Source organism: Dipodomys spectabilis, unplaced genomic scaffold, assembly GCF_019054845.1.
Source record: "Dipodomys spectabilis isolate Male_0828 unplaced genomic scaffold, ASM1905484v1 ptg000069l, whole genome shotgun sequence".
Taxonomy (NCBI): domain Eukaryota; kingdom Metazoa; phylum Chordata; class Mammalia; order Rodentia; family Heteromyidae; genus Dipodomys; species Dipodomys spectabilis.
Window position 1 is genome coordinate 3,223,504 of NW_024870746.1, and position 144,179 is coordinate 3,367,682.

The 144,179-nt window shown below is 38.8% G+C and overlaps 4 protein-coding genes and 1 long non-coding RNA gene across 5 annotated transcripts in view; 4 read left to right on the forward strand and 1 right to left on the reverse strand.

Moving 5' to 3' along the window:
- The first annotated feature begins 7,593 nt into the window (after positions 1-7,593).
- On the forward strand, positions 7,594-70,910 carry Spta1 (spectrin alpha, erythrocytic 1). Its single transcript, XM_042681940.1, has 52 exons — positions 7,594-7,714; positions 9,368-9,604; positions 10,958-11,083; positions 12,707-12,847; positions 13,782-13,928; positions 16,362-16,495; positions 17,300-17,444; positions 18,971-19,125; positions 20,548-20,683; positions 20,811-20,912; positions 23,035-23,172; positions 24,279-24,389; positions 26,040-26,117; positions 26,260-26,415; positions 27,947-28,151; positions 30,536-30,717; positions 33,433-33,676; positions 34,576-34,698; positions 35,162-35,379; positions 36,290-36,382; positions 38,526-38,663; positions 40,355-40,506; positions 41,240-41,426; positions 42,458-42,559; positions 43,888-43,979; positions 44,800-44,944; positions 46,147-46,328; positions 47,930-48,029; positions 48,127-48,324; positions 49,073-49,216; positions 49,715-49,818; positions 50,133-50,295; positions 50,955-51,086; positions 51,564-51,701; positions 51,884-51,988; positions 53,323-53,531; positions 54,788-54,908; positions 55,620-55,741; positions 56,536-56,668; positions 58,026-58,124; positions 58,256-58,418; positions 59,474-59,550; positions 60,838-61,047; positions 62,698-62,994; positions 63,429-63,541; positions 64,938-64,955; positions 65,791-65,842; positions 66,916-67,103; positions 68,112-68,165; positions 68,551-68,697; positions 69,698-69,842; positions 70,329-70,910. The coding sequence occupies exons 1-52, from the start codon at positions 7,691-7,693 to the stop codon at positions 70,455-70,457; spliced, it is 7,254 nt and encodes a 2,417-aa protein (XP_042537874.1). The 5' UTR covers positions 7,594-7,690; the 3' UTR covers positions 70,458-70,910.
- A 4,568-nt stretch (positions 70,911-75,478) lies between these two features.
- On the reverse strand, positions 75,479-76,423 carry LOC122109125 (olfactory receptor 10Z1). The gene has a single exon (XM_042681299.1). The coding sequence runs from the start codon at positions 76,421-76,423 to the stop codon at positions 75,479-75,481; it is 945 nt and encodes a 314-aa protein (XP_042537233.1).
- Positions 76,424-106,958: 30,535 nt separating this feature from the next.
- Positions 106,959-107,912, forward strand: LOC122109663 (olfactory receptor 6P1). Its single transcript, XM_042682193.1, has one exon. The coding sequence runs from the start codon at positions 106,959-106,961 to the stop codon at positions 107,910-107,912; it is 954 nt and encodes a 317-aa protein (XP_042538127.1).
- Positions 107,913-114,085: 6,173 nt separating this feature from the next.
- LOC122109218 (olfactory receptor 6Y1) lies at positions 114,086-122,241 on the forward strand. The gene is made up of 3 exons (XM_042681473.1): positions 114,086-114,160; positions 119,375-119,446; positions 121,288-122,241. Exons 1-3 carry the CDS (start codon positions 114,086-114,088, stop codon positions 122,239-122,241), a joined length of 1,101 nt encoding a protein of 366 aa, XP_042537407.1.
- Positions 122,242-134,663: 12,422 nt separating this feature from the next.
- The window catches only part of LOC122109716, a 16,737-nt gene continuing 7,221 nt past the window's right edge, over positions 134,664-144,179 (forward strand). The window contains exons 1-2 of the long non-coding RNA XR_006147732.1: positions 134,664-134,748; positions 134,986-135,049. This is a non-coding gene — a long non-coding RNA (uncharacterized LOC122109716). The remainder of the gene's footprint in view (positions 134,749-134,985; positions 135,050-144,179) is intronic.

Consider the following 144,179-nt stretch of genomic DNA (forward strand, 5'->3'; position numbering starts at 1 on the left):
ATCAACTTCAGAACACTAAGTTGACCCCATGTTATCACCAAGGTACATAGTTGAAGAATATTCCTCATTTTTATATTGAATATTCAAGTATTGATCAATATGTAATCTAACTTATGTTCTCATAATTGAACTTTGTTCATAAGAGAAACACTTCTTCTTCATTGTGATCACATGAATTGTATATATTACATAATAAATCTGATAAGAATTTGTGAACTTAACAAACAGTATCACCATGCTAAAGTTTGATTGTTAAGTCAATTGGTCAACTCTGTTGAAAGTCAATTGGGTTTTAAAGTTCTCTTCTCCTTTCAGGATTCTGGACTTCTCATTATCTTACCAGGTTGAGGATTCTTCCCTTGGTTGACTTTTTTTACATTGGCTTCATAAAGAGATTTTTTTTCTCCAGACCTCATACCTCAGTTGGGATAGGATAAAGCTTATTATTATGCAAATGTTGATAGATTTTTAAAAAAAAAAAACCTTCCTCATCCTCCAACACAAATCTTCTGGCTGTCAGCCTAATTTCACCACTCCTCTGTGTGACATGGTTGATTAGAAAATGAAGTGTTATATTTGTACCAACCATAGCACAGCTTGTAGTTCTATCAACCACAAGTCCCATATGACACCTACCACTGGTTTCTCACTGATGTACTGAAGAGTTGTATCCCTTCCTATCTTGAATGAGAATAGCTCTGGGGTCACCTAAGAAGTTAAAAATAGTAAGCTGTGGCCAAGAAATAGAGGGTTGAAGGATAGAGTAGCATACTTACCAGACACTGTATAAAATGAGCTGTATAACTTGTGGGCAAGGATGGAAGGGAAAAACTGGGAGAAAGTGAAGGAAGGGGTCACATTGTCCAAAAAGAAGTATACTTATTAAACAGTGACACCGCTGTACATCACCTTTATAATAACAGTAAAAATCTAGTTTAAAAAATGTTCTTCCTTAGAAGGTAATAGATAGGCAATGACTAACACAAGTGTAGGAAAAGAAGTGCAGGTATTTCAAGGAAGTATGGTTTAGGGAGAAATAATTCAAAGGCTCTGAATTAGGATCACTCCATGTGGCATAAAGACAGAATGATGGGTGACTATGGTGAAATGGGATAGGGAGTAAGAAAAATCAGTGCGGGCCAGATCACATGCGAACTAAAAGACCATTGTAACAACTTCTGGATTTCACTTGGAGTAAAATGTGAAGCAATTGGAAGGTTTACAGTACACGTGATATCATCTAATTTGCTTTGTAATAGGATCTTTTTCACTGTTATACTGGTGATAGACCAAACGAGTCTAAAGAGAGAAAAAGAAGACAAGATTTAAACGCACTTCAAAAACCCAATTAAGGATTGATGACTTGGACTAAGGTGGCAACATGAATGTGATAAGAAGTAATTGGATTCTGGGTAACTTTTAAAGATATAGCCAAGAGAATGTGTTTACAGGTTGGATTTAGGGTCTGAGAGAGAAGAAACAAGATTGGCTGTAAGGAACCTGGGCTTAAATAACCAGAAGAATGATGATTCCTTTAAACTGTGATAAAGTGTTTGTCTCATTTTTGTGTTGATTTATGTTCTACCTCATCCCCAAACTATTGGAGAACAAGTACTCAAATTATACATTTTTCTTTTTGTACATTATTTGCTCACTTCACATAGGATATGCCCACCAAAAAGAATTCAACTAACCAAACTCCTCTCCAGGCAAAAAAAATGGACACTTCTTTCTCCATTTTCAGAAATCAGGTAAAATCTGCAATGGTTACAAATCCAGCTTGCTCATCTTCCTATATATCTGCAGCAGTTGGCTACCTGAGTCTTTTTTCTCTACCTGGATAGGACATGATATAAAAAAATGAAAACTTAATTGCTAAGAGAATACACAGGAGGGAAAATTAATCCAAGTAGAATCATTTGTAGGGATGTATTCATCTTTTCAGACTGCTATAGCAAAATATCACAAACTAGGTGGCTTACATAACAAAAATTCATTCTCATGGTTCTACCTCTTGGATAAACTAAGAGCAAAATGGCAATCTGACATAGCCATTTCATTTATTATTTTAATCCCAAAAGGAGGAACCTAAAATTCAATTCTGCTTTGATATCTTCTCTGAACTATCAAAATAGAAATAAGCCTACTTCTCAGCATTTCTATAATATATTATTTAGGCCACTAATTCACATGATTTTAATTCTCTTCTATTCACATGAGTTCTGTGCCTCTTTAATTTTGTTGGGCTACTTTGAAGTAAGTATTATTTTGTTTATCACAATATCCCCAGTTTCTGATGGATGTGTATTTGGCAATAGTTTACTGAAAAAGTTAATGGATAATTAGGGGTAAACTTTATCTCCTAAAGTTCTATAAGGGGAAAATAAGTCCAACTATTTTGTCATTCAACAGTGAAAGGCAGGGGAAACATCAAGATTTGTCTGTTTTCTTAAAGAAATGAAATGAAATAAATAAGCAGAAAAAATAAAGTTAAAAAGGAGAGAAAAAGAGAGTGAAGGTAGGAATTGCAAACTGAAATATTATAAAATTTCAACCACAGCCAAGTATTAGTGGCTTATATCTGTAATCCTAGCTACTCAGGAGGCTGAGACCTGAGGATATTGGTTCAAAGCCAGCCCAGGCAAGAAAGTCCATAAGACTCTTATTGTCAATGAATTTCCAAAAAGTTAGAAGTAAAGCTGTAGTTCAACTGGTAGGACACTAGTCTTGAGCACGAAAAGCTCAGGGAAGCCCTAGGTTCAAGCTCTAGGACCAGCACACACACATACACACACACACACACACACACACACACACACACACACACACACACACACACACACACTAAAATTTCAGCTAGACTTAAGGTGCAAATAAACTCAAAGGACTTGAAGTCCTGAGAATTAAATTAGATAACTACAAAAATACTTTCATTTTTTTTACATAGTGTATCTACTATCATGACCCATTTACTAGTCAATAATCAGAGAAATAAAATATAAAATTTCAAACTCCTAGCTGATAGTGGAGGTGCTACTTATGACTATACAAAACTCTAGAGGCTGAAGCAGGAGAATCATTTTTGAGGCCAACTGAGGCTACACAGAAACTTCACGGCTGATTTGGCTTAAACTCTGACATAAAAATAAATAAGCAAGTAAATAAATAATTAAAAGGTAAGTAAAAACAACAAATTACCGATGACATATATTCCATGAGAAAAAATAGCATTACATGAAAATTAATTCATCTTAGTTGGTAAATGAGCAGAGAAAGTCAGACTCCAAATAAAACACAATAAATAAGGTTTATATTTTTGTCTAAATAGATCTTGGAGCCTCTGAGCCCAGAAGGAGAAGATCAACCAGATCTGAGGCCTGAGCAGGGCTGATACAAGCTGCTCAGTGCTGATTACTTTACTTGCCCAGAACTGATAACCATGGACAAGTAAGACAGCCCTTCATATTACCCTACCTTTGTCAAAGTGTATAAAATGCTTCTCTTTAAAAAAGAGTTCTTATATTAAAATTGTCCAATTGTTGACCCCCAACATGAGTCAGAACAGTACATAACACTACTTTTAAATCTAAAGGTCTTTTTTCAGTCAACTGAAATGAATTCATACCTCAGATCCTCTAAAGTCCTTTGCCTCTTAACTTTATTTAAAAATGTACACACTTACCCAGGTGCTGGCAGCTCACGTATGTGTAATCCTAGCTACTCAGGAGGCTGAGATCTGAGGATTGCAGTTGAAAGCCAGCCCTGACAGAAAAGTTCCTGTGAGACTCTTATCTCCAATTAACCACTCAAGAAATCCAGAAGTGGAGCTGTGGCTCAAAGTGGTAGAGCACTAGCCTTGAGCAAAAAGAGCTCAAAGACAACAAAACACAAAAGCAAACAAACAAACAAAAACAATGTACACACTTCTCAAATGCAAATCTCTAATCAAAAAGTAGAATGCCTTGCATTCTTTATCTGAGTCTTTTCTAATCAGGCTCTTCATGTGCTCAGGACCAATGGGATTTCTTGAGAAACAACAGAAGTACTAAGAGAGTCAGAGGTTGAGGTTGTTAAGCCATCAAGGAAAAGATTGCTCTCATCCTGTCTTTCAAGCTATCCCAAGGACATGCTTTGACACTCATACCATTAAGGATAAAGAATATTTAGATTTTGAAGACTTGTATGTCTGTTTCAAAAGAATAGAAATACGAGGTAGGACTACATTTAAAGTTAGCAACTTCCGGAATAATAGCTAAAGAGCTGTCTGAGTAACCCTTATAATGAATCTCTCATGGCTACAATGACTGAAAAAGAACTTTTTAAATTCATCTGTTTTATTTTATCAAGCCTCTTCCCTGATTCTCTCCTTGCTTTAGCATCACTTTCTTGCTCCAAAGATGATTCTTATCTTATTTTTAAAATATAGTAGGCACACTTAACCTGAACTCTACATTAAAAAATAGTTTAAACATACCTGCTGTATTATCATCATTAATGCAACATTGTATAACGGCATAAAGATATATAATGTATCTCAAGAACTTAATCATTTGCATAACTGAAACTCTGTACCCTTTCTACTAGTCCCCTTCTGCTCTCCACTTCTATGACTCAATTATTTTTATATGCTTTATGTTAGTGGTTTGCATAGCCTTCTGTGAGTAGGTTATTTTACTTAGTATAAGTTCCCCAAGGTTTATACTATTGTCTTAGATGTCATGACTTCCTTCACTGTAAACACTAAATAATATTTTATTGCCTTTATATATCAAATTTCTTGTCTATTCATCTACTAATGGTTATTTTGGCTATTTCTATATCAGAGAAAGACAATCGCTGTCTCTCTGTCCCTTTGTCTCTGTTTCTGTCTCTCTATCTCCCCTAATTAGTGATGTTGATCACTTATTCATATACCTGTTGGACACAACTACGTCTTCTCTAGAGAAACATCAATTTAAGCCTCATGCTCACTTCTATTTTCAGTGCAGGCATTGCAACAGGGCTGTGTGCATGCTAGAGCAGTCCTCTATCACTAATTCTCTGTCTATTTTTCATTGAATTTTTGTCATTATTTTTCTATTTATTGAGCTAAGGAAATTCATGATATGCTTTGTATATTAACCCGTTCTCAAATATAAGCAAGTTCATTTTATTCTGTTGTATAGGTTGCCCTTACATTTAGTTGATTGCTTCCTTTACAAGGCAGAAGCTTTGTGGTTTGATCCAGTATTGTTTGTTGATTTTTGCTTTTGTTTCCATATTGTAGAAATCATTGCTAAAATCCATTTCATGAGCTTCCCCCATGTCTTCCTCCAGGAGTTTTATATACATCCATTATATCTAATAAAATTTGGCACTAAAAGTGAATATATGTTTGGCAAGTATGCCAATTGTATATATTCTCTGCCTAGAACTAAGCTGAGGAGGGGAAATATCTTCACCCAAGAGACAAGAACCAACTTTTTTGAATACCTTCCACAAGATTAATTTGCATTCATTCATAATTTTTACCAGATTCTGTAAGATGTAGTTTCCATTTTATATGAAAATATGGCCTGAAATAGTCTCCTCCTATACTTAATAGCTTTTAGATATTCAATTATGAGTCAACCCCAAGTCAATATAATCATTGTGCCATTCTGATTCTCTTTGATTTTAAGTAATCTTTTCCTGGTGTACTAATATTTTCACTTCAGTTCCCTATAGTCCAGGATCATGTCATAATGAAATAAGGATACTGGAGCTAAGTAATGCCCATCTTGGCATCTTAATAGAAGTAAATAGACGATGAGAACTTTCTGAGAACTCCAGAGGTAAGAGGACATTCTTTGGTTTGCAGATGTGTCTGAGTTTTGAGCTCCAGGAAACTCATGCTCCCCCTAGGAAATTGGGGTCCTTATTGCCCTCTATCGTTCCCCTGGACAGTCTTCTCTGCCTGTGTATGATACTTTTATTAGAAATAACTATCCTCATCTAGCTTGCTTTGTTTTATTTATAACACTTTCATTAAGGCTGTTAAGGCTTTGTCTCTACCCTAAGCACATGGTTTTTGTCTTTAAAAGCTGTGTGCTAGCTCTGTTCTAGGCTGCAGATCTTTGGGACAGGAGTCTATCTGTAGACTGCTAGTGTTCTAATAAACACTTCTGATTTGACCTCTCAAAATATGGCTTCTCTGTTTTCTCATCATACAACAATCAAAAGTAGCAAACATGGTGATCACACACACATGTGTGTATGTATATGTATATGTATATGTGTGTGTGTGTGTGTGTGTGTGTGTGTGTGTGCTGTATATGTGTGTGTATGTAATTAGCCAGCCAGAAGGACTGATTATCATGAAATAAAATGGTCTCTTCAACACATAGTTTGGGGGAAAATTGTATATCAACCCAAAACACTGAAATTGGACTCAAACATCAACTCTAATCAGAATAAAGGCTTAAATGTAAGAGATGTATAGAACTGCCAAATGGAAATACAGCACAAGTTTCATGACATTGGTCTTAGAAATGGCCTCTGGGATACAGGAACAAAAAAGTATAACCAAGAAAAGCAAAGAGAATGAAGCTGGGTGTGGATATTCCTCTGCTTTGAAGAAGGGTATAAAACTTTTCAACTGTTTTCTTATTTTGGGGGTTTCACTTTAGTAAGGCAGCATCAAAGAATTATGAAAAGTATTTGTACCTGATTTTCCTCCATTAAAAATAGATTGTAGGCATGCCTTGCATGCCTGAGGCCCTGGGTTTGATTCCTCAGCACCACATAAGCAAAAAGAAAAAAGCCGGAAGTGGCACTGTGGCTCAAGTGGTAGAGTGCTAGCCTTGAGCTGAAGAGCTGAGGGACAACGCCCAGGCCCAGAGTTCAGGCCCCACGACTGGACCAAAAAATAAAAAAATAAAAATAGATTGTAAAATATCATGCCTCCTTTTTCCTACATATTAGATATTAGTCTTATTTTTATATGTTCTGAGATGCTATTAAACAGGTGGTCAAATGAAATACACATTCATACCTTCCCATTTTTGTTCCTTCTGTTTAAATGCTTACGGGTACATCTGTATCATATTTTTGAAACCTCATATATTAGACCATAAATAAAATATTTTAGGAAAACCTCTGCAGCAATAGTTGGTATAATTCATTAGAGGATCTTAAATACCCACATTTGGGTATTGAGAAAGATATTGAGTTATCTTTTCTAGAAACAGATGTAGCAAGAATCTTTATGTGCCAAGTTCTTCTACTTTTGTGTTACAAAGAGGCAGAAACATGAGGAATACAAGATTCTTCCTTTATTTGTTAGCCCTCAGACATCACAAAATCTAAAACTCCTCAAAAAACTAAAACACACTCTTAACATGTCTATAGCTGGTTTTTATTCCTACTCTTTTATCTGCAAATTTTGCTTTCATTTAGTTTTTGGAAATCCTGCTGAGAAACTGAAAGCCTTCATTTCCCCATCCAAGCTGCTGAGTCACCTTGTCTGTCAAAGTCAGCCTCTGCCTCAGCTGAATAGCTGGGTATGCCTTCTATAGATAATGTGGAATGTGTGTGGTTGGCGGATTATTGAGACTTTTTTTTTCTTTACTACATTCACATTTCTGGCATCTCTGTTGAATTAGACTAGACATCTTTCTGTCTTTTCCCTAGATATATTTTTCTCTTCCCAAATTCCAGACCATTAGGAAAGATGGAGCACCTTGCCAAGGAAACCGTGAGTACAGAATTCAATTGTCTTCAATGCAGTTCATCCTTAAGTATACTAGGAAAGCTGTCCCCTTTGAGCATCCTGTATTATCGTTAACAGACTCATTAGAATTGTGCTTCTTTGACTTTTTTTAAATTTTTTTTTTTTTTTATTTTTGGGTCTGATCGTGGGGCCTGAACTCTGAGCGTGGGCACTGTCCCTCAGCTCTTTAGCTCAAGGTTAGCACTCTACCACTTGAGCCACAGCACCACTTCCAGGTTTTTCTTTTTGCTTATGTGGTGCTGAGGAATCAAACCCAGGGCCTCATGCATGCAAGGCAAGTGCTCTACCACTGAGTCACCTTCCCAGCCCTCTTCTTTGACTTTTAAACAGCAGTGAGTTTTAATTTTAACTATCTTTTTCTGAATGTTTCACTTCAAACAATAACTTAGGATTTATATATCTCTACAGCCACCAAGATTCAGTCAGCTTACATAGAGAGAAACTTGATAACTTGAGGCAAAATGATACATCAATGAGATTTCAGTCTCCCTGGAATGATTTAACTTTATAGCCATAGTGGTTATTGCCATCCACAGGGAAGCAATTATGTTTAGGAAAAAAATAGAAAAACTGAAATTTAAACTCTCTGTTGAATGTTCTGGATACAACAAGCCTAGAAAACAGCACCAATGTTCTCATGCATGAAGTAGACCCAATGGATATTTTGCTGATCTTGTCACATATAGCCTGAATGCTACTAAAGAAGAGAATTCTTTCATGTTATCCAACATAAAAACTAGGTGTAATATTCTAAATACCAATTATTGAAAAATAAACAATTTGAAGCTTATAGTAAGTAGGTGGAAGACATGCTGAATTCAGATTTGCAGTGTTTTTTGAAAGAAACCAAATAAAAATAGTATATAAATCAGCAACCAATGAGCTACATTCTACATGAGCTACATGACATATGGACTACATTTTTAAATATACAGAAAGCAAAATTGTTTTTATATAATATAATTCATTAAATTAATTCTAGTTATTAAACTAAGTTCAGAATAATCAGCACTGGTCAGTGCCTTTTTAAGCACTAAAAAGGCAAAACAATGGATTGGGAGTCAATAAAATTACTTTTTTTGTACTGATACTGGTGCTTGAACTCAGATCCTTGAGCTCTCACTTGGCTTTATAACTCTAAGTTGTTGCTCTATTATTAGAGCCACACCTCTGCTTCTGGATTTTTACTAGTTAATTGGATATAATAACCTTGATACATTATTTTAATCTATTTGAAATTCTGTGGTTAGCTTTGTCACCAGTCCAACTTCACTATATCAACAGAATAAACACTAAATATTGGCACACATCTGTGTGAGCAGTATACATGATAAGAGTTATTACCTCACACAGTTAAAGTTATGCAAATTCACTTAGGGCTTCTAACAATAGGCTTTTATAGGCTTACATAAATCTTGGCATAGATTTCTCATGATGAGTAAATGCTTTGGGATACATAAGAGTGCAGTGAACAAAAGACTTGAGAAGTAGCCATAAATAAAAGCTTCCTTTCTTTCTTTTTTTCTTTATAAATTTTCACTTGACACATAACAATTTTACATATATATGAGGCACTATGTGATACTTCCAAACACATAGAAACTTTTTAACTTGCAGGCTGCAGAAAGCAGTGGGCCAAAAGTTTTGGAAACAGCAGAAGAAATCCAGCAGAGGCGTGAAGAGGTGTTGAATCGGTACCAGAGGTTCAAGCAACGTGTTGCTGAGAGGGGTCAGAAACTTGAAGAGTCCTATCACTACCAAGTTTTCATGCGAGATGCAGATGACCTGGAAAAGTGGATCATGGAGAAACTCGAGATTGCAAAGGATAAGAGCTATGAGCCAACAAATATACAGGTCACCTTTCCACACACTTCTTTAGAGTAAATCGGAAGAACTCTAGGGTGGGAAGCAGGAGGTTTTGTTTGCTTCATGTTAAAGTTGAAAGATGGATGTGAGTAAAATATGATATTATTTAGAAACAAATGAAGCAAAGTTGAGGCAGTGAGGTGGGAGGTTTAAGAATTAAATTGAAAGAAATAGATCAGAACATGAGCATGCACATGCCAAGTTCTTCCAGTTCTACTCATCTCCTAAAATGTCAAAGGGAGGAGACTAAGGAAAGAAAAACTGGAGTCCATCAGTTGTTGAAAGCTCAGAACTGTTTCTTATAATGCACTTACACTCAAAATTCACATTCTTATCATGTAAAGGTACAGTGAGTTAATGGTAAGATAATGATGTAATATAGGGAACAGCTTATCAGTTAAAAACAATAATGCTACCTCCATGTCTTTAACTTCTAAGATCTTACTTGCAAAGAAAACTCATTCCAAACAGAACAGTGACTGAATCATTCAAGAAATCTCTTACATACCAATTGCTTTCAATGTTTTATTATAGTAAGTTTGGAATTATGGAAGTCAAGAATCTTCAGTGTTTCTGACGTATACTTCCTACTGTCTACACAACCAAAAGGTTTTCTAGATCTCTCTAAATTTCTACTCATGGCTCTTGGTCCAGAAGTTTTGTTTTGTTTTGCTTTGCTTTCCTTTTTTTTTCTCAACAAGGCCAAATTTACTTCTGCAGAAAAGTGCCCTATCCAAAACTCTGGCAAGCAATCACACAGAGCAGACATGATGTTCCCCTAGTCCCAGAGGTTTGGTAGAAACTTTTAGAGCTATCAGGTAACTAAGTATTATAGCATCTGACATAGACGTGGCCACCAGGAAGGAGAGAGCTCACATGCTGATTTTGAGCAGGGAGCTCCTGGAACAAGATCAAACTGACTTATGCAATGGATCCATTTACACGTGGTAAAAGTTGTTATGAGAACTATCATCAGTTAGGGATCTGTTTTGAATAGAGCCCAGCTCTTTTGGTCTTTTCTGAAGAACACTAAGTGTTACATATGTTTATTCTTAGGGGAGCCTGCAGAACCAATAGGGTATTTACTGATAATTTCCCAAAGATCATGGAGACAAGACTTCCTGTCTTTTTCTCTTTGGCCTCCTCCTAGGACTCCTTCATATCTATGGTTAGTAACTCTACCTTTAGTGACCATTTCTTTGAAGACACAACTGTTCCATTTATGCTCAGAGGTTATCAGTTAAATCAGGTTAGGAAGCAAGCTATTTTGCCTAGCATTAAGAGAAGGAATAAGAAGACCACACCATAATCTAGAGGATCTGTTTCATTTCTAAATTTCAGGCAAAATATCAGAAACATGAAACCTTTGTAGCAGAGGTACAAGCAAAATCAAAAGTCCTTCCTGAACTGGAAGAAATTAGAGAAGTCCGGTTTACTGAAGATCATTTTGCCCATGAAGACACCAAGGTAAATCACTGGTATTGTCTCAGTCAGAAATTTCCAATTGCTGATTATGTTAATAAGATTTTAATTGAGTATACCAAATATAATGTTGATGGCTTGGAACAAGAGCTCTTGTCTTTTGCGTTCTGCTGGTGTTGAGGTAGAAGAAATGAATAAACTGGGAGATCCTTGTGTTCCATAACTCGGCGGGGGGATGGGAGGGAGTTGCACTATGATGTGGAAGATATCATTAGATAAGATTACATCTCTCTTTTGCACTGGGAATTAATGTGCCTCAAGATCATGTTGCTTCAACCTCTTCCACATTTCTCAGAGGTAATGAAGTTTCCAATGCTTCCCCTCATTCTTTCTTCTGACTTCAGTGTCTTTTACCTTAAAACTTTCCAAAAATTAATGATCACCTATTTCAATCTTCTCTGAAACCTTTCCTCTTTTGCCTCTGAAAGCTTTCTTTCACACATCACACTATTTAACCTTTCCAAACTCACCTTTACACTCAATTTAAGATAGCCCTAGACTATCTTGTCTTCAAAAAATCAACCTTGAGCACAATGATCATAAAAATCACAATCATTTCAATGAAAATTTATAACTCCTATTCTTATCGTATTAGCTACTTTCTTACTTAACCGGTACATTCATACTCTTCCAAGACATGTCTATTGATAGTCAATTCAAGTTCCTTTTGGTATATTGAAGAATTCATCTGTTGCTAAAACATGATTGCCCTATATATTTAAAATCTGGGACTGGTCCTTCTGTGTAGCATAAAAGTTCTAGCTCATTTCACTGCTAGCAAAATAAGATTAGGGAAAATAAAAATTAGCGAGAAAAGAATCTTAGAAAGAGAAACTCAGAACAAGAAAACTGTATGTTCATTTACATAAGATAGAAGTCATTTTGTATTACTCACTTGTGTGTGTAATTAATCCTCTACTTTAATAAAAAAAAAATTGGAGAAATTGTTAAAAAAAAATCTTTCACATGTCAGAAACACTAGGGCTCTATTGGACAGCATTATGACAAGGCAGAAGGAAATATGGTTCATATGCTACAGTGAGCAAGAAGAAGTTGAAAATGTAAGCTTCTTGAAGATGACATACAGATGGTAATGCAAATTTCACAAAATGTGTAACACAGATGTTCCAAGCTAATCTGGAATTCAAAATCCTCTCTAAAGTCCCAAACTCTATAGTCCCAAAATATTCTAGTGCCACTTATTTCTAGTAGCTTAGCAGAACTGTATACACTTTCTGGGAAATATTCATGCTCTTTCTTCTAGGGCACTGTTCTGACTATTTATTGTATGTGAAACATTCTCCATCTATCATCCACCTGTGGAAATTCTTTCCGTCGGCTCAGTTTAAATACATACTCTTGTATCCTTCTCCTTGCTCATCTTGTAGCTTGCCATTGTTCTGTTCTCTAAAATCCCAAAGCATTTCAACAAGATTTCCTCTCACAGATTTTACGGTAGCTATTTTCATGCATATTCTGTTGTTTCATTTATGTCTTTCTTGAGTAGGAGGAAAGCTTTTAAGCTGGGTTTTTCTTCTGCACACAACTCTGAGTCTGGATCTACTTCATAGCCTCTGCCTGAACGGTTCTGCCTCTTCTCTCACAAAGACCCACCTGGAGGAACTGCGTCGACTGTGGGACCTGCTGCTGGAGCTGACCCAGGAGAAGAGTGATGTGCTGCTGCGGGCCCTGAAGTTCCATCAGTACTCACAGGAGTGTGACGACATCTTAGAGTGGATCAGGGACAAGGTATCAACAAACACAGTCATTACATTCAGTGTACATCATGCAAAAACTGAACCACATAACTTGAGGGTAGGGATGAGGGAGAAGGAAGAAAGGGGTGACATTGACCAAGAAGGACTGTACTCATAGCCTGACTTGTGAAGTAGTAACCTCTTTGTACAACTACTTAATATACATACAATACATTAGCTATATCTCTGTCTGTATCTATATTAAATACAGCATGCCTTTGAACCCTCTGAGCCCTCTGAGCCAGGTATTCTAGAGCAACTTTCTGCAGATTACTCTGCAAGAAAGAAAGCCTTATCATTTCGAAAGGAATAGGACATTGGGCAAAGATGTAGGGATGTTCAAGAGATTAATATGGTAGGGAGCAAACAAAAACCTATAGTTCTGAATATAAAGAAGAGAAAAATTTACACAGAAATAGCATGCCTTTAAATTTAATGTAGGTTCATCTCCCCTCTATGTCCTGTGTTCTTTCATTCCCTCTCCTACTTTTTGATCATATTCCGGGTCTTGACTGAAAATATTCCCCATTCTTTTTCTAATTTCTTGCCTCTCCGTGCCTATTACTACTATGTTGAGTTTTATATTTCCTTAACTTTCTAAACACATTTTTCTGAAGACTGAAGATATGCTAAAGTGATTGCACTATGTAATGCTTTTTTGTAGATTTGCAGTACACAAAGGTAATAGAATCAGGATATATTGACTCATCATCTTTTGGAACATAAAAAGGATGATTCTAGAGGCTCTGGTCAGCACCTCCTCTAATCTTACTGAGTGTCAAAAGGCATTGTCCTCGCCTCAAGAAATACACACCTGCTTCTGGCTTTTCCCAGAAGGACTCTCCCAGGCTCCACCAGTATTTCCATTTGAGTTGTCCCAATGCAAATATTTACTGGTGACTTGGAAAACTTTTCTGTGTCTACAGGAGGCTATAGTGACACTAGTAGAGCTGGGTGAAGACTGGGAGCGCACAGAAGTTCTGCATAAGAAGTTTGAAGAGTTCCAGGAGGAGCTGGCAGCTCGAAAAGGGAAAGTGGACAGAGTGAACCAGTATGCCAACGAGTGTGCTGAGGTGAGGTGGGGGCAGTGGAGCCAAGGTGGGGAAATATCCTGAGCTTCGTGAAGAACTTCTAGCAATTAGTAGGTGGGCTATGAAAAAATAGGGCATTGCAAGAAAACAGAGTGCATATTCTTAAAGTAATAGGCATAAGCAGCACCCTCTACCTTCTGGATCCATCCACTCCTTAAAGTCTAGAGAAATGGAAGTTGCAGGGGTGGGAGAAAGGAGATGCAAGGAGACAGAGAACAAAGATATAGAGAGAAAGAGAGGAGGAAGAAGAGGAGGAGGGATTAAATGAAGTAACTCCTGTACCGTGCAATATATTGTGTGTTCATGTTTGTGATGTAGAGATAAGAACAAATTAGCATAAAGTAGTGCTGAGATATCACAATATAGCAAGATATAGATATATACATAGGTATGCTATCCATTGTACATGGTTTCCATGATTATTTTTAGAATTGCAAAAAGGAAAACTGGTTTATTTACTATCATTAACTCAAGACAGTGCACAAATGGGTAGACAAAGACCTGGTATCATAATAAATTACCCAAGAATATAATATGTAAGAAAAAACTGGAATGATACATATGTATGTGTATGTGTGTATGTGCAAAATCAGACATATATAATGTATTACATAATGCAGATACCTACATGCACACATATTGTACATGTTCATGAAATAATAAACTCCAATGGTTGCCTAGATCATGCTTTTCTATTTATAGATCTATTATGATTTCAGTTGTATATTGAAAAATGTTAATAACCTTGTGTTGGAAGAACAAAGAATTCAGGGTGAACAGGTACTAAAAAAGGAAAAATGATTGTTTTCTAATTTATTTTACATGCCATATTTCCAACAGTTCCTACCTTTTCCCCCTTTGCAACATTTTTTCTTGTTGTGAAGGCTTCTCATTTATCTATAAACTTCTAACCATTATAAAACTTAAAACAAAAAAATTGCTTATAATTCAGTGAGTCAGATATTTGAGCACCAGCTGGGCTTTTGTCCTCCTGTACCTCCTGTATTTTAATGTGACTGCAGTTAGTAGATGATTTAATTAGAGTTGCATCAATCCCATGTTTGGAGCATTGCCAGAGATAATGGAATGTCTCCATGTGTTCTCTTGTCCTTCAGTAGGCCTGCTTCTTTGTATATCAGGCAGGGGAGGAGAACAGAAGCTGAAAGACTTCTTGGAGCAGAGATGCTGGAACTTACAGAAAATTAATCCTGTCACCTACCACTAACCCAGTCCAATGCTGATCTGGAGTCAAAGCAGGAGGAGGGAGAAATAGAAATAAAAAAGCATCTACAATTAGATACAGCTTCTCTTTTGGCGTGGGGCCTCCACAGCTATAACAGAAAGGACCAGACATTCAGGGTGGAGATTGGAGACAATTCAGTGAGGAGCCTTGGAAATGGGAATATGAATGAAAAGAACCGGGGAGATTAGTGAGGAGTAAAGGGATTTGTACATATGAGAGCTCTTCAAAATCCTGAAATATCAAAATAGGAGGCTGCTACCTAAGTATTCATAAAGATCGTCGCTTCAGGTAGCTTGCAAAACACCTGAACATTTCTACAAAACCCTATGTGCTTGGTCTACACATAATTATAGAAAAAGACGCTGGGCATCAGTGGCTCATGCCTTTAATCCTAGCTACTCAGAAGGCTGAGATCTGAGGATCTTGATTCAAAGCCAGCCAGGGCAGGAAAGTTCCTGAGACTCTTATCTCCAATTAATCACCAGAAAACTGGAAGTAGTGCTGTGACTCAAGTGGTAGAGCACTAGCCTTGAGCTGAAGAGCTGAGGGATAGCACCCAGGCCCAGAGTTCAAGCCTCATGACCAACAAAAACAAAAAGAAAGAAAGAAAGAAAGAGAGAGAGAGAGAGAGAGAAAGGGAGGGAGGGAAGGAGGGAAGGAAGGAAGGAGGGAAGGAAGGAAGGAAGGAAGGAAGGAAGGAAGGAAGGAAGGAAGGAAGGAAGGAAGGAAGGAAGGAAGGAAGGAAGGAAAGAGGAAAATGTTTTTCCTTGAAATATAAAAGGTATCAAGAGCCACAGCACTAGCATTTAAGAAAATTAAGTTGTACTTCACAAAAGGAAATTTCTTTCCCTTTGCTTTTAAGTTACAAGGTGATTTATCAGGCACTGTGTGTGTGTGTGTGTTGTGTGTGTGTGTGTGTGTGTGTGTGTGTGTGTGTGTGAGACCACACACAGGCATGTGTGCATCAAGTCCAATGCTGTTGGCACAGGATATAATCTCTGGCAGACTGGGTTTTCTATATTTTGGTAATATGCATGAAATGACAACTAGGAAGCCAGTTACTGTGGTCTTCTCCACTTCCAACAAAGTATTGCAGTGTGAAATTACATGTTTAAGTGATTTTTTAATCTAACTTCATCTTTGCATACTTCAAGTATTGGTTTTCTTTGCAGGAAAAACATCCTAAGCTGCCCTTGATAAAGTCAAAACAGGATGAGGTCAACATTGCTTGGGAGCGTCTCTGTAACTTGGCTCTCCAAAGACAACAAACACTGTCCAGTGCTGCAGACCTCCAAAGATTCAAGAGGTATGGATTTTCTTATACAAAGAAAAAATAAACAGAAAAAACAGCATCTATCTTTCCTTTTTTTTCTTTTTTTTAAAAATCTTTCTTTTTTTCTTAATCCTGGGCTTTGAACTCGAGTTCTTGAATAAGCACTGCCATTTGAGTCATGCCCCAGTCCTTCTGCTTTAGCTTGGTTTTTGTTATTGTTTTGCTGTTGTTGCTTTTCAAAATGGATCATGTGCTTTTGTTTGAGTCAGTCTCAGACCTTGATCCTTCTGCTTCTGCCTTCAAAGTACCTGGGATTACAGGCATGCATCCTCAGGTGTGGTTCTTTCTATTAGCCCTGTCTACTCCTTTTAGAAACTAGTGGTTAATACTTCAAATCAATGAGCATCAGGTTTTTCTTGCCTTTATGACAGCAAGAGAGTTAAGAAAATTGAGATGTACTCTAAAGCAATGATATGGAAATTGAAGGCCAAATTATAAAAAAAATCACGCTGGTGTATTAGAATCTCTTCTGAGACTAGATCGGCAAATAAGAATTTGATGAGGTAAAGAGTGGGGAAAATGCCATTTATGAATAGCTGGTTCTGATAGGAGAAGTAACTCTGGAAGACCAACTGTTAGGCGGTCCTTAGTATCCCAGTGGACACAACCCTTAAGGAAGAAGCTTTTAACTTAATTTTTGCTAGCATGTAGGAAAAGCAGGGTAATTGCTACGTGGGTGAACTAGGCAGGTCCTTGCTGTGTGTTCTGCTGTTCTGCTTGCCCTGTGGGGCCTATCATACTGTTTTGTTAGCGCTTATATTAATGCCTATCTGATAGGGATGTGACTGAAGCCATTCAGTGGATCAAGGAGAAGGAGCCTGTACTTACCTCAGAGGACTATGGCAAGGATCTCGTTAGCTCAGAGTCACTGTTTCACAGTCACAAGAGACTTGAGAGGAACCTTGCAGTCATGCAGGACAAAGTAAGTCACTGTGGGAGGAATGGTTTTGCTCATAGAGTTAGAAAAGTTATGCGTTAATCATCAATGGAAGGGAAGTTTTGTGGTACTTCATGATATGTCCTTAGACACTTTGGACTTGTCCACCAATTTTGGGAAGTCCTTACTTCATTAAAATTATTTTATCGATGTATCCATGCTCTATGCTTCATAGTCTCATTAAGTAATGCATAATTTAAAAATAAAAGGATTGCTGTGAGAAGAATTCTCTAAACTACCCTGTGGTCAAAGTTTTTCATTTCAGTACATTTTTTTTTGTTTCTGTTATAGTTGAATGCTGTTTCTTTCTATCCTTCACTCAGTAGACTGGGGAAGCATTTTCTTCTTCTTTTCTAATAAGCTATGAGACCCATTAAACTACATTTGCCTTTAAGTTTCTTTCTAAAGTCTGGAAAACTCTGTTTCATAAATGTGAGCAAATATAGGCATACTAGAACTTAGAGCAAACCTATATCCTTGAACTTTTCCCGTCTTCTATTTCTCCCTGCTCCCAACTCTTGCCCAAATTTAACCCCATTATTACTGGTTGTCTACAAGAGTTTGCTCACGTAGAGTATTTTCTGTTATCTAATGATAACCCTGCCCCCCTCTGACCAGTTTCTCAAACTGCCACTATTTCACTTCCTTAATTCTTCCTCCTTGTTTTTACTTTTGAATAATAAAATCCCAGGCCTTGATGAATATCGATAATAAAATTCCAACCCCTTTTCAATATCTGATTATAGTTGAACATAATGCATGAACTAATGGTAACACGTGGATAGTTGCGCAGGGTTGCCTTTTAGCAAAAGTGATCCTGCTTTTTGGGAATGGTGCTTAAAATTGTTTGGTGTTACTGGAATTTTCTTCATCTTTTGGGCAGAAATGTCGTCTTGACTCCCACTATAATATTCAGAGGAAAACCACTACAAGGTGGTGAGGAACAGATCTATACTTAAGTCTGGCAGTAGTTTCTAAGTTGGGCACCAGTGTTTCATGCCTGCAATCCTAGCTCCCCAGGAGGCTGGGTCCTGAGGATCTTGGTTTGAAGCCAGCTCGAGCACATGAATCTGAGACACCCTTGTTTCTAATTAACTAGCAAAAAAAATCCAGAAGTGGAGCTGTGGATCAGGTGGTAGAGTACCAGCCTTGAATGGAAAAAACTAAAGCAAGTGCTAGGCCCTGAGCCCAAGCCTTAGTACTGTCATTAAAAAAAAAGAAGTTTCTACCTCATGATTATTAAATGATGAATGCCAAATAAGCAAATGCATGTAAAGAGCTAAGCACAGTGAGATATACAAAATGCTCAATAAATTATAAGTATAGTATATTAATATATTAATGAAAATTTGTCAATATTAATTCATCAGTATTAAGTATTATATTAAAATAGTGAAATTTTGTCAACGATTTGTATTCATATAATCGTTGTTTTATTATATCTCTACCATTAAATTAAGCAAGGAGTCAAAGTGCATGGATCTCTACTAGGTTTCTTTCTTATTCCAAAGGTAAAGGAGTTATGTGCCAAAGCAGACAAGCTGATGACTTCCCACCCTGCAGATGCCCCTCAGATCCAGCAGATGAAGGAGGAGCTGATCTCCAACTGGGACCACATTCGGGCCTTGGCTACGGCCAGATATGCAAAACTTCAGGCTTCTTATGGGTGGGAATCCTTCTTCTCTATTGCTCTACCTGCCTCCCCCAAAGTAAAAAATGGGTGAAGGGGCTAGAATAGGAGGGGAGTCAAGTCTTCTGCCTACTCAGTAGAAGCAAATGAAGTTTTACCTTAACAAGGAAAGTCTCTTATGGCCTCACACTTACCCCCCACTCATCCATATGCCTCCATCGTTCCATCATTATAGGCTATTACAAAGTAGACACATCATGCTAGAATAGCTCTAGCTAAAGAGCTAAATTACCCATCTGAAGGGCCTCAACATTACTCCAAAATCATCTCCTGAGACTGTAAGCTAAAAGCTTACAAGAAGCCAGGCTTTGGTGGCTCACGCCTAGCTACTCAGGAGGCTGAAATCTGAGGATCATAGTTCAAAGCCAGCCAGGGCAAAAAAGTCACCATAAGACTCTTTTTTAAAATTTTTATTTTATTGTAAAGATGCTGTACAGAGGGGCTACGGTTATATGAGCAAGGTAATAAGTACATTTCTTGCCGAACATTGTTACCCTCTCCTTTGTTTTTCTCTTACTATCCCTTCCCTTCTCTCCCTCCCCAACTCCTCTTCTCTCCTTGAAGTTGTAAAGTTCATTTCCAATATTGTTGCAATGGGTCATCCTGTATCCTTGTTTCAGCACTTTGAGACTCGTATTGCCAGTTAACCACTCAGAAAGGAAGGAAGGAAGGAAGGAAGGAAGGAAGGAAGGAAGGAAGGAAGGAAGGAAGGAAGGAAGGAAGGAAGGAAGGAAGGAAGGAAGGAAGGAAGGAAGGAAGGAAGAAAGGAATCCTAAACCTAGAAGTGATTCTGTGGTTCAAGTGGTAGAGCACTAGCCTTAGCACAAAGAGGCTCAGGGACAGCACCCAGACTCTCAGTTCAAACCCCACAGCCAACAACAACAACAACAAAAGCTTACAAGAAATTGTCATGATCAGGCATTATTTTAATAGTTGATTCTTAGTATTGTCATCACCAGAAGACCATGTTTATCTTGTGGCATAAATCCAAATAATAAACTTAATTTTTTTTTAATAGGAAACCATTTTTTTCCATTTTCATGTTTTTATTAATAAGCTAAATATAAGCTCAGGTACATAAAGAATTCTTAATTCGAGTACTTCTTGCCATGAAATGATGTCTGTTATTTATCTACTGGTTGCATCGTGGGGTTTCTCCTCTATTTCAAGTGCCTCTGGAGTAGGTGTGACTTTAACGTGTCATACTTGGGACACTCATGCACACACACCTACTCCCATTGTAATATCAGAGGAAGAAGAGGAACATTAGCAGGAGAAGCATGTCACGTGTCAGAGACCAGCCCAACCCTAACTGGTTGTTCAAGTCCTTTCAAATCTCTATTTTTTTCCCTTGGCTGCCCTTTGCCTCACCTATCCTACACTTCACCTGTCCTACAGGTACCATCGATTCTTGTCTGACTATGATGAGCTCTCCGGCTGGATGAATGAGAAAACTGCACTCATCAATGCTGATGAATTGCCAACAGATGTGGCCAGTGGGGAAGCCCTATTAGCCAGGCACCAGCAGCATAAGGTAAAGAGCAAAGGCCTCTCCTATAGAAGGGAGATTTGGTTCAGTGCCTGAGAGGGGGTTTGGTTTGGTGCCAAGAAAGTCAGAAGGTTTGCTGCTCTGTTTGAGATGATTTGTCTTGTGGCCACAGCATGAGATCAACTCTTATGACGACCGATTTCAATCGGCTGATGCAACTGGTCAAGAATTGCTGGACGGCAATCACGATGCTTCTGATGAAATTAGAGAAAAGGTAATTTATTTAAGGGGATTTGTGACATTTCAATTACAAATATAGCTCTCTTTTCACCTCATTACTATGGTACTCTCTGATTTAAACAACTTAGAAGCCACCTAAACATGATAATAGTATGGACATGACTTTCACATTGCTGTAGCTCAGAAGTGTTAAACTGAGTCACTTGACATTCTCAGGACACCAGTGAGTGATTGCCTCTTGAGCTTTATTTCATCAATGGTCTGACATCTACCTAATCTTAACCTCCATATATTTGCCTTCTTAACATATTCTGTTTCATCCCTAGATTGTAAATTCAATGAGTTTTGTGCCTTGAGCCACAGGACCTCGACTGTGTCCGTACCAATGCCTGGTGCATGGCTGGCACCAATGCCACTTCTTCACTCTTCCGTGCAACCTCAAGTTAAGCTCAAATTTAAACACAGAGCTGCAGTGATGAGGAAATCATGTTTTCCATCTTTCCAACTCCATGGGTCATAGGAGCTAGCCTTAGCCTCCTGATCCAGTGAGATTTTGTTCCAGATGCATAATCAGGGCATGACAGGATTAGTGTGCCTCTCTCTCTTTTTCTTTTTTTCTTTTTATTGTCAAGGTGATGTACAGAAGGGTTACAGTTACATAAGTAAGGTAATAAGTATATTTCTTGTTGAACTTCTTACCCCGACTCTCAATTTTCTCCCTCTTTTCCTCCCCCCAGCCTGTCCCCCCTCGCCAAGGTGTACAGGTCATTTCCAACATATTGTCTTGTGTATATCGCTGTTACATTGGTTCCCCCTTGTCTTTTTTCTCACAATTCTGTTGCTTCCTTTCCCTTCCCTAATTCATATAAATGTATAGACAATTCCAGGGTACCAAAATCAAATACAGTGACAATAGGGAATAAACCATAGGAGGAAATCATAAGAAACAAGAAATCACATAGTACACTAAAAACAACAACAACAAAGAAAAAACTTTTGTGTCCATGTCTTGAAATTCATTTTGCTTAACATCATCTTATATGGTCATATGTACATAGCTATTGAGATATTCTGATCATCTGTTAAGGTTATCCTAGACGTATACTAATTATTGCAAATAAGGGAAACCATAGGGCCAGTGTGTCTTTGAGTCTGGCTTACTTCACTTAATATGATTTTTCCTAAGTCTATTTCCTTACAAATGGGGTGGTGTCATTCTTTCTGATGGAAGCATATAATTACATTGTATACACACACACACACACACACACACACACACACACACACATATCACATTTTCTTGATCCATTCATCTACTGAGGGGCATCTGGGTTGTGTGCCTCTCTTTAGCTCTCTAAATTCTGAGTACAGCCTGAAGCTGTGTATAATGGCTGAAGTTGAAACAATCACATTTTTGAGTTGCCCAGGACTCTGAAACATTACTATATCGATTGTGTTCTTTGGCAGAACCCTAAGTCCTTGAAAAGTGAATTTTATTCCTGGAATTCTGAGAATTTAGGCTGCTTTTCTGATGCAATGAATAGCAATAGCTAAAATGAGCTGGAATTCATTGAATAGATTCTTGCTTAGAAACAAAGACTATTTTTCTAGACTTAAGAATGTATTTTTTTCTCTTGGTGGCTGTTTTTTTTCATGTACTGATGGCTTTTTTTTATTACAACCCAATTCTTGGTCTGACATTTTATGTGTTATACAAACTTGAACTTCATCAGAATGCTACCCATTTTTAGACCCTATATTCTCTGGAGTACATTTCGAACAGTTACATTTTGTCCCAATGGATCACTTGTTCATAGTTTACTATTCTTTCCCGATACTCATTTCCTGATACTCATTCCGCTTTAAAACACTGTTTAGCCCAGTATTTTTGCTCTCTGGCTCTGTTGATCTAAATAGATGTTTTTCTTCCCTTTTATACATGTAGAGAATACTTCTCTTTTGTGGTTTTTCATCCCACTGTTCTAATATTACAGCTATTCATTTAGATGTTGGAACCGTAAGAAAAATGCTTTCTTTGTATGCATTTTTGTATCTCTCAATCATCCCCAAATTTATATCTATTAGCTACTCAGAAAAATATAGATAAATTTAATGAGTTAAATAGTGTTTAATATATTCTCTCTTCCTTTCCCAAGATGACAGTCCTTGCCAATGCTTGGGCTGCTCTGCTGGAACTGTGGGACAGGCGTCAGCATCAGTACCAGCAGTGCTTGGATTTTCACCTCTTCTCTCGAGACAGTGAGCAAGTGGACAGTTGGATGAGCAGACAAGAGGTAACATGAAATGTGATGGGTTGAATGTGAAATGTCCTCCCAAAAGGGCTGTGTTTGGGCGCTTGGTTGCAAAGTGGTGGCAGTAATATAGGAGGCTCTGGAAATTTTTTCAGGTGCTTTCTTTAGCTGGAAGAAGTGGGTCTGGGGACGTGTCCTTTGGGAATGTCTTTTCCTGTCTCTTTCCATTCTTCTTGCCTAGCATGAGGTGAGCACTCTTGTCTTTCACATCCTTTGCCACCGTAATGTTCTTTCTAAGCACCTGCATCAAAAAAATCATGGAACCACTGAACATGATGAAACTAGGAGCCAAAATCAATCCTTTCTCCTTTCCATTCTTCTCCTGGGTATTTTGGTCACAACAATAAGAAGTAATCCAGGAGGGGGTCCAGCCAGTCCTCAGAAATCACTTCCCCTGCCTTTCCTTTAGCACTGTGGCTTTTATCAATAACCCTCACAACCAGACTGTCTGGAAACTGGAAAATGAGTCATGACAAAAACAAACATCAGAGCATGCTCAACAAACTTCCCACAGTTTCCTCACAGGCAAAGACATGAAAAAATATTTAAGTACAAGCCCATTGTAGTAGCGCACCAATGATCCTGGCACTCAGAAGACTAAGGCAAGAAGATCAAAAGTTCAAGGTCAGCCTCAACTACATAGCAAAATTCGGTCTCCAGAAAATGTATATCTTAATGCTAGCACAGAAACTTTGACCTCAATTAAACAGTCAAAAGAATATCAAGTGGGTAAGGAATCAGGGGGAAAAATTATGATGCGTCAGACAGAGAAAAGAGGAAGTATCAGAGGTGATTTCCTGGAGGAAGTAAGTTATCCTCTTGAGGTAGTTTTAAAACCTTAAATAATGCCTAGACTGGTTGAGATAATTGTATGTAAACAGACCCAGAGATAGTGGTAAAAAATTTCTGTAAGACCAATGGGAGAAAAGTCCAAAGCTCATACTGCTTCAAGTTTTCTGCTTATTGTATTAGTCTGTGTTAATTCCCACCTTGCTCTCCAAACCTTCTGCCTCTTTCATTAGTCCTTATTTCAAGAAGAAGCTTTCTCTTCAATAAGGACATCAGGATGTATTTATTTTGCCCTACAGGCCTTCCTGGACAATGAAGATCTAGGAAACTCACTGGGCAGTGTTGAAGCCCTTCTTCAGAAGCATGATGACTTTGAAGAAGCCTTTACTGCCCAGGAAGAGAAGATCATAGTAAGAAATGGATCTTGGTCAGGCATTTTCTTCCTGCTTGCTTTTATCATTTCATCCAGGATGCTTTCCTAGATAGAACCACTCCTATGGCAGTCACACAGGATTAGCCTTATTAAAGTTCCATCCCATTGGTGTTTGTGGTAATATTTACTTGTATTTTTTTTTCAAATTCTTTGGTTTGTGCTTGGGAAAGTGGCTTTGTGGTAGAGTGCTTGCCTTGCGTGCATGAAGCCATGAGTTCGATTCTTCAGCACCACATAAGCAGAAAAAGCAAGAAGTGGCACTGTGGCTCAAGTGGTAGAGTGCTAGCCTTGAGCTGAAGAGCTGAGGGACAGTGCCCAGACCCAGAGTTCAGGCCCCATGACCGACAAAAAAAAATTCTCTGGGCTTGATTTTACAGACGTATAATGTATTTAGATAATATGAAAGCCAAAAATTATAAAGATTTATCTTCTGATAAAAAGTAGGACATACCAGGAAACTTATCCTGCTTACTTTTATAAACACATTCATTATATAAAGTAAATTTAGTACAAAATGAATTTTGAAAATGTTTCAAAATGATAGGTCATTATTTTCCTCTGATGAAATATCTGATGTGTCTTCTTTTTAATAAAAATTACTTGGTCCATATTCAATATAGAGTCATCACTTAAAAGTTTGAAATCTATTTTTAAAAAGTTTTTCTTTCCTATTTATATCTCAATATAGTTGTTACTTCAGTTGTCATATTTAGAAGATCTAAATAATATCTACTTTTTAATATCTACTCTTTTCCTTTATTATATAGTTCTCCTTTTTATGTCTTCATCATTATGTTTCTCACCTAATATTATTACAATTTTTCTATGACCCTAAGTTCAGAGAATTACTCAATATATGAAACCTACTTTAAAGGTACAAAGAACACTCTATAAACCCAATATCTGGAGTGTCTTTGCCTGTCTCCCAAAATAGTGCTTACTTTAAACACATATACACAAGCAAACATATACACACTGTACACCATCTTACCACTAGCATTAAAAATCCAATAGTCAAATTCCAAATATTTCCTGTTATGATATTTATTAATTCATATTCTTATTCTGTTTATTCTAGTAGTTAACAATGTAATACAGTTAATTTTTATAGTCATTATTTATTTTAGATCATTTTCCAATTCTAATGAATAAATTCTACACTATAGCCATTTGGAGATTTGTGAATGCGTATGGATAAGCACTCACCTCTATACTTTCTGACTCCTCTCTCCCAAATAACTAGAGTCAGAGATGTAGCTACAGATGTATATGGTACACAAATGGGTGGAAAGAGATTAAAGAACTAGAAAGACTTTGACAGGGACTCACTGTTGATGTGGTGCTTGCTTTGTCTAGATAATTTCAGAATTGATTAAATATTCATCTGCATTTATTTACTGTAACCTGGACTGGAAGAGTACTGTACCACAGACAAGGCAATTGGCATGCCTAAAGTGTATGTTTTAAATACAGATTTTTACAGAAATCAGGAATAAGACCTAGGCCTACTGACTCTCAGACTTTTCGTCTTCCCATTTGTCTATGTTTCATCTATAAAGAGCTAAACTGTGGCCACTTACTCAGTGGTCACTAAGGCAAAACATTTTTTTCTCTTATTTTCTTTTAGACTTTGGATGAGACTGCAACAAAACTTATTGACAATGACCATTATGATTCTGAGAACATTGCTGCTATCCGTGACGGGGTATGTCCACGGTCCCCAAGCTTCCACTTGCTGTGCACTGGGATCAGGAAAAGCATTGTGTGCCTGATGTCCATGATGGCAGTGGACCTTAGGTATCCAGTTAGGTCTCACTAACAATGAGTTTATGCATATTTTTTTGCAGTTGTTGGCCCGGAGGGATGCCTTACGTGACAGAGCTGCCACTCGACGCAAATTATTGGTGGATTCACTGCTTCTGCAACAACTGTATCAAGACTCAGATGACCTAAAAACTTGGATCAACAAAAAGAAAAAAGTGGCAGATGATGAAGAATACAAGGTAGGCAAAGTTCTCAGAGCCTGAATGTTTAGCATCAGTTGTTTTCACAGAATTACAGCCTTGGAGCTAAACTGAGAGCTTGTAATCCCTACTTATAAAATGAAGATATAGAGCTTGAAAAAAGGAAATCATTCCCTAAAGACGTAGACCTTATTAAAAACCAGGAATCCAGATTATGCTATTCTTATACTCAGTCATCACTCTCCTCTTTCCTCCGGTACATATAGTTATAATGGTCCTTAACAAAACAGGGTAAGGAAAAGAATGCTCCATATGTGTCTGCCTTTCCCCCCCCCCCCCCCGTTATCACTGTTTTGATCCCCGTCTGTATCCTTATTTCTTTTATTTTTTATTTTATTTTGTTGTTGGTGGTGGTGGTCATGGGCTTGAACTCTGGGCCTGGGCACTATCCCTCAGCTCTTCAGCTCAAGACTAGTGCTCTACCACTTGAGCCACACTTCCAGTTTTCTGGTGGTTATTTGGAGATAAGTCTCACAGACTTTTCCTGCTGGCTTTGAACCATGGTCCTCAGATATCATCCTTCTGAGTAGCCAGGATTACAGGTGTGAGCCACACCAGCTCCTGGCTTTATTCTCTTGCCCAAGTTGACCTTAATTCACAATCTTTGTTTTTCAGGTTCCCAAGTAGCTGTGATTATAGACATGTGTCACCAGTCTTACAGTAGAAAAGCATTCCTCATCTCACTATATCTATAATATTAAAAGCAATCTAAGAGTTTGGCACAATACAGGCTAAATTTAGTTTTGCTGGAAAGGGGAAATTCTAAATGTTATATTTGAGGAAAGTAGGCCCTGAATTTGAAGTCATCCAAATGTATTCAGTTAATTAGAATGGGGTTTGCCATATAGGTTAGGAGCATGAACCTTGGAGAAGGCAAACCTAATTTAGATTCTTGCTGTCTACTTTTTTAGTTTAACTCCAGAACTATCTCTAAGCCTTCAACTTCTAGTCCTTAAGGTTGTTCCGAAAATACTATATAATATAAACTATTATATATGTTTGCTATTTATATACCTTCACATTTACACTCAAGGGTAGAATTGCTCTCTCGCTTTTTAGGTTCATATCTACTGAAAGTATTTACCTCTCCAGTGAGTAAATACATTCTCTTGTCTCTTTATTAGAACTATAATGTCTTACTTGTACTTTTAACTCTGTGTAACATGAGTTTGAACTCTATAGAAGAGTTATGATTCCAGTCCACACACAATAAACAGACCTTCTCTATATAGGGCAAATGGAGGATGGTTTATATGCTATGAGAAGAATGAAAAATAATTTGGATCTATTATGACAGCTCTGACTGATTGTTAGTGCTTGCATGTGGGTCACATTCAAGCTATCCAGGCCCAGTAGAAATAAATGCTGGATGAACCATTCTGTCATGTATTGAATGGTAATTGTAATCGCTTCTCAGTTTAGTTAGGTTCATGTGAAGGTAGTTTCTTATCCTCAAATTTTTCTGCCCTTCATTCTTAGAGTAGTGATTTACTTTTCCATCTTTTATCAGGACGTACAGAACTTGAAGAGTCGTGTTCAAAAGCAGCAAGACTTTGAAGAGGAACTGGCAGCTAATGAGATCATGCTCAACAACCTTGAGAAAACTGGCCAGGAGATGATTGAGAGTGATCACTATGCTTCCGATGCTGTGGCCGCTCGTGTGAGAGAGGTTGCCAGCCTCTGGAAGGAGCTACTGGAAGCCACAGCTCAGAAAGGTCAGAAACAGAGGTTTTGGTGGAATGCTAATTGTTCCTAAACTCTGAAACCTACCACTTCCATTGTTGTTATCATAAACTCACCTGGAAAGGAAAAAAAAAGGAAAGCTTCCCACTTGCTTTCCCATCTCTTCTTTTTGTTGGTCAGTATTTTGGATTCTAAAGTACAGAACCATTTATACTAACAAAAACTGATCTTTTGTTCTTGTATGTAGATTTTTAGGTAAGATTTCCTTTGTTTTCTTCAATTTTTTTCCTTTTTTACTGTTCTTGAATAAATGTTACTGGATCATCTATTGACTTGTATGAAAACCTAATGCACTTAAATTAGGTTTTGCACATGTTGTCTCTATAAACTAGACAGAATATGGTGACATGTGAATAATTTATAATTTAGATATATAAAACTGACATTAAGCAAAGTATATTTTGTGAAAAATTATAATTTCAGTCATCTAAAACTGCAAGAAAGATAAAAATAACAGAGTGGAGGGAGGAGGATAAGAAGGTGTATTAGTGGGGTGAATGTGATCAAAGTTCATTACATTCATATGTGAAAATTCACAATAAAATGTCTCACACTGTACAATTAATATGTGCTGATAAAATGTACATAAAATGACCTTATTAGATTTACAGGAAAAGAGGACTGGCAACACATGTGATGCTACAATATCTTATTTTTACTGTACTGTTCCCTTTTTAACTGATTTAAAATATTTATTCTCTGCCATAAGTTTTTTAAAAACTCCCCACATGTATGTTTGAATGGTCTTACTCATATTTTACCTTGCCTCTTACTTTGGAAAGTTAATCATTTGCCAATATTTTTTATCACAAATAATGAGTTAGTACCTTCATTATTTCTTCATATTGTTATTATTTTAAGTAGTTGTTCAAAGGAGTTGCCATCTAACAAAGCAATTGCTTTGAATACAATATATCTTTTTTTCTTTTAATTTTATTGTAAAGGTGGGATTACAAGAGTCAAGTAATGAGTACATTTCCTTTTGAACAATGTCACCCCCTCTCACATTCTCTCCTAGTTTTTCTCCCCCAACTTCCCTCCCCCCAAAGTTGTATAATTCCAGCATAGCGTCTAGTGAGCATCACTGCTCAATTGGTTCACCTCTTGTCCCACCATTTCTGTGCTTCCCCATCCCCTCCCCAAATCAGATAGACTTATATACAAGACAAAGGGTACAGAAATCAAAAAACGGTAACAGAAGGGAATAAACAAAAGAAAAAATGAAAGAAAAAGAAATGAGAAAAGAACCACAAACATATAATAATAAAGTATATCTTGATTGGTGTCATCTCTCTCAACATTTTCACCCATCCCTCCTCTAACCCCAACGTCCCTCACGCCTCTTAATTAATCCCTTTTGAGTATCTGCTTCTTAACCCTTTTTGAGTACCCACTTTTGAGTATTTTAGTTTGCTGAAGTCTGATTTTGGCTTTCCAAGGAATTACACTATTTGCGATTGCCCTTAAATCTGCCTATTTACATTAATATATTTGTATATACTTGCAAATCACCCAATGTATTTACATAGGAGTTTGTAAGCTAAATCTAGCTTCTACATACTAGGGAAAACATGTATCCTTTCTTTCCAGCCCTGACTTACTTTGCTTAACTTAATTTTTTCCAAGTCTTTCCACTTCTTTACAGGCAATACCTTCAGTATTTCTTCTGAATGTCATCTATAGACATGACTCTGCCCTACTTACTGAGAAGAAAAATCATAGTAGCATAGGATGTCATGGCTTCTTCCGGCAATCAAGAGACATAGTAATTGCCTTACAAAAATAATTGCAGTATGTTGCTTCAATATCATAGAATCAAGAATTTTCCCACTCATAATGTGACTAATCAACTATCTGAAAGAAAACATTGTGGGAAATGGACTATGATAGAAGGACGGGCAGTAAGAGAGATGGTGCCAAGTTCAAAGAAACCAAAACTTCACACTGAACCAACTCCAGATTTGATGTTTCTCTTTGAAAAATGTGTCATTTTCTCTTTGAAAAATGTGTCATTTCAGTTTGGATCTCTTTGTAAAGTCTCAATAGAGTATAACAAGTGACCCATGAAAGTACCTAAGGTAGTTAAAAATCTGTCAGGGCAGAGATATATTTCACTAAGAATATAGCTATTATTTATCCCTATTTTGCTACCTTTACAATATTTAAAACTAAATTCCATCAGAATTCTAAAATTTTAAGATGACTTTTGTATAATGATAAGCAAGACAGTTATCTTGCTTTTTTTCTCTTGGTACTATAAAACTATTCTATATCTCCTTAAGTTGAAGGAGAATTATCATAGTGTCAAGAGGAGCAGTGATAGTTATTAATACCTTATACCTAATGTCTTTCCCAGGGTCCCAGCTGTATGAAGCCAACCAGCAGCTGCAATTTGAAAACAATGCTGAAGACCTGAGGCATTGGCTGGAGGAGGTTGAATGGCAAGTTGCCTCTGAGGATTATGGGAAAGGCCTGGCTGATGTTCAGAATTTACTCAGGAAACATGGCCTCCTTGAGTCAGCCGTGGATGCTCGTCAGGTTTGTTGTTAAGTGTCTGGCAAATGTAGGAGCTTGTAATTGTTCTCTGAGCGTACCCATATTAAGTAATTACTATTAAAGAACGTGAGAGAGCAAAAAATCAAAGGAAATATTTCAAAAATTTTAGTTACTCGGCTATCCCTTCCCAGTACCTCCTCCAATTCTGCCATTCTCCTGAGTGCCTTTCTTCAGAACCTCATTTTTGATATGACGCTATTTTATTTTAAAATTAGCATACATGAATAATATGAAGGGGACATGGCTCCAGTAGTTCAAATCCTAATTCTCCTGAGTGCCTTTCTTCAGAACCTCATTTTTGATATGACGCTATTTTATTTTAAAATTAGCATACATGAATAATATGAAGGGGACATGGCTCCAGTAGTTCAAATCCTAATTTTAATTTAAATTAAAATTTAAACACAGCATTTTAAACTCTTCTAAATATAATACTGTTCTCTCAATTTAGAAACCATAGGTTTTATAGACAGCCTTGACACTTTCTCCTTATGTGGTTTATGGAAGGTCATTTCACCTCTTTTGCCTGGATACTATTACTTGTAAAGTAATTGTTTGGGATAAAATTGTCTTTTAGTATGTAGATATTCTATGATTCAAAGTTAAACACAAAGTAGAATATTCAAAGTCAATTCTACCCATGTTTTAATTAAGAAAACTAAAATCTATAGCTATAAAATGACTTTACAAAGACAATGAATTTCCACAGATAAAATAAACAGCAGATTTGGTATACATATACCAGACTCCTATTTAAAATAACTTTATCTGGTTATGTGTTTGTAGCATGGTTACTATGAGTTTGGAGAGTATTCAGTAGAAGTTCATTTCCAGCTGACTTAATTTCTTACTCCAGGGGTAATCTTTTTTTTTTTAATGACTCTGCTGCTCCTTGAAAGGTCCTACTCTTAAAAACACATCTTTAATGTCTGCTATTTTGTTACTCTGACTTATATAGGAAAGCCAAAATAATATACCTAAGACATAAAAAGAGTTCAGTTGTTTTCATAGTTTTAAGAATGTTCAGTAGCACTTTAAATTAAATGAAAGGCTAGAGGGAGGGAAATATGGCTTTGAATCTATAAAAAGGAGGTGGATATGGAATCAAATTTTAAGGAAGGCAGAGCAGATTCTTGTTGAAGTTTGTTATTTATTCAAAAATAAATTTAAATCCAAGAGAATAAACAGCATATTAAAATTCTTTTTTTGGGGGGGTGTGGTTGTGGGGCCTGGGCCTGGGCGCTGTCCCTCAGCTCTTCAGCTTTTTTGGGGGGGGAGTCCGGTTGTGGGGCCTGAACTCTGGACCTGGGTGCTGTCCCTCAGCTCTTCAGCTCAAGGTTAGCACTCTACCACTTAAGCCACAGTATCACTTCCGGCTTTTTTCTTTTTGCTTATGTGGTGCTGAGGAATCGAACCCAGGGCCTCATGCATTGCAAGGCAAGCGCTCTACCGGTGAGCCACCTTCCCAGCCCCATTAAGATTCTTAAGAAACAGGTAGGTGGAATCCTTCTTGGAAAGACAGGGAAGATAGTAACCAGGAATTGGTTCTTCTGCAGAATAAATTTTAGATATAGAATGTTGAAGTTGGACATTATCTTCTGTTTTTTTCTATCACAAAGTCTTCCTTATGTACATGAGGAAACTTAAACAGGGCAACAAACTTCCAAGATCCAATTGCCATCAACCATTAGCAAAGAATAGAAGTCAGGTCTCCTATCCCCTCAGCCCGGAGCATCTTGCTCTACATTCAAGGTTGTGGAAGTGAAAAGTGTCTCACTAACAAGAATATCCGATGTCTGTTTTATTATAGTATTGTTTAAAGCGTTATAAGAAATGAGAAAAGTTATCAAGAAATTTCCATTTTTTGTATATCCTTTAATTTTTTATAGAGAAGGAAGTATATATATATATATATATTAATAAGCTATTGACAATTTTGTTCGAAAGTGAGGAAAGACAAAATCAAACACTCTAGTAGTTGAACACTGAATAACAACATAGAATCAGTAAAACCAATACCTTGTCCTGTTTCTTGAAAAACTTCTCTTATACATCTCCTTCCAATAAACAAACCAACCAAATAAAAATGCTATGTACCATAATTCTATCAGACCTCACTAATAAAGATGAAATTCATCTCATATCTACTTTGATATATATAGAGAGATGTGCAACTAGAATTTTATTTCTGGGAAGATCTCTCACCATCCTGTTTTTATATCGTTTTCCAAATGAAAATAGCTGTGTGTAGCCAAGGATATCCATTGTGTCTTTTGTTCCAGGATTCTAACATTAGTTTTCACAACACCACATTTTATTTCCTAGGAACTTAACTTCCAGAAGATTTTCTTTTCATTTGTAAACATAGCTCATTTCCAAGGGAGAGGGAGAGAATTGAAGAGGTGTACAAGTAAAAAAGGCCTCCTATTTTCCCCTTTGTCCCCCAGTTTATCAATACCCACCATGAAAGGACTATAGCTCTGATTTGTCTGATTTTCTTGGGGTTTCTTTGTCCTTTCTGAATGTATTTTGAAAATTACTTTTCAGTAAAAGAGCTGTCAACATAATGACCTCTCCCAGTCTCTGTCACTGGTTTAGAACTCTTAACACTATACATCCAGGAGCTGATTCTCCCATTGCTCTCACCTCCCTATTAAATTACAGGATTTTCTGACACATGTTTTATTTCTTCCTCAGGATCAGGTGGACACCCTCACAGACATGGCCGCACATTTTGAAGAAATAGGACATCCCGATTCTGGGGATATTCGTGCAAGGCAACAGTCCTTGGTGTCTCGATTTGAAGCTCTGAAAGAGCCACTGGCCACCAGGAAGAAGAAGCTCATTGACCTCCTCCGTCTGCAGCAGATTTGCAGAGACACAGAAGATGAGGAGGCCTGGATCCAAGAGACTGAGCCCTCTGCAGCTTCCACCTACCTTGGTCAGTAGAGCCTGAGAAGAATGAGCAATAAGGAAGGAAAGAACAAACATCTGCAGATCATTTGAGAGACCTGGGGTATAGTGATGGAAGGATAGAAAATTGCTCTCAGCTCTTCCTTCTCAGTGACACATGAAAACTTGAGAAGATCTAGTCTTCAACTTTTTACTACATGTTCTAAACCTTAAGCTACTGTGAAGGTTCTCAACTGAGCAGTCATAGTTAATATTTGAGGTACCAATTACTTTTGTTGGGTTATTGTTGACTGCTTTTTGTAACTATAAGAGCTGTCACAAAGATGAGAGTGTGAATTAGCCATAAGACTGTCTGACTCTTTGAACACATTAGATCACAAAAATGAATACCAGGATAATTAATTAAAGCTCAGGTAAAAACAGATATAAGTATTGTACAACATTGTGCTAATGTTTTGGGTGTGTCTACAAGAGTCTAGACAATGGGAAAACTTCCTAGAGGAGAAAAGTCTGAGGCTTTTTGGAAAGCATAGACTTTCTGGGGGGAGGTTTTTGAATGGGAAGTACAGAGAAAGAAAGTTTGGACAGAAGAGAGGTAAAACATGGTGAAGGAAGGTGAAACAGATAGTCTAAGATGGACAAAATTCAGTGTTCATACTTTATTGTGTAAAGTTAATGAGGTACAGTTTATCTGTGAGATGGAGTCTTGCTGTGCAGTCCAAGCTTTCCTAAAACTTGGTTTGCTACACATGTTGGCCTCAAACTCATGATTCTTTTGCCTGAATCTGGGAGCTCCTAAGTGGAGATGGATGTAGAATGGTGAGATTGCAGGCTTGCGTCACCATGTCTAGTTCATGAAGCAGATTTTATAAGCTATTCCTAGTACACTAGGCTAATTCACATCCTTGACATTCTTTCTCTCTGTAGGTAAAGACTTGGTTGCAGCTAAAAATCTCCTGAACAGACATGAAGTCATCCTGGCAGATATTTCTAGCCATGAGCCACGCATCCAAGTGATAACAGAGAGAGGAAACAAAATGATAGAGGAAGGTATGTGTGATTTAGACTGAGCTGGCCAGAATTACTGCTCTAGACCTCTGGGAAGAAAGTTGTATAATCTTGGAGCTTCTGGAGACTCAACTATAACTGGCCCATTTTTTTCCATTTCATGCAGAAATTTCCCTTGGACAGATGGGTATAGGACTTGGGTTAGTTCAATATTTTTGAGATATGCTTTTGCTAATTCTGAGTATAAATACCACAAGGATATTCTGTTTCCTGGTATAGACCCATTTACCACCACATATAAACTTTAATTCCCTATTTAATTACCCTTTCTACTTAATCTCAGCATCCTCAGATGTTCCCAGGGAACATAAGAAAAGTGCCACATCGACCAAATGTGTCGACTTAATGTGTCGACTTTCTTGTGCCTCTGTTTCTCTAGTCCAGGTTCTCAAAGGACTAGAGTATGGCAGGCATTAATGTTCACTGGGACTGTAACTATCCACAGAACACTTTGCTGCAGAAGATATAGCCTCTCGGGTTGAGGGTTTGAACAAGAATATGGAGTCTCTCTGCACTCGAGCTACTAGGCGGCACAACGATCTTCAAGCCAATGTCCAGTTCCAACAGTACCTGGCTGACCTGCATGAAGCAGAAGCGTGGATTAAAGAGAAGGAACCTATTGTCGACAACACCAACTATGGGGCTGACGAAGAAGCAGCTGGGGTAAGGTGAAGGGTGGGAGGAACATTGTCTAGTGAATACTTAAAAATGCCACCCAATTATGAATTTAGGTTTGTTGAGATTATAAGACAGCTTCAGGTTGGGACAGTATGGAATTCCATCACAGTTAGCAAGAGGTCCCAAAAGAGGTGCCAAATTTTTCTAATCCCATATAAATCTACAGATTCTGTAGAAAATACCTAAATTCAATCTTAATTTCAGTACAAGTGAGAGCCTCATGCTCTCATTGGACATTTTTTTGCTCATGGCTGGTGCTCTGCTACTTGAACCATGCCTCCTCTCATTCTGGCTTTTTGCTGGTTATTTGGAGATAAGAGTCCAAGTATTTGTCTTCTCTGCTAGCTCCCAACCATGATTCTTGGATCTCAGCCTCCTGAGTAGCTTCTTTGAGTAGCTCTTGATTTCTATATTGAAATAAAATTAGACAAATATGTTGCAGCCAGAAAATCCTCAGTGATGATAATGACCCTGCAAGCCTGTTTTTTTCATTGTCCTGTGGAAAGCACATCTATTTCACAAACCTTAGGCACTAGGCATAATTGACATGTACATTTAAAATTGTTCAAAGTGACATGATAAAGTGTTTCATCGTTAGGAGAGAGGGCAAGCAGTACCGTCTTTCAGCTATAATAAGTTGATGAACCTATGGGTGCCAATTTTAGTTCATTTTTATTTCAGGAAATATATTGAAGTTGTTCTTCACTTGTTAATCCAGTATGCTTGACTCTTGCAAATTTAGGATTCAACGAGCTTTGTAATAAATATAAAACAAATCTTCACAGCATGTAAGACAATCACCATAAGCCAAAATAATGAGTAGTCGAAACCTCTCCTGGTACAGTTAATGTGCCTCTTAGATTTTCTCTGATGATTCTTTCATCAATGAATCCAGGCTCTTCTTAAGAAACACGAGGCCTTCTTAGTGGATCTCAATGCATTTGGAAACAGTATGCAAGCCCTACGGGACCAGGCTGAAGCCTGCCAGGTAAGAACTCTGTGATGACCAAAATCACATTCCTCATTCAGTGGCAAAAGAATTCTCTTTGTCATAGATTTCTTTTTTAAAAATTTTTTTACAACCAATGAAGCAATTGCAAAGGAAACACTAAGTTCTATCTTCTATATTACTAGAATATCCATAAATATTTAGTTCAAATAAGTTTTCAATAAATATCATCACATGTACATCATTATCTATTTTGGCTTTCCCTTTTCTTTTTTCTTTCCTCTGTTCTTTATTTGTAGCTATGATTCTTATCTTCCTTCTGAATTCTGTTTGTTTTATACTTAACTTTCATTTAAATATGACATTTAGTAAATGTCTGCCATATTCATGTATGCATAAGAATAATTCTTACTAACAAGAAAATTGCACTTTGTCAGGGGAGTAAGAATAAATGCTACATTATATATGTATAAACACAAAAAGGAGTCCCAAAAGGAAGGAATATTCTGTCCTCTTGAAATAAGATTACCAGAAGACAGAGATGAACCTTCTTAACTGAGATGAACCATTTTATGTGAGTTATTGTTTTAAATGAATATTTTTTGTGCAGAGAGAAGAAGAAAAGGGCTGTTCTAGTTGATAAGCCATGAGAATAGATGAACTGTGCAAATCAATCAAGTATGTTTGGGAATGAGAAATGCAATCAACTGAGAATATGAGAATGGCTAGGGCACAAGGTGAAATGAAATTGTGGGAAGTGATGAATTGTAATCAAGTAAATGATGTCACAGAGCTTCCTATGTGTAAGAGAAGAAGAAAAAAACATTCATCTTCCATTCAAGAATTTTTTTTTTTAGTGAAAGACTTTGTGGGATTTTGCACACTCAGACTCAGCATGAAAAGTCAACATACATTCACAGAGCCCTTGCTGGGCCTTTGCCAGACTGTCCATAGTGAATGCTTAGTCATTAGCAGATAGACTTACATAATACATGTCAAGAGGAAATGTGGTATGTGAGAGACATGAGCCAGGGGAACTGCAAGGCAAGGCCCATCAGATCTAATCTGAAGATCGAGTGGGTCATTGCTTAGGAAGAAGAGTTATATTTTGCTTATCATGGCAGAAATACAATATTTACCAAAAAATGCAGAAAACCCCACCTTGAACAACTTTCTTCCCCAAAAGAAACTTTTAATGATACACTTATGCTGTCATTTTTTTAAAATTGTGTGCTCTTTCTTGTTCTATGAGTCACCCATCTCTAAAACAGAAGGTCCACAAATCTTTGTCAGAAAGACTTAAAGACTAAGTTGGGATAGATTGGGGAAGGGAGGGGCGCCACGGAAAGAAAGAGTGACACAGATCAAGGTGCATTGTATTTACAAACTACGTGGAATTGAAATACCTTAAAGATGAAAAAAGAAAATCTAAATACAGGAGGAATAAAAGATCAAGCAGTCTTTATAATGTCATTCTCGCTGTCTTACTGTCATAATGATTTGCATGTCTCTTATGGCCAGGGATATTGAACATTTCTTCATTATACATATTGGTCATTTCTATGTCTTCTTTCAAGAATTACCCATTCCGTTCCTTTGCCTGTTCATTAACTGGGTTGTTAATCCTTTTGGAGTTAGCGTTTTGAACTTCTTGCATACTCCATTTATTATTCCCTTATCAGATGCATGTGTGAAATATCACAATGAAACACCTTTGTACAATTAGTAGTCACTAAAAAAATAAATAATAACAAAGGTTCAAGCAGGTATGAAAAATGATAAGTAGAGGCCCGGAAGAAGGAGCTAATGATGACAAATTATGGGTCTTTCGGTGTGTTAATCAGCTTTCTGGAATGCTGATGTATATAATCTTTTTAGGCCTTCTTAGAGAAGCATATCACTCCACTCAGTTTAAGAATGGTATCTTCCAGCATTTACTGTTTCTGGCAGGCTGCATTCTTACATTGACTTATGTTCATATTACCCACCAAGCCAGCCCCCTGATTCATGGTACAGTAGAGTGGTAACTCCGAAGGGTCATCTGTTTTCACCTCTGGTGGCCATAGAAGACATGCTAGCCAGAGATTGCTCTCTGCTGAGAGACCTCAGGGAATGCCCACCACTGGTGGGCACCAGAGGGACATGGTTTGTTGTAATAAACATATTCTACCCCGACCCACAGCAACAGCAGGCTGTACCAGTGGAGGATGCTGCGGAAGAAGTGAGGGTTGTGGCTTTGTATGACTTCCAGGCCCGCAGCCGCCGGGAAGTCACCATGAAGAAGAATGACATCTTAACTCTGCTCAGCTCCATCAACAAGGTGACTTTTCCTTCATCCTCATTTCCACAGGCAAAGTGGCTTCTCCACACCCATCTCTCCTGACCCTGTCAGGTGTCCATGGTTTCATTACTCTAACCCTTTATCTGCCACACTTCTTTAAGTAGTATCTTTTTCCAAAACTAATTTTACCACTAAGGAAATACAGAATCAAAGAGGCTAAGTAATATAAGATGTAATACAAAGTATGAGTTCCGGTTCTCTGATAGGTTCACAGGATTCAGCTGTCCCTGTCTTCTTATCTGTTTGAGTGTTCTGCTTCAGTACAAGTATCCCTAGGGACAGAGCAGAGCAAACTTTGGGGTTAGGAAGAATCAGATGAAAGACAAGTGTTTTTTTTTTTTTTTTGTGAAGGGTGCAGTGGCTCACATCTATAGTCCCAGCTATTTAGAAGTCTGAGACATTTGAAGCCAGATTGGCAATATTGATAGGCAAAAATAATGTTTTATTGGCTTCAGTTTTTTTATGCTTTGTGCCTATAAAAAATAGTGATAGAATAGTGCTTGGAATTTTTTAATATACTTCTTTTGTAAGAAGTCAAGAAATTAGCCAGCGTCAGTGGCTCATGCCTGTAATCCTAGCTACTCAGGAAGATGAGATTGTGGTTCAAAGCCATCCTAGGTAAGAAAGTCCATGAGACTCTTATCTCCAATAAACCATGCAGAAAAACAGAAGTGGCACTGTGGCTCAAGTGGTAGAGCACTAGCCTTGAGCTGAAGAGCTGAGGGACAGCGCCCAGGCCCAGAGTTCAAGGCCCACGACTGACAAAAAAATAAAGAAGTCAAGAAATTTTATATTCTAATGCTTAATTAATTTCCAAAAGTTCTTGATGAGAAAAGAAGAGAGTTGGGCTATTGTTATTCTGAGTAATGAATGTTTCCAAGAAGCACGATATTTCATTATCAAACAAACTCAATGCCAGTTTTCCTTACCTAGGCCTCTGCATTTCATGACAATGAGTCTCTGACAACATTAACTTCAGAATGGTTAGTAAAGCAGCAGTCAAAAAAAAAACTATATTTATTTAGAGAAGTGTTTAGATGAGTGAGTTTCAGAGCAACTCACAGTTCTCAGTATCTCTGGAAGTAGAACAGACAGGAGAGATATGCATGTAGGATTGTCACATGCAGAAGAATGTGCCAGCTAGATTTACAGCTCCTTATTACCTGGACTCTGACATTAACAGGCACTGGTGGCTCATGCCTGTAATCCTAGCTACTCAGAAGACTGAGATCTGAGGATCATGTTTCAAAGCCAGACTGGGCAGGAATGTCTGTGAGTCTCTTTTCTCCAATCAACACCTAAAAACCAGAACTAGAGCTGTGGCCCAAAATGTCAGAATGCTAACCTTGAGCACAAAAGCTCAGATACAGTTGCTAGGACCTGAGTTCAAACCCAATAACAGAGAGAGAGAGAGAGAGAGAGAGTCTGACATCAATCACCAGATGGCTTGATTTCAGGGACTTAGACTTACTTTAACAATTCTTGCAACTCCTCACTGGCTGTTTTTGTGATGGTGGAAATTATCGGCCACCTGTTCGTGAGGGTGAGAGTAACGACTCTCAGCCTCCAACCTATGTGTAGAGACTTCCTTGTGAGAGTTGAAGCCTGTATTCCTTGTGAATTTTTCAGAAATCAAGGAAGGAGTGAGAATTTGCTGGGTTTTTTTTCAGGACTGGTGGAAAGTTGAAGCTGATGATCATCAGGGTTTTGTCCCAGCTGTCTATGTCAGGAAACTGGCCCGTGATGAGCTGCGCAGTCTCCCACAGCGGCGACTAGAAGAGCCAAGCAATATTGCCCAGCGCCAGGAGCAGATCGAGGACCTGTAAGTTCTGGAGGCTTGAGACCTGGGCAGTGTTTGGCCAAATACTTCCTGTTGACTGAAGGTGCTTCACATGGTTCTGTGTCTCTCAGTTAATGAACGTTTACAGGTCTTTAGGGCTGAGCAAACTTAGGATGCTTCAAAAACGTTTTTGTAGTAATTTTTTTTAAAAAAGAAAGCCTAGAACCATATTAGGTCTTTGCTTGCAGTCATACCCTTAATAAAACCATCTTCTGCCTCCCTGGTCAGCATTCCTTCACGATTACTAAAGCATTTCCTGAGATCCATTATAAATAGTGTTTATTTCATATCCGGTTTTCACTTGATAATAAAAAATTATTGAATTGATAAAGGATGCTTCCAGTCATACTGGAGTCATCAACATCTTCATAGTTTTTTTAAAAAAATATTTTATTATCATTAAGGGGTTATACAAAGGATTTGACAAAACAGTTTATGAATACTGTGAATCTTGATCAATGTCACCCTTTCAACCTCCTCACCCACCCAACTCACCCCTTCCCTCACTTTTCTTGATTTAAAACTAATCCTGTGTCTCTGCTCTTAATGGTTTTTTCTGCCTTTATTCCCCACTTTTATTAGTGATCTTGATATTTTTCTTCTTTTCCTTTCTGTCCTTTTCAACCTCTACTTCTTTTACCCCACTCTATTCTTCTGTGTTTTTCTCCTCCATTTTGTATTCCATTCTTCCTATTTTTCTAACTTGTTCACCCAGGTACCACTCCCTCCTGGATCGGGCAGAAGATCGCAGACGTCGTCTATTACAACGTTACAATGAATTTTTGCTGGCCTATGAGGCAGGAGACATGCTGGACTGGATCCAGGAGAAAAAGGATGAAAACACCAGAGTGGAGCTTGATGATGTTTGGGAGCTGCAGAAAAAGTTTGATGAGTTCCAGAGGGTAAGAAAAAAGAATCTTCTCCAGACTCCTTTCTGGAGATTGTCACAGTTTCCATGTCTCTTGCTGTAAGGCTGTAATTTATGTTGTACTGCTTAAGTGTCTTCCCCAAAGCTACTGAGAACTCCACTCAGTAATGAATATCAATTCTGCTGGGTAGTTGTAGTTGTTCCCAACAGAAAAGCAAGCTCAGAGAAAAGTGGTTATGCTAACTTTCCACTCTTTAACACTCTAAAATCTCCTTGGGAGTGCTGGTCTCCAAGAATTCTTCAATGCTTGACCTACAGCACACTGTATTTCTAAAGCCTGGGCTCAAAGTGGGCTGGAGTGGAAATCTGTATAGAATGGAATTGTGGGATGGAAGCTGGAGTGGGAAGAGTAGTGACAATTTCTAAGTACCTAACCCCTGAAAACCCCTTCATCACTGCTTCACTTGTATTTATTCACCATCTTTAGTACTGAGTACAAACTTCCTTCTTTTCCTTTGCTTATGATATTCTCCATGTGGAACATACACCATATATTTATGTACATATACATATATATGTACATTATATACATATGTATGTGTATGTATATAATACGTATATATACATATGTACAGATATATATACAGAGAAGGAAAGCATTCTAGAGCTGCTCCGTAAACATCCTTTAATATAGGGAAACAAATTATCCAATGAAATTCTGTAAAAGTAGAGGAATTTGGAGCAATAGAAAACAATACCATGTAGGTCAGTTATGGTTCGCTATGGTTGTATGAATTAATCCAGGGATGACTTTAAGAAAATGGATAGGCCTCACACTCCATTTAAATAGTAGTTCTCTTGGTAAGTTTTGAGTTTGGCTTCCGGATATCAGGGCTTTGGGAACTCTTTCAGTGGCAGATCGGAGGAGAGTAGCTGTGTGCTTGCAAGTGAGTTTTGGCAATAGGTTTCAATTGTGCTTAGCAAATAGCGATTGGAATGGCCTAGTGAGTGTGGAAGACTTCTGAGAAGGATTCACATTGTAAATGGACACATTTTGTCCTTCAGGATTTGAAGACCAATGAGCCTCGATTAAGGGATATCAACAAAGTAGCTGATGATCTGCTCTATGAAAAACTTCTAACACCAGAAGGAGCTCACATCCGGCAGGTAACGAAGGCTCTTTTCACTCTTCCTCTTCAGAATCCTCATCTTCCTTCAATGTATTTGGCTTCATACTCCACAGATCAGTTGTGACATGCACAAAGTCACAGCTCCAAAAATTATGAAACTGGCTAGAAGACACACTAAGCACAGCAGTCCACACAATCCAGCCACCTTTATTTTCTAATGAACATCATTAAAGCAGGTTCAGCTTGGTCTCTGTGTGCCCGCACAGCATTTTGGAGAGAGAAGGATCAAAGAATTGGGACTTCAAATGCAGATTTAGTTTAAAGAGAAATTACTATGAAGTTTAAAGAATATCAAACTGATCTGGAGGAGAGTTGGGTTTAAATCCTGCCTCTGCTCTTGGCTGTCTGTGGCTCTGTCTTTGCATTCCCAAAGTAGAACAGGATCATTTCTACATTTCCTCTTAATTTTCTCTGATGTGTTTCATCATATTGAACATAAAGTTCTTACCCTTTAGACCTACCACTGAAATTATCTTGAATTGAAAATGCAGAATACATGTACTTAAACTGACCTGCAATCATTAAATTACAACACATACCCATCTCCCTTCACTTCCACACACTAAATCAAGTATTCAAATATATGAATGCAAAGATAGTATGGATAAAGGAACTAGGGTAGTGGGAAAGAAGATAATCAGCAAAGTTCACTGGAAGAGATGAGCTTAGAGAAACATAAGAGAATTTAAGAATTCCCTCCTTATCTGCAGAGATTGAAGAAAGGGAATAACTCACCCGATCTATGTCTGGAGCTATGACTCCACAAAAGACCAAATGAATGTTAACAGAAGGCAAATTTTTTCTGGTTTGTTATAAGCCAGGAAGAATAAGTTCCCCTCTGCTTTCTGTGGCAATTTTCCTTGAATAAAAGCAAGAATGAATCTTCATGTAAATAATGTATCTATCACCTGTGGAAAACAATACTTGAAGAGACCACTATTCAATTCAGAATACAGAAAGGTATTGTTTGCCATAGAGAAAAAAAGCCAGCATGGAAGGACTAACACAATACTTGCACTTATTTTTTTCAGAAGTTCCTATCTACCTTTTGTAACAGTAAGCAGTGATCCTGGCTACAAGCATGATAGTTACACCTGCATCATCAACATTCAGAAATCCCTTTGTCTCTGCATTGCCATGAAAGTGAACCAAGCTTGAGCTATTCAAGGAAAAAGTAGAACTATGCAACTTGTGAAGGAGATAACATGAAAATAATCATTTAAATCCCAACAGACCATAGGTGCCATTGGCTCACTTGAGCTAGCGAGCTCTCTGGCTAAAGTCCTATGTGTCTGCTTCTTTTAGGAGTTGAATACCCGCTGGGATTCCTTGCAGAGGCTAGCAGATGAACAGCAGCAGATGCTAAGCAGTGCCCATGCTGTCCAGATGTTTCATAGGTAAGAATTTTTACTCCAAAAAGCATTGCTACTCAGAACCCACACGCCGAAGCCATGGACCTGGTTGCTGTGGTAGCCACCAGTAGCACCCTTCTTGCTGAGATGAAGACAGTTTGCTAATAGGAGATTAAGCTCTTCTGCATAGCCCAAGACAACAAACTTCACTTTTCTAATGTCCAGGTTGGGCCCTGGCACATCATTAGTAGTTTATGTATGCTTCCAAGGCAGCAAATCAAACTTGAAGTAGAAACATTATATTCCTGAACCTGAAGTAAGCAGTGAGGGACAAGAGGTATCTCATTGACTTTGACCATTCCTTCAACACTTTTTCAAGTGTGATTCTCAAACTCTTACTTACCTAGGAAACACATATAAAAACATGTATACAAACAAAACACTTTCATATGTATAAATGTATTTTTAAGGATGAAAGGAAGAGAGAACAGAAACTTGGATGGGCTTCACTGTTCAAACTAGCTTGTGATGTACACACACACACACACACACACACACACACACACACATTTAGCTCTTCAGCTAGACAACCTAGTTCAAATTTAGGACCTACCACTTGGCAATGGTAACACCTTGAGAAATATTTATTTTCATTCAGTCCTAGTTTTCTGGTTAGACATATTGGAAATGGCCATGGTACCTACGCCACTAGGAGTTGTGAAGGTTTAGGAGCCTAAAGCCCAGCCCATCTAAAGGATGACATTAGTGGTGGTGGTGATGGTGATGGTGCTGGTTCTAGTGGTGACTTTCTGGTGAACACGGCTAGTCTGCCTCTGGCACACATTATTCCTAAATTCTTCACCAGAGAAGCAGATGACACAAAGGAACAGATTGAGAAGAAATGCCAAGCCCTCAATGCTGCTGACCCTGGCTCAGACCTGCTCAGTGTCCAAGCCCTTCAGCGACAGCACGATGGCTTTGAGAGAGACCTCACTCCTCTGGGGGAAAAGGTAAGACAGTGCTTCCAAGATTTCTAACACCTTCCTCTCCATTTTATGCCTGTATCAGTGTCTCCTTCCCTGGTTCTCTTTTACTCTTATTTGCCTTACTTAGGGTTGTTTTGTTAACGATATTTCTTTGTCTTATTTTTTGGTACTGAGACTCAAACCCAAAATGTTGTACTTACTGGGCAAGCACTTTGCCACTGATCTGCCCCAGACTGAATGATTCAGTTGCAGTCAGTCCTAGGGCCTGAACTCAGTGCCCAGACACTTCCTTGAGCTTCATTTTGTTGGTGACTAATACTCTTCCACTTGAGCCGCAGCTCTACTTAATAGCTTCTTGATTTTGAACCACATTTGTTCTTGCACGTTGCCCTAAAGCAAATCCACTAAAAGTTCATACTCATGTGGATACAAACATGGAGAAACATACATTGAATTTCCTCTTTCCAAGTGAGCCCTCTATATCTCTTTTCCACTTTAATAGGTGTTGTGATCAGAACTTGTGGCAAACAGAGACTAGTGACTAAGGAAAAATAGTATATGCAGGATGGTCAGGCCTATATCCAATAATTATGCAGTTTCCTCTGGTAGGAAGTGGATATGTTCCATCAGAACCCAAAAGCAAAGCCTGGAGCTTGCTAGACACATTGTAGCTAGCATACAGGTTGGTGATTTGACTCAGAGACAAAGGTGGGTTTTATATGAAGAATCAGAACGTTTGGCTCCCTAGCTGGCATTGTCACTTAACCACTATTCCCTGTGATTTCTTATGTATTTACTTATTTATTTACTTATTTTTGTGCCAGATTTGGGACTTAAACTCAAGGCTTACACACTGTCCACTCAAGCTTGGCATTCCACCTCTTGAGTCACACCTCTACTTCTGGCTTTTTGCTGATTAATCAGAGATAAGAGTCTCTTTGATTTGTCTGCCCTGGCTGGCCTTGAACTGTAATCCTCAGATCTCAGGCTCCTGAGTAACTAAGATGACAGATGTGAATCATGAGCACCTGGCTTGACTTCCCCTTTTAAAATGAAGACTAAGGTCCATTTTGACTGCCTCAAAAACATTATCCTATGAGGTAAAAGGTTGATACTATTTTATGTGTGTGTGAACAGATATCTAGTTCAAGAGACGACTGCTAAGACTCAGGACTCTCCTTCCACTAAGGTTCAGGTGATTACCAGACCTGCTTTCTCTCCCCCAGGTCATTATGTTAGGGGAGACAGCAGACAGACTCTGCGAATCCCACCCCGACGCCACAGAGGACCTTCAGAGGCAGCGAACACAGCTAAACCAGGCTTGGGATTATTTACAAGGACTTACAGAGGATCGTAAGGAGAACCTTAATGAGGCCCAGAAGTTCTACCAGTTCCTCAGCAAAGCCAGGTAAAGTTCAAAAGGTCGACTTCCACCTGACAAGATGGGCAGTGTCCATATCTGGCACCGAGCAGATCCTGCCAGAGCAGTGGGGATTCAGGGACTGTTCACTGCTGAGTTTGTAAACTACCACATTCTATGTCTAGATGTCAGGCTCAGTGCCTTGAAGCCATAAAATATTAAATTTAAGGAACATAAAGCCACATTTGCCAATTAAGTAAGATTTTGTAAAGCACATATTCTATCTACAGTGCTATGCCTTGAGTGGTAGGGTTCAAAGATTTTTCTTTTCACTGGAGAGGCAGACTACAGATAACCATGATGAAACAAAACACACACACACCCACACACATACACGCACACACACATACACACACACACGCACACACACGCACACGCGCACACACCCCACAGTGCTAGACAAAATAGATACTGCATTATAGAGACAAAGGAGCATTTTATTCCTTACAAGTCAAGCTTTTAACAAAAGGGAAAGCTATTTATACAGCTGGAACTGAGCAAACAAAGGCACAAAGATGAGAAAATCAAAAAAGGTCCATGAAACAGGAAAACCGAAGTGTGGCTTTGTATGCGAGGGTGGTAAGGAGAGGTAAATATTGTAAAATGTTAGAATCAAATCCTAGAGAATACAGTCTACACATTATCACAACTCGAAACCTACCTTGCAAATATACACATTGTGGAACAATTCAACCCCATTATATCCATCTGGTTGGAGGAACAATTGGTACTGGAAATCCAGGAAGGAGTAACTCAGAACACAGTGCTTTTGAAGAAAATTATTTTACAAACTAGCCAAATGATTTTCTTCTAATTTAGCATCTTATGGGTATATGTATGTGCATATATGAAAATCCACTGTTTAAAAATGACAATATAAACAGAGAGTACCCACACCTATTCCTGAAAATCATATATATTCATATATATCATTAATGTTACAGGTCACGTGACACCTCCTTAATATGAAATCTTATTCCTTACTATTGCAGAGATATAATGCCCCAGACTTTGTGAAACCTAAGACTACTTTACAACTTTATGATAGTCCTGCTTTTAGAGTTTAAAGGAGCTATTAGTGTCTAACTTTGGTTTCCTTTTCCCGAGTTGCTTGAATAAATTTTGTTTATAAAAAAAATTCTCTGTACCCAGAGAATTAATCTTAAACAAGAACATTCTTCTGAGGACACGGGGGAACCAATGTAATAGCGATATACACAGGACAACATGTTGGAAATGATCTGTTTATCTTGAGGGGCCTGGAGGAGGAAAAGTAGGAGAAAAATGATGGAATGGGTAACAAGTTCGACAAGATTTCTTATTACCTTACTTATGTAACTGTAACCCCTCTGTACATCATCTTGACACTAAAAAAAATTAAAAGTAAAAAAGAATATTCTTTATAAGATATTTAATTTAACCATCATACATAGTGTTTAAGTTAAGGCATGGTTGTTTTTTGCCCTCCTTAGTACATCTTAGTTTATTTTGTCTAACTTCTGGACTACCATGAGTGGAAAATAGGCCTTGACAGCCCACCTTGTATTAGGTTGCAGTTTTCTTGATGATCCCAATGTCTATTTCCCTAGTGACCTAGAGAATTGGATCAAAGGCATTGGTGTCATTGTATCATCCCCTGAGTTGGCTGAAGACTTAACTAGCACAGAGATCTTACTGGAGCGACACGAGGTATAGCTACCAAGCCCACAACCACTTGTCACATGACCTCATTTAAAATTGTTCACCAGGATTGGTCTTACCAGGCTCTTTCCCCCTTTTCCCACAGGAGAATCGTGTAGACATGGAGGCAGAGGCTCCCACCTTCCAGGCCTTAGCAGACTTTGGCACAGAACTTATAAAGAGTGGGCACCGCAATAGCCCTGAGATTGCCAATAAGCTTCAGGATGTTCAACACAAAAGAGATGATTTGGAGAAGGCTTGGGAACAACGCAAGAAGATGCTAGGCCAATGTCTGGAACTGCAGGTACAGCAAATTCCCAACAGTTATGTGGGCTTAGCTGCAGTCTGTTTCTTATAGCCATTTTATATGCTTATTACAGGCATTCAATGCACTGGACTTTCTGTTATAAACACAAGGGCATCTCTTATCTGCTCAGTACTCTGCATTGTAGGATGAGCATTACTGTTTTCTCTACTCTTATCCCTGTTAGAAAAACAAACAAATAGTACCATACAAAAGGATGTGATTAAAATTTATTGATTTTTTAAAAGACAGATTGATTTTCATTGAGAGCATGTAATATACAGGTCCTGATGCCACAAAAATTAGTAAAATAGTGTTCCATTTTTTTAATGATGAAATTAGAAATGTAGAACACATCATTCTATTACAAGAGATGGTTGTTAATAAAACAAAATATATCAATATGTCAAAGCTGAGAAGGAAGGTATACTTAAGGAATATGAATGTAGAACCCTTAAAAGGCTATTTCTATGGATAATGTTTGTAAGTCTTGAAATGACCATTCAGTCTCTACTGGGTATAAGATATAGGAGATAACACCCTTAAACTTGGTATAGCTGTTTTATCAAGTGTGTGCTTAGGAAAGACAACAAGTTTCGGTTATAGCTCAGATTCACTGTATGTTTCTTGGAAGAAGGTAGGCAGCCCTCACAGGATCTTTAGTGTTGCTACCGTGGAGAGGGAGAGTCTAATTCCCTTGGTCCAACTGGACTAAACATGGCTTATCTCTCTAATTTTATCCCTACAGTTGTTCCGAGGGGACTGTGAACAGATTGAGAGCTGGATGGTAGCACGTGAGAGTTCTCTGAGGTCAGATGATGAGGATTCCTTAAGCAGTCTGGCAACTTTGATGAAGAAACGGGATGATTTGGACAAAGCAATCATTGCCCAGGTGATAAGCTAATATAAAAGTTCTAGTCATAACTGTTAGTAATTATGACACAAATCCTGGCTTTCTGGTTTCTAAGTGTTTTGAGTCACATTTACATTCCTACAGAGGTGGGGATCAGGTAAGGTAGCTTGACAGTGTTTTACCCAAATCACCTATGACAATTGAATTCACCTTTCAAAACCCAAAAATTTGGGACTATAAATGTCTGTATTTCAACACCCCATCTGATGCAGGATTCATCCATGACAATAGCCATCAGAATCGTCTGTTCTTTAGGGACCTCAACACTATATAAGCAGATCATCTCAGTATGATCACTCACCATTTTTCCAACTGATGAATTAAAATGCACCTGCCCATCAGGCATGTATTCTTTGGTCCTGGATTCTGGCCCCTGAAGCCACAAAGGGAATCTCCATTCTACTCTAGGATCCAGTCAGGGATTACTCCAATGCCTGCTTTCCAAGCATCTGGGATCTTTTCTTTTGCTTTATCCAGGAAGGGAAGATTACGGACCTAGAACATTTTGCTGATAGACTCATAGCTGATGACCACTATGCCAAAGAAGAAATTGTTACTCGGCTCCAACATGTGCTCAACAGGTCAGACCTACTGCTACAGGAAAATATAGCAGAATCTCTCTTTGCTGGCATCATTATGAGGGTGATACTCTGAGTCCTTGTCCTTTCCCCATGCCTTTAACTAACCTGACATCTTGGGAGATTTTCTAGTCTAGACTTGTATACAGAGTGAAAGACTTGGAAGTGACTTATAAATTACCTCAGTTAACCACTGTGTTTTATATCTGAAAACCATGAGACTGTGTGCATGGAAAAGGGATAGTTTAGAGAATGGAAAGAATTCTTATCTATTGGGAATGTTGGAGGGCTGGGAGTGATCTGGCCCCTTCTTCCAGATGGAATGCTCTCAAAGAACAGTTGGTTGTTGAGAGGACCAAGCTTGGAGACCAAGCTGATCTGAAACAATTCTACCATGACCTTGAGGAGCTAGAAGAATGGATCAGTGAGATGTTACCCACAGCCTGTGATGAATCATACAAAGACACCACGAACATTCAGGTAAGTTCAAATCAGAAATCTCAGAAAATGTTCTCATACCTAGATTGTTGATTGAATGGTCATTCTCTTATACTGAACTCCTATCTTACTAACCTTATCTTACTTTTTTCTATATGAGGAGGTAATTCACAATATCTACATTATGTGGTTGCAAGGAGATTGTCATTAAGGAAAAAAAAACACCAATACTCAGAATACATAGAGTTCCATGCTGTATTGCATATGCTTGATTCTTTTTCCTAAAACACTGCCTAACTTCTGCTAAAAACAGGCCATCATCTTTCAATAAATCTAAAATTTTAGATTTTATCACTTAAACATATGACATTGCCCATTGGGGCTTCAGAGGATTTCTATAACTTTTACTTTTCTGATGGTGTATGGCTTGCTTTGGGAGAGACATATTTTCATAAAATTAAAGGCAGAAAAAATATAGATCATATTATAGAAACACAACTGACAATAATATGGGACTGACAGAGCTTCTGTCTGTATCAACTAGCTAAATGATGAGTGTATGGAAATAAACTTTTGTTTCAAAATATTTACTCTTTCTTTCTTTTCTTTTCTTTCTTTCTTTCAGCTGTGTCTGTTAAGAACTACCTGTAATAAATCCATGGATCACTCAAACTCAGTTTTAACTTTTGCTTTATCTCCAGAGAAAATATCTGAAACACCAGACCTTTGAAAATGAAGTCACTGGTCGAACTGAGCAAGTGACTGGAGTCATCGACCTAGGGCACTCCCTAATTGAACGGAAGGCATGCGATGGGGAGGAAGAGACAGTGAAGGTAAAGGTTCTGCTCAGAATGTACCCATTTGGTAGTTGCAAAGTCACATGAAGAGAAAAGCCTTTGACTAATTCAAAGTTTCCCATGTGGCATGTGTTCTGTGGGCCATAGTCTTCCTTCTGTTGCACAAAGGAAAAAGAAAGCAGTGCTGCCCAGGCCACGTCACTCCCTTCTCACTCGGTTCCCACAACTCCAAGAGAGCATTCCACATAAGTCTTATCATCCTTATCTTTACATTTTCTGGTATTTCCTCCAAAAATCTCTTGGCATGTAGAATAAGTCTGTGTAAGCATTTCAGGATACTGTTTTCCCCAACCTTTGCCTTCCATCCAACAGCTTCTATTATTCTCTCAGATATAAGTACCAGAAAAATTTGAATAAACTCTATATCCAAATCCTCTGTACATTACGCTTTTCGTGTACCACAGGACTAAGGGTCCTAACAGTTATAATGAGCTCTCGCCTTCTTTGAGCTAGAAGCAATTGGATGAGCTGCAGGAACATTGGGACTACCTCCTTGAGAGAACCACTGACAAAGGGCAGAAGCTCAATGAGGCCAGTCGTCAGCAGAGATTCAACACCAGCATCCGGGACTTTGAGTTCTGGCTCTCGGAGGTAATTGCACCAGAAAATGGCTGGAGCATGGGAATTGAGTAAATACTTGTTAAGTGATGAATTTATATATGAATGGTTTACTTGAGCCTCTTGGGAAAATTTGGGGGACATGGGTACCAAATTGTATTCTCCTTAAATACAGTTTAAATCTAACAACTTTGTTATCTACTACTCTGTTTTAGGCAGAGGGACTGCTAGCCATGAAAGATCAGGCCAGAGACTTGGCTTCTGCAGGGAACCTGCTAAAAAAGCATCAACTCCTGGAAGCAGAGATGGTGGCTCGAGAGGTAAGTAGTGCTGGAGTCCAGCTCTTCTGGAAGGAATAGAAGTGGTTTTCATCTCTCTCTTGTCTGTCTTAGAAGATCATTTGGGAACTCAGCCTTGCAAAACTCACCTTGATATTCTCAACCAGCACTCATTTTAGCCAGGCTAAGTCCAAGGGATTCAGAGCCTTTGTGACAGTCACTACCAATTACCAATAAGATAAAAAGTCTAGTCAGGTGCCAGTGGCTCATCCTTTTAATCCTATCCACTTAGCTGACTGAGATCTGAAGATCTTGGTTCAAAGCCAATCCAGGCAGAAAAGTTCATGTGACTCATCACTTCAGTTAACCACCAAAAAGCTGGAAGTAGAGGTATAGTTCAAGTGGCAGAGCACCAGTCTTGAGCAAAAAAGCACCTTGGCTCTCAGTTCAAGCCCTAGTACTACTCCCTCCCACCCAAAAGATAAACTCTAAGACTCCAGAAAATGGATCCTAAAAATTATCTTGTATGTATTTTTACTGATACATGTAAATAAACTGGATGTTTTCCCTAACTACATACATTATAAACCTTTTGAAAGAAAATTTAAATTTCTATTACAAAATTAGAAACAAAAAAAATCAGATGAGAACACAGAATCCATTTGAAGTATACATACATTCTAGAAATCCTGAGGATTCTAGTAGCTACCTAAGAGCAAAAATTTGTTCTGGAGAAGTGACAAAAAGTTCTGGTTGATGTTAATTTCATTTTGGAGAATCACATGCCAGCTCTTTTATTCGGTATTCTAGAGCCACGATGAAAAGGCAAAAAATTAAGGATTTTCTAAATTTAAATCTATAGGATTTGGCAGCATTTCCTAGCTGACAACTTGGGAACAGTGTTAAAACGGGAACAAAACATAGAAGAGCCTGGATGTGTTCCAGAGTCAGTCTAGGGATGTTACAAATAAAATTAATGTTGTTGGATGTTTTGACCAATCAAGCATTGTCATCAAATTCAGTACTGTGAGGGGAGACTATCCTATACGAGTAATTATTCATCAAGATCTTGTTTCCTAGGTGGGGAGAGAGGGAAAGCACAGGCAAACATGATGGAAGGAAGAACAGGAGAAAGAGAACAAACACACAGTTGCAGTGACATGGTCATGTTATTATCCATACTGCTCACTGATCTGACCCATACCCAACCTGACTCACACACCTATGTGTAAAACATGTAATTCTGTATAATGTCAAAAATCACCATTATCATAATCTAGTTGACCTAGTTTTGAACCAGAACTAGTAGTGATTAAAGTTTGGGGTCTATATAATGCCTGTACTTTGCAATTCATGAGCACACTTGGGTTTTCTAGAACTCACTTAAGGACCTGAATAACCTGGCTAAGGAGTTGATCTCCAGTGGTACTTTCAACGTTGACCAGATAGAGAAGAAAATGGATAGTGCCAATGAGCGCTTCAAGAATGTCCAGAGCCTGGCAGCTGCACACCATGAAAAACTGAAGGAGGCCTATGCCTTATTCCAGTTCTTCCAGGACCTGGATGATGAGGAATCCTGGATAGAGTAGGTATCCTTAGCACACTGTGTAAAAAATCCAGGACCGTAGCTGTGTAACTCACCATGCATGTTCATATTTATGCTGATATGAAATTTATAATTGTTTTTGGAATTTAGTATTATGTTTTCATTATATTGATTTTCTCTTTCTCAAATGCCCCCATAGGGTGTAAGCAGAGAAACGGAAGTGTGGAGGGAGAGGGAAGCAGTTACATACGTACCATATATGTTTGTCTAAATAGTTTATAACACGGAGCCAGCTGAGTGTATGCAGCTTACCGGTGGATAATGTCATTCCCATTATTCTTCTGTATCAAGTTCATACATTACACTAAATGAACACTGAAAATGTGACTCAGTATCTGCTGTGGTTTTATTGCTAATCTCATTTTTGTTATTTTTGTCTACTTCCTATTTAACCTGCCTAATCAAATTTCTTCTCTGCAAATCTACTGATTCTTATGAATAATGAAAATGTAAGGGAGGGCTGGAAAGGTGGCTCAGTGGTAGAGCGCTTGCCTTGCATGCTCAAGGCCCTGGGTTTGATTCCTCAGCACCACATAAGCAAAGAAAAAAGCCAGAAGTGGCGCTGTGGCTCAAGTGGTAGAGCGCTAGCCTTGAGCTGAAGAGCTGAGGGACAGCACCCCAGAGTTCAGGCCCCATGACTGGACCCCCCCCCAAAAAAAAGAAAAGAAAATGTAAGGGAAACCTACTGTAGTGGGCAATAAATAGGACATTTTAAAAAAAACTTTAGAAGCCATAAAATAAATAGCATAACCCTATCTATGTAGTCTATCTGCTTCATGGCACTGTTCAAACGTTTTGCATTGGAGCCATCCCATTGTCATGACACCTGTAATATCAACTCTTTATACACACATCTAGCTGAATTACATTACTGGTATGAATGAAAAGAATAATTTTAAGAACCATGGGAGACACATAATTTCTCACTTTTTAAAGAGAGAGAAATAGTGTGTGCTCTTGTGCAGAAAGGACAATATTTGCAGGTAATCAGGGATTAATAGGGTGACTGTTACAGCCATGTGCATGGGAGACACCTGCATGTTACTGTCATTAATTTATATTGGCATGAGCAGAGTACTGCTGGAAGATTCTGTCATCACTTGTATTTTTGGCATTGGCATCAATGTGTTTCAGAATTTTCCCCCTCCCCATGTGCATACACTTAGAAAATCATTAATCTAGGATGGACTCAGGTGTCTAAACTCTGGATATTCTACTTGCTTCTTCTGTCTCAGGGAGAAGTTGTTACGAGTAAGCTCCCAGGACTATGGAAGGGATTTGCAGAGCGTTCAGAACTTATTGAGAAGGCATAAACGCTTAGAGGGGGAGCTGGTAGCCCATGAACCTGCTATCCAGGTAAGATTGAATATCAAACCTGAAGAGATATTCATATCCATATAATAGCCATCCCTTATGTTGTAGTAGATAAGTTGATGTTACAAAATGCGAAAGTAATTTTCCTTGGTAACCAGGAGCTAGTTATATAGTTCATAAGAATTCCTTTTCTTGGAAGTGGCACTGTGGCTCAAGTGGTAGAGTTCTAGCCTTGAACAAAAGAGCTCAGGGACAGTACCCGGGACCTGAGTTCAAGCCCCACAACTGACCAAAAAGAAAAAGAAAGAGAATTCATTTTCTCATCCACATTTCTTCTCTCCTCTAAATAGGAGGTTTCTGGAAGGAGTACCTCCAACAATTCAGGGCAGTCATTTGTAGTTGGGATGTAGGCTGGGGCATCTGAGAAAACTGTACTTGAGTCTTAGGAGAAGATAGCTCTGGGTCTGACTTGGAAGCAGAGGCCCCATGTGACCATGAATAATCCATAAGGCAGATCAAGGGAAGAGTGAGCACTGAGATTATTTGCCAACAACTCAGAAAAGATTAGCATCATAGCTCTCGCTGCATCTCCCTTCATTTCCCCAGGATTTCTAGGACTGCCTTGATTCCTGGGGGGAGAGAGGTTATAAATGATCTGGACATTGGAAAGGACTAGAAAATTTGTCAGGGCCTCTGGCTGAATGGGGAGATCATTTTGGGGATAACACAACTTGGAGGGGGTGTGTTCTTCAGAACGTACTAGACATGGCAGAGAAATTGGCAGACAAGGCTGCTGTGGAGCAAGAGGAGATCCAGAAGCGGCTGGCTCAGTTTGTTCAACACTGGGAGAAGCTCAAAGAGTTGGCCAAGGAACGGTGAGTTGGAGATAGAAGACTCACTTACTTTCCTGGGCCTCAGGTATTAGCTTGGCACAGGAAGGCCAGGATGCTGAAGTCCCCTCTCAGCCTGACTCTTCTCTCCCCCAAAGTCCTGGCTCAAGATCCACGTCTTCCAAGAAGCTTTCTGCCATTTATCCTAAACTTATTATCATGGCTTCTTCTCTGAAAATGCCTTTCCTCCACAGCTGTCTTTTGCCATTATTTTCTATAACTGTCATCCTTCATACTCTCTGTTTCACTTTATCTCGCCAGTTTTGATATTACACACTGACCTTAGTATTGAAAGCATGGAGTATTTTTCTCCCTTGCATCCACACAGCCAAAATGAGCCATATAACTCCGTGACAAATGTAACAATGCCTGTTGGCAGTAAGAAGACATTTTTCCCGTAGAGGATAAAGGGAAACTTAGCTTTATGTTTTATTTATTATGCAAGAAAAGAAGGCAGGGCTTGGCATAGACAGAGGGCTACTCCCTCACAGTGAAGGCATTGCCTTTTGTTTGCTTAGGGTTTCCTTTCTTCAGTGTATTTTCTTAGAGAGTAGATGATGCCCCAAAATGAATTTGTAGGGAAGTCATTCCCTCCATTTCATAGGGAGATCCACACCACTGATGAGCAGACATGTATCGGACTGTATTCTTCCCTTGTTCCGTTCTGGCTGCCTGGTAGGAATCAGCTAGTGTGCTTTGGTTGGGATTGTGCCACACTATGGGGGTCTCACTGCTCACCTGTTCCTTCTTAACCCTACCCTGCTAACCACCTGTTATAGAGGGCTGAGGCTGGAAGAGTCTCTGCAATTCCTACAATTCATGGAGAATGCTGAGGAAGAGGAGGTGTGGCTCACTGAAAAGGAAGCGATGGTTACCCGAGGGGATTCTGGAGACACACTGGCTGCTACCCAGGTGAAGAACTGCCAAATACGTATCATGTTTCCCCACTTTCTTTTACTGGGATCTATTCTTCAATAGTCAGAGCTTTCACATGTAAAATCAGAACTCTTCTCCCCATGGAGATGCTGAAATATGGATAATACTTCCAATTTTAAATATGAACAATCAAAGGTCAGAAGCTATAAGTAACTTGTACAAGGCCATGGAACTAGTGAGTCGTGAAGGCAGGACTCATCATTTTTTTTAATTGGTATTTTAGAAAAAGACACTTCCATGCCCTCCTTAAATTCTGCCCATAGGATCTGTCCTTGATTTAGAATGGTCTTTTATTCTTTGATTTTTAAAATTATCTTTAAGTAGTTGTACAAAGGAGTTGCCATTTAACAAAGCAGTTTGTGAAATACAATATATCTTAATTAATGTCACCTCTTTCAACATTCTTATCCATCCCTCTCCACCCCTTTCCTCACTCTTCTTAATTTTGTAGGATATCCATTGGATTCTTGACTGCCACTATTTCCTCTTCATTCATCTATCTTTTTCCCTTAGCCCCTTCCTAATGTTTTATTTTGCCAAACTTTAACTTTGCATTTCTAAGGAATTACACTATTTGAGATCTCCTTTGAATCAACTATATTTCAGTTACCTCATTTGTATACACTTGCATACTACCCAGTGTGTTTATGTATACGTTTATAAGCCAAATCTAGATTTCACATATAGGGAAAAACATGCATCTTTCGTCTCTCTGGGCCTGGCTTATTTCACTTAGCATAATTTTTCCAGGTCTTTCCATTTCTTTACAAATAGTACAATATCATTCTTTCCAATGGAAGGGTGAATTTTCATTGTGTATATATATATCAAAATTTTTGATCCATTCATCCATTGAGGGGTATCTGGGTTGATTCCATATCTTGGCTATAGTGAATAGTGCTGCATAAACATGGTTGTGCTGGTGACTTTACTGTATCCTGGTTTGTAGAATTTTCTTAATACTTAACATTTTTCTGATAGATGTAATGGTTCATAGAATTATATGAACCCTAAATATGAGGATATTCTTAGGTCATGTTGATCAACACCCTTATTGAAAAACTTGAAAAAAAATACTTGCCATATTATGATCATTTAGAAACAGTGTCACTTGTATTCCTGTGACATTTTTCCCATAAGAGTGCCTTCTTTGAAAAGGAAAGTGTTTTGAGAAGGCAATTCAGCAACATTGTTACAGAGGCTATAGAACATAAACTCAGTTTATAATTTTTGCTGAACTGACCTTGGTGAATAGTATCACAACATGCCTCAATGTGAGTAGATACAGATTTTCCAGACCAGTTATTCTAATTTCACTGATTTGTCTATGCAGAACTTGCTGAAGAAACATGAAGCATTGGATACTGATTTTGCTGTCCATGAGATCCGAGTGCAAAATGTATATGCACAAGCAGAAGACATCCTGAGTAAGGTGAGTTCATCCAGGGATTCTAAGTCACACTTAGGTAAACATGAGAAGAACTACCAAATTCACATTTCTCGCTCTGGACACTCCTCGGTATACAGGTTCATCTCCTTCTTTTTCCAACCTTGCTGTTGCAGGAGGAAACTCAGAACAAGGACAAGATTTCTGCCAAGATCCAGGCTCTCAGTGAAAAGGCTCCTTCTCTGGCCAAAGCAATGGCTTCTTGGAAGTTGCAGTTGGAAGATGACTACGCCTTCCAGCAGTTTAACTGGAAGGCTGACGTGGTAGAATCCTGGATAGGTATGAAGAGTCAGAAGCAGATTCTCTGGGTCTAAGAAATCCTAATCAATTCCATGTGTAGATTGGATGTGGGGGCTGTTTTCCCTTTCCATGGTAAAAAGAGATGCTTCCTTTACAACCTGCTCTTATGAATTCAAAATTGAATTCATATATATGCATGAGAACATAGGAAGCTTAAGTGTCACAATTCCACAGAACACAGGGTTTTTCAGAGAGGACTGGTAATTTTGTGTATGGTATTCTGGAAGGTGACTCTATCACAAAACATTCTGGGACATAAACTAACATGGGTTGACTTGCTCACAACTTTTATCCAATCTGCAAGTTGCCATTGTTGATAAAAAGCTCAACATCCCTCCATTTTTATTTTGCTAGAGGACAGAAAAACCATCCATTTCCCACCAGTGCTCCCGTATCAATGGGTTGCTTACCCAAAGAATCAAGAGATTTTCTTGCTCTTTATTTTAAATATCCATTTCCTCCTCACAAAGGCACATAGAAAAACCACTGTCTTGGGGTTTGTTTCACCCAACATCAACTTATCTGACCTTTTCTGCTTGTCTCAGACATATACTAGTTATTGCAAATAAGGGAAACCATGGGACCTATGTTTCTTTGGGCCTGGCTTACTTCACTGAATATAATTTTTTCCAAGTCTTTCCATTTCCTAACAAATGGGCAATGTCATTCTTTCTGATGGAGGCATAGAATTCCATTGTATTTGATGTTGGTATAATTTGTGTAGGGGAAAGGAAGAAACAAATCATTTAAATAGGGATACAGGTGGACCCATTGCAACAATGAGATGTACAAGACGTTATGTCGAAAAAAGAACTTTACAACTTTGGCCAGGGGGAGAGGGGGGTAAGGGGTGGGGGGGAACGGGAAGGGATGGAAGGGGAAACAAAGGAGGAGACATCAATGCTTGATAAGAAAGGTACTCATTACCTTGCCCATGTAATTGTAACCCTTCTGTATGGTATTTTCACAATTAAAAACAAAAAGAAAGAAAAACCACCGTCTTTCTCTTCTTCCTGTTGTTCTTGACTCTTTAGGTGAGAAGGAAACAAGCATGAAGGCCAAGGACGGTGGCGCGGATCTCACTGCCTTCCTCACTCTCCTGGCAAAGCAGGTCAGAGCAGATGGATGGACGCAGGGTGACAGCCTCAGCCTGCATCACACAGAAGCTCAGTCTTCCTGAGTATTTTGCTTGGATCGAGAAACTGCCAGGTTCCAATACTGTATCACATTCCAATATCGTACTAATACTAACTTTTGGCATAATTTAAAATCTAATTCTAAAATATGCATTCACTTTGCCAGGCACTGATGGCTCACACTTGTAATCATAGCTACTCAGGATGCTCACATTTGAGGATCATGGTTCAAAGAAAAGTCTGTGATACTCTTAGACCCTTATCTCCAGTTAACCACCAGAAAACTGGAAGTAGAACTGTGCCTCAAAGTGGTAGCGCACTGGCCTTGAGGAAAAAGAGCTCAGGGACAGCGTCCAGACCCTGCATTTAAGCCACTCGACCAAATATATATAAAAAATATAAATATATATAATGTATGTATATATCTATGTATGTTTGTATTTATTTATATACATGTATATATCTATTTATATACAATATATAACATATTATATAATATACTATATTATGTTATATAATTGGAACATAGCAATCATTCCAACCCTACTTACATATTTTCTTTGTTCCAACTCTTTTTTTTGTTCTTCTGTCTTTTTCTTTTAATTTTATTGTAAAGATGTTGTATAGAGAGGTTACAGTTACATGAATAAGGCAACGAGTCCATTCATTGCTTGTCGATCATTGTTACCCCTTCCCTTGCTGATGCCCCACTATCCCTTCCTTCCCCCACTTCCCCCACTCCTCTCCACCCCCCACTTGCCCCCACCCAAAGTTGTAAAGTTCGTTTCCAATCTACTGTCCTGTGGGTCTCATTGTTGTGATGGGTCGTCCTGTGTCCTTGTTTCACCATTTTGTTATTCCCCTTCCCCTCACCATTAGACAAATGTATATACAAGATGCAAGGTACCAAAATCAAGTACAGTGACAATAGGGGATATACCACAGGGGAAAGAACATACAGAGGAAACAAAAAAAATCACCAGCAACAACAAAGACAGACCTCTTGTGTCCATTTCACTTAGCATCAACTTATATGATCATATGTACATAATGTTTGAGCTTTTCAGTTCATCTGATAAGATTGTCCTATACATAATGCTAATTATTGCAAATAAGGGAAGCCATGAGGCCTAAATTTCTTTAGGACTGGCTCACTTCACTTTTTATCTTGTCCATAATTAAAAGCTGGCCATCATTGGGTGTGCCTGGCCCTTGGCCTATTTCAATTCTCCAATTAATAACCTGTCTATGGGTCTTCTCAGGACACACTGGACGCCAGTCTTCAGAGTTTCCAGCAAGAGCGACTTGCAGAGATCACTGAGCTGAAGGACCAACTTGTGGCTGCTCAGCATCACCAGAGCCAAGCCATTGAGGAGCGCCATACTGCCCTGCTGCGGCGCTGGGAGCAGCTGCTCGAAGCCTCTGCAGACCACAGACAGAAATTGTTAGAGAAGCAGCTGCCTCTACAGAAGGTAAGACAAGGAAAAGTGATGAAGCATGATCCATCTCTATCATCTGGATAGTGGCTGCAGAATTTAGAAATAGTAGAAATCTGCTTACAGAATCTATAGATGTTGTAAGCCATTAAAAGTGATCAAGAAGACATTTAGTTTTTGGCAGTACTGGGTTTTAAACTCGGGGTCTTGTGCTTGCTAGGCAAATTTTTGTATCACTAGAGCCAAGAACTCATGTTTTGTGTTTGTTTTTGTTGTTTGAGGGTTGTTTTCTTCTTTTTTCTTTTTTGCTTTATTTTTTAAATAGGATTTATATTCTTACCTAGGGCCCATCACAGACCACAATCATACTTTCTGTGCTTCTCACATAGCAAGTATGTACCACTATGCCCAGATTATTTGTTGCAATAGGATCTTGCTAACTCTTTGCTTAGGCTAGGCTCAAGCTATGATCTGTGTCTCAAGTATCTGGGATTATGGATATGAAGTACCACACACAGTCAAGAAAATAATCTTACAGAGCAACAAAGAGTTCATTTTTTAGATTGGTAGGAAGTTATTAAGCAATTTTAGTATCTATTAATTGTACAAAATAATGGTTTTCATTATAATGGAGATACCTTCATACTAATGTTTATTGAAGCACTATTCACAATAGCCAAGTCATGGAGACAGCCTAGACACCCATCTGTGGATAAACAGATAAAGAAAATGTGGCATATGTTCACAACAGAGTATGACTCATCCATTAAGATGGAAGCTTTTTTAAAATGAGCAGTTATGCAACTGATTTGAGGTGGAAGTAAGGTACATATAATGGAAAGGGCAAATGGGACAAGAGGGTAGAAGGCTTTACTTCACAGTAAAACGAAACAAAACTGACAGGCAAAGATCAAAGCTGGCCTTGTGCTTTGTTCAAGGAGCAAATGGAGCACAGAAAAAGTAGCTATAACATGTTCTCAACTGTACTAACCACTCTTACATGAGATCGCCTCCAGGAGTCATGTAATATCTCTGAACTGGTGGCATCCTCTTATGAAATAAGACAATGTTGCCTGCACCATTTCTTACCTTTCTGAGCTATTACTATTTAAAGGAGAAGATGGATCTAGACATGAGTGTAGACTAGTAAGTCCTGTATAGAAGGAACGATTCAAATGTTCTTTCCAGCACTTTCTGTTACAGTATCTGCAATGTTGATAATAAAAATAAAAAAAAAAACAAATCTCAGGGGTTAGTAAAATTACTGAATACCCCTAGACCAAAAGGAACACTGCACTTGGCAAGAAGTTAAGGCACAGAGTTAGAGATATAGAGAAACAAACATGCAAGTCAGAGACTCTGGATTGCTAGTTAATTTCTACTCTCCTGAAGAGCCTACAGAAATAAATCTCAAATGAAAATCTAAAGCAATTAGACTGGTGATTTTACATATATATATGTATGTATGTATAGATATATATATATGTATCTATATATAGATACATATATATGTATCTATATATACATATATAGATACATATATATATATATGTGTGTGTGATCACCTTGTGCCTGTTGGTTTTAGTTTGCATTGGGACTGTCTATCATTTATTTTAATCCTCAACCTTCTCTTTAGCTGAGGTGTTTTATCAGGAAAGATGGGGGTACCTTTTGCTTTCCCTGCAGGCTGAGGAGCTGTTCATGGAATTTGCACACAAGGCATCAGCTTTCAACAATTGGTGTGAGAATGCAGAAGAGGACCTATCGGAGCCTGTGCATTGTGTCTCCCTCAATGAGATTCGCCAGCTGCAGAAGGACCATGAGGCTTTCTTGGCCTCCTTGGCTGGAGCTCAAGAAGACTTCAACTATTTGCTAGAGCTAGACCAGAAGATTAAGGCCTTAGATGTGCCCTCTAGCCCTTATACCTGGTTAACAGTGGAGGTGCTAGAAAGGATCTGGAAGCACCTGCCTGATATCATTGAGGTAAGGTGCGGAGGGAAGCACTAAGATGTTTTCTGTCTGTAGTGACCATGACCACATAGTATATTATCAGAATCAAGGGACTTTTGAGAAATAAAGGAAGACTGTCAGTATCAAGCCATGAACCAAGACTGAGAAAAATTGGAAAACCTGCATTATCTACAGTACCATTGGCATACTTGATGTGCCATCGTTTGGATAATCTCATGCTTTGGGGTTTGAGAAATGATTCATGGAAGTGAATGGAAGCCCCAGTAGAGGATTGAAGTTGTAATGATGAAAAGTTCATGGCTTTTGCATAAGCACATGGACACTCACTTGTGGGAGATGGGAACTATTTTGAGAGAAGGATGTGCAGCTGAGTCTACAAACTGGTTCCTTTATCACAAGGAAAGGCCTGTGCTGTGAACTCTGCTGTCTGTGGTTTGGGCTTTTAGGAACGGGAGCAGGAGCTGCAAAAGGAAGAGGAGAGACAGGTGAAGAATTTTGAGATGTGCCAGGAGTTTGAACAGAATGCCAGTACCTTCCTCCAGTGGGTTCAGGAGACGAGGTAGGCTCTGCTCCCTCCAAACCTGCAGGCCTAGGCTGCACACGTTATTTGCCACCGGGACGGCATGTGTCTTTTTTTTTTTTTTGGTCGGTCATGGGCTTGAAATCTGGGCCTGGGCGCTGTTCCTCAGCTCTTCAGCTCAAGGCTAGCGCTCTACCACTTGAGCCACAGCGCCACTTCAGGGTTTCTAGTGGTTTATTGGAGATAAGAGTCTCACGGACTTTCCTGTCCGGGCTGGCTTTGAACCGCGAACCTAAGATCTCAGCCTCATGAGGAGCTAGGATTACTGGCATGAGCCACCAGCGCCCGGCATACGGCATGTGTCCACCAGCGCCCAGCATATGGCATGTGTCTTAAGGAAATGAAGGGGTTCTTATATGATGTAGTCTATGTCCAACTCATGACATTTTGTCTGTTCTTTATGGTCCATTAGAATTTGTTTCTGGATCAGTCCTGGCAAAAATCATGAGAGGGAATTGCTGTCCATTGAGGGCCCTCTCTTCATCCCCCTGATTTTCCTTCAACTGAAGGAAATAATTGCACATCAGAACAATAAAAATCACGTGTATATAATCCATTGTATTTTTTTCAAACTACTTCCATATCCATTATTGTATTTATGTAACCTTCAGAGCTACCTTGAAGAGTACCCAGAGCAGCTGTCGTTACCTCTGCACCTCTGCTCCCAAGAGTGAAAGGAAGTTCAATAGACTACTTGACTTGTTTAAAGGTCACATACATATTTACCCATGCAACTTATACAATACAAAGCATGTTGCCCAACCACCCAAGCTGTCATGAGAATCAAAGGGATAATCTAGGTTAATTATATTAATCAATGTAAAATGCTTTGTATGTGAAGATAAAATTTGTCATGCCTTCTGGGTGATGACCTGGAACAGAATAGATACAGAGGGTGGAATCTATTAGGATAAAAGCTCAAAGTTAGTAGAGTGTGTCCATTACGTGGGTCAGAATTGTGTTTGTAAAGTATGGCCATCCCTACATACTCATTGGTAAGGATAAATGAAACAATGAACAAAGTAAGACCCTGTGTCGGGTCTATAAAACATCTGACAAAGATCAGATGAAGCATTGAGGCCTCCCCTTGCCTCTGCCTTTTGACCTTTTGTCATACCCTGGCAGTGGATGCTCGGTGCTAAGCACATCCCCTGCATGCGTGTTCTCTGTGCTGAAGCAAAGAGCTTTGTGGAATGCTGAGCTTCTTAAAGGGAGGCCCCCTGGAAATGCATGTGGACAGGTTTATATTTTGTGACTGCAAAAATCTTAGAATGTTTTGTAAACCTGAAGAAATAAGATTATTAAAGTGATCTATATTAATGTATTGTTTCTCTTTTCTTTCTTCTGATTCCTGCTCCATGCTCTCCATATCCAGGGCCTATTTTCTGGATGGGTCAGTATTTTACCTTATCATGTTTTCTTTCTCATGTTATTATGCAAGAATTAGATAAAGAGGCCTCAGTAATGATGCATCATTATCCCATTGTGATCTGATAGTACCTAAACTAAAATGTAGAGTGAGAAATAAATCTTTATACTTATCCTCCAGCAGGTGGCACCCTGCCTTCATTGTTTCATTGCAGAGTCAACCCTCTGTGTCTAGGTTGCCTGCATCTGTGGATTAGTATAGATTGACAGCATTCATTGCAGCTGATTTTCTGACCTCTGCCCTCATGATTCACATCTCCTGTAGAATAAATATCCCAAAAAGGGAAAAGAAAATATTCAGAAAGCAAATTGTGTCTGTGAGGAACACATACAGACATTCCCTAAACATTATGAGCTAACAATTACTTTGCAGGATGTTTATATTGTATTTGGCATTATTAGAGATTAGTTAAGGTGTATGGGAAAATATGTGGGTTATATGCAAATCCTTTATGATACTTGAGCGCTCACCATTTTGGTAGCCACATGATCCTCAAACTAGTTTCCCAAGGGTATCTAAGAATAACTATGTATGAGAACAGACCTAGGAGAGACAAAGTGAAAGCCTTCTTCTAGGCAGAGAAAAATTGGGATAGGCATTACTTCCTTTCTCATTAATCTGGAAAGATTGCCAGAGACGGAAGAATTTGATTACAAAGATTTGGCTTTATGCATCTTTTCAAAACAAGCCAAGTAACTTGGGAGAAGTAGAAGCAGAATAGGTGATTTGAGTTGGTATGTTTGCATGAAATATTGACCTCTGACTGTATGAATAATGTTTCCTCTTGATCTTTAACTAGATCTTTGCTCAAAGAAACAGGAACTCTAGAATCCCAACTGGAAGCAAATAAAGTAAGTAACATTTGTTCAGTAGCTGAAGCTATTGCTAGAATTATTAAGAGTGAAAGGAAAACCACTTAAGAGAAAAACTCTGCTTACATTTCTAGGCAAATATCATCTAAAATCATGAAACGAAGGCTGCCGTCCCACTACACTCTCAATTTGTATCCATAACTATAAGCCACTACTTTGTGGGTATAGCCCTCAGCCTATCAATGTATCAATGTATCAAACTACACAACATAGTTAATATCTACATTCCAAGTTGTTATAATGATGAACAGAACAGATATAAAATTCCCCAGCCTACAGCCTGAACACCAGAAAATATCTGCAGCAATTAATGTGATCAAGTGATGTTATCCAACCTAGATTATCTTATCTCCTGACAATTGAACGAAATAATGTTTTTCAATTTTATTTCATTGCCTCTTCTCAGAAAACAAAAAAGTTTAGTTAAATTTAATTTTCTCCTGACAGGAGAAGAGGTAAGATGACTGATAGAATTTGAGAACACAAGTCTTATATGTTTTTTCTCATACATTTCTTCATCATCAGAATCACTTTGCTCCTATTCTTCTTAGGGAACAATATTACTTCATTAGAAAGCATAGGAAAGATGTAGAAATTTGGCACATAAGGTGCCCACACACATCTGTCCACACTGATGAAGGAGGTCCAGTACTGGACAATGCAGAGCGGATATGAACCTAAGAGCTCAGTCTCAGCCAATAGCATAGATAATTTACAATGTGATCACTGGATGCTGATGATGCCTTAGTCGCAGAAATTCTACTCTTCTTTGTCTGCAGTAGGCAATTATTCACACTTAGCTGTACATGTGAAGAGTATCAGAATGACAGAATTCATCACACCTAAACTTCTCACTATCTTAGAAATGATTGCAGAAGTGAACCAGCTTTCCCAAGTTGCTAATTCTTCATAGAGGGCAAAAAAAAAAAAAAGCATCCTAAAAATAATCAAAAAGGAGCAATTTAAGAGAAACTCGAGCTAATCCGCATCTTCCCTCTCATCTCTGGGTTTGTAGCTGATGAGACTACCTCTCTTCTCTGTTTTCCCTCCAGAGGAAGCAGAAAGAGATCCAAGCAATGAAGCGCCATCTGACCAAGATTGAGGACCTAGGGGACAACATGGAGGAGGCTCTGATTCTTGACATCAAATACAGCACCATTGGACTGGCCCAGCAGTGGGACCAGCTCCACCAGCTGGGGATGCGAATGCAACACAATCTGGAACAACAAATCCAGGCCAAGTATGGAGGGTCTATAGCCAGGACAGGGAGGGGTGAAGATGGTACTGGGTATTAAGAGCATAACAATGGCTATAGTTTTAAGATCTGTTTAAAAAAAAAAAAAAAGCTGCTTCAGATATAGTACATGCACCGGAAAAGCCAGTGTTTTTATTTTCATGGACTCACAGATGGACTTTTTTTTTCATATAGTGAAATCTATCAGGGAATAAGAGACATTCCTCTCCCCAAGAGAACATTCATTATACGCCCAAATAATATGCAGTTCTTAGAGTCCCTTCATCTGATATTCATAAAGGATTCCATTTTATAAAGTTCCATTCAAGAATATAATATCAAAAATGGAAGGAATAGCCAAAGTACAGACTAACATGTCAGAAAAATTAATTTTCCTAGGTCAGTTAATTACATCAAGGCACCCTTATGTCTCAATAGCTTCCTGGCAGTATGGGGTTTTATTTGTCCAGATGAGGAATTGGACAACTTTTTCTCTAAAGGGCCTTGTTATTAATAATTAAGTCATTATGAGTCGTATAACTTCTTTTTTATGATATTGGGGTTTGAACTCCAGGCCTCTTGCTTGTCAGGCAAGCACTCGACTGTTGAGCCATTCCTCAGGCCCAGGAGTCATGCATCTTCTGCTGGAACCTTTTATCTCTGCTAATACAGCTGAAGAGCAGCCATAGATAATTTCACACATGAATGAGCATAGCTGTGTTCCAATAAAACTTTATTTGTGGACATTAAATTTAAATTTAATAAACATTCATGTTTCATAAAATATTCTTTCAGTGAGAGTCAATCATGTAAAAACCCACCATTCTTGGCTCATAGGCTGTATGGAAGCAGATGGCAGGCTGACTCTGGTTCACAGAACATATTTTGCTAGCCTCTGAGATTGATGAATCTGACAGTATATTTTCCATTCTAATTCTCTTTCATATGGCATGTCTCTTGCTATTTTTCTGTTTTAGTTGATGGGTTAATTTCTGTGGGATTTTTTTCTTTCAGAGATACCATAGGTGTGAGTGAGGAGACACTAAAGGAGTTTAGCACCACTTATAAGTGAGTATAACTTCAGAGTTGACTGACACTTTGTTTACTTGCCCATTCTTCATAAGTTTACAAATGACTAATAGTTTTCTCTGTGTGGTTGCATAGGATCTTAAAATGAAGATCTAGATATATGTAAGTGCTTTCAGTCATTGATTTAAATATAATGTCTGTGAGACTCCAGGAGTTGGAAAACACATCTCATTTATGCTCTGTGCTTTATGATTTTCTTCCTATTCATCATGTTTAAAAAAATGTACAGCAATACAAACAGACAGGTTGAGTTCTCTGAAAACAATAACACGTTAATAACTCTCTAGTTGATTCAATAAGGTCTATTCTTTCCTTCTGTAACTTGATGTTCTTTTGAGCTTCATAAAATGTTTTCACCCTTTAGACACTTTGATGAGAATTTGACAGGGCGCTTGAGTCACAAAGATTTCCGATCCTGCCTGAGAGGACTCAACTATTATTTGCCCATGGTGGAGGAGGATGAACCCGAGCCCAAGTTTCAAAAGTTCCTGGATGCTGTGGATCCAAGCAGGTAAAGGGAGGACCACGGGATCAACAGAACAGTCATCGGGGCTTAGAAGGAATCTATCAGCAAGTATACTGTTGATCATGCATGCAATTCATTCATTTGGAAAAGAATTTGGAAAAGAATTAGGCATCTCTTGGTGTTCTTTCAAAGCTAGCTCAGAAGTAACACTAACTGTTACTCAAATTCTAGCTTTGCAACTTGCCCAGTTCATGACAAATGGTTGATCTATGAGTTTTTGCTGGCTGTAAGCATAGGACTTAAGAGTCCTTTCATGTATGTGAGATTTGGAGGGAAATATGCATGACTCAAAGGCATGGAGGGTGGAATTGTGTGGACTTGTAGGGGAGCAGCAGAGTTATACATAAATCAAGCCATTATGACAGATTAATTCTTTCTGATCATTAAACATAGAAGAAAACCAGAAATGATTTAAGTACCTGGGGCTGGTGATGGTAGAACATTCTGGAACTGTCTCTATAGAAACAGTCCGGAGTTTAAGAAACAGTGTTTATTTGTCTAAGGGAGTGAGGAGGGGGTTCAGAATAGCCACACTACCAGACATCTTATTTGAAGGAGGACCGTGGAGGTTCAGACTTCCTTCTGCCTCTGCAACCCTGTTTAGGACAGGGCTCTGCTTCTGTCTTTGGAAGCTACATCTCTCTGTCTCTCTGTCTCTGTCTGTCTCTCTCTGTCTGTGTCTCTGTGTCTGTCTCTTTCCTTCTCCTCTCTCCTCTCTCCTCTCTCTCTCCTCTCCCTCTTTGCCTTTCTTCTCTCTCCTCCCTCTATCTCTCTTCTCTCTCTTCTATCTCTCTTCTCTTTCTCCTCTTTCTCTTCTCCTTCTACCTCTCTCCTCTTTCCCCTCTCTCTACTCTTTCTCTTCCTTCTCCTCTTTCTCTCTTTCCTTTCTCTCTTCTCTCTACTCTCCTCTCTCCTCATTTTCTTTCTCCTCTCTCCTCTCTCGCTCCCTTTCCCCTCCCCCTTCATCTTCTTACTCTCCTCACAGGAAGGGCTATATCTCCCTGGAAGACTATACATCATTCCTGATTGACAAGGAATCGGAGAATATCAAGACCAGCGATGACATAGAGAGTGCTTTCCAAGCCTTGGCAGAGGGCAAGGCCTATATCACCAAAGAGGACTTGAAGCAGGTCAGATTCCCATGGCTTCTGCTACTACTATGCATTCATCATAATCTAGATTTTGGCCATCTTGTTATTGGTTGCCTGCTTTGAAGGCCTCTGGCAACATGGCCACTTGTTCTGCTCAGATCTCCTCTTTCACAGAATGCCACTTGTCTGGGCCACTTCATTCTGTTTTCATCTAGCTGAAAAACAGAGTGGTTCTCTGACTGTCAGAGTTCATTCAAAACTCGCAACTCAGTTTTAAGGCTGCTTCTTGCCACTTTCATTTAATGAGATAAATTTAAGAAGTGAGAAGTAGAAATAGAGTGGATGAGCTCTATATTGGTCTTATTCACTGAAAATCATACATTTTTAAGGGTATCACAGAAACAGGGCTTTTTTCTTCTTTCAAAGGTTCTCCCCCTATCACATTTCCAGCACATTAGAAACCAAGGGGATGCATCTAGTTGAATCTCAGTGACTATATCTTTATCTTTTTTCTTTTCTTTGCAGGCCCTAACCCCGGAACAGGTGTCATTCTGTACCATCCATATGCAGCAATACATGGACCCACGAGGTCGAGGTCATCCTGCCGGCTATGACTATGTGGGCTTTACCAATTCCTTCTTTGGCAACTCATAACAGATCATAGAAAAGTTTGGTGTGGTGGGAAGTATTGGGTTTGAAATGGACAGGCAAGTGTGGAGGGTGAAAAGACTCTGTGTGTGTGTGTGTGTGTGTGTGTGTGTGTGTGTGTGTGTGTGTGTGTGTGTGTGTGTGTATTATGCTAAGCCTGGGGGGAGGGGTGTGGAGCTAATAGAGATGTTGAAGAACAACTCCTCTCCTGGTCACTATTAGGAAATTCCTAAGTCTTTATTTTTTTATTCATTGTATTCTGCATATTTTTATCATTTTGGCATTTTTTCATTATAGGATGAAGCATTTCTTTTTTAAAGAGAGATTAAACTGTTTCTGCCCCAATTGGGATTCTGCATTTCTGGGAACTATACTATTATCTAAATCTGGGCAGATAATTAGACTGTGATAAACAGCCATAATAAACTACAAATAAAACCTAAGATGACTTACAACTTATTTTTAGAGTGTGCTTGAATTTTTATAGTTTAAAAGTAGTATATTTGATACTGGGAATCTAGGATATTTTTGTTTGTGAAATAAAGCTAAACACCTGTTTTTTCTTAATTTGGTCCCTTTCCATTCTGTGCCATTAGAGTTGATGTCATTACTCTCAGAATGACAAAATTGCAGCATGACAGGATTCCTCCATCTTGTCTTTCAATCCCCTGAATTCACTCTGTATTTCAATGTGATAAAAATAACATCTGTGTCTATTTGTTTCCATATCCTGTTACAGTAAGGCTCAGTAGAAATGTTTTTAAAATGATTAACTAAGGGGAAAAAAAAAACAGGAGATGGAACTGAATCCAGGAATCTTCAGGACAGATTTGGTATGAGTAGGTTCAAATACCAGCATTTGGATCTGATTTATACAAGTTACTGGTGTAATTTGCTGGTGAGGAAATCTTGGGCTTTTTTATTGCTGTCTTGGTTTGTTTGTTTTTGCCTTGTGTAAAACTGCTAGTATCCTGCACACACAGCCTTTATCTCCCAATGAACACTGCTCCTGGACAACCATCTTCAGAGTCAATTCTTTCCTCTTGTAGTGATTAATCCTTTTTTAGGGGAGATTTTTCTAGGAAAAAATCTTGTCACAGGAGTCACTTGAAAAAAAACTTATTTCTAACTAAAAAAATTTTACCCATAATAACATTTAACTATTTTATTGGTTTATATAAGAGGAACCAAATACAATGACATCTAACAATCAAGAAAAAACTTTGAAAATTAATGGCAAGTTTTTAAATATACATGATTACAAGTCATCAGAAATTTTACAATTGCAAACAATATAGTCAAATAGGCCATGGAGAATCAATATCATCTAATATCACAATGACCAAGTATGGACTTTCTAAAACTTTGCATGTTGAGAATATCAAAGAAAAGAGAGGCCAGGCACTGGTGGCTCATGCCTGTAATCCTAGCTACTCAGGAGGCTGAGATCTGAGGATCACAGTTCAAAGCCAGCCGGTGCAGGAAAGTGCATGAGACTCATCTCCAATAAACCACTAGAAAACCGGAAGTGGCGCTATGGCTCAAGTGGTAAAGCACTCTCCTTGAGCTGAAGAGTACAGGGACAGTGCCCAAGCCCAGATTTCAAGCCCCACAACTGACCAAAAAAAAAAAGAAAGAAAGAAAAAGAAAAAAAAAGAAAGAAAAGAGAGGATGGTTGCAGTCCCTGTTCCAAGCTTGCCAAGGGTTTTTAGGCTAAAATCAGATTATGAGGAATGTGGTCAGTAAAATGTATTCTCTAAGGCAAAGAACAATTACGAAAAGGATTGAATAATACCGCCAGGAACTGCAATGATTATCTAAAAAAGCAATAAGAAGAATGCCATAAGAAGCTCTTAACTATCAGCTTCATACAGCTCAGATTCAGACTCTGATCTACGTACTACACTCAAGCAAAAAGGAAAAAAAGGAACATTGGAACCAATTACATAAACTAGAAGCTATAAATAGTTTAGTATCATAACAACTAGAATTTGTATCAAATATCCTTCTTGATCTCAGAAGTAATTTCCTTCCAATTAATACTCATCTTTTCCTGACCTTCTCACTACTGACTTCATACAGTACTCCTTGCCTTCACTTTGCTAATGGTCTCCTTTATAACTTACATATTAGCGTCTGTCCCTGAGCCTCAGACTATGGCTGCATCCTTGGTTTTTTTTTTTCTTTCTTGATTCCTACTGCTTCGTTGGCTTTCAAAATTATTTCATTTCTAGTAGAATACTTCTCTTTAACATCTGTGAAACTCTCTGGTACCTTTCATCTCCTTTTCTTGTTTCCATGTTCTGCCTATATACAACTGGACCTACTTCCCAGCATTTTATCCTCCCAAGTCTCTGGGATGTAGATCCAGTCAGACACAATGCCATAGTGATGGCACATGATACTTACTGATCCCTCTGCCTCATTAAATACAAGATGCTGGACGTTGCTAGAATCAATTAGCAAAATGATTTGGCATCCTAAAGTGATATTTTCTAGAAGCACCAAATAAAAATAGTATTGTGCACTTAATGTGTAACTGACTTTTTTCTAAGGGCATTATAATAATCTTCATCAAAAAAGCTCTATCAAAGAGAGATTATTATCATTCCATTTTTGCAATGGGGGTCATAAAGTATTTTTTAAAAACAAAACTTTCCTAGGTCACATATCTTTTTTTTTAAGGTGACAAGACTATGCTTAAAACTCAGCAGGTCCTGGGCTGGGAAGGTGGCTCAGTAGTAGAGCGCTTGCCTTGCATGCATGATGCCCTGGGTTCGATTCCTCAGTACCACATAAGCAAAAAGAAAAAAGCTGGCAGTGGTACTGTGGCTCAAGTGGTAGAGTGCTAGCCTTGAGCTGAAGAGCTGAGGGACAGTGCCCAGGCCTAGAGTTCAGGCCCCACGACCAGACCACCCCCCCCCCCCAAAAAAAAAAAAAAAAAACTCAGCAAGTCCTGTCTCCACTGGGCTGCCACTCAGAGGTGACTGCCTTGGAGAAAGCTGCAACAGGACTTGAATTGCAATATGTGGAAGTGGAAAGCAAGACATAATTCTGTGTGTATGTGGGTGTATGTGTGTGTGTGTGTGAGAGAGAGAGAGAGAGAGAGAGAGCTTGCCCTTTCAAACATATGGTCAAATCCTTACCTAGCATATGAAATTTGAATCATTTGGTGAGATTTTGTAGATTTATTTCTGCTATCTCCATCCCCAATCAATGATGTCAAGATCTGAAGGGATAAAACCTATGAATATCTATTTTTAAAATCCCCCAAGTGGTTTTTGAACCCTTCCTTACTTAAAATTGCTGCATTTGGTAGTAAATAGATCTTTGAATATTACTTAATAATTCTTGGAACACCCTTAGTCTACCATTAGTCAGGGTGTATCCATGGCCTGTTATGCTGCGTGGTCTGAATAGGCCATGGAAATGAACTTGCTGAAACAGCCCCAGTGCAATGCGGGGGTGGCAGCCTAAGATGACCTTCTTCCTCTGACCCGGACCCATTCTGCCATCTGACTTGAATTTGCTTACTTTTCTCTAGCTTATTCTTTTCTCTATACTTAAGCCTCTGCCTCTCTTTAAGAAGATGACAATGGATGTCTTATTTATCCTCTTACCTCTGGTTTCTCCCTGCTGAAATCCATCAGCCTCCATTCTACTAAGGTTAATCTTGTTCAGTCACTTCACGGACGCTGTTCTACTCTCTGCTCAAAGCTTTACTGTGTCCTGTCTCCTCAAAATGATCTGTCTGAAGCAAGGTTTTCAACTGTCACCCATACCCTGCAAAACAAGTAATCTCAACCCAAGCAACTTTCTCAGAAGCATTTTGAGCCATTTTCAGCCCCTTTGTAAAATTCATATATTCTATTACCATCTAGAATCTGATTGTTCTGTACTTCCTCTGTCACCAGTCAAGATCCATCCTTTAGGGCAAGTTCAAGTACTACCTTTGGCATGGAGCCTTCTTTGATTCTCACCCTGGAGTAACCCTTACCAAAGTAAAAGCCAGCATCATTTTTCATAACACATTGTTAGTAAAGATGAGATTGACCCAAGTATTATGCTAAGTTATTTATATGAATGATGCTTTTTCTCTGAGAACACAAACTTTCAGGCTAAAAACATTTCACAGATGAAGGCTTTGAAGCTGACAAAGGTTAAGCAAAATATCTAGGGTTGCTCAGATTGTTAGTGCAAAAGCTTATGTTTGGACTCCTACCTAAGAGCTGTGGGAATTCACTACACTTTTGCTCATTCCTAACAGTTCCTGGAACCACATAGGAAACAATGTAGGTAGAAAGTGCCATAGGTAGAGTAGATTCAAAAAGATAACACCCATATTTGGTAATGACCCCAGAGTTCTTGACACAAGAGAGCACCAGTAATTATCAAGGAAGATAGGAAAATTAGATTTTCTGAAATAGAATCTATGCAGCTTAGATTAAAATGGGGAAAGTAAAATAATGAGGTAGAGAGTTTAAGATCTAAGTTATGTAAATGATAAGAGACACCTAGTGGAAGACAAAGAGAACCTATATTTCCATTTTTCAAGGTATCAAGCTAATCTGCCAAACTTCTATTCACTGAATTTCAGATCTTCAAAGAACATTACAACTCAAAGGGTCTAAATATTTTTGAATCTTCTAAGTGTCCCTGATAAAAACTCCCACCTGTTCTTCCTTGAATGCTCCAAACTTCCTCATTCTGTTCAGCTGAGTTGGAAAATTAACAGTGATCTTCATGCATTAAGAAAACTCTATTTCTTAATGGGCTTCAGTAACTAGGGGTGATATCTGTGAAGATTAATGTAAAAATTCAGATTTTTTGAGCTCACACTTACCAAAATAGGAAGTCCTGTCTGTCTCTGCATTCTCAAGCAACTTGGGAGGAAGGGCCCCTCAGGCTGAGGTGCCCCCGGGGGGCGTGGCCAGGACAGTTGGGGCCTGACACCTGGAATTCCTGGCCCACTGGACTGGGTCTGTCTGGTCTGTGACACAGAGAAGAATGACTCTTTGGACTTGCCTTCATCCTTTTCCCAATAAGTTCCCCCGGAAAGCATTTCTCAGAGCTGTCTGCACAGCCCGATTCCTTAGACTGTAAACGATGGGATTGAGCAACGGGGTTGCTACAGTGTAAGTGACAGCAATAAGCTGATCCCGCTCCAGAGAGTAGCTGGCTTTGGGCCTCAGGTACATGAAAGAAGCACAGCCATAGTGGATAATGACGACTGTGAGATGCGAGGCACAGGTGGAGAAAGCCTTCCTCCTCCCCTCAGCAGAGGGCATCCTCAGGATGGCCACCAGGATGTAGGCATAGGAGATGGTGATGAAGAAGAAGGAGACCAAGAGGACCAGCAGGCTGAGGATGAGGATCCCCAGCTCACTCAGTCCTGTATCCCCACAGGCAAGGCTTAACACTGGCGGTGTGTCACAAAAAAAATGCTGGATCTCATGGGAACTGCAAAACGAGAGGCGGAAAATGACCAGTGTCATCCCCAATCCAAAAAGATAGCCACTCAGGAAAGAGACACCCACTAGCTGGGCACAGAGGATAGGATTCATGCGGCTGGCATAGTGCAGTGGGGCACAGATGGCCACATACCTGTCAAAGCCCATGACAGACAAAAGGAAGCAATTGGTACAAGCCCATGAAGCAGAGAAAAACATCTGGGTAGCACAACCCACATAAGAAATAGCCTGGTCCCCCATAGCCAGGCCAGACAGCATCCTAGGAATGATACCCAAAGTGTAGCAAGTCTCAGAGAAGGAGAGGAAGGACAGGAAGAGGTACATGGGGGTGTGTAAATGGTTATCTAGCCTGATCACTATGATGATGAAGACATTGCTGGTCAGGGTGATGAGATACAAAGAAAGGAACAAGACAAATAGCAAGACTTGCAGTTGCCCAAAGCTGGAGAAGCCCAGAAAGACAAAGCCACGCCACCACGTCGTTACATTGGGCTGCACCATTCTCAATGGTTTTCCTGATTCCTTCCAGCATGCCAGGAGATGGCTGGCTTCTTTAAGATGAAGATGGGATGGGTTCTCGTTTCCTTTGTGCCTTTTTTAACTGGAAAAGGAAAGGTTTAATTTAGACAGCAGAAAAGGCTGGTTAACATTAGACAAAAATGTATAGGATCCACACTTACACACATGTATGTGCATAAGTAGACATCTCACACATTGGTGTGTAAACACACACAAACATGTGACTACATATATGCCATCAAGCATATTCAAAGCACTCACATATAATCATACATATTTTTACACATTCAAAATTATGCAGAACACATTTATCCCAATTACTAGTTCCACAAGTATATCAGCCCTGCCTTGGCACAGAAAGGGCATATGTACTCATCCACAAACAGATGTGAAGATACATGCATCCCATACACACGAATACAAACTTCATTTGTAAGGTACACACTTAGATACACACAGAGTGTAGATGGGAGATTTCATAAATATAATATTATAGATCAGGCAATAAAAGCCAAGAGAAGTGGAGTTACTTTCCAAGATCATACAGAAGCAGGACAAAAGAACAAATCTGGTGGATTCTGATCTAACATTACCATCCCTTCCCCTACAATGATAACATTCCCTCCACACTCTGGTCTGGTACACTTATTTGCACAAATGTAGATTGAGAAACATCTGTTCCATATTAATTGATTGTAACTAATCCCTTTCTTTTTATCCTTTCCAAATTTCTTAGGTTGATAGAGCAAGCCCTTTTCTTGTGTCATCAGCAGCAATCTCTTGTTTCCATTTCTTGGAGTTCATTTTTTTTTTATTTAGAGAATACTTCATTAGTTTCTGTAATCAAACCCACATAGATAAGACCTTACATATTTAATACAGTGCGTTTACCTCTGTACAAATGGAAAAAAATTAAGTTTAACATTTCTAGACCAATATGGCTATTAATTTCTGTACAATGCCAACTCAACACGGTAAACTGGGATACTTTTTCCAAAGTTTTCTTGGAGTTCATTTTGAAAAATATTATTTTTAAAATTTTTCTTCTAAAGGTGATGTACAGAGGGATTACAGTTACATTTCTTTTAAGTGTTACCTACTCCTTCATTTTCTACCGCTCCCCCCCAACTATCCTCATTTCCAACATAAGTATCACTGTTGCGTTGGTTCACTCTTTGTCTCACTATTTCTGTGTTTCCCCTTCCTCTCCTCAAATAAGATAAACATATACAAGACAAAGGGTACAGAAATCAAAACAAAGAGGAAAAGAAAAATAAAGAGAAATAACCGAAAACAGTACTTAAAAAACCCTCTTGTTTCCATTTCTTGGAGTTCATTTTGATAACATCATGTTATATGGTCATATGCACATAGCTATTGAGCTACTGTGATCCTCTGCTAAGAATATCATAGACACAGTCTAGTTACTACAAATGAGGGAACCCATGCAGCCTATGTTTCTTTGGGTCTGGCTCACTTCTGTTAATATAATCTTTTCCAAGTCTTTCCATTTCCTTATGAATGGGGCAATGCCTTTCTTTCTGATGGAAGCATGGAATTCCATTGTGTGTATATATGCTACATTTTCTTGATCCATTCACCTACTGAGGGGCATCTGCATTGATTCCATATCCTGCCTATGGAAAATAATGCTGCAGTGAACATCATATGCATTGAGGCTTTATGATCTGTGCTCCTATGAATATCCTTTGGTCTCACTGTGTGAATGTCTAGAGACCTGTAGATATACATATATAGATACAGATATGATGAATTATGTATATCCTTATGTATACATTTATATACATAATTTGGATAGAATTATGTATATAAATTATACATATATATTACCATCCAGTGTGTTTACTTGTGGAATTATAGGCACATTCTTTTACCCAAATGAGGGAAAGTATGCAACCTATGTTTCTTTGGGTCTGGTTTACTTAATATAATTTGTTTCCAAGTGTTGTTGCCATTTTCGTTCTTTTCCTTTTATCTTGTTTGCTAGTTTGTTTGTCTTTGGGAGAGTAAATGAGCACAGAAAAGGTGGGACAAAGGGAGAGCAAATATAGAAGTGGTACTCACGAGACCTTATGGGGACAGGAGGGAAAAACTGGGAGAGGGTGAAGCATTCAAAAAGAAATGTACTCATTACCTGATTTACATAACTGTTATCCCTCTGTCCATCACCTCTGTAGTAACGATAAAACATATTTTAAAAAAGAAAAATGACTGTGCTGAATGCTGAAGAAAGGATGAGGCTCAGGGCAGGCTGTGTCTCAGGCAGCCCTTAGCTCCATCGCCATCAGGTTCTGATTCCTCCTTGCTATGAACCAAAGCATGGTGGAAATTGGTTCTGATTCCTCCTTCCTTACTTTGCTATGGACGGAGGGAGGATTCTCCACTCACCGGAAGGGAATCACCATGACAACAAGTCCTGCTTCTGGGAAATGGTGCTCTGGACTGCCTCTCAACAGGCTGAGTTGCAGAGAAACACCTGAGATCTAGCTCAGGTGTTCCCACTCCACGGTGAAGTTTCCACACAATACCAGTAAGGTCTTCCACACCTCTAGTTCTGGGTGGCGAACCACAATCATTCTCATCCAAACAGCTTCTCTCAGTGGATTCTCCCATCCCCTGGGATGCTGTCTCAGGGAGCACATCTAATTGTGTTTCTTGTCATTAGTTCACAATATCCTTTAGGGAAAACAGGAAATGGAATGTGAACTAAGAGGTGCTGAGACTGTGGTTTGATAAATAGTTTATGGACTAAATATTTTATTAAACATTTTTATATAATAAGTACCTTTTAGAACTTACAATCTGGGGCTGGGAATGTGGCTTAATGAGAGAGTGCTTGCCTAGCATGCCTGAAGCCCTGGGTTCAATTCCTCACTACCACATAAACAGAAAAAGCCAGAAGTGGCACCGTGGCTCAAGGGTAGAGCTCTAACCTTGAGCACAGAGAGGCTCAGGATAAAGCCCCTGCCCTGAGTTCAAGCCCCAGCACCGGCAAAAATAAAAAGTTGTCAAAACTTACAATCTGGTGAGGAAAGGTTAAGAGTTGCATTTTATGGAAAGGTAACCTATGCCTAGAACAGTTGAAATGATCAATCCAAGATCCTAGAGCTCAGAAGCATTGCTTTTAAATTTATACTATTATTTAAAGTAAAATAGTTATAAAACAAGAAGTCATCTTTTCGCTGCGATGAGTCTATTTCATGGAGGAGTCTGGTTTCAAAGCTGATCTGAAGACTGTCCTGATATCTCTCAACACCACTCCCTTCTTTTATCCTTTTTTTGTGCACTCAACAGTCTTTAAAGGTCCTACCTTTTAATATATTTACAGTGGCAACCAGATTTCAACATGAGTTTTAGAGATGACCCTCAAATAGGGTCGATGTGATATATGTCCACATACTTCTTCCTTCCCTCCTTCCCTTCTTCCCTTCTTCCCTCACTTCTTCTCTCTTTCCTTCCTTCCTTTCTTTCCCTTCCTCCTCCTCCTTGCATTGTTTTCTCCCTTCCTCCCCTTTTCTCCTTTTTTTCTTGTTCTTCTTTCCCTTCCTCCTCTTTTTCTCTTCCTTATTTTTCTTCTTTCCCTTTCTTCCTTCTCTCCTTGCTGTCTTTTTTCTTTCTCCCTCGCAGTTTCTGTTCTCCTAGTATTATTATCTTTAAATGGTTATCCAAGGAAGTTATAGTTTAACATGTCTATGTATGTGTGCAGTGCATCTTGATCAGTCGCCCCTTTTATCACTGTCATCCCAACTATCCCTCCCTCTTCTTCCTTTTTCACATGCATACACTGGGGATTAGGACTCTTACTTGTCCACCATTCTTTTTGTCCATTCATCTAGCCTCTCCCACCAGTACCCTCCCTCCATTCAAAACATGTTTCAGGTTCCTGAAATTTATTTTGCCAAACTGTCTGCTAAGTGTTCAAAGAGTTGATATCATAGCGTTTCATTCCTGTATATACTATCTTTTAGTCAACTTCATTGTATATATGTATATGCACCTGTGTATGCTCACATGAGAGGTTGTGTTTGGGGGTCTAACAGTCTTATAGGAAAGAAAATATGCACCTTTTGTCTTTCACTGCTCTGACTTGACTTTTCCCAGAATTCTTTTTCTTGCAAATGACATAATTTCACTCTTTCTGATAGCTGAATAAAATTTAAATGGAGAGACAGAGAGAGAGAGAGAGAGAGGGAGAGAGAGAGAGGGAAGAAGAAGAGAGAGAGAGAAAGAGAGAGAGAGGTCACATTATTTGGCTCATTCATCTGGGCTGTTTCCATAACTTGGCTATTATGAACTGTGCTGCAATGGACATGGATGTGCAAGCATCTTTGTTGTATACTATCATGCAGTTTTTCAATAAACGCCCAGGAGTGGTATTACTAAATCAGAGTGTAGTTCTAGGCCTAGTCTTTTGGGCAATCTTAATACTGATTTCTATAGTGGTTTCACTAGTTTGCATTCCCACCAACAGTATATTAGGTCCCCTTTTACCTTGAATAGTTGCCTGCATTTGTTGCTATTGGTCAATCAAACATGTCCTTTGTACAATGAATACATGCTAATCAAGAGACTTAACGAGATGAATAACCTACATTTGCTCCTTTTCACAGAAAATTGTTTCCTTTCTGATGTCTTAGTGCTGTTTCTATTATTTTCTTTCTGTGTATACAATACCCTTTAGACATTCTTTATAGGCTGGCTTTTTAGTAGAAAAGAAATCTGTTGGTTTCTTTTCTTCTGAAGACATAGCTATTCCTTCCACCCTTGTGATTTCTAAAAATAGTTTGGTGAATAACAGTTCTTTTCTTTCAACACTTGAGAAAATAATGTGCCTCTTCCTTCTTACCTCAGTGGAGTCACATGAGAAATCCATTGTCACCCAGGTTGGTGTTTACATGAGCCAGTGTGTCTCGATTGCCTCAAAATATTTTCTTTGTTTTTTTTTTCTTTCTTGTCTTTAGTTTGATGAGTCTAATAATGAAGTGTCTTGAAATTAATTTCTTTAGATTTACATCATTAAAGAGAGATCTCAGCTTCTTAACTGTCTTTTATAAAGCTTGATCTTTCAACTACATTTCTTTGTCATAGCCCCAAACCATTCATCTGTCATTCTGATGCTCTAGAGGTTCAAATGACAAATCTCCTATGGGCCAAGAATTCCTCTAGATTTGTCTTTGTTCCAAATTATGGTCTTAGTGGAGTAAATTCTACTGCTATCTCTTCAATTTCATTAATTTATCATCTATTATTTCCATTCTACTATTGATTCTTCCCTCCAAAAATGCTTATTATGGTTATTGTATTTTTCATCTTTGCAATTTACATTCTTTTCAATAATTTTTCATTCTTTGCTGGTCTTTTTATAGGTTATAAAGGGATCTGTAATTGCTTATTGAATCAATTTTATGGTGGTTAATTAAAAATTTTTGTCAGTGTTTGACTACCTAGATCATTTGATATGGTGTTAGTTGATTGCTTTCCTCATTTGAGCTGACATTTTGCTGGTTCTTGATACTATGAGTGATTTTAAAATATATTTTGATTGTGATCATTTGGGTAAATGCCCAAAAGTGGGATTGCTGGGTCATAAGGGAGCTCTATGTGGAGTCTTTTGAGGAACCCCCATACTGCTTTCCAAAGTTGTTGAACAAGTTTACACTCCCACCAACAATGCAATAAGGTTCCCTTCTGTCCACATCCCCTCCAGCATTTGTTGTTATTAGAGTTCTTGATTATAGCCATTCTAACTGGGGTGAGGTAGTATCTCAATGTTGTTTTGATTTGCATTTCTTTTTTTTTGGGGGGGGGGGTCCGGTCGTGGGGCCTGAACTCTGGGCCTGGGCACTGTCCCTCAGCTCTTCAGCTCAAGGCTAGCGCTCTACCACTTGAGCCACAGCACCACTTCCGGCTTTTTTCTTTTTGCTTATGTGGTGCTGAGGAATTGAACCCAGGGCCTCAGGCATGCAAGGCAAGCGCTCTACCACTGAGCCACCTTCCCAGCCCCTTGCATTTATTTTATGGCTAGGGAGGTTGAGCATTTCTTCGTGTGTCTATTGGCCATCCTTCTTTCCTCTTCAGAAAAGTTTCTGTTTAAGTCTTTAGCCCACTTATTTATTGGGCAGTTAGACCACACTAAAGCTACCAGCACGACTACGTTTATTGCAGCATTATTTACCATAACTAAGATATGGAACCAACCCAGTTGCCCCTCAGTAGGTGAATGGATCAAGAAAATGTGGTATATATACACAATGGAATTCTATGCCTCCATCAGAAAGAATGACATTGCCCCATTTGTGAGGAAATGGAAAGACTTGGAAAAAATTATATTAAGTGAAGTAAGCCAGGCCCAAAGAAACATAGGTCTCATGGTTTCCCTTATTTGCAATAACTAGTATATGTCTGAGTCAAGCATAAAAGGTCAGATAAATTGATGTTAGGGGAATGAACCCCAAGATAAGTATTCAAATGTTTTTTTTCTTTCATGCAATTGTTTCTAACATATTTATAAGATGATTTCTATGTTGCTTTGTACGTCCCTCCCCCACAGTATAACTGATGCTTTCACTGTATTTGATGTTGGTATAATTTGTGGAGGGGAAGGGATAAAACAAATCATTTAACTAGGATACAGGTGGACCCATTGCAACAATGAGATGTACAAGTCGTTATGTCGAAAACGAACTTTACAACTTTGGTAGGGGGTGGGGGGAGGATCAGGTGGGGGAGAGGGGTATATAGGAAGGGATTGGAAGGGGAAACAAAGAGGAGGCAACAATGCTTGATAAGAAATGTACTCGTTATCTTGCCCATGTAATTGTAACTCCTCTGTACAGTATTCTCACAATAAACATATATAGAGAGATATAGAGTATTATGTTAGGAGACTTAGGTCTTAATTAAGTCACAAGTTTTTGGTTTTTTTTTTTTTTATTGTGAAAATACTGTACAGAGGGCTTACAACTTTTTACTGTATTTAAGTCACAAGTTTTAATAGAAGATTTCCTTATTTGGGTTTAGCATGGACACTTTATTGATGTGATATCTGGAACAAAGTTGCTTGGATAAGTAATAGGCCACAACAGACTGTTCTTTTTAGAAATGCCTAGCCCAATGTTGCCAACATGGGTTAGATAGAGGATGAATTAAGCAGGTTGGTTCTACTGTCAGTGTTGTAGTGGATGATTGAGGCCCTTTTCTTACTTTGTTTCTTGCTACACTCATAGGCAATTCCAAGACTCCCCACATGCCAAAATTAACTAGTTCATAGAAGTCATGTTCTTCAAGTTCCAATGTGCCTTGCCTAGTTTACTTCTCCTTTCTTTTCAACTTTAGAGCCAACTGACAATTGTTGGATTTTTTTTCCCCAAGTTATTTAGCTATGCTAACAATGAGAAGCAGGGCAACAATTTCATAGACTGTCTCATGTACTCTTGCCTGGGACCTGAATAAGTTTTCAAGAAAATGACAATGATTTTTCCAAAATTCCAAACAATTCTATAATTTATACACTCCCTCACAACAGTACATAAGTTGCAATTTTTTCAAATTCTTACCAACAGTCATGTAGTCAATCCTTTTGTTCATTTATCTCAGGTAGTTTTATAGTAGAATCATTGTGATATCATTTACATTTCTTAATGAGTGATAATGCTGAGCATCGTCTCTAGTGCTTATTTCCTACCCACATATAGCTAAGTCTTTATAAAATCTTGTCAGAAAGGATGTCCACTTTCTCCACTCCACTTCAACCTAGTATTAGAATGCCTAGCTAGGGCAATAAGACAAGATGCAGACATAAAGGGGATCCAAATAGGGAAAGATGAAGTAAAACTTTCTCTCCTTGCAGATGACATGATCTTGTATTTAAAGAACCCCATGGACTCCACTCCCAAGTTATTTGAGCTGATTGGAAACTTTGACAAAGTAGCAGGGTATAAAATTAACCCTCAGAAATCAATGGTTTTCCTGTATGCCAATAATGAGAAGATCGGGGCTGAAATTAGGAAAGCAACCACTTTTGTAATAGCTCCACAAAAAAAAAATGAAATACTTAGGACTTAAATTAGCAAAAGAAGTGAAGTGCCTGTATTATAAAAACTTTAAAAACCTGAAAAAGGAAATTAAAGCAGAACTAAGCAAGTTAAAAAAAACCTCGCATGTTCCTGGATTGGGAGGATTAACACTGTGAAAATGGCAATATTGCCAAAGGCTCTATCTACAAATTCAATGTCATACCTATCAATATCCCAACCTCATTCTTCAAGGAAATATAAGAAGCAATCCAAAAATTTATATGGAACAATAAAAGACCCTGAATAGAAAAAAACAATCCTTAGTAGAAAGAACATTGCTTGAGGAAGATCAATTCCAAATTTCAAACTCTACTACAAAGCCATAGTAATCAAAACAGCTTGGCACTAGCACAAGAACAGACCTGAGGACTAATGGAATAGGACTGAAGACCCAGAAATGAACCCACAGACCTATAGCCACCTAATCTTTGACAAGGGAGCTAAAGAAATAGAATGGAAGAAAAACAACCTTTTCAGTAAATGGTGCTGGCAAAATTGGTTAATCACCTGTAGAAAACTAAAGCTAGATCCGTATTTATCATCCTGCACCAGAATCAACTCCAAATGGATCAAAGACCTCTAAATAAAAGCAGACTCCATGAAAACATTACGGGAAGGAATAGGAGAAATTCTAGGGCTCCTTGGCACAGGCCAAAATTTTCTTAGTAGAGACCCAGAAGCACAACAAATCAAGAAAAGGTTGGACAAATGGGATTGCATGAAACTGCAGAGCTTCTGCAAGCCAAAGGACATAGCTAGCAAGATCAATAGAAAGCCCATGGACTGGGAGAAGATTTTCACTAGCCATAAAACAGACAAGGGCTTCATATCTAAAATGTACTTAGAACTCAAAAAACTAAATCCCCCAACAACAAATCCTCAAAGAACCAACTGCCCTATTAATAAATGGCTAAAGACTTAGAGAGACTTCTCTGAAGAGGAAATAAGAATGGCTAATAGACACGTGAAGAAATGCTCAACTTCTCTAGCCATAAAACAAATGCAAATCAAGACAATGTTGAGATTCCATCTCACCCCAGTTAGAATGGCTATAATCAAGAAATCTAGTAACAACAGATGCTGGAGGGAATGTGGCCAAAAGGGAACCCTACTGCATTGTTGGTGGGAGTGTAAACTTGTCCAACCACTGTGGAAAGCAGTATGGAGGTTCCTCAAAAGACTCCACACAGAGCTCCCTTATGACCCAGCAATCCCACTTTTGGGCATTTACCCAAATGACCACAAACAAGGAAATACTAAAGCCACCAGCACAACCATGTTTATTGCAGCATTATTTACCGTAGCTAAGATATGGAACCAACCCTGATGCCCCTCAGTAGATGACTTGATCTCAGTTGATGACTGGATCAAGAAAATATGATATATATATAAATATTTATATATCCTATATATATATATATATATATATATATATATATATATATATATGAATTCTATTCCTCCATCAGAAAGAATAACATTGCCTCATTTGTTAGGAAATGGAAAGACTTGGAAAAAATTGTATTAAGTAAAGTAAGCCAGGTCCAAAGAAACATAGGTCCCATGGTTTCCCTTGTTTACAATGACTAGTACATGTCTAGGACAAGCTGAGAAGGTCAAAGGCTATGTACATATGACCACATGAGGTAATGTTAAGCAAAATGTATCCCAAGATGGTGGCATAAGTGTTTTTTTCTTTCTTGCTAGTGTTTTTAATGTACTTAAATGTACTTACATATGTAGTTAATATGTACTTACATGTACTTAATGTACTTACATATCTGATGCTTTTGATAATTTGTTGAAATATGCTTAATTAATTTCATACAATCATTAAATAATCGCAAGAACTATACTGCCATATTAAAACTTAACTGGAAACTTTCCCCATAGCGTACCTTCTCTGATCATCCTAGCCCAGTGGTCTTCATTCTATTTTGTCAGATCATTGTCTGATCTTGTCTGATCATTGTTCTAGACCTCAGCATATATGCTATGGCATAATTTACTTTTCATTGGCCTAATCTCATTTCCTTTATAAGGCTTAAGCCACTTCTAAGATGATAGCATGCTTTATATTTCCCTGGGTTCTTCCACAATGTTTGTTGCACCCTTTAATATATTATTATCCCTCCTTATATAACCAGGAAGGGAGTCAGTGAGAAATCATGTGTTTGTGCTAAGTAATGCCAAAGAAAATCACAGTATATTATAACTAACAAAATGGATTTTATTCAGGAATTGTTGCAACAGAGGAAAAGAAATACAAGTTTAGTACTGGGTTCAGTTTTGAATATAGCATAGAAAAGTGGGGATTTTTTAGCTATGAATCAAGAAAGCATGTTATGGATGAAAAATTACTAAAAGGGAGGATTCTTGTTCAACTTATCTAAAAAGATTCTTGCTATAGGCAGTCCAATAACCAGATATTACCCAGGAGATGCTGGTAGATAAAGAATTTGATCAAATAAGTGAGGATGTTCAAATATCAAGGATAAGGGACTCTCAAGATTTGCATTGTATTCATAAACTGCATTGTTGAATGGCAACTCCTTTGTAAAACTACTTAAAGATAATAGTGAATATTCAAAAAATTGACTTTGTAAGAGTCTCCATAGAATTGGCACACACACAGGTCTAGCTAGAAGGGATCCTGATGCCCTGGTCAACTTCTAAATGAAGACCTTAGTGGACCTTGATGGAAGTTTGGTCAGTAAAAGAATCAAGTGCTTGAGTACCAGTGCTGCAGCCTTTACTCAACTTTCCTGGCAAAACTGAACTTACAATATACAGGGGGAAAAAATCTTGTTTGTGCAGGAGTGCATCTCTGTAAGTTTTAAATCTCCAGAGACTAATAGAAACGTTTTTATAAGTCACATGTTACCCAAAGTCTAATGAGAGGAAATTACAAAGTTGCATGAGAAACTTTTCTGCTTGCTCTGATGAACCATGAGGGGAATCCCCTAGGATATCCTAGCCAGACCCAAAGCTCTTAACCTTCTGTAATAATTAGACACTATCTCCAAACTGCTAATAACAAAGCTCCCTGCCCCATCATTTAAAAGGTGATGGGCACCGATCCAGCGCAATTGGCCTGCCCTCATAAATTCATGACTCAAAACTCAAAACCCATAGAAAGCTGAAACTTGCCAACAATCAGAACCATTCCCTATTTCCCAGCTGGGGAAACTCAAATTCAGAAGGTCCTGCAACTTTCTCTGGGTCACTAAACAAATTATGATTTAAAAGTAAGACTCTAGATACTTGGAAGTACTGGGAAATTTTCTATCCCTTCTCAGTAGAGTAAAAAACATGCTTCTAACAACAGTGTGAAGACCACGGTTTGGAAGAATATAACATGACAGTGAATTGGCCTTGGAGATCAATGAAAGACAAGTAGGAGACTATTCAAGATTGCATAACATTCTTGTATCATAATTACTTGTTACCACAACAAGAAAGGATCTCTTAGATAGAATTGCATATCATCTTTCAGTTACTGTTTCTCTTTGACTTTGGCAAGTATATGTACCTCTTTTTTTCACAGTAGATGCATAGCCTGAATTAAATTTAATACAAGTGGGCTTAAAGATGTCCAGATAGCAGTGAAGGGAAGAGTGATCCTCACCCTTACCCCACCCCCGACATGTATTCAGATATTCTGACATTCATATTATACTGCTGATGATTCACCATTAAGTAAGGCTAGATAAAGAAAAATCTGTCTTAGCATTTATATTAGTGAGTCTTTGTTTTCTCAGAATGCTTCTGAATTAATAATGGCTTTGCAAATAACCCTATGTGCCCAGGTTATCTTGGACGGGGTAACATAGGTTGTACCAATCTGACTATTTGTGTTAGAGATCATGTGCTTTACTCCAAGAACAATGCCACAGGTTAAAGCAGCTTTTAGAATCCTATTTATTTTAGATATATTTCTTTTTCCTTTTAGTGTTAGTAGTCATAGGAATCTAGGCAAGGTGGTACATGTCTTCATCTCAGGTCTTGGGAAACAGGCAGGAGTAGTGTGAGGTTGAGGCCAGTCTGAAATACCTTATGAGATCCATCTTAGTTTGTAAACAAAAGGCTGTGGAGTCGCTCAAGTGGTAAAGCATTTGCCCATTTAAAACCCTTGGTATGTGAAGCACTCTATAGACAGGAGGAATTTGCTTTTACAATGTCTTAGGTAACCGAAATGACATAATATTGGGGGAGGGAAAGGATTAAAAGCCAGAATGCTGCAGAAAACTGATTATAAAGAAAAATGAAATAATAATCTTCAAGTGGCTGTGGAAACCAGGAAAACTCATACTAAATTTAGATACTAAGGGATTTAGATACTAAAAGGCTACATGAAGAAGGCTAAGGGGATTTTTCAGAAGCTATGATAGCTTCTAAGACAAGACAACCCACAATATACCTTCCTTTTCACAAATGAGAAGGTACAGATACCTTTGAGATAGGCAAACTGAAATGGATAAAGGGTTGGCAGGAGTTAAAAAGAGATTAGAGCCTGCAACTCCTGTATGACGATGAAATAATAAGTGTTTGGACAAGTCTAAGAGGACAGAGGAATCAAAGGTAGCAATGAGTTAGGTCCACAGGGCTGTAGATTATTTTACTACACCTATTCTCACCATCAGTGACAAGCTAGATTTTGCCATTAGAAAACTTTATCTTAACTTGAACTAAGTCTAATTAGTGTGGAATGCTAATTTAGCTATATGATCAAAAATCACAGTGCTAGGCTGGGCACTAGTGAGTCACACTTGTAATCCTGACTAGTAACTAAGGTTCCAGGTAGGAAAGTCCATGAGACTCATATCTTTAATTAATCCCAAAATGCAGGAAGAGGAGCTGTGGCTTAAGTGATAGGGTGCTAGCCTTGAGAAAAGAAAGGAAGGAAGGAAGGAAGGAAGGAAGGAAGGAAGGAAGGAAGGGAGGGAGGGAGGGAGGGAGGGAGGGAGGGAGGGAGGGAGGGAGGGAGGGAGGGAGGGAGGGAGGGAGGGAGGAAGGGAGGGAAAGAAAAAATTTCAGGAACAAGGCTCAAACCCTGAGTTCAAGCCCTAATACTGGCACCACACACACACACACACACACACACACACACACACACACACACACACACAAGTGCTGAGTAACAGAATAAAACAAAAACTAATTATAGATCAAACACTTTCTTGACCAATATACCTACGATTTACTGGGGTTTACTATCTTCTCAAAGTGTCCTGCATCATCACATTGAGAAACACAGAAATAAATAGCTCACAGTCTCTTTCCTCAGAGAGAAAGCACTGATAAACAAACAAAAATGATGTTAAAGACAAAATGGTTTGATTCCAGCTTCGAATTCACTACTTCTTTGGTACACTTATCTTGTTTCTGAAATGACTAAAGTTATCCTAGCAGCTTCATAATGCATATTTATGATTTAAAATCGATCACTATTTGACAGAACTTTGAAATATATTGACTTTATAAATGCTAGTTATGTGGGACAAAGGAAACAATAGCTTGTTGTATAAAGCTGAGTGTGTTAAATATAAAGACAAGAAAACTTGTAGAAGTCAAAAGGAGGAGATTAAAAGAGCTATCTGGGTTAAAGAAGGAGATTAGAAATGCTGAAGACGATTTAATGCCTTAGTAACTTTTTCTTTTCTTTTTTTTTTTTTTGCCGGTTGTGGGGTTTGAACTCTGGGCCTGGGCGCTGTCCCTCAGCTCTTCAGCTCAAGGCTAGCGCTCTACCACTTGAGCCACAGCACCACTTCCAGCTTTTTCTGCTTATGTGGTGCTGAGGAATTGAACCCAGGGCCTCATGCATGGAAGGCAAGCATTCTGAGCCACCTTCCCAGCCCTAACATTTATTTTTTTAATAATTATCTGGGCATCAAGGAAGTGCACAAAATCTCAATCACCACCTGTTCTCTTTATGTATTATCTTCATCAATTATTATTACAAGCTGTAATTCATCACCATTAAGCCTTGCATATTCTATCTACTCATAGTAGCCAGAAGGGAGAACATTCACATTAATGTCCGTTAATATTTTAGTAACTACGTGTCTCCTTAAAGAAGGAATGATAATTTTGGGTTTCTCTAACATTTGTAAGCTGTTATCCCAGTTTAGTTCTAAACTGCCAGGAAAAAAATTGTCAAGCCAGGCACCGTTGGCTCATGCCTGTAATCCTAGCTATTCAGGAGGCTGAGATCTGAGGATCGTGGTTCAAAGCCAGCTGGGCAGAAAAGTCTGTGAGACTCTGATCTCCAATAAACCACTAGAAAACCAGAAATGGTGCTGTGGCTCAAGAGGTAGAGTGCTAGCCTTGAGCTGAAGAGCGCAGGGACAGCGCCCAGGCCCAGAGTTCAAGCCCCATGACCCACAAAAAAAAAAGAAAAAAAAATTGCCAGTCTTTGCTCAGCAGATATTTACAGACTATATGTCATGTGGAAGTTGCTATGTTTGACCTTCACTCTATGTATCAACCACTTGGTATTGCTCATTGTTCAGAATATAGGTGAATCTGGCTTACTTAACGTACCTGAGTCTTCCCCTGAACATCAATTGGAATATTTTCTCCTGTATTATATTACCAGTCAATAAAGTTCTAAAAAGTAGACTGAAGCAAACCATCTTGTCACATTATAATTTGTCAATAATTAGCAGTTAGAAGAAATGAATAAGTGCACAATAAAACATACGCAAGGTATTGCTAAATTAAATGAAAGAGTGGTGGTGTTTGGAAGTCTAGTGATTTGTTTTATTCACACCATCATTTTTATGTAAGGATATCGAATACTGAATGTTTATTTTTTGTTCCTATCTAATTTCAGATATTCAAACAATGAAGACAAACCAGACACTCCTGGAGGAAGTCATTCTTTTTTTTTTTTTCGCTTATGTGCTTATGTGGTGCTGGGGAATCGAACCCAGCCACCTTCCCAGCCCCCGAGGAAGTCATTCTTATTGGTTTTTCTGTTTACTCACACATGCAGACATTCCTCTTCGCGATCTTCTTGTGCCTCTACCTTCTCACCCTCGCAGGTAACCTGCCATCATGGGTTTGACTTGGGTGGACAGATCTCTCCACACCCCTATGTACCTCTTCCTTAGTGTACACTCCTTCTCTGAGACCTGCTACACATTGGCTATATCCCCAAGATGCTGATAGATCTCCTGGCCAAGAACAGAAGCATTTCAATCACAGGTTGTAGCTTGCAGATATGTTTCTTTCTGGGACTTGGTGGTACAAACTGTATCATTCTCACTTTGATGGGATATGACTGCTTTGTGGCCATTTGCAATCCTTTCAGATAACTCTTGCTTATGACCATTGTTGCATGTGGACAACTTGTGGCTTCTGCTTGGACTGGAGGCTCCTTTATCTCTCTGAGAGAGGATATATTGTGCAAAAAAATCCACTATCTCTTTCTGCATACCTGGATATACACATGCACACACAGACAATACATGTAAACAAACATATTGGTTAAGTATACACAGCATTGATTTTTTAAATATCCTGTTTGTGACTGTGACTTTCTGATGACTGCCAAGTTCTAACTTCCTAGAGTATGGGAAAGCTTACTTGTTTCATGTGAGTAAACAAGACATTAATAACTATAGGTTCCATGATGTGGAGAACCAGGAGTCTGGGATACATGTTTCTATTTATTCTAAAATGAAGATATTCAAAAGCAAATATTAATTATCTATATCATGATATTGAGATATTTGAATTGGAAAAGTATTTTGAGATAATTTTGACAATGTACAAAAGAAGAAATCAGATAAAGTAGCATCAGTTCTTTATATCAGGAACAAAAAAATAGGAAAAGAAAGGAAATGAGGGGAGACGGTGCAGGAGAAGAGAGAGAAAGGGAGATAGTTAAAGTTTCTATCACAGAAGAATATTAAGTAGTCTTGTTAAATATTCAGAAACAAAAGGATGGAAACTTTCCTGAATCTTTTCTGTTAACTTTGCTGTTAACTTGGGATATAAAACTTGTGCAAGAATATCTGAACAATCTTAACTCTTCTACATAGAAATATTTTAAACTATACAAGATAATGGATATAAACAATTTTTAAAATTTTAAATTGTTATTGTAAAGCTGATGTACAGAGTGGGTTACAGTTGCACGCATCAGGCAATGAGTACATTCCTTCTTGAACAGTGTCACACCTTCCCTCACTCTCTCTCAGTTTTTCCCTCCCAGCATCCCTCCCACAATTTGTATAGTTCATTTTCAATATGTCCAGTGAGTGTCACTGCTGCATTTGTTCACTCTTTGTCCCACCGTTTCTGTACTCCCCTTTGCTATTCCCAAAACAGACGAATTTATACACGAAGCAAAATGTACAGAAAACAAAAATACTGACAAAGGAGAAACAAATGACAAACAACCTCTTGGGAAAATAGGTTTCTATGTTAATTAAGATTACTTTTGCATGCTTATCTTAACTTACATGGACTTTTCACAGCCCATGTGCAGAACTAAACCATGTGCAATCTTCAGCCTGTCTTCATCTCTTTATTAGCAAAGGTGTTCTCTCCTTTGGCTCTTCTCTGGACACCATGTTATCCAATCGAGGGAATAAGTAAATCTTAGAGAATCTCAACTGACTGTAAAAGATTTATAATCTAAAATTGAGAGATGTTATTAATAATGCATTATTGCTGAATAATCTTATCTACTCAGGTAGTAGAGATTAAAAATGATGGCTGGAGGCTGGTTGGGCAAAAAGTTATTGAGATAACATTGCAGCAAAAAATGTTGAGATAGTTATTCATGCCCCTAATTTCATATGCCAAAGGGCAACTGGAAAGACTATGGTCCAAGGGAGGCCCAGAATTTTTTAATGACACCTTATCTGAAAAATAACTAAAGCAAACAATGCTGAGGTCAGAACTTAAATTGCAGAGCATCTGACCAACAAGTGAGAGGCCCTGAGTTTAAATCCCAGGACTGCCCTCTTCAAAAAAAAAGAAGACACTGTTCAGGGACATGATAAATTACACAGGACTGTAGGCATTCACAGGTACTGAGACCAAGGGAAGATACCCTTAGAAGAGGAACACAAAAGTGCCATGCCTAATTGCATCTGATTATATAATATAATATGTATCAAAATGACCTCCAGGATATAGAAACAAGAGGTTTTATCTTTGTTGCTGTTTTTATTTTCTTTTCTTTTGTCTTGTTGGTTCATTTATCTATCTTTGGGAGGGAAAAGGGAGGCATAGGAATGGAGAGGCAAAGGGTGAACAAATGCAGCAATGGTATTCACTATACACTAGGTTGAAAAAGAACTATACAACTTGTGGGTGGAGATGCGAGAGTGAGGGAAGGGATGACATTGTCAAAAAAAAGAAATGGAAAGACTTGGAAAAAATTATATTAAGTGAAGTAAGCCAGGCCCATGGTTTCCCTTATTTGCAATAACTAGTATATGTCTGAGTCAAGCAGAAATGGTCAGATAAGTTGATGCTAAGCGAAATGAACCCCAAGATAAGGACTCAAATGGTTTTTCTTTTTTTGCTATTGTTTCTAACATATTTATAAGATATTTCTTTGTTGCTTTGTATGTCCCTCCCCCATGGTATAACCCCTGTTTTCACTGTATTTGATGTTGGTATAATTTGTGGAGGGGAAGGGAAAAAATTGTTTAAATAGGGATACAGGTGGACCCACTGCAACAATGAGATGTATAAGATGTTATGTCAAAAATGAACTTTACAACTTTGGTGCGGGGTGGGGGAATGGGGGAGAGCGGGGTGGCGGGGGGTGGGCAGTGATGGGAAGGGATGGGAAGGGGAAACAAAGGAGGAGGCAACAATGTTTGATAAGAAATGCATTACCTTGCCCATGCAAGTGTAACCCCTCTGTACAGTATTTTCACAATAAAGAAAAAGTGTGAAAAAAAAAGAAATGTATTTTTTCCCTGATTTATGTAACTGTAACTCCTCTATGCATCACCTTTATAATAACAATTAAAACTTATTTTTTTAAAAAAAGATACTCTTTAAATAGTGGATAAGGCAAGACACGTAACAAAACAAAGGAACTGACTAGCATGAAAGTAATAACAGAAAAACTTGCAGAGGAGTAGGTTTTGAGGGCTATAGATGGATCTCTGGCTGGGAAAGTTCTTTTACTTTTCATATCAATAGTAATTTGGCCTTGTGAAAGATTCAAGAAGCTATGTATCTGTTTGGATGTTTTTCTGTATGTATTCCTTATTTTACAATCTGAAGACTTAATGAAGCAGTTCACAGAATGAGGCAAGAAAGTATATGAAACCTGGCAAAAGACTCATCTAATAAAGTGCAATTAATCCCTCCTAAAAATTATAGAACTATAAAAACTAAACTAACAAAAATGCTCTGAGATATGAATAGCTTCTTCATGAAAAGAATATCCAAAGGTTCAATAAAGGTTTAAAAAAGGGTTCAGTCTCATTAGTTTGCATGAAAGAGAAGGTTAACACTACACACTCACTTGAATGGTTAAAATTAAAGGGCTATATTAGCAAGTGTGGATAACACTGGAGAACAATAAAAAAACCACTTTAGTGTTTCTTGTAACATGTTGCTTCAGTCACTTTAGAAACAATTTGGTGTTAGAGACATATTTTAGAAATATTCAAGTCAGGCACCAGTAGCTCACACCTGTAGTCCTAGCTACCCAGGAGACTGAGACCTAAGAATCAGGATTTCAAGTCAGCCTGGGCAGACCAATCCCAGAGAGCCTTAGCTCTAATTAATGAGCAAAAAGCTGGAATTAGAAGCATGGATCAGGTTTTAGAGCATTAGCCATGAGCAAACAAAAAGTCAAAAAAAAAAAAAAAGCTCAGTGCCCTATGTCCAAGCCTCAGTACTGGCACACACACACATGTGCATACATATATTCACACCCTGAGATATTTTCTACAAGTAGGTATATGCTCTAGAAAGACTTGGTTTTATGTGCACCCCTTACAATATGTAAGACTATTCATATAGACAGTATTTGCACAATTGCCGAAGCTAGAAGTTATTCAAATGCTCAACCACAGTAAATTTAACTATGGCATAGTTATAGTATATTAGCATGCAGTAAATTCTTAGATTGTATCTATGTACTTCAATAGACAGTGAAACTTCCTTTAGCTCCTTCATATAAGTTCTTTCTTCAGTAATATAATCAGTAACAAAAAAATACTATGACCCAATTTCTCATTTGAATTTTTTAAATCTTTATACTAAGAAATTCTCCCAGTAAGAAGCAGTGAAAATATTTCCTCTCATCCAGAAGCAATGAATAAGCTATTAATGAAGGAATAAAATAGTAAATAACATGGTTCTATTCTCCATCTACATATGAAAAATACCTACTTTTCTCATATGTATGTATGTATTACATGGGTAATGTATTATTTTCAAGACACTTCATCAGTTACAGAAGAAAAATACATTCAGTACATGGCTCCTGCTTTTAAAAATTTTACATTCTAATCAATGTACAAGAAAGATACCTTGGAGGTGGGAAGGTGGCTCAATGGTAGAGTGCTTGCCTTGCATGACTGAGGCCCTGGGTTTGATTCCTCAGCACCACATAAGCAAAAAGAAAAAAGCTGGAAGTGGCGCTGTAGCTCAAGTGGTAGAGTGCTAGCCTTGAGCTGAAGAGCTGAGGGACAGCGCCCAGGCCCAGAGTTCAGGCCCCACGACCGGACCCCCCCCCCCCAAAAAAAGAAAGATACCTTCACATCCTTGTTTATCACAACTCAGTTCATAATAGTCACATGGGGTGTTGAAGAACTGATAAATGGATAAAGAATGTGTGTATACACATAAGATGAAATATAACATGGCCACAAAGAAAAATGATACTATGTCATTTGCAAGAAAGTGAAAACACCATGTTCAGTGAGAGAATTGTCATAATGAAACATCCCTAGTATTATTAGTGTATATTAATTCAAAAGTAATTTTTTTTGTCAGTTGTGGGGCCTGAACTCTGGGCCTGGGTGCTGTCCTTCAGTTCTTCAGCTCAAGGCTAGCATTCCACCACTTGAGCCATAGTGCCACTCCCAGCTTTTTCTGTGTATGTGGTGCTGAGGAATCGAACCCAGGGCCTCATGCATGCAAGGCAAGCACTTTACCACTGAGCCACCTTCCCAGCCCCGAAAATAATTTTTAAAAAAGAAATTGACATTCTACTTGCAGAATGGCCAGGAGAGTATGTGTATCATAATATGTATTAAAGTTCATACTGAGATTTATAGGAACATTCAGAAATCACAGAACCTATACAACATCATTAGCAAGTTCAGTCTATTGCTCTTGGACAGTATCCTCAGATTAGGCTACTCTGCCTGCTCAGTATCATTTATGGAGCTCTCTAAACATAGCCAGGAGAATCTTTCCTTTTACTCTGTGTGTGTGTGTGTGTGTGTGTGTGTGTGTGTGTGTGTGTGTGTGCGTGTGTATTTAAGAAACCATTAAAGAGCTTGGCACAGTGGTACACACCTATAACCCCCGCTACAAAAGATGCACAGATAGGAGGGTCACAATAAGCCCATCCCTGGGCAAAGACTCAAAATAACTAAAGCAGATAAGTGCTGGTGGCTCATGCCTATAATCCTACTCAGGAGGATCATAGTTCAAAACCAGCCCAGACAAGAAAATCTATGAGACTCTTATCTCCAATAAACTACTCAGGGAAAAATAGCCAAAAGTGTTGCTGTTGTTCAAGAAGCTCAGGGACAGTACTCAAGCTCTGAGTTCAAGCCCAGGAATCACACACACACACACACCACAAAGGGCTATAAGAACACCTGCCCAACACATGCAAGGTACTGACTTCAACCCCCTAGTGAAATTAATAAAGAAGTAGAACATAGATTGGACACTATGGCAGAGCTGCTCAGAGGACCAGAGCCCCATGACTGAGCTCTGCTTCACTGATGGCCCAGAGGCTCTATTCCCCTGTGGATTCTCCTCAGCCCCACACCACTGATGTGGCAGGAGAAGCCTCCGAAGGTCGGAAAGAAAACCTCAAACATTAACCACAATAACAGTCCCTTCAGAAAAGCCCGACTTTAATAGTATTTAATATTTTCTGCAGAAACATATTGCTAGGACATTGTTGAACTCATAGAGCAGTGATCAGGCAAGTTGTGGTATTTAGGATATGAGTGTGTCAGGTAAGGTCAGGTAAAGTATCATCTTGTAAAGGTGGCTGTGGTCTGCCCAGGACTGTGTCCCCTAAGAGGCAAAATCAGAGGCGTAGGCCTGCAGTAATGTTGGAGAAGACAGAGTTACCTGAAATAATCCAGCCAAAAAAAATAGTGAAATCAAGAACTGAATGTCTTGCATTAGGCATAGGCAAACTTGTAACTAGAGTTTCTTTAAAATTATTACATAAAATAGTCAAATATGTATGAAAATGTATAAGCCATGCAAAGAAAGAGTAAAGTATGACTTTTGTGGCATTCAAGAGAAAAGCCTATGAGAATGACTGGGAACCATGTTTAAAATATAACGACTCAAAAAAAAAAAAGACTCCAAAGTAGTTATTAAGAATCCATTAAATGCATGGTGATGAATACACTCTAAATATATAAAGACCAAAAGAAAGCTGTGTTCAAAGAAATAAATAGCTTTTATGACAATGTCAAATCTGATGCTAGATACTAATAAATTACAAATAAATTATGAATAAGAAAGAAGTGGAAACTTGGACTGAAAAAAATCAGAGCAGAATAATTCATCCATAAACTTATTGAAAAACAGATCTAAACATCTAAAGAGCTCAATAAACTCAATTTGGAGTAAACACCAAAATCCACAAATACAGAGTAAAAATACTAAAAGCCAAAGACCTGGAGGAAAAAAAAAAAGTAGCAAGAGAAAAATGGCTCATTGCTTCCAAGGGAATTGCAGTAGGTTTAACAATGAAAGATACAAGATGAGAAAAATAGCATACATAAAATGCTAAAAATACAAAACAGGACTATTAACCAAGGTTCCAGCATCTAGCAAACCCATTGTACAAAATTAAGGCAAAATAAAGACATCCAGATGGACAAAAGTGAAGAGAGTTTCTTGTCCTACCAGAAATATTAAATTCTTTCACTAAAAGCAATTGAGTTCACATGGTAATTCAAATTCATACAGAAAAACAAATGGCATGGGTAAAGATAACTGCACCTACAAAGTAGAATATATGAATAATCCATGCCTTTCTTCCTCCTTGCTGAGTTTAAAAAAGAAATTGTACAAAACAGTTGGGCCTAAACATACAGAAATGTGATATATAACAGACAAACTATATTGGCTTAAGGAAGTGATTCCACATGATAGTGAAAATTCCCAGAAACAAATGAAGAACACAAGAAATTATCTTTTGAAATGTATTGTAACAAAGATATAAATATTCTTCTCCCATATTATTAAAGATACATGCACTAAGTAACAAAGTAAGTATAGTAATTTATTATTAAATTTGTAATATTTATTTATAAAACAGTAATAGTGCAAAAGGCAAGAAAACATAATTATCTTATGGTTGTAATAATTCTATATCTCACTAGAACCAAGTTAGTGAAGATAGGAATGTGATTTTGGTAAGTTAGGATGTGTATGATAAGACTTAGAGCAATCACTATGAAGGTAAAAACCAAAAGGGAGCAAAACTTTGAAATTTAAAATTCTACATTCAAAAATATTTACTTACTATATAATTAGTATAGAAAAATAACCAAAGACATGAGAAAAATAGAAAGCTAAATAGCAGAAAAAATCAATATGTCAAGAATACAGTATCTCTGAGTCTTACACACACACACACACAGTGCATGCTTGTGCACATGCACACACACACACATGCACATATGCATGCATTCCTATCATGAAACTCATGTTGTGATATAGACAAAGTCCTTAACAGAGTCAGAACAAAGGAACCACCTGGTCTTGAACTTTTAGCCTTAAAACCGTGAGTTAAACACACCATGTATCTAGCATCCACAGATTTGGGTGGATTTTTTGTAGAGGTCCTAGAATCAGATCCCTTCCACAAGGATTTCATGGGATGGGCTTAATAAGCGTTCACCATAAGGCAATTTTTGTGTGTTACGCACTCAGAGGAAAAAGGCTAAGAGTGGATCTGTCTGTTTCATTTCTTGACTAGAAATACTTTTTCTCATCTCATGTTTTTATCACCCTCAGCTTCCTGCAACTTTCTAGTCTTTTAAATGCCAGAATACTCCTAGATTCCTGTGGTTCCTTCCATGGATAACGTTTGTCCATTTATTAAAGGTCATTTTCACCTTGTGTTCTCTTTCAATATAGATATCTATAACTGTATCTATATAAATATAGATATCTATTTAGAGAGAAATATACATGTATATGTATGTCTCTGTTTCTCTTTTTTTTTTTTTTTTTTGGGGGGGGGGTCCAGTCATGGGGCCTGAACTCTGGGCCTGGGCGCTGTCCCTCAGCTCTTCAGCTCAAGGCTAGCACTCTACCACTTGAGCCACAGCGCCACTTCCGGCTTTTTTTTTTCTGCTTATGTGGTGCTGAGAAATCGAACCCAGGGCCTCATGAATGCAAGGCAAGCGCTCCACCACTGAGCCACCTTCCGAGCCCTATGTCTCTGTTTCTCTATGTGTCTCTGTTTCCGTGTATGTGTGTATGTGTGTCTGTCAGTCTCTCCCTTTTCTCTTTGATTTTTTGTTTGTTTGTTTTTTGTTGTTGTGGGGCTTGAATTCTGGGCCTGAGCACTGTCCTTCAGCTCTTCAGCTCAAGGCTAGAGCTCTACTACTTGAGCCACAGCGCCACTTCCAGTTTTCTGGTGGTTTATTGGACATAAGAGTTTCATGGACTTTCCTGCCTGGGCTGGCTTTGAACTGCGATCCTCAGATCTCAGCCTCCTGAGTAGCTAGGATTACAGGCGTGAGCCACCGCGCCCAGTTCTCTCTCTCTCTTTCTCCCCCCACTTTCACCTTTTCTCTCAGACTTTCTTTCTGGTTAAATTATCAAATATGATTCCACTCTCTCTATTAATTTTCACTCCTATGTTTCCAGTCTAGATCTGAGTTAGGCCAACATTTACAATTATTACTGATGTTTGTGCCTCTTCCTTGCATTTAGGTCGGATTCCACCCAAGATTTTTCTATTCTTATTTCCCCTTTGTGTTTTCAGAGTTATCATCCCCCTACCACTTACCTCTAAAATCACAGATATGATTATAAGTCTTTACTTCTTTATAATATCATCTAATCGTTTGGAAAATACTTACACATCACCTAAGAAGTAAAATATGTTCTGATAAATATTTCATGGGGTAACTCTGTTGTCATGTGCACATCACAAAGCATATTTGCACAAACCTGGATGGTACAGGTCAACCAGAGGCCATGGCCTCTGGGTGCAATCAGGAGAAATGGAAACCCTGAGCTTTGTGTGGCTGCCACCAGTGGAACACAGCATGCTCCTTACATTACACTTTTCCACACATGCAGGGGTATACTCCATAACAATAAGGGCTGGAGTTTACTTTAATAGCACACATATGGCATGTTAAAGGCATGCAAAACAAATAGCACTGATTTCATATAATAAATGCAATAAAATAATTATATTTATAAAATATGTTTATATCAGTAATATAATGAATAAAATAAAATCTATTTCAATCACAACTTAAAACTAATACTGATCAAACTATTTTGCAGTAGACCCTTAGTATCCACAGGTATATGCTTCTACGAAGACCACCATTAAAGAAAAACTACAAATGCACAGAATTCAGTACTGTACTGTGGACTCATTTTTCCCAGGGCTCTATCCAAATTCTGCTAAATGCATGCCACCTTTCAACAAGTCTAAAATTTCACTTTATGGTTTAGATTAAGCACATTCATTTTTGCTTTGCTCTTGGCCACTCGTGTTTCTCTTTGGGGGGGGGGCAGGTATATTTCTGCGAAATTAATGGCAGAAAAACACTGGAGATGTGTGAGCCACTGTGGCATTGTGTCCTGTGGGACTATGTCCCTGCTGATGGGCAGCCCTGGTGATAAGGGCCAGCTACAGATGCCTCTGTTGGCTTCAGGGCCCCATCTGCCCACTGTCGTCCTTTCATACCACAAATGACTTGGAGACCAGCATTAAGTATGAGCGTTATTGAAGTTGACCTGGCAAGACTGCGCCTTTCCAGAAGCATCAGGTAGGCAGCCTATTGACAAGTTTCCAAAGATACACAGGAGAACAAGCGTGGAGGCCCGGAACTGAAGACCTATGTGAGCCTCTGTGAGGAATTTTGTCCTTTCACAGGCCCTTATCCTTATTCAGGCCCCTTATAATTTGGGGGGAAACCTGTTAGATTCTCCCAGATATTCACCCGTGCTTAAAATATGAACAGGATTAATGATCTAAACATCTTACAGTGAGTACTCCACTATTTGTTCTTATACCCACATGTTCACAATTGTAGTGATGGTTGCTAAAAAATACATTTGAAATGTTCACAGGTAGTAGTGGTATTTATTTTTATCTTTTCTGTTAAGTAAGGTGACAGTCATATGTCTCTACAAGATATAGTGTGATATTTCAATATCTCCAATATGTAATGATTAAATTTGGGTATTTAATATTTCCTTATTATTTATTTATGTTTGGAGACTTTGAGAGCCTCTCTTTGATAGCTTTCCATCAGATAAATCATAGGTTACTGTAAACTATAGTCACCCACTGTTCTGTAGATCATTAGGGTTTGTTGCTGCTATCTAACTGTGTTTAGATTCTCATTACCCACCTCCCCCCATTCCACTCTCTGTATATCCCAGCTTCTGGTAATTACTGTTATTTTTGTCTACTTAGAAACTAGCATTTTAAACTTCTACAAGGAAAACTAGTGTGGTCTTGTCTTCTGTGTCTGGCTAACTTCATTTAACTGAATATCCTCCACTTGCATCCATTGTGCTCCAAATGACAAGGTTTCATTCTTTTTCTGTGGCTGAAGGATATATGTATACATATCACATCTTCTTTATTCATCCCCTGGTGGATGTCTGGATTAGGTTCCATACTTAGGTTATCCTAAGTAGTTCTGCAAGTAATGTAATGTTCAGGGATCTCTTTTATATGCTGATTTCATTTCTTTTGGAAATAGGCCCAGAGGTAGGAGAATGAATCATATTGTAGATATATTTAGAGTGTTGTGAGAAACCTCTGTGCTGTTCTCCATTGTGGCTATACTAATTTGCATTCCCATCAGCAGCAGTAAGAACTTCCTTTCCTTTACATCTTGACTAGCATTTGTTTTTTTTGTGTGTGATAATAACCATTCTGGCTAGTCTCAGATGATATCTCATTATGGCTTCCATGTGCATTTCACAAGTTTGAAGTGAGAATGTGGCAAAGATCTTGAACAGGACATGAAATTTTATATAAAGCCCAGAAGAAATCAAAGGGAAAGGACAGTGGAGGGAGGAACCAATCTTGGTAAGTATAGTAGATAACATTCTTTTTGTCTGAAGGCCAAGATATCTACCATGTCCCTATCCATACCAACCAAACTCTAATGAGCTTTTATACACTTACTGATGAACCTTGACTGTCATACATTAAAAGGCCAAACGAAAAGCTTCCTTTTTTATAAATGATCTCATAGACTTACATCTATGAAGAATGTACACAATAGAGGTTAAGTTTGCCAGCATAGAACAGAGCCAGATTATCTATATTTATTCCAGATCTACAAATTTTTGAACATGTGATCTTTGAAAAATATTCATTTTGTGTCAATTAAAAGTGGAGATGACAGTGTTTTAACTTATTGTACTGGTGTGAAGATTAAGTCAGCGGGTGAAAATGGCTCACTGTCTGGAACAAAGTAGTCCAACTTATTATTGTGTTTTCTTTATATGCCTGGGAACAAAGGCTAAAGTAATAATTATAATAACTCCAAAATATTTACTAGAGTATTTATGCTCTTTGATTTCTGGTGATCAAATGAAGAATTGAAGCAAGGCAAAGCACACTTAGTTTTTTTTTTCCTCTGGAAGTGTAGAGGGCCGAACCCAGCATGTCTCTGGATAGGAGTTGTGTTACTTCCTGAGTACATTGGATGCCCAGCACTGTGCTCTAAAGGCTGCATTTATATGATGCCAAAGAGGTAGGAGACAGAGAGGAATGTATGCAAGTTTGCCAGTAAGTTTGGGTGATCTAAGTGCCTTACTTTGAGGTACATAGACATATTTTAGCTGACATATTTAAAACTAATAAATTGTTTCACTCTGTGGGAAAATAGTTATCCTGACTTCAAACAAGTTTGTTGCACAGAACAATGGTCTGAAATATTCTCTCCCCTGTCCTGTAGGACTGACACTAGACAAGATGGAATTTTAATCCAATTTCATTCAGTGCTAAGACTGAGAATGAATTCAATTTTTGTTTAGCTCAATTAGCTGCCTTTACAAAACATGTGTCTGCAAACTATTCAAAGCTATTTTTTAAACAAGCCTGGAACTCAAGTCCACTAGTATTTATTGAAGGCCTACTATGTTCTAGGCACAGCTCTGCCTACAGGTGAGTAGAATGAAGACAAGACCCTTGGCAGACCTGTGGTCGTTGCTCAGGCTTCTTCAGCATCTAAATTCTCTTTGTTTGGCTCTTCCAAGACTCCAGACATTATTCTCAAGTTTTTCTCCTCCTCTGTTGTACCATCCCCCAAGGCCCTTCCTTTATCTACCACATCTCCTCTTCCAGTTCTCTCAGATAAAGTACCTCAAACATTAAGTCACTGTTTTCAAAAGCTCAGATTTATGGGCAGCTAGAATTACAATTTTTCCCCAAAATGCAGACATCAGTGTCTTCAAAGGAATTGTTTTCTAATCTTAAATCCTGATCAGCTTTTCTTAAAATTAACCTGCTTGCGAAAGTGTTCTTTTCATTCCCACCTCCCCTCCCAAAGCTCTCCCTCCCTCTTTGCAGGGAAAGGCACAACTAAATCCCCTTGTGCAGTTCCCCAGAATACCAATAAACTGCCAGGACCTGTGTCTAAGAAGGGCAGGTGACTAAGTACAAACACAGTTGCAAGGCAGTAGTTCCCCACCTTCCCTTTACATCATGGAAATGCCTAATCAACACAGTCAGCTAATCGATTAGTAAAAATAATTTTGGTGATAGATGACTGTGTGAGGTCTGCAAACAACTAATAAAATGTTGAAAAGATTGTTATTGTGACAACAAAACAATTTTTATTCCTCAAACTGGCCTACCATACCACCATCACATATCTTGCGAACTAGTTTCTTCAATGCATATATCTCCAAAATGAAAACTAAAAATGAAATTGATGCTGAAATCTTTCTCATTTGGGGCAATATGTAGTCATGGATGCACATGAGAATAAAACTCCATGTTATTAGGTGATGACTCTCCAATAAATTTTAATATCATATCCAATTTACTTTTTTGCAAAATTTGTCATACATCTAAATGATTTGGGGTAAATATATGCTAAGGATATACTATACAGAGGAAAATATTTTAGAAAACACTCTATTCTAAAGAATACAGAAACAAAAACATGTACATGAATGCAGAGAAACCCTTAAAAACATGCACTTATAAAAATTACACTATATAATACCATACATTGTGTCTTCAGTGAGCTAAATGGTATAAAAATTCACATTCTAAAAGACACTCATCTACATAATTTTAAGCAAGAATTAATAGATATGGTATCGATATTTATATTCTATTAAGCATATAAAACAATGACACAGTTGTTTCATTTAAAAGATCAATACTCCCAATGCAGTGGAATTAGTCTCCCTTAACTACTTAAATGTCTGATTAAAAATAGTTACTAAGCTGATAGTTTTGTGAAATCTCTTTAAGAAAAAAATAAGACAAGGACTTAAGTCTCACACATAATGGAAACAGAAATGCTTAATGGTATTCATTGTGATCCTATCTCAAGTCAGTCTTGCAATTTCTCCAGTAATGCTGTGGAGAAAGTCTGCTGACTAATAATATTGATGGAAGACTGGAAAAGCAAAGTGTAATGGCTAAGGAGAATATGACTGCTTCCCCTGCTTTGAACATTTGTTAAGTTCCTGTGGCTGCTATAAATTACCACAAATTGGGTGGCTTAAAACAATGCAGATTTACTCTCACAATTGTGCATGCTGAAAATCTGGAATCAGTGTCCCTTGACTGAATTCAAAGTGCTAGGAGGGGTCAAACCCTCTCTGGGAGTTCTCAGGGTGAATTCCTTCATTATGTCTTCCGTTTTCTACTCATAGATAGTATTCGATTTTGTGACTGAATCATTCCAGTCTTCAGAGCCAGCAACATCTTTCCAGCTCTCTTTGCTTGGTCCTCAAATTCCTTTTCCCCTGTGCCTTTTGCCAATTTCTTTCTAGCAACCTTTTTTAAGGACTTCATGATTGCATTTAAAAGAAGCCACCTCCTTAAACTAGTATAATCTCCTCATCAAAAAGTTCTCAATTTGATCATAATTGCAAAGTCTTTACAAAGTCTGTAATATTCATGGATTCCAGGAATTAGAGTTAGCACACCTTTTGTTTCTGGAGACTGAGTCTCATGCACTATATTGCCCAGATAGAGGCTCTGAGCTAAGAGCCTCAAACTCCGGCCTCAGCCTCCTGAGTAGCTGAGTTTACAGGTGGCACCATTTGCCTGGAATGCTGAAATTTTTACATCTATCACACCAGCTGAAAATGAGACACTCTGACTCTGGTACCAGGAAAAAAAGAAAGAAAGAAAAAGTTCAAAAACACGTGTTAAATGAGCAGAGAAATCTGTCCTCTCTGGAGAAGTTTCCTTTGCTCCTCCATAGTGACTGAATGGCTCCTTTAATTGTGAATGAACAGATTTCAAACCAACCTTCTTCCTGAGGTGTTGTCTTGCACTAGAGCTCAAGCAATCTCTTTAAGCTACTAGTTCTTTTAATCCATTTCCCTGAGGGTCCAGCTCGCTGTTATTACTCCTTTAATGATTTCATTTATTCATCCAGTATTAAGTAAAAGTATTACAAGGCTTAGGAGTTTGTGGTGCTACTGAAGGAAGACACCATAGATTTAAAAATAAAAAACAACAATAATAAAAGCATCGAAATACTAAGTCTGGAAATGAAATCACTCGGTAAGTGTTTGTCAACTATCCACTTTAGTTATGGCTTGTTAGATATTGAGTACAATCTTCCCTGGAAATGGGAAATAAGACAGTATGGTGAGGGGAAAAATGATATAATAACGATTGAAAATACAATGCACCATTGAATATCTTCAGAAGTTATCATCTGTAGGTGAATGTTAGTGGTTAGGTCCAACTGCTTTTCAACCTTCTTTTTTTTTCTTCCGGTTGCTTTTTCAGGCATTCAGGACAAGAGACGATGAGAAATGTGACTGGGAATCGTGTGGATGAGTTCATCTTGGTGGGCTTCGCTACCTCAGCATCCCTCCAGCTGCTCCTTTTTGTCTTCTTTCTTGTGATTTATCTGTTGACGTTGTTGGAGAATGTGCTCATCATCTCCACAATCTGCTTCACTTCAAGCCTTCATCGCCCCATGTATTTCTTCCTTGGCCATCTTTCCTTCCTGGAGCTCTGGTATATCAGTGTGACCATTCCCCGGCTCTTGGGAGCCTTTCTTACCCAGGATGGTAGAATCTCCTTTGTAGGATGTATGGCCCAACTCTACTTCTTCATTGCCTTAGCCTGCACCGAATGCGTCCTGCTGGCAATGATGGCCTATGACCGCTACCTGGCTATCTGTGAACCCCTCCGTTACCCTACGCTCATGCCTTCTAGCCTGGCTACCCGCCTTGCTGCCGCCTCTTGGGGCAGTGGTTTCTTCAGTTCCATGATGAAGCTTCTTTTTATTTCCCGATTGTCCTACTGTGGCCCCAACATCATCAACCACTTTTTTTGTGATATTTCCCCACTACTCAACCTCACCTGCTCTGACAAGGAGCAGGCAGAGCTAGTGGACTTCCTCCTGGCTCTGGTGATGATTCTACTCCCTCTAGTGGCTGTGGTTTTATCATACGCTGCCATCATTGCAGCCATCCTGAAGATCCCTACCGCCCAGGGACGCCATAAAGCCTTTTCCACCTGTACTTCTCACCTAACAGTGGTTGTTATCTATTATTCCTCCACTCTCTTTACCTATGTGCGGCCCCGGGCCATGTACACCTTCAACCACAACAAAATAATTTCTGTGCTCTACACGGTCATTGTACCATTCCTCAACCCAGCCATATATTGCCTGAGAAACAAGGAGGTGAAGGATGCTTTCAGGAAGACATTGTTGGGAAGGTGCCACTACCCTAGAGATGTTCCAGACTGATGTACAACAGGTCCTAAAAGGGAGATAATAATAGTCTTGATAGGGCTTCATCCGGGAATCACAGAACAAGCTTACATGGAACCTCAATGATCATTGAAGTTCTCTACATGTTCTCTGGGTACCTCCTGATATAAATGAAAGCTTATGAATTGTTGATTCACAAGCAGGGATTTCCAAGCTAAGATTAGACTACATATGAATCTCTTGGGAAATTGTTAAGATTGAAATTACACCAGGTGCCATGCCTGTAATCCTAGCTACTCAAGAGGCTGAGATCTCTAAATCATCAAAGTTTGAAGCCAAAGTTTAAAGTCCATGGAACTTCATCAATTGGCAAAAAAAGCCAAGCTGGAGGAGTGGCTTAAATAGTAGACCACCAGCCATGAGCAAGCAAATGAAGCAAGTTCAAGACCTCTGAGTTTTATTTCTGGTACCAGAAATAAAAAAGCAAGATTCCCAAAAAAATATATGGTGAATCTGAGATGTAGTCATGCTACAAATAACCCTTAAGACTTTAGGAACTCTAGTTTCACTGACAGTTTTGAGGTTCTCTGCTTTAAGCTAATCATATTAATTTATAAGTGAGAAAATGCTACTGTAGGAGTACAGGCTTATTGATCTATATGTCAAGACAAAATGATTCTGCAATTTCAAAGATTCATATTCTCAAATGTCACTTTCACAAGAAACTGCAAAAGTATATATTATCCTCCAGGAATAAATTTAATATTATCTAATAAATAGATGACATAAAATTTGCTTCTTCAGCTATCCTATCTACAAAAGTTGCAATGGAGAATTCTTGGTACTCAGTCAGATAAACACCAACAGATACTGCTAAATGACCAATTCATCTCTCCTTATTGAATAGAAAGCTGATTGGCTTAATGGATGAAGACCATTTAGTAGTAGTCATCAGTGTGTTAGGAAACTTTTATACAGAATCTTCACCTGCACGATAAACAGCTTCCATTTCAAGTAGTTAGTACTGGGTCATACCATTTGCCAAATATTTGAAAATTTTCCCTGGGCAAAGGATCGGAAAAGACTTTAATGAGAGAGAAGATGAAGGACCAAGAGATAAGAAGAGACCTCTGGAGTGAGTAGGATGCCTTAGATTTGTCCCCTAAGTAGCATACATTCTACTAGATACCTTTGAGTGTTGGAAAGTTGCTTGAGGTTCTCAGATCTTTCTTTTCATATCCAGACTCTAGTCCCACTTACCCAAACTTCTGCACAGAGAACCAATTTCAGTAGTTATGATTTAGATTCAGAACATATGAAAAATTGAAATAAATATTAAATTGAACAAATCAGAATAAATACAGATAAAAGTCACAATAAAATCAGTGTATCTTTGCTTTTGCTAAGCCAGGCTGGGAAGGGATGAGGAGTTGGGAAGAATGGCCGGCCATAAAGGAAAATCTACTTGACCAAGAATCATTTTGGGTTTTCCAATACTTCAAATGGAATTACCAAAAAGGTCTGATACTAAATTAATACATGTGGCTCTGTTTCTTTCTCCCATTTTGGAAGTCTTGGGGTCTGAAATCAAGGTCTAGTGCTTGATAGGCAGATATCCCACTACTTGAGCTACACTCTCCATCCCTGATCTTTAGGTTGGCTCTTATCTTTATAACAATTTCTAGATAATCTTAGCAACTTCTCTGAGTATGGTTCAGGCTATATTACATTCTCTTCTTCTTTCGTAGAGTTATGGAAGGCATATGTGTGTGATTTAGAGTTCAGACTCCAAAACTAACAAGTTTTGGGTTGATCTTGGTGGCACCACTAACTATATGATCATCTCCATTTACATCTCTGTTCTTTATTTTCCCTCTTATAATTAAAATAATATCATTTAGCTCATATGAATGTTGTTAATATTGTATAAATAACATGTGTGAGCAAAGAATTAACAAACTCTCAATGGATAAATTTGAACTAGGGTTGACATTCTAGTTTAATCTCTTGAAAAACCTGATGAATGTTGTAGATAACACCTCTGATTGGTAAACATCCTTTTTCTAGGAAGATAATTATTTTAACTGCTCACTGAGAAATTGTAACCTCAACTACTTTGTTAACTTGGTTTATCTTTCTTAGAAACTCTGGATGCACGTGAAATTGTTACGAGACATTGGTTCTTATGGGTTTAAAGGTTCCAAATCAGGGAAGACACTTAACTCTTTTATGTAAATCTTGTGTTCTCATACATAAGCTATGATTTTTTTGGTTAGTTGTGGTGTTTGAACTCAGGGCCTGGGCATTGTTCCTGAGCTCTTTCACTCAAGGCTAGCACTCTACCACTTTGAATGACCATTTCACTTTTGGTTTTTGAGTGTTTAATTGGAAATAAGAGTCTCCCAGGGACTTTTCTGCCCAGACTGGCTTTGAACCATGGTCTTCAGATCTCAGCCCCTTGAATAGCTAGGATTAAAGGCATGATCCACTGGTGCACAGATCAGTTATGATTATGAATGACAATTTTTCCCACTTGCCTTTTACAAGACTCCCTACTCATAAGACAAACTTCTCAATGTCCTGCTGAGATGGTGTATCTTCTATCCTGTTTCCTGAAGCTACTTTGATGCCAAGCATGACCTTTGCCTTCAGTATATAACACAGCTCACAGTAAGCAGTTCACTGAATGTTAAGCTTCATCCTCATCTTCATTTTCTAATGAATATCATTATATTCTTCTAACAGATATGCCTGTTCGAGTAACCATGTGTCAGCCTCATTCTTAAACTAAGATTGAAGGTTTCATATTATCATGTTAGGTTTAATTTTTAAATGGCATTGGTTTAATTTTTGTCATTCTTTCAGAATTATTCATAGTATGTCTAGCTTTAGGTTGTCAATTTTTAACCATATTTAATGGAATATGTTTTTAGAGAAATATCATGCCCTTTCCAAATCTCATGTTTTGTCATTCTGCAAAATGTGATATTTGCCATCTCTGTGCAGTTGTAATTCACAAGGATAGCCAGATAAAGGCGAGTTAATTCTCTCAGACAACATATATCTAATTCCAGTAGCTGTCTCTGGGTTTGTCTAATTTTATTTTAGCTGTGCTTCCCTTTCTTTTTATTTTATGTAATTTCATTTTGTTTTGGTATGTGTACCCTGTGCATGCCGCTTTTCTCAAGATAGAATTAACATGGGAAACACTAGCATGTAATCAAGTTAATTATGATTTTAAAAATAAAAGCAATGTCTTTTAACATAATGGCACTATGTAGCATAATTAAGAATGTTCCTGTATTTAAAATAAATGTCAACCATGATGGTGAATACCTCCAGTCCCAACACTCTGGAGGCAAAAGATTGAGAATCCAGAGTTGGAGACCAGCCTGAGAGAGAGAGAGAGAGAGACTTTATCTGAAGTATTCTTCCCCCTCTGTACTCTCCTAAGAAAAGAAATCATAATTATGTGATTTTTATTGAGGAGATATTTTATTAAAAAGCCTAGGCATGGTTACCTGACTGAACATTCTTTCTTCTTAAAAAAGAAAATAGTATACAATATTCAGAAAGAATTATGAAATTTTAGAACAAAAGAAAAAATGAAGAGATTTTACTTTTTTATTTAACAATTACTCTATCTGCTATGGGTTAGTGGCTTATGCCTATAATCCTAGCTACTCAAGAGGCTGAGATATGAGGATCATGGTTTGAAGACAGCCCAGACAGGAAAGTCCCTGAGACTCTAATTTACAATTTAACCACCCAAAACCCCCAAAGTGGAGCTATGACTCAAGTGGTGGAGTGCTAGCCTTGAAGAGGAAAAAATCTCAGAGATAGTGCCAAGGCCCTGAATTCAAGCCTCAGAACTGGCAAATAAAAGTACATTGAGATTCTATCATGCCAGTCTGAATGTCTACCACCAAGAAAACAACAAAGTCTGGGAAGGATGTAGGAAATAGGAATTCTTTTTTTCTGGCTATGGGAATATAAAATATCCCAGCTACTGTGGACTCTAATTGTATGGAGGTTCCTCAAAAAATTTTAAAATAGAATTTGCATATTATCAACTCTACCACTCTTATACATACCCAAAAGAATCAAAGTCAGCTTAGCACAGGAATAGTTACATACCATATTTATTACAGCACTATTCATATTAACCAAAATATGGGATCAGCCATCAGTGGATGAATGGATAAAGAAAATATAGGACATAGGTATACAGTGAAGTTTGACTCAACCATACAGAATGAAATTATGTGGACAATGGGTGCAATTAGGGATTATCATTTTAGGTGAAATAAATCAGCCACCCCAAAACAAGTATCACATGCTCTGTCTTATAAGTGGAATCTCAGGGCGGGGAAAGAAGGGCATGGAAGATAAAGAGAGACTACTAGGGGTGTAATAGAAGAGAAAGGGAAAAGAGAGGAGAAACGGGAGCAAGAAGAGTAATAGGATACATAGGAACAAAAGCATACATGTGGAAAAAGTCATGAAGAGAGTCATGATGACACAATTTATGCACTAATAAAGAAAAATATAGAAGTCCCATACCATAAGTACCATCTTTAGTTAAAATGAAGACTAGAATGATAACGAAACATACTTGGTGGAAAAGCCAGTTACCACAAGCTGCTTAATCAGAAATGGTTCCATTATTTTAATTAAAGTATGTCAGAAATGTTTAAAATACTGAGAACTCTTCTTTTTTGGGGGGGTCCGGTTGTGGGGCCTGAACTCTGGGCCTGGATGCTGTCCCTCACTCTTCAGCTCAAGGCTAGCACTCTACCATTTGAGCCACAGCGCCACTTCCGGCTTTTTTTTTTTTCTGCTTATGTGGTGCTGAGGAATCGAACCCAGGGCCTCAAGCATGCAAGGCAAGTGCTCTACCACTGAGCCATCTTCCCAGCCCTGAGAACTCTTATGTGCATCAGCAAGTATATTTCTCAGGAAATTAGAAATTAAACTTTTCTGATTATTCAATAGCTATGTACATATGACCATATAAGATGACGTTAAGTGAAATGAAGTCCAAGACATAGACACAACAAGTTTCTCTTTGTTGTTGTTATTTTAAGGTACTGTTATTTTTTTGTTTCTTTTGTTTCCCTCTATGGTATATCCCCTGTTGTCACTGTGTTTGATTTTGGGACCCTGGTATTGTGCATATGTTTATTTGAATTAGGGAAGGGAAGGGGAACAACAGAATGGTAAGACAAAGAACCAATGCAACAGTGATATACATAAGGTGATATGTTGGAAAGGATCTGTACAACTTTGGGGGTGGGGGTGGGGGGAGGAACGGATGAGAAAAATGAGGGAAGGGGTAAGAAGTGTAACAAGAAATGTACCTATTACCTTACTTACGAAACTGTGACCCCTCTGTATATCACTTTGGCAGCAAAAAAGAAAAAAACTTTTCTGAATACCTTCTATTTTACTAGACAACCTACAAGTAATCACAAGTAAAAGTTTTCACTTATGTAGCAAGTAAACACCTTTACATACACAGGTTGGCACACCATAACACATAACCCAAGATAATCAAATTCCACTTCTCCAATTAATAAAAATACTGCTTCAGGTCATGTAAGTAGATGACTGGACCAGGATCCAAAGCTAGGAACTATAGCTCCCCAACTTTTGGTTTGGTGTTAGTATCTTTTAAAGATGGAAAGCATAATACTTAGAAAAGTTGGTGGGTAAGTGGTATATTCATCACAGTGTTAGATGAGAAGCTATTTAGCTCAATGTTTTTCCAACTTGAAAGCAGCAAACTCTTTTGCATGACATGATATTTAACTGCATGTATCGCTATTTCCTTCTCTATATTAGGAGTCTGGATTAAACCTATAGAGTGTTAACCCTCTCTCCCCTTCACTGAGTCTGTTCAGGAAGTCAGAACCATATACCAGTAGTACGACTAAGGTTCTCCTTTGTGCCTTAAGGTCCCATTTCACCCACTTACTTTTCCCCTATCCTCCCAGGATACCCACAAGTCCTAGAAAAGCTGAAGGCTATATATCTTCAAAGGTCCCCTGTGGGCGGGAAGGAGTTGGCTTGTGCTCCTCCAGTCACTTGGAGGGAGACAGAAGAAGCACAAATAGCTCTGTTTGGTGTCTTCCTCAAGCTTAGCAGAGACATGTACCAGACCTGTCCAGCAACTCTGTAGGCTGAGACCCATTGTCATCTCCACTGTTATGACTTCCTCTCTTCAGGACAAGCTGGATCTCTACAACAAGGCTAGGAATGGAGTTGTAGCTCTGAAAAAAATGGTGAGTTGAGGGACAAAAAGAACCTTCAGATATTTACAAAAGAATAATTCATCCTGCTTTAAACTGCCATCTTGAAGCAGAGAATAATTAGAAGTCATTTTTACTGGCATTATTCCTCAGGATTTGTGTTTCACAGATTTTAGAAAATGCTTTGTCTTTGTTTAGCCTGTGGTAAGAAATAGTACAACAAAGTATATATGAAGAGAGGGAACTTAGCGCATAGAAAAATGATTTTAATTCAATAGAACTTTTTTCAGCACATGAAAGTGTGAGAGATCCCTAGGTGTTACCTGGCTTGTTAAGATTCTACCATGAGAGCAAACTCTAGATACATAGACCCATGACTCTGAGAACTGCCTAGTGGTTCATTCACCTAAAGATGACTCTTGACCTTGCAAAGTACAGAATCCAAGGCTATTCTGGTTGTTGTTGCTGTTGTTTTTTCAGTCATGGGGCTTGAACTCTGGGTCTGGGCACTGTCCCTGAGCTCTTCAACTCCAGGCAAGCACTCTACCACTTGAGCCACAGCACCACTTCTCCAAGGCTATTCTGATGAAGGCTACAAAAAGAACGTGGAGGCAAAAACAGATAGAATGTATGACAGAAAATGCTGCAGAGTGTGGGTCTGTGAGGATGTGTGCCAGGTTTGTGTCAAATATGGACCATAGCTGGCAAACGGGTTGTTGGTTGTAAACGTTTTGATGGTTTATGACTCCTAAAAAGATAAAAGACAAGTTCATAACTATTCATAATACCAAAGAGAGAGAAGGAAAGATCTTTTTTCCCATTGTATTGATTATTTAATGCACTATGTGATCCCATTTATCCTCAACTAGAAATCCTGAGAAACACTGCATAATAATGCTCAAAAGAAAACTATGTCATTTTGCCTTTGATGGAAAGAAAAATATTTCAAACATTTGCTATGGTTTGAGAAACTATGAATGGTATAGAGAAATGGGGGGTATTGAATATAGATCTTTTTGCCCTATAGTTTTTAAATCCAGGTAACAGTAGAAACTGAGGTATAGAGAAGTTTACTGCATGAAGCTAGTTATTCTATCCAGACACCAACTTAGGGTTCGTTGTGGATACAGCCCTGAAACATAGCTGTTCCTATGAGACCGATGAAATCTAAAAAGACTAGGTTGAGTACAAATCATTATTCGGTCACGTTTCACATGACCTGTGACTGACTTTGCAGACCAAAGATTGCCTAGAGCATGTTCCACACACCTGACCTGACAATTTTATAAACACCTCCGTTGTCAGGAGCACTTGGACTGCATAATGATGTTTCCTTTCCTCTCTTTTCCCTACAAATATAAAAAAGCAGATCCTTCCACAGACCTGCCATTGTCCTCGCCTCTCCACTAATGAGCTGTGAGGAAGCCCATCTCCACCCTCCTGGGAAATCAGAGGGAAAGACTCTCGGTTTTTTTTTCCATGGAAGGCTCAGGGCGGGATGCTATTCCTTTTCTGTGTTTTCAGAAAAATAAATCAAGCTTTACATCCTGCATGTGTTTATCATAGCATTCTGATTTTGTTCCTCATGAAATGTTCCCGTTAAACTTAGATCACGTAAGAATTACCCCACTCATACAACATATCGAACTGAGAGGCTTCAAAGAAATGACCTGATAAGGTAGGAGGTGATAGGGAAAGTGGAGGACGAGTCGACCCCATCACTGACTTCAAACACTGCAAGCTGGGATCTTCTGAGAACTCAGTGGGACTTCACACAATACTTGAAAACAGCACATGAACTCAAAGATGTGGAAGCACTGGATTTCCCAAGAGGAAGCTTCCTAAACGGAGGTTTATTTTTGTAAGGTTTATATTCACAGATACTTAGTTTTCTGTCCCTACAAAGAATCAGACAAAGATTAAGTAAATGCTTCAGTCTATGTGTTGGACACTGACAAATCCATAGGAGATTTAAGTCTTATGACCTGTCAGGTTCCCTGCCCTGCAGCTCCAAGACACTCTGTGTGTGTATGATGTGTGTGTGTGGGGGGGGGGGTGTGGTGTGTGTGTGTGTGTGTGTGTGTGTGTGTGTGTGTGTGTGTGTGTGTGTGTGTAAGACCTTTCATTCAGCTCTTTTGCTCATAGCTAGTACTCTGCTATTTGACCGATACTTCCAGTCAAGGTTTGTGTTGGTTGTTTTGAGATTGAGTCACACAGACTTCTCTATCTGGGCTGGCATCAAACCATGATTCTCCATAGTTCAGCCCCTTAAGTAGGCATGAGCCACCAGAAGAAAACCCTTTACTATTTTTAAGTGATGTGTGTATATGTGGGTGTGCATGTGTGTGTGTATGTGTGTGTGTGTGTAATTTGTAATTATACTATCAGATGTACTATCAATTGTGAAAGTCAATGAATTACATCTTTTTAAAGAAAAACTATAATGTAAGGATCGCATTAATAATTCTGTTGAAATAAAGCTCCAAATTAAGGTGATTTACCTTTTCTTTTGTGCTGGTGCTGAGACCTAAACTCAGGGCCTAGGTGCTATTCCTGAGCTTTCTTGCTCAAAGCTGGCACTCTACCACTTGAACCACAGATCTACTTCCAGATATTAACTTGGAGATAAGTCTCATGGACTATCCTGCCTGGGCTGGCTTTGAACCACAATCCTCAAATCGCAGCTTCTGAGTATTTAGGATTGCAGGCGTGCGCAACCAATGCCTGACTGATTTGTACTTCTTAAGCTAACATGAATTAGGATATAGAGGGAATTAACTTGAATTCTGTGCAAAAATAGAGATTAAAACTTGCAAGAAACTAATATGACTACTCTGTCAATATAGATATTTAATGTGGGGGAAATCACTTCATCATTCTAGGATTCTTTTATCTAGCTATAAAAGAAGCTTAAATTAAGATACCATTGATTTTGTAACACTATTTTAAGTTACAGTTTCTTTTATTTAGTGAATAAAGTGATTTTACTATTAAATTTCCACACATACAAACAATGCACTTTGACCATATCCATCCAATATATTCCTCCTACATTCCCACCCTCCACACATTTTTTAAGATACTTTTTAAATTGTTTTCCCTTTGTATTTTCATACACGTGTGGAATGATATTGTGGTCCTGGAATCTTTCTCAGAATCTTGACTCCCATTTTTGGTACTTTAATCCTTCACTCCTTAGAGCTTTCACTTTCATTCAGAGTACCGCTTAAACCATTTTCTAAGGTACAATTTAAGGCTCAGATTTTTAAAATTTATATTTAACTCATAGATCATCCTCTTTTGTCTCCTAGGTGAAAAGCAGTAAGTTTGACTAGAGTATTCTATGTTAATTCTATTGTGCAATGGACGGTGTGGCCTTCGGATAAATAATAAATATTAAATACCCCTGGGTCAATCGGGCACCCTGATATTTGTCTTATCTGAATCCCTGGTTGTGGAGGTCAGCTGTAATAACCAGGTGAGGCGCAGATGTGCTTTCCTGGCGTCTGTCATGGAAGGTACAGACAGACATTCATTCCTCACAGGCTCCGCAGGACCTAGGTCCTAAGCATGTCCACAGGAGGGAAGGCTGTTGCCTGTTAGAGGCTCATTTTATTTTCTTCCTCACACACCTGACAGATGGGCTGTCCCAACAGTCTTGAGTACTCCTAGGACATGACTCAGACGATCGAACCCTGGAGATTATGAACTTACACACCCCCTTACTATATCCACATGACCAGTGACTCTTAGTAGCTTATTTATCCATGTCCCCATGTATCAAAACACAGAAATGATATGCATATGATTATATGAACATGATGTGCATGTACTTAACTAGATAACTTAGAGAAATAAAAAAGTGATCTGCCTCACTTCTTTGTCTGTTTTACTTGACTACGAAAAGTCTCAAAACTAAATTCCTTGTGCAAATGATAAAAATATTAGGTGAGATGACTCAGTCTAATATTCTATGGTTCCTTTTTCTTTTTGTCCCCTTAGTTTTGTGCTAAAACACCTGTGATCTGTATCCGCATTCATTCCTACATCTGTTAGATGAGAGGAAAGGATTAATGATTGCATAGTTTCACTGAAAATATTCCCAGTTTATTTGCTAATTATAACTCTGAAAATTAAACAGAATGCTTTTTTTTTAATCAATCATGATTTTGAAGCATGTACTTTGAGAATGACTTTCAGTTTGGGTGCTGAAAACAATATTGCACTATTTCCTAGAGTCATTCTTAGATCTGTAGCTTCACGCTAGAGTTCTTTGAGGAGCCCCTGGAGATGGCTCCAGGAAGAGGAAACATTAAAGTATAATCCTGTACCTCAATAAATCGTAAAAATACATTCAGGCACTGAGTCCAAGAATACAGATCTCAAGATTGTATCCTATTTCCGTGCCTCTGAAATATTTAGTGCCATGTCTTTCCTCAGAGGAGAGAGATATGTTAATCTGTTTGTGAAAGATACAGTAAAAAGAGAACCAGAATGGAGACTGGGCTAAAATAGCTAAAAACAGACTTCAAAGATGGGTACCTATAACCCACACCTGTAATCTTAGCTACTAAGGAGGTTGAGACTTGAGGATCAGGGTTCAAAGCCAGCTCTGGCAGAAAAGTCCATGAGACTTTTCCAATTAACTGCCAAAAAGCCAGAAGAAGTAGAGCTATGGCTGAAGTGGTAAAGCTCCAGCTTTGAGTAAGAAAGTTTAAGGATAGTGCCCTAGCTCTGAGTTAAGCACCAAAAACAAACCAAAAAAAGACAGATTGTAGGGACTCAAATTCAGAAATTAAAATGAATCAGAATAAAAAGAAAAAGAAAAAGAAGGAAGATTGATAAACCTTGCCTTGGTTGGATTTTCTACTGCCCTACTTTTTCATTAGTGAATATTAGGCTGTGGTGATTAAGATTAAGGTGTGTGTGTGTGTGTGTGTGTGTGTGTGTGTGTGTGTGTGTGTGTGTGTGTGTGTAAAACTATATTTCAACAGAAAACAATTGTTAAATTTGCTATGTTTTAATTTTTCCCTCGCTTGTTTATCTGTGTCTGTTCTCTTCTCTAATCATAGATCATGAGGAAGTGATTATGGTAGCTTTCTCTAGAATTCTAAGGCTAAGATCCAAGTGTGGAAAGGAGAGCAGAAAGTTTTCAGTTTTTTCATCTTTTCACCATTTTCTTTTAAAATAAGAAAAAAAATTAGCCATTCCCTGGTCCTCTGATTGGATTACATATTCCTGCCCCAGAAATCAGACCATCGAGAAGTGGAAAATGAGAATGACTTTAGCTCTGGGGAAGAGCAGAGGAGAAATCATGCAGTAAGACATAGAGAAGGACTGGCAGTTTAATGGCTAGGACATTCTAGAATGACTTTCAGCAAACCCCTGAAAGAGGCCACATATTTTGGTGAATTATTGGGCATGATTGCAGAAGAGTAGCAGGAAGGATTTTTGCCTTTTCCTGGTATTGCTTTCACCTGAATTATGAGTTCTTTAATCTAACACTCTTGGAAAAGTCTGACAGTCACTTGCTCCTTTTCTTGTTAATAACCAGTCTGCATCATTTTTTATTCTGCTGTTTGGGGCTGTGGCTGTCCCTGCGCACTGTGGAAGGGAGAGTGTATATTCTTTTGAGGGAGGAGGTACAAAGTGGGGACAAGGAGAATGGCTTTGAAAGGTAGCAAATACCTAGAGGAGCTTAATTTAAATTCTAAAGCCCATTTGATGTTTACAATATGTGAATGCGGCTCATCCATCTTCATCTTAGAAACAGAGTAACTCGTATTGCAGACAGTGACGCAATAGAGAAGCACGCTTTAATTAAACTTTTTAAAGCTTTTATTTTTATTATCTTTATGTAGCTGTACAATGTAGTTAACACTCAACAAATCCATTTATAAATATATCTGTATCAATGTTACTACTTTCACCATTCCTTCCCATTCCTTCCAACCCATCCCTTCCCCTGTTTGCCTAGTTTCATAAGATAGGCACTGAATATTATGATTGTACTCTCTCCCTATTCCTCTCTTCATTCATTTACCCACTTCCCTTAACCTCTTCCTCACACATCATTCAAGTGCTTGTTTCCTGCTATCTAATTCATTGGACTGTGAATGTTTAAATTCTCCTCTACAAATGCCTTACTTTGGTTAATACATTTGAGTACACTTGCATACAACCCTGTATGTGTTCATTTGTGCAGTTATAAATTAGTTCTAGCTGCCTTATCTGAGAGATAACGTGTGTCCTTTGTCTCTCTATGCCTGACTTCATCTAACATAATTTTCTAGATCTATTTCTTTGCAAATGATGTAATAATCTTTCTAATGAATGAATAAAATTCCATTGTGTATATATACCACATTTTTTTGATCCATACTTCCATTGAGAGGCATCTGGGCTGGTTCCATACCTTGGCTCTAGGGAATAGTGATCCAGTGAAGATGACTGTGAATGTAGCTTTACAGTATCCTTCTTGGACATTCATCCAAAAGATATTTTAAAGCATTTCATGAAGCAATCTGTACAGAGCATTGAGCCAAAGGAAATTCTTCAAATTATTCAGTCAGTTTCATTCTCTGAGAAGCTGTTGAGTATTTGTATCATACATGTTTTGTGTTCATCTTGTAGGTGTGTTCAATAATTGCCTCACTCAACCTTTATAACCCTTTCAGATAAAAACAGATAAATGAATTTTCTCTATGTTATAAATGTGTGTGGCCTCACAGCAACTCCAGAATCACAAAAGTTACATCTAGAAGATGACAAATTGGGTCTCCTGTCATCTTTTTGCATCTAATACAGGAGGATTTCTTGTCAGCAACGGAGAGGGAGGAGAGAGGGAGCAATCTTAAACCCCACGATAGTAAATTAATTCAGCAGAAAACTGAGGAATCAAGAGATCTTAATTTCTCCACTGTGTGACTTTGAACAAGTTACTTGTCTTGAACTAATTTTTTAATAAAAATATAATTTCTCTGAAGTTCATCTTGGCTCAAATGTCTTGGTTCTCATGATGCAAGAGGAGGGGGAAAAGTAAAGGTAGAAAGGCAGAAAGGCACCTCTGATGATGAATTGTGGGTGTCAGGCTTTCAATATATTCACCCCTAGTCTAGTACTGGGAACATGGAAGGAACTCACTCTGTCTGTGCCCACAGCCAGCCGTCATCCCCAAGGCTCTGGAGGTCGGTAACCTCACCTCAACGACACATTTCATTCTGCTGGGATTTCCAACAAGACCAGCCTTCCAGTTCCTCCTCTTCTCTGTGTTCCTGGCAACCTACCTGCTGACCCTGCTGGAGAACCTTCTCATCATCCTGGCCATCCGCAGCGACGGGCAGCTGCACAAGCCCATGTACTTCTTCCTGAGCCATCTCTCCTTCCTGGAGATGTGGTATGTCACCGTCATCAGTCCCAAGATGCTGGCAGACTTCCTCCGCCAGGACAAGAGCATCTCCTTCTGCGGCTGCATGACTCAGCTGTACTTCTTCGTGACCTTCGTCTGCACCGAGTACATCCTCCTTGCGGTCATGGCTTTCGACCGCTACGTGGCCATCTGCAATCCCCTCCGCTACCCGGTCATCATGACCAACCAGCTCTGCGGGGCGCTGGCGGGGGGATGCTGGCTCTGCGGGCTGCTGACGGCCATGGTTAAGATGGTTTTCATCGCCCGACTCCTCTACTGCGGCACCCCTCGCATCAACCACTACTTCTGTGATATCTCTCCACTCCTCAATGTCTCCTGCCAGGACTCTTCCCAGGCGGAGCTGGTGGACTTCTTCCTGGCCCTCTGTGTGGTGGTGACATCTTACATCACCATTCTCGCCACCATCCTCAAGATCCCTTCTGCCCAGGGCCGCCAAAAGGCCTTCTCCACCTGCGCCTCTCACCTGGCCGTGGTGGCCCTCTTCTATTCCACGACTCTCTTCACCTACGCCCGCCCCAAGCTCATGTACGCCTACAGCTCTAACAAAGTGGTGTCTCTTCTCTACACGGTCCTCGTTCCGCTGTTAAACCCCATCATTTACTGTCTGAGGAACCGGGAAGTAAAGGCGGCCCTCCAAAAGACAGTGCTTTGCGGAGGAAGAGGGGCCAGGGAAGAGGGCATGTGAGCAGTTAAAGAGTGTATCTAATCTCTTCAGGCCTGGCTGGGGAGGTGGGCTACCACGCACTTTCTCCCTCTCCTTGTCTTTCTCTGTTCACCATCCTCCAGCACCTTTAACACTGCTCGTCTGCCTCTGTGTGTGTGTACGTGTGTTTGTGCCCACATGCATGTGTAGGCGCATGCTCACATGCACACATGTAAAAGGACCGCAATTCCTCATAAGTAGCCTCTCCTATACCAGGTCAAGAGACAAATTTTAACCATTTCTGAAATGAAGATGGTGACTGAAAACGACTGGAGGGAAGAAAGGACAGGGATGAGAGGGAGATAATTCATACAACGTAAGACACATTCCAGACAGGATAAACTTGTACAGACTAAAACTGTCTTTTCAGCTGTGTGGTTAGGAAAAGGTGTTGTAAAACTTTGTTTCTCTTGGTATAGCAAGAGAAAAAAAATAAAATTATTTGTTAAGGATTAAAAAATAGATAAAATATGTAATAACAAAAGATTTCTAATCTATATAATGATATAACATTCTTTTTTATTGTGACAATACTGTACAGAGGGGTTACAATTACATGGGCAAGATAATGAGTACATTTCTTATCAAGCATTGTAGCCTCCTCCTTTGTTTCCCCTTCCCATCCCTTCCCATCCTCTCCCCCCACCCCCCCAGGGGGGGATGATATAATATTCTTAGATATTAAAGATACTTCAAGCCAAGTGACAATGGTTCATGCCTGTAATTCTAGCTACTCAGGAGGCTGAGATCTAAGGATCATGATTCAAAGCTAGGCCAGACAGGAAGTCCATGAGTCTCTTATCTCCAATAAACTACTCAGAAAAGGCCAGAAATGGCTCTGTGGCTCAAGTAGTAGAGCGCTAGCCTTGAGAAAGGAACGGGGACAGCACTCAGGCCCTGAGGTCAAGCCCCAGGAACGGAATTAGAAAAAGAAAAGATACCTCATATATACCTCAAACATTGATCACTCAGTGGAAAATAAATTAAGAACAGAGGCAGATTAACACAACTTGTTTATGTAGCTGTTATGTGTTGAATTGTGTTCTATAACAGAAAATGCACAGGAGTTACAATCCCCAATAACAGCTCAGAATGAGGCCTTACTTGGAAGCAGGATTTTGACAATAGAGTTCAAACTAAATGAAGTCATAAGGAACGGCCCAACACAACTGGAATTGAATCATAGAGAAAAGAAATTTGTACACAGGCATAGATTCTATGTCCGGACCCGCAGGACGTCAGCAAGGGCAGTGAACCTAAGCTAGAAGGAATGAAGGGACAAGAGACACGAAGAATGACAGCAAGACAAGGGTTCTGATCAAGCTGCAAATTTTTATTTTTCACACAGGGGTATTTATATGCTTGGAAGCTTTTTCATTGGCCGTTAAGGAAGCTTTTTCATTGGCCGAAGCAGCTGTAGGATGTTTGCTTAGGGCAAGGTGAAAAGGTGGTCGGTCTTTAGCAGCTGCAGGGTGTTTGCTTAGGGCAGGGTGAAAAGGTCAGATTCTGTAAACAGCCTCAAGATGTTCCAGTGAGATAGTCAAGCCTATTATGTTGAGAGACTCAACTTTTGGCTCCCGACATTACTACAGAGGGAAGGTAATGTAATGTGACATGGGAGTGACAGACAAGCTACTGGTTGCTGGTTACTACTACTGGTTATTACACAAACACCAACCAAGGAATGAGAAATATTGAAGGTAAACCCGGAAAGAAGAAGCAAAAAGGAGTTCTCCCCTGAAGTGTGTCTCCTTCCCCACCCTTTGCTTTCTGACTTCTATCTGAAATACTGAAGCAGTAATGTTCTATTGTTTTTAAGCCATCTGTGGTTTGGCGCTTTTTAACAACAACCTTAGGACATTCACACAGTAACTAACAAATATTAAAAGCCAGGTGCTGGTGGCTTGTGCCTATATTCCTAGCTATTCAGGAGGCTAAGATCTGAGGATCATACTTTAAAGCCTGCCTGGACAGAGAAGCCTGTGAGACTCTTATCTCCAATGAACTTCTCAGAAAAAGGCAGAAGTGGTACTGTGGCTCAAGCAGTAGAGTGCTAGCCTTGAGCACAAAAAGGCTCAGGGACAACACCCAGGCCCTGAGCTCAAGCCCCAAGACTGGCAATAATAATAATAACAAATATTAAAAATTAAAAATTGAGCAACATTAAGGTATCCAATTTTCAATTGTCTGGTTCATATAAAAGACATTTTTCTCTGTGTCTAAGTGTAGAGACATAGGAATTTATATTACACTACCTATAGTTATATATTTTCAACTCTAGAAGTTCATTTGTAACTTGTCCTAATGGGCCAATGATTTGTAATTTTTCCTATTTTTTAAAATCTTCAAATGTTAAAGAGAATGAGAATGTTTTCCCGTTTCTCTAAGTGCATGTCATGGAGTAACAGGAATATCTCTAGCTGTGGATACAATTGCCTGGCTTCCTTTGAATTTTTTCAGCTTTCTTTTAGGTCTGTCACTGTAGGACAAATGTAGGTTGATATAATCAGCCTGCAAGTATCAAATCTGGAAAAGAAATTCAGATGCATCCATCTTTTGTATTGTGTATAATCAGAAAAGATCAGATTCTCAATCTCTGTTCCCCAGCAGGAGGAGGGAGAAGAGGAGGCGAGAGGAGGACAAAGAAGGAGAGCCAAGAAGAAGAGGGAGAAAAGGAAATGTGAGAGAGGGACTTAGAGAATACCAGTAGAGGGGCTGGGAAGTGGCTCAGTGGTAGAGTGCTTGCCTTGCATGCCTGAGGCCCTGGGTTCGATTCCTCAGCACCACATAAGCAAAAAGAAAAAAGCCAGAAGTGGCACTGTGGCTCAAGTGGTAGAACACTAGCCTTGAGCTGAAGAGCTGAGGGACAGAGCCCAGGCCAGAGTTCAGGCCCCAAGACCGGACCCCCCCCCCCCAAAAAAAAGAGAGAATACCAGTAGATAAAGAGTGGAACAATTGAGATGCCAGAGTGTTTGTAAACTCAGAGACAGCTGCAATCGACCTTGTGTCTTCTCTGAAGTGTGACATAATATCAGTCCACATTGTTTGGGAGGGTGAGTGGGGAGAAGGCTAGAGGAAGAGAAAGACATTCATTTCCATTCTAAGTAGAAAACAACAGCTTCTGCAGAGAATGCAAGTTTGTGTTGGGTTTTCTTTTTTTCTTTTTCTTCAGAAATATGTAGAACTTTTGTAGATTTGGTGTCCATTTGAGATGATTGGTGATTAACTTACTATGGAAAACATTTTAAGTGACAAGGCATGTGAAAGACAAACTCTGGGAAATATCATCCGCTATCATTTTTCTGTTCCCTCCCTCCCTCCTCTCTATCTGTGTGTGTTTATACCTGTTGGGCACACATTCTTCCACTTGAGCCACACCCTTAGTCCTTTTTGGCTTTACTTATTTTACACACATTTTGCCTGGAACTGCATTCTTTCTACCATCATCTCCCATATAGCTGGGATTAAAGGTGTGAGCAACTTTACCCCCATCATTTTTATTGCATAAGCTAACTTCACAGCAGTAAACCTCTCAACTTCTGCCTCCCAAGTATCTGGGTTATGGGCGTGACACACCACACCTAGCTTTTTTGTTCTCTTAATTTTACTTTCAGTGGGTTTTCATTAAAATTAATGGAAAAAAGGAAATCTTGAACAGTGAAACATATTAACATTGGCGCTCAAGTGGTATAGTTGCTAGCGGTCAGCCAAAAACCTCAGAGACAGCACCTGGGCTAAATTCAAGCCTCAGGACCAGTACAAAAGATGAAAGAGAGTGGGGGAGGGAGAATTGCCAGATACAGATGGCTCACACCTGTAGTCCTAGACACTCAGGAGGCTGAGGTCCGAGGACTGGCAGCTCAGGCATGAAAGTCTGTGAGACACTTATTCCAATTAGCCACCAAAAAGCCAGAAGTAGAACTATGGCTCAAATAGTTAAGCACTAGCCTTCAGTGAAAAAGCTAAAAAGGAAAACATCCAGGCCCCAATCCTCGCACAGAGAGAGAGAGAGAAAGAGAGAGAGAGAGAGAGAGACCAACACATTTAGTTACAAACATTATTGTTACAAACTATCACTGCTGCAAGTTGACTACAAAGATATAAGACATGAGATGATCCTTGAGAGAATGACACCATGAATGACACCATGTTTGCCTCTGTGACACTAGAAAGGAACTTTTCTACCCATCTCAAGAGATTTATTTATTCCCCTTCACAAGAACATTTCCTACTGCCCATGGGTTTCTGCATTAACTGCTCTAGTTATTAGTTCATTTTCTTACATACTCTTATGGTCCAGAGATTCTTGGGGCATCATGATTAATCTACTCTACTTTATCCACCAAGCTTATATTCTTTTCAAGAACATGCTTTTTTGAAAGGGGCTACTGCTTCTTTAAACAAATGGCCATTGATGGAGAATAAACATTCTATAATTTTCAGACATGAAAGCAAGAGGCAGAAGGCAAGCATGAGGGTTTTCAAAGTGGAGTTTCTGGAGACATGAGTGATAAGTGGTTTTACTTTTTGAAGTATCTCAAAGAGGTAAACCATATTACCACATGTTCAAGCCCAGCCCCTCGTCACCAAGAATATATCACTGTAGTTCCCTTTACCATTGGACATAAGTATGAGAATCCGTGCAGTCACTGGTATCTCTGTTTTCTTCCAACTACTGCTAGCTATTAAAGCCTAGAAGAAGAAATACAATGAAGCAGTAAGAAAGGCTGTAATCATGTATGTGGGGCATTTAAAAGAAGAGAGTAGGATGCTGATTTTTAGCAAAAAGTCAAAATCAAAGCAACCAATTTAATAATGAATGGGTTGTAGATACATAGCGACAAACCTCTAAGCAGCCTAGAGGGCAGAGAAGAGCACATGTCTGGTAGAGCTGATAGGAAAGTGGTGATACTTACTTCACTTAATATAATTTTTTCCAAGTTTTTCCATTTCCTAACAAATGGGGCAATGTCATTTTTTCTGATGAGGCATAGATTTCCATTGTGTATATATACCACATTTTCTTTTGGGGAGGAGTGGCTAGGGGGGGTTGTTTTCTTTTTTGTGTGTTGGTTGTGGGCCTGAACTCTGGGCCTGGGCGCTGTCCCTCAGCTCTTCAGCTCAATGTAAACCCTCTACCACTTGAGCCACAGCTCAAGCTTTTTCTGCTTATGTGGTGCTGAAGAATCGAACCCAGGGCCTCATGCATGCAAGGCAAGCACTCTACCACTGAGCCACCTTCCCAGTCCATACCACATTTTCTTGATCCATTAATCTACTGAGGGGCATCTGGGTTGGCTCCATATCTTAGCTATGGTAAATAATGCTGCAATAAACATAGTTGTGCTAGTAGCGTTAGTATGGCCTTGTTTGTGATCATTTGGGTAAATGCCCAAAAGTGGGATTGCTGGGTCATAGGGGAGCTCTATGTGAGTCTTTTGAGGAAACGCCATACTGCTTTCCAAAATGGTTGAACAAGTTCACACTCCTACCAACAATGTAGTAAGGTTTCCTTCTGACCACATCCCCTCCAGCATCTGTTGTTATTAGAGTTCTTGATTATAGCCATACTAACTGGGGTGAGGTGGAATCTCAATGTTGTTTTGATTTGCATTTCTTTTATGGCTAGAGAGGTTGAGCATTTCTTCATGTGTCTATTGGCCATCCTTCTTTCCTCTTCAGAGAAGTTTCTCTTTAAGAAACATAGGTCCCATGTTTTCCCTTATTTGCAATAACTAGTATATGTCTGAGTCAACCAGAAAAGGTCAAATAAGTTGGTGTTAGGGGAATGAACCCCAAGATAAGTATTCAAATGTTTTTTTTCCTTTCATGCAATTGTTTCTAACATATTTACAAGATGATTTCTATGTTGCTTTGTATATCCCTCCCCCACGATATAAGCCATGCTTTCACTGTATTTGATGTTGGTATAATTTGTGGAGGGGAAGGGAAAAAACAAATCGTTTAAGTAGGGATACAGGTGGACCCATTGCAACAATGAGATGTACAAGTCGTTATGTCGAAAAATGAACTTTACAACATTGGTTGCGGGGGGAGGATAGGTGGGGGGAAAGGGGAGAATGGGAAGGGATGGGAAGGGGAAACAAAGAGGAGGCAACAATGCTTGATAAGAAATGAACTCATTATCTTGCCCATGTAATTGTAACTCCTCGGTACAGTATTCTCACAGGAAAGAAAGAAAGAAAGAAAGAAAGAAAGAAAGAAAGAAAGAAAGAGAGAGAGAGAGAGAGAGAGAGAGAGAGAGAAAGAAAGAAAGAAAGAAAGAAAGAAAGAAAGAAAGAAAGAAAGAAAGAAAGAAAGAAAGAAAGGAAAAAAGAAAGTGGTGATACTTCCACTGTGTTGAGATAATATTTTCAAGGACAAGGAAATTACTCATTCTGAGTCCCTGTGGCTCATTGTTAAAACACTATTTTTAAACTCTATTACTTCCTTTCCACCAAACCCTGGGATCAATTTCCAAATTCAATTCCTATTTGGACATTTGGGGGAAGACAGTAATACTTTGCTGAGTTTAGATTATACTTGCATCTAATCACAGCATGTACTTGTGCCTCCTGACAAGGAGAGGCTGGAAGCACTTTAGAGTGTGCTGAGGCTATTAGTATGTTTAAGTAGCACCAGAGAAACATAAAGTTCTTGCCATCAGATTGTTTGGATAGTGTCTGTCATTCTGTCAAGAGGATTAAATTAACCAGATGTGATCATCCATGCCTGTCACTCCAGCTACTTGGGAGACAGAAGCAGGAAGATAGTAAGTCTTAGGACGGACTGGGCAAAACTGGTGAAGATTATATTTCAAAAACAAAATAGAAAAGGGCTGAGGGTATAACTCAAGTTATAGAGGATTTATCTCCACAAGTGAGAGGCCCTTGATTCCATCCTCCCAACAAGAAAAGAAAGAAGATGGAACTGAGTTTTGCTGTAGTTACTGGTTTGTTTGTTTATTTGTTTTTTGGGGGGGGTCCGGTCGTGGGGCCTGAACTCTGGGCCTGGGCACTGTCCCTCAGCTCTTCAGCTCAAGGCTAGTGCTCTACCACTTGAGCCACAGCGCCACCTCCGGCTTTTTTCTTTTTGCTTAAGTGGTGCTGAGGAATCGAACTCAGGGCCTCTGGCATGCAAGGCAAGCGCTCTACACTGAGCCACCTTCCCAGCCCTGTAGTTTACTTGTTTTAAACTTCAAAAACAGAAGTCTGAGCCATCAAATCTCTCCTAATCTAAGCCATTATGTCTCTTTATTATATTACCTCTGGATTCCCCATAACTCAACATTGTATGGGCCATATTTGACCTAGAGGGGATTTCAGCTCCTTCATTTGCTTCTCTCCAAAAGCCTTTTCCCTCATAATTCAGCCAAAATCAAATTGGAATATAATACATTGAGAAAGAAATTCCAAGCTGATATTTGGAAAAATTAATAAATAAAGGCCCAGAAGTGAATCATAAAACGAACATTCTTCAGTTAACAGAGCTCAACTCCAGAGACCAACTGACAGGGAAGCCTGTGCATTTGACCACTCGCACTTCCGAGGATTTTTCAGTTTGCGTTTCTTCACACTCACAGGAAGACTAGGAGGCCAAACATGGTGATACGCTCCTCTAATTCTCGCTATTTGGGAAGTGAAGGGAGGAGGGTCGCAATGTAATGCTGGCTCTGGCAAAAGTATGAGATTCTGTCTGGGAAACTAAAAAAAGGGGTTGACAGTTATGGCTCAAATGTGCTTGCCTAGCAAGTATGAGGCCTTGACTTCAGAATACCAGCAATACCAAAAATAAATAATGAATAAATAAATAAATAGGCTTGGAGGATAATATCAGTTTTGCTTTTCTTCTTGCTATATTTTCACTCTACGGAAGTTTGGACTCGAGGCCTTGTGTCTGCTAGGCCCACCCTGCTTGAGCCACACTTCAGCACTTCGTGCTCTGATTTTACTTTTTGCCTGGGTTGGCCTGGAGGACAATCCGCCTGTTTATGCTCCTCACAATAGATGACAGGGACATGCTCCCACGTCTGCTAGTTCTTTTGAGGTGGTATCTTCCACACATCTGTGTCCAAGCTGGTCTGGAATTATAATACTTCTAATCTCACCCTCCTATGCATCAGTTTAGATTTTCTACTTAGAGTGACTAGTAGGCTAATGGGTGGAATTCATATGCTCCTTGAGTAGACAAATCACCACTTGCATTTAATTAATTTACTAAAAATTTAATTAATTTAATAATAGAGTAAATTAATTCAATTAATAACTTAATCAATCATTTAGATAAAAAACCCTCATATGATGCATAAGTAGCAAAAATCTCCAATTCTATGGGCTTTCTATTTATCTTGCTAGTTATGTCCTTTGCCATGCAGAAACTCTTCAATTTGATACCATCCCCCTTATCTGGGCTTTCTTTGATTTGTTGTGATTCTGGATCTTCACTTAGGAAACTTCATCCCATGAATAATTTAATTAATTTACTAATACTTTGGTTAATTTACTAATAAAGCAAATTAATAAATATACACTCAAAAATGGCTCATTCTCTATAATGTATATATAATATTCTTATGTGACATAAGCCAAGGACTATTTCTTAGCAGGAATGAGGCTAAGTCACTTCAATTGAATATTAAATATTTGAATGGGCATCTGTCTCAGGTATTATAAAAGTTCATGAAAAGGATGGTAGTATTTTCATCTGAGAAACAGCTATATTAGAACAAAGATCCAGTCTTCAGCTTGGGTCTACCAGATTCCATTCCATAGATATAATTGCATTATTCACATGATGCTCTCTCCCATGGCCAAGAAGTTATAAACACAAACCAGTGGTAGTTCTTATAAGTTCCCCATCCATTGCTTCTTCCCATGTATATGTCTCTAGTTAAGCACATGAATAACAAAACAGACACCATTAGGATCAGCCTTCAGGAATGCAACTTATTTACCTCCTAAGTCCCCAGCTCCGAATACAGATTATGGATCCACAGAAGGTTGGGGTAGTGAGGTTCAAGGAGAGTAGGATGTCTAAAGAGAGCTTAGCGAGACACTCGTTTCTTTTCATTCTTTCACTTTCTAATACTGGCTGCTTCTTTCAGGTGACAGTCCAGAATGGAAGATGAACTGAGAGAATGGTAGAACGAGTATCTGCCCTCTCAGTTCCCTAGGACAGACTCCCAGTACTCTCTGGAAGACAGTGGGCTCCGGAGAGATAGTTCTTGCCCTTGACAAAGCCATCCTCATGCCCCTTACCACTGTGCTGACGATGCTGTTTGACCTCCCCCTACATCTCATATTCTTTCTTTTCATGTGCTCTTCTTTTCCCTTAGGAACTAAATAAGCCAACCAAGGCTATGAAATAAGAGAATTTTTTAATTACTACCAATGAATGACAACTCTATCAGCAAATCCAAACATGATCTTCACTCAATTTGCCACATAAAATAACCCTAGGGAGTTTCTGTGTTCCTTTAGCTGGTAGAATCAGTACTATCTCAACTATGTCTGATACTATCCCAACAACTTCTATTTGAAAAGACTCTGTTCTACTCCTTTCTACCCCATGCATCCTGATGTCCTAAGTTGTAGTCTTACTCTCTCTGCTAAAGATTGGGAGACTCACTCCCTAAAGTATCAAGGAAGAACTTCTCTTTTTGTCTCTTGTTAGTTTCAGCCTAAATAGGATGGTTAATATTTGTAGTTTTCAAAACTCTAGGGAGCCATTATTGCAACAATATTTTTGGAACAGATCCATCTTTCCTCTCGGTAAGCAAAGTGGATGCAGAAAATAACCCTGGAAGCAAATCTCCCAGCTCCAATAGGGCAATGGAGAGAAGAAAAAAATAGCACTGGCCTTTAGCCAGTTGTTTCTGCCAGGCTCCCTCTTGGCTCATTAGACAGTGATGATGGTTGCAAATTAATGACAGGAAAGGGAATATGGAAAATCTGTACTGCAAGAACTAATGTATGACTCCCTTTTCTGAGGTCTTTGTTGTAAGAAAGCTATTTTCCATAATTTATAGATATAGACAAGTTAGGGAAATACAGATACCCCACAATGGATGAATGGATCAGAAAACTGTGGGATATATATACAATGGAATTTTATTTAGCCATCAGGAAGAATGTAATTATGTCATATGTAGGGAAATGGATGGCTCTGGAAAGCATCATACTGTGGGAAGTAAGCAAGGCCCAAAAGACAATGGGTGCATGTTTTGTCTTGTATGTGAATCTTAGACCCAAATATAACCTGCCATCTAATCACACATACAGGCATGTGTGCTTATACACACGCTTTAGTTGACTATAATATACACAGGAGTGAATCTCTATGGAGTAAATCTTTCGACCAGACAGTTGAACAAAATGTATACCAGAAGCTGAAATGAGGTTGTGAGTAGTGGGGAAGTGAGAGGAGGGATGGGTAGAAAAGGGAACAAAGAGGAAATGCAGTCAGAATACTCAATGTACATATGTAATAAAGAAGTGGGAAACAGAAAGAGTCAGGGTAGGAGGAGGGAACAAAGGGGGTGGTAATGAAAATGGGGATGAATAGGGAACCCTGGACACTTAGCTGACAAATTACATTACAAACTCCCCCTCCCCCCCCCCCCCCCAACACACACACACACTTTGTTTTTTGCCAGTCCTGGGGCTTGAAATCTGGGCCCGAGCACTGTCCCACTTGAACCACAGTGCCACTTATGGCTTTTTTTAGTAGTTTTATTGGAGATGAGTCTCACTGACTTTCCTGCCCAGGCTGGCTTCAAACCACAATCCTCAGATCTCAGCCTCCTGAGTACTAACATTACAGACATGAGCCACCAGCGCTTGGCTACAAACCCCTCTTACAGACTTTTGAAGTGCAGGGAAAAAATAATTTAAAAAAAAAAGACTGCTGGGCACTGGTGGCTTACACCTGTAATGCTGTCTACTCAGGAAGCTGAGATCTAAGGTTCGTGGACAGCCTGGACAGAAAAGTCTGTGAGACTCTTTTTTTCTTGATTTTTTTTGTTACAGTTTTTATTGTTACAGTTACATGAGCAAGGTAATGAGTACAATTCCTATCAAGCATTGTTCCTCCTCCTTGGTTTTTCCCCTACCATCCCTTCCCTCCCACCACCGCAACTACTACTGCCGGCCTCCTCCCCGGCCAAAGTTGTGAAGTTCATTTTTGACATAGTGTCTTGTACATCTCATTGTTACAATGGGTCAACCTGTATCCCTATTTAAGCATTTGTTTTTCCCTTCCCCTCCCCAAATTAGAGGAGTATATATACAAGATGCAGGGCACCAGAATCAAATACAGTGAAAACAGGGGTAATACCGTTAGGGGAGGAGCATACCAACAAACAAAAAAATCACATAGTACATTATAAATACGTTAAAAACAATAGCAAGAAAGAAAAAAATATTTGTGTCCCTATCTTTGGGGTCATTTCACTTAACATCATCTTATATGGTCCTATGTAGATAGCTTTTGACCTTTTCTGCTTGTTCTAGATATATACTAGTTATTGCAGATAAGGGAAACCATGGGACCTATGTTTCTTTGGGCCTGGCTTACTTCACTTAATAGAATTTTTTCCAAGTCTTTCCATTTCCTAACAAATGGGGCTGTGTCATTCTTTCTGATGGAGGCATAGAATTCCATTGTGTGTGTGTGTGTGTGTGTGTGTGTGTGTGTGTGTGTGTGTATGTATATACATGTATACATATATATACATTTTCTTGATCCATTCATATACTGAGGATCATCTGAGTTGGTTTCATATCTTAGCTACGGTAAATAACGCTGCAATAAACATAGTTGTGCTAGTAGCGTTAGTATGGCCTTGTTTGTGATCATTTGGGTAAATGCCCAAAAGTGGGATTGCTGGGTCATAGAAGAGCTCTATGTGGAGTCTTTTGAAGAACCTCCATACTGCTTTCCAAGTTTACACTCCCACCAACAAGGCAGTAGGGTTCCCTTTTGGCCAAATTCCCTCCAGTATCTGTTGTTATTAGATTTCTTGATTATAGCCATTCTAACTGAGGTGAGATGGAATCTCAATGTTGTTTTGATTTGCCTTTCTTTTTTTTAAAACCATCCCAAGGCATTTATTGTTACCTAATGATAACACAAGGTCATTAGAACTGTGCACACTAACAACGGAACTCATCAAACAATATGAACAGATATTTTCTTAGATTCCCAACAAAAAAAAAACACTAAAAAGACACATAAGAGTCTTAATAACTTCTTACTTCATTGATCGTTTCTAGTTGCAGACACTTTGTAGTATAGTAATAGTATCTCCTTTTAACATGATCCGACCCAGATGTTTTCTTGATTTTGTTTTAGAATGAATTTCTTCTTCATCATCTAACACAAGGGTCATATATTCATCAAAACCAATGATGCAGCCCTCTGTCCATATATTCACATGCTCATAGAGCCACACCTGAATCGAGATCTATTTTGTAAATATCTGAAGATAAGGTTGATGGGCTGCATTGCAACAATGAGATGTACAAGATGCTATGTCAGAAAACAAACTTTACAATTTAGGTGGGGGGGATGTAGTTGTGGAGATGGGAGGGAAGGGATGGTAGGGAAAAAAACAAAGGAGGAGGCAACAATGCTTAATAAGAAATGTACTCATTACCTTGCTCATGTGATTGTAACCCTTCTGTACAGTATTTTCACAATAAAAAACTTATTTAAAAAAAAAAAAAGGTTGATGGGCTGCACCATCACCTTCTGCACCTTTTGGCCCTGGCTATGGTACACCATGGTGGAAGTTTACCTGATTTGCATTTCTTTTATGGCTAGAAAAGTTGAGCATTCTTCATGAGACTCTTGTCTCCAATAAACCACCAGAAAACCAGAAGTGGCACTGTGACTCAAGTGGTAGAGCTGAAGAGCTGAGGGACAGCACCCAGGCCCACAGTTCAAGCCCCACAATCAACAACAACAACAAAAAGATTTCAATTACAGCAGTAAGAAAAAGAGTCAATGTAGGGCTATCATTTTTTAAGTCACCAGGACAAATAATCTTTGCCTCCTCATGGCCAAAGAAGAAACAAAACTTTCCTTTGTAGTTTAGACCCATCAGAAATTCAGCAGCTGCAGGAAAGAGAAGAGAAAGAGGTAAAGAAGGGAGGAAGGGAGGGAGAGAATACAGGTCAGGGAGATTTTAGCTGCCAGAGCTAAAATCTTGAAGAACCATAGAAGAGCAGAGGAGGAAACTGAAGGACAGCTGTACTGTGTCCTGGGGCGGCTCCAAGACAGGATGCGCTTATTTTTTAATCTCATTGAAATGGAACTATCTCCCACCATGTGTCTGTCCCAAAGTTGAGGGTTAGCTTCCCAGAGGACATTATCTTCCCAATCATCCCTCTTCCTTCCTGCAGCACTTGGAAAGTTGCTGATTCAAGATAGCTGAGAGGGGCTTTGGAGTTGGAGAAAGACCAGTGGAGTATTTATGGCTTTGTGCCACTGTTTTAATAACTAAATTTGAAATGAGGTTAAAAAAATCAAGCTCTCAACAGGCACTGATGGCTCACATCTGTAATCCTAGCTACTCAGGAGGCTGAGATCTGAGAATCACCATTCAAAAACCATCGTAGGAAGAAAAGTCCTTGAGACTCCTATATATCCAATAAACTACCAAAAAAGCCAGAAGTGATGCTGTGGCTCAAGTAGTTGAGTGCTAGCCTTGAACAAAAATAGCTCAGGGACAGCCCAGGTCCTGAGTTCAAACTCCAGGACCAACACACACACACACACACACACACACACACACACACACACACACACACACACACACACACACACACACACACACAGCTCTCCATTCTTGAGCTTTGGCAACAAATGTTCTAGGCCTTCAAGCTTCCCACAAACTGTTCATCTTCCTCTTCTGATGGACAGTGTGGGAAAACTCCACCTTCTAACTCCACTTTCTACTTTCCCTACGACATCTTGAGTGACTCATAGGGAGATGGGTAGACAGGACCGGAGGCCCTTGACACCAAGATCTTCCTCTATAAGACTTTATTTGCTGCAGATCTTGTCAGTAGCTCCCAACAGTTGCCTTCAAAGCAGCAAAAATCCCCCAGGGAAACAATTTCTACCTCTGAGGCTTTTCTTTCCAATTATTATCACCCGTGCTCACAAGCCCCCAACAGAGATCACACAGCAACTATGGCTGCTGTCAGCCATTTTCAAATGCTCATGAGCATCCTTTCTAATAACAATTGAGTTCATGGGTTTGTTGCATATCTGGTCTGCTAAGTGTATTTTCCTAAAGAAACATTTCTCTATATGTGCTGGATAAGTCAACAGCTTTAAAAAAAAATAAAATAAAATAACCCTACCCAAAGACCTTTAAAGTTTTAGAGCAAGAATAAATCTAGAGAAAAAAAATACTACAATTGCTGATAGTTACAGAATTCTTTGGGTTTTTGTTGTTTTGGAGTTTTTTTTTTTTTGGGGGGGGGGGGGGGGAGAGTGTTAAGACAGAGTCTTACTACGTAGCTAGGGATCCTGGAACTTGATATATAGCTAGCCCAGTCTAACCTTAAACTCATAATCTTCCTGTTTCAGCCTTCTGAGTGCTAGAATTATAGGTATGTCCCACAATACCTGGCCCAGAGTCACTTTTTTTTTTTTTTTTTTTGCAGTACTTGGGGTTTTGAACTCAAAACACCATACTTACCAACAAATGTTCTACCATATGCTTTCCCACCCCCACCCATCTGTTTTTAGCGTTAAAAAAAATGTTATCTTTAAGTAGTTACACAAAAAGGTTAGATTGTAAAGTTGATATGCAGAGTAGTTGCAGTTATATAAATTAAGTAATGAATACATTTCTCTTTGAACAGTGTTACCCCTTCCCTCATTTTCTCCCAGTTTTTTCCCCTTCTGACCCCCCCCCAACTCCCTGAGTTGTATAGTTCATTTCCAACATAGTGTCTAGTGAGTATCACTGCCAAATTAGTTCACCCTACAAAGAGGTTTTAATTCAACGTGTGAGTTTATGAGTACAATGCATCTTGAACATTTAGAGTCTTGCCTTAACTTTATCCAGGCTGACTTTGCACCACCATTTCCTGTATCTGCTTTTTAAGTAGCCAGGCTTACAGACATGCACCACCGTGGCTTGTAAGAATCACTTCTGGTCACCGTGTGGACTCAAACTTAAGATCGTAAATGGGTCACACATGCAATTCACATACACTGAGCGTGCTTCTCCAGGAAGCTAAAAATAATCTTTCCTTTATTAAAAACTGAACCGTAAATTCAGGTTTCCCAACAGGCTTGATTAGTAAACATAGTCTTGAATATTCCAAGTAAAGGATAGTTTTTAATTCCCCATTCAGAAAAAGGTGCACAAACGAAGGCCCCCCCCCCCTCCTTACCCCCCCTCCCCCCCCCGCCACCTCGGCCCTCCCACACCTACCCACCCCAGCACTAAGGTTGGAGATTTTGTCTTTCAACTGCTGTGGATCTTCATTCCCCAAACTGCCAAGTCCACATGGCATGAAATTGCAGAGCTTCTGCATTGCAAAGGACATAGCTAGCAAGATCAATAGAAAGCCCACGGATTGGGAGAAGATCTTCACTCGCCATCCATCGGACAAGCCATAAACTGACTAGTAGATTAAAAATATGAAACAAAACTATCATTTTCAAAAGTTAGACAACAAATCACTTAGTAAAGCCAAGTCCACGTGGCTTGGAAAGTGGCTTTCTTGATTCTTCCTTGTAATGAGGCTCCACCCTCTCTGTAGCACACACTCACAGCCTGATACTCAGACTTCCGTGACATTTTCCAGGAATCTGTCTAAGGAATCCTTCGCATTCCCTATTTTACACACTGCAGGACTTGATGAGGTTTTGGTCATGGTGGTGGTGATGTGTATGTTCACCTTGTCAATATGCTCCAAACTTATACCTGGTGTGGGTGACTTTTGTTAGATAAAAGTTACATCTCAAAACATTTGGTTAAAAGATGGAATGCATTAGATGAGCCTTTACCCACACATGAGCACTGATGCTACAGAGATTCCAGAAGCCACTATGAGGGGCTGTTTCTTTAATTTTAATTTAGGAAAATGTTTCTTAGGTAAGATCTAAGAAAAATTACACATTAAAGAAGAATTATAAATTACTCAATGTAAAAACAGCTCATTTTGATTGAAAGACATTACTGAGAAAATAGAAATGCAAGACACAGACTTAGAACATTCACACTACATGCATTTTATTTTAAAATGTTAACAATAAATAAATATTGGGCTAGGCCTTAACACCTTTTGCCTTAGGTCGCTTTTTCAAAGAATCTTACATTCTTGAGGTCAGCCTCATGTTAGGCCTCCCATGTAGCTGGGATTACAGATGTGAACCAGCATGCTTGATGATTTATTGAGATGTGTTCTTGCTACCTTTATGCCACGAATGCCTGTCAGGCCTCCAAATCTCTGTGTCCAAAGAAACTTTGACCAAATTTGACTGAAAATTGTCAAAATGGCCTTATTTAAATGGGAAGATATGGTACAATTTCCTAAAAAGACATATGAATAGTCAAATAAAAAGTTGTTCACCAGGGCTGGGAAGGTGGCTCAGTGGTACAGCGCTTGCCTTGCATGCATGAGGCCCTGGGTTTGATTCCTCAGCACCACATAAGCAAAAAAGAAAAAAGCCGGAAGTGGCGCTGTGGCTCAAGTGGTAGAGTGCTTAGCCTTGAGCTGAAGAGCTGAGGAACAGCGCCCAGGCCCAGAGTTCAAGCCCCACAACCGGACCCAAAAAAAAAAAAAAAAAAAGTTGTTCACCAGTAGTCACATCAAAGTTATGCAAAATAACACCAAATGAGATACTACTTCAAGCCATCAACTGACTAATAGATTAAAAATATGAAACAAAACTATCATTTTCAAAAGTTAGACAACAAATCACTTAGTAAAGGTGACAAGTGCAGAGACATTTGCGAAAACATGTGGACAGCATATTATGGGGTTAATATAACCTGCATTTACCTTGTGATCCAGCAATACTACCCCTAAAGTTAAAAGGGAGAGATGAAGAAGAAATGCTCAAACAAAGACTTGTGCTCACAAAATTTGCTTATGGAAGGCTTACTAGTAATAGCCAATAACTGACGAGAAACAAGTGCTCAATGGTTAGAAGAACTGACAAATTTTGTATATTCATTTGGGTAAATACTATTCAGCAATTAAAAGAACAAACTGCCTGCAATAACATGGACGAATCATTAAGTTTGGTTCAAGAAATGTTTGGGACACAAGAGTACATACTTATTGTATACACATTACTACATATATATCTAATATGTGAATGCAAACACTGATACAAATCACTACTGTACCTCTCTAGGGCAGAAGTCAGTTGGAAAGCACCATAGGTTGATCTAGGAGACAAGAAAATGTTGTGACTTTTAGTTCAGGTGGTGGCTAAAGGAGAAAATTTATTTGTAAAATCCCAGATAATTTACTGTTCAAATATGTGCATTTCAGTTATATAAATTATTCCTTAATTTTAAAATAAGTGCAAATATAAAGACCATGGGTTAAAAAGAAATCTAATCAGAATGTACCCAAGAGAAAGTTTGGATAAATGGGATTGCATGAAATTGCGGAGCTTCTGCATGGCAAAGGACATAGCTAGCAAGATCAATAGAAAGCCCACAGATTGGGAGAAGATCTTCACTAGCCATACATCGGACAAGGGTCTCATATCTAAAATATACCTGGAACTCAAAAAATTAAATCCCCCAACAACAAATCTTCAAAGAAACAACTGCCCAATAAATAAGTGGGCTAAAGACTTAAAGAGAAAGTTCTCTGAAGAGGAAAGAAGGATGGCCAATAGACACATGAAGAAATAAATTCTCAACCTCCCTAGCCATAAAAGAAATGCAAATCAAAACAACATTGTGATTCCACCTCATCCCAGTTAGAATGGCTATAATCAAGAACTCTAATAACAACACATGCTGGAGGGGATGTGGACAGAAGGGAACCTTACTTCATTGTTGGTGGGAGTGTAAACCACTTTGGAAAGCATTATGGAGGTTCCTCAAAAGACTCCACATAGAGCTCCCCTATGACCCAGCAATCCCACTTTTGGGCATTTACCCAAATGTTCACAAACAAGACCACACTAAAGCTACCAGCACGACTATGTTTATTGCAGCATTATTTACTATAGCTAAGATATGGAACCAACCCAGATGCCCCTCAGTAGATGAATGGATCAAGAAAATGTGGTATATATACACAATGGAATTCTATGCCTCCATCAGAAAGAATGGCATTGCCCCATTTGTTAGGAAATGGAAAGGCTTGGAAAAAATTATATGAAGTGAAGTAAGCCAGGCCCAAAGAAACATAGGTCCCATGATTTCCCTTATTTGCAATATCTAGTATATGTCTGAGTCAAGCAGAAAAGGTCAGATAAGGTGATGTTAAGGAAATGAACCCTAAGATATGTATTCAAATGTTTTTTTTCTTTCATGCGATTGTTTCTAACACATTTATAAGATTATTTCTTTGTTGCTTTGTATTTCCCTCCCCACGGTATAACCCCTGCTTTCACTGTATTTGATGTTGGTATAATTTGTGGAGGGGAAGGGGAAAAACAAATCGTTTAAATAGGGATACAGGTGGACCCATTGCAACAATGAGATGTACAAGTCGTTATGTTGAAAACGAACTTTACAACTTTGGTTTGGGGGGGGAGGATCAGGTAGAGGGAGGGGGGAGTATGGGAAGGGATGGGAAGAGGAAACAAAGAGGAGGCAACAATGCTTGATAAGAAATGTACTCATTATCTTGCCCATGTAATTGTAATCTGTCTGTACAGTATTTTCACAATAAAAAAATAAAAATAAAAAGAATGTACCCAAGAAACTTGAAGTAAAGTCCCGAAATATTGAAGAAAATAAAGGAAAAAATAAACTTAGTAATTTTAATATAGAGGGAGAAAAACTACAGAACGATGGTGTGTAGTGATAATTGACAAATCAATGGGTTCATTGTCAACAGAAGACCTTCAGCCAGCTTTTATAGGGGTGTCAGCTGAGTACTTGCCAATGTCAACACAAGAGGGCGTTCCACACCCACAGAACTGGCACTGTGATCCTAGGGCATCCTCCCAGAGTCAAGCAGATAAGCAGGGAAAGGGACGCCCATTCCCCACAAGAAAATATTAGAAAACAAATGGGACATTTCTACAGACAAGAATTATCTGTGCAGGAAAAACTTAGACGTGCTGCCTCAAATGCAGGGCCTGTTGCCTCACTGATGGCGATGCTGAAGACTCCAGCTGTCCGCTCCCTCAGGCACATTTGTCAACAACACACAAGTCTTGGCCAAGGTAGCAACCTGCCTGGAGCAGAGGCCACATCCAATCACAGACTGATGCCGGTTGATTAAACCTCAGATCCCCACACTTCTCAGGGGGTCATTCTGGCTCTGCCATCTCTGTTGAATCCAGGGAGGCTGTCATTGCAACAGGAGCACAGAGAGAAGTCCTGCTCCAGGGATTCCCACTGACAGCCTCCTGGATTCAACAGAGGCAGCAGGCTTTCTAGGATTTGGTATTACTGAGGCATATAAATGTACCATCGGTGGACACATCTGAGGAGCAGAGCACAAAGTTGTTCATAAGTCTCACTTCATTTTTCTGGACGTTGACTTTTTTCCTCCTTTACTTAATTTTCCTCCTTTACGTAATTTTAGTAATGTATATGTTACATATTATACATATATAATATAAGTTATATTATACATATAATACAATATAAATTACATATTATATATTTTATATTACATTATTATATAATATGTAACATATTATACATAATATATTTTATGATATATTAATATAAGTGAATAATATATGTTTGTATATACATGAGAAAGAATGATAGAAGAGGTGACATTAATCAAGATGCATCGTCTTTTTTATTAATATATATTTTATTGTAAAGATTGTACATAAGGGTTATAGTTACATGTGTAAGGTAATAAGTATATTTCCTATCGAGCACTGTTACCCCCTCTTTTGTTTTTTCCCTACCATCCCTTCCCTCTCGACCTACCCAACTTCTCCCGCCCCCCCCCATGAAGTTGTAAAGTTCATTTCAACATAGTGTCTTGTACATCTCACCGTTAAAATGGGTCAACCTGTATCCTTATTTCAGCATTTTGTTATTTCCCTTCCCCTCCCCAAATTAGAAAAATGTCTATACAAGATTCAGGGCACTAGAATCAAATACAGTGAAAACGAGTTATACCATGGGGGAAGAACATACAAGAGAAACAAAAAACAAATCACATAGAACATCATAAGTACATTTATAAAACAGCAAGAAAGATAAAACCTCTTGTGTCCCTACCTTGGGGTTCATTTCACTTAGCACCATTTTATGGTCATATGTACATAGCTTTTGACCTTTTCTGTTTGTCCTAGACATATACTAGTTATTACAAATAAGGGAAACCATAGGACCTATATTTCTTTGGGCCTGGCTTACTTCACTTAATATAATTTTTTCCAAGTCTTTCCATTTCCTAACAAATGGAGCAGTGTCATTCTTTCTGATAGAGGCACAGAATTCCATAGATAGATAGATAGATAGATAGATAGATAGATAGATAGATAGATAGATAGATAGAGATAGAGATATCACATTTTCTTGATCCATTCATCTACTGAGGATCATCTGAATTGGTTCCATATCTTAGCTATGGTGAATAATGCTGTGATAAACATAGTTGTGCTGGTAGCTTTAGTGTGGTCTTGTTTGTGATCGTTTGGGTAAATGCCCAAAAGTGGGATTGCTGGGTCATAGGGGAGTTTCTATGTGTAGTTTTTTGAGGATCCTCCATACTGCTTTCCAGAGTGGTTGAACAAGTTTACACTCCCACCAACAGTGCACTAATGTTCCCTTTTGGCCCCATCCCCTCCAGCCTCTGTTGTTATTAGATTTCTTGATTATAGCCCTTCTAACTGAGGTGAGGTGGAATCTCAATGTTGTTTTGATTTACATTTCTTTTATGGCTAGAGAAGTTGAGCAAGATGCATTGTCTTGATAAAATGACATGTTAAATTGAAATCCATTTGTACAACTATTTAAAGATAATTTTAAATATATATGACAGATAAATTTGTATATATCATATAAAACATGACGTTTTACAGTGTATTTACTGATTATCTCACTTGCATCTTGTTTGTAGTGACAGCACTATCTACTCCCTTAGCACGTAGCCACTCATCATTATCATAGTTTACTAAAGGACTGGGTTTCATAAAATGGAACGAGGACCTGGTCTTTCACTGCAGTTAATCTGAGACTCTCTGCCAGAGAGGCTGTGTTCTCTATCAGTCATGAAGCCAAGCTTCCTCTGGTCACTGTCAGCTGGGTGACCCACCATGAACAAAAGATGCCATGAAGTCCCTGCCTGCCCTGGCTTGGCTCCCTCCTGTCTGCGGGTGCACTTTTGCTTTCTCTCCTCTGCTCAGACCCTTGCAATCCTACCTTTGTCTTTGTTTCAAAACATCCCAGTTGTTCTCCCTTTCTGTTTACCCTTGTGAGGAGTGCTTTTATGTGGTTTTATGCCTCTGTCACATTAGCACTAATGGATGTAATATCTACATCAAATCCCAAACATTCTTTTTAGCATTTCAAAAGAAGACATTGCAACAAAATTCATAAGATGATGTTGCTAGAAATATAACAAAAAGTCTTTAAATACAAATGCAATGAGAGAAGTACTTATTTCAGAACTAAGAAATCCTAACAGGGCCTTTCTCATGCTCTCTCTCTCTCCCTCTCCCTCTCTTTCTCCCTCCCTCTCTCTCTCTCTCTCTCTCCTGCTTGATCACTCTCACTCATTCTC

What these genes read in the sequence shown, in the direction of transcription:
- LOC122109663 (XM_042682193.1), top strand. Translation starts at nt 106,959, where the DNA reads ATGAGAAATGTGACTGGGAATCGTGTGGATGAGTTCATCTTGGTGGGC.
- LOC122109218 (XM_042681473.1), top strand. Translation starts at nt 114,086, where the DNA reads ATGACTTCCTCTCTTCAGGACAAGCTGGATCTCTACAACAAGGCTAGG. An exon ending in TTGTAGCTCTGAAAAAAATG is followed by an intron (nt 114,161 to 119,374) that starts GTGAGTTGAGGG and finishes TTCCTGCCCCAG; the next exon opens with AAATCAGACCATCGAGAAGT. An exon ending in AGCAGAGGAGAAATCATGCA is followed by an intron (nt 119,447 to 121,287) that starts GTAAGACATAGA and finishes CTGTGCCCACAG; the next exon opens with CCAGCCGTCATCCCCAAGGC.
- Spta1 (XM_042681940.1), top strand. Translation starts at nt 7,691, where the DNA reads ATGGAGCACCTTGCCAAGGAAACC. An exon ending in CTGATGAAATTAGAGAAAAG is followed by an intron (nt 20,913 to 23,034) that starts GTAATTTATTTA and finishes TCCTTTCCCAAG; the next exon opens with ATGACAGTCCTTGCCAATGC. An exon ending in CCAAAGAGGACTTGAAGCAG is followed by an intron (nt 69,843 to 70,328) that starts GTCAGATTCCCA and finishes TTTTCTTTGCAG; the next exon opens with GCCCTAACCCCGGAACAGGT.
- LOC122109125 (XM_042681299.1), bottom strand. Translation starts at nt 76,423, where the DNA reads ATGGTGCAGCCCAATGTAACGACGTGGTGGCGTGGCTTTGTCTTTCTG.